This window comes from Garra rufa, chromosome 21 (assembly GCF_049309525.1).
Source record: "Garra rufa chromosome 21, GarRuf1.0, whole genome shotgun sequence".
Taxonomy (NCBI): domain Eukaryota; kingdom Metazoa; phylum Chordata; class Actinopteri; order Cypriniformes; family Cyprinidae; genus Garra; species Garra rufa.
The window spans coordinates 13,719,855-13,858,825 of NC_133381.1; the positions used below are offsets into that span (position 1 = coordinate 13,719,855).

Sequence of the window (138,971 nt, forward strand, 5' to 3'; positions counted from 1 at the left end):
TTTATTTTTTCGTTTGATTAAAAATAAATAAATGTTTATGCTTTCATTTGATTATGAGAAAAATTAAAACACAAGAATTTCTTAAAAAAAAAAAAAAATAGCAAAAGATTGTAAAGCCCTATTGTTCAAAATGTTAAAATAGAGAGTTTTGGGTTTATTTTTTCACTGAAATAAATGTTTTCGTTTTTACACAAAGTAGGGTAAAGTACCGAGAAAAAAAGAATGGAAACCTAGGGGAAACACTGTATCCTATTGCTCCACTTAATGGCAATATTGCACTGGTCTGTTGGACTTGGTTGAACAAAAATAAACAATATTTTGTTGCTTAAGTTTATGTATTCAGTCATTATTCAATGGTATACTAAAAATCCATATGAAAAAACTTACTTCTCACTGTTCTCAGGTCAAATATTTATATGCGATTAAAATGCGATTAATTTCGATTAATTAATTACAAAGCCTCTAATTAATTAGATTAATTTTTTTAATCGAGTCCCGGCCCTAGTTCTAACCCAAGATTTGGTGGTACATGGCCCTGTCCATTGTCCCTTAGATGCGGTGCAGTTGTCCTGTTCCCTAAGCAGAAACCTCCATGTTTGACGGTGGGAGTGGTGTTCATGGGGTCATAGGCAGCATTCCTCCTCCTCCAAACACGGCGAGCTGAGTTGATGCCAAAGTGCTTGACTTTGTACTCATCTGACCACAACACTTTTACCCAGTTCTCCTCTGAATCATTCAGATGTTCATTGACAAACTTCAGATGGGTCCCAGCTGAGCCCAGCCTTGAGATCATTGACAAGATCCTCCCGTGTAGTTCTGGGCTGATTCCTCACGTTCTCATGATCATTGAAACTCCACAAGGTGAGATCTTGCATGGAGCCCCAGACCAAGGGAGTTTGACAGTTATTTTGTGTTTCTTCCATTTGCAAATGATCGCACCAACTGTTTTCACATTCTCACCAAGCTGCTTGACGATGGTCTTGTAGCCCATTCCAGCCTTGTGTAAGTCTACAATCTTGTCCCTGACATCCTTGGACAGCTCTTTGGTCTTGGGCATGGTGGAAAGTTTGGAATCTGATTGATTACTTCTGTTGAAAGGTGTCTTTTATACAGGTAACGAACTGAGATTTAAAGGGAGTGTTCCTAATCTCTCTTTGTTACCTGTAAAAAAAGACACCTGGGAGTCAGAAATCTAGCTGATTGATAGGGGATCAAATACTAATTTTACTCATTAAAATGCATTTTGAAATGCGTTTTTCTGGATTTTTTGTTGTTATTCTGTCTCTCACTGGTAAAATAAACCTACCATTAAAATTATAGACTGATCATTTCTTTGTCAGTGGGCAAACGTACAAAATCAGCAGGGGATCAAATAATTGTTTTCCCCACTGTAATTACTCACCCTCATGTCGTTCCAAACCCGTAAGACCTTAAGATATTTTTGATGAAATCTGAGAGCTTTTTGACCCTGCATAGACACCAACACAACCGTTCAAGGCCCTGAAAAGTAATAAGGACATTGCTAAAATAGTCCATGTGACATCAGTGGTTCAACCTTAATTTTATGAAGCCATGAGAATACTTTTTGTGCACAAATAAAACAAAAATAATGACTTTATTCAACAATTTCTTCTCTTCCGTGTCAGTCTTCCACATGCAATCTATACTAATAGCATTTTCCACACAGTAAGCAGGGATAGCAGAAAGTTTGGACAAAAAAGCTTCACACGGATAAGCTCTCATTGAATTGTTAAACTAAAACTTGGGAGTTAAACTAATGCTTCCAAGGCTTTAAAACCAGAATCTTCATTTACCCTATATCCAGCTTTATTTCACAAGGGTTTTTTTGTCTCCTCCATCTGTCATTGACTTTCAGGGTGATCCTCCATTGAGGTTGTGTTCCTCCATGTTCTGTCAGCATCATTAGAGAGAAAGTGCATTGGTGGTGTGTGGTCAAATCCAACACCCAGCCAAAAAAGAAGCAATTGCAGCAAGCTCGCTGTGGTTGTGTCAGCAGTAGAGCCTCTGAGGATGTGGGTACGAAACCGAACCGGCTTCTCTCTGTTGCCCCGATGGATCCTCTGCTCTAAAATAGACCTAATGAGTGTACTTAGAGTAGGAGTGTGTTGTGTACAAACAAGCCCGAATGGGAAACAGAGAAGGGCAAATGAGCCACATTATTAATGATGTGGTCTGCTCTAGAGGCGTACAGTAATGAAGCGCTTTTCTGCAATTATGGTCAGCCGCAGAATTACAGGCAGGCCATGTTCGGCAACAGCTTGGTAGAATGTCATAGCTTTAGGTCGCTTTTTCCTCTCCACTGCCCTTATGAAAATTATTTACTACAGTTTTACTGTAGTAACTTATTACAGCGCCTATGGTATTTTAGTTCTCAGTTAGCAAATATATGTCTATTCAGTGTGTGTGGTCTCGATTGCTTCTGTTGATCTCATTCGAAATGAATGATGTATGATGAATGAACATAATATCAAAACATATGTGATGTTTAAAAAGTAAGTAAATTAATTACTCACCCTCATGTCGTTCCAAACCCCTAAGACCTCCGTTCATCTTCGTTCATCTAATCCTGCATAGACAGCAACACAACTACTAAGTTCAAGGCACAGAAAGGTAGTAAGGACATCGACAAAATTGTCCATGTGACATCAGTGGTTCAAACTTAATTTTATGAAGCTACAAGAATACTTTTTGTGTGCAGAGAAAACAAAAATAATGACTTAATTCAACAGTTTCTTCTCTTTCGTGTCAGTCTTCGACACGTGTTCACAAGAGTACCATGATCCTTTAGCCAGCATTCATAATTTTGTTTTTAAAATTGCAAATTTTAGAAAATACACTATCAGTCAAAAGTTTTTGAACAGTAAGTTTTTTATGTTTTCAAAAAAGTCTCTTCTGCTCACTAAACCTGCATGTATTTGATCCAAAGTAAAGCAAAAACAGTAACATTTTGAATACTTTTACTATTTAAAATAACAGTTTTTTTATTTGAATATGTTTTGAAATTGTTAGATTACTGTTCACACTACTGTTCACTAGTTTGTGGTTGATGTATTAAATTGGTTAAAAATTACAGTCATTTATTACAAAAATTCTGTCATTAATTACTCACCCTCATGTTGTGTCAAACCCGCAAGATATTCGTTCATCTTCGGAACATGAATTAATAAAATGAAATAATCATTTTTGATGAAATCCGAGAGCTTTCTGAGCTTTCCCTGCATAGACAGCAACAGCAAAATTTTAAAATGTATTTTATTCCTGTGATTTCAATGTTGAATTTTTGCATCATAATTCCAGTCACATGATCCCTCAGAAATAATTTTAATATTCTGATTTGCTGCTCAAAAACATTACGTTGAAAACAGCTGAGTAGAATTTTTTCAGGTTTCTGTGATGAATAGAAAGTTTTGAAGAACAGCATTTATAAAATGAAACAGAATTTTTTTGTAATGTTATTTTATTTTACAGTTACTTTAAATAGTAAAAAATATTTCAAAATTGTACTGTTTTTGCTGTAATTTAGATCAAATAAATTCAGGCTTGGTGAGCAGAAAGGACTTCTTTAAAAAACATTAAAAAGCTTACTGTCCAAAAACTTTTGAATAATAGTGTATTTGAACACCCAATGAAGACCAAATAAATTAAAGCATTCAGGAATTTCTGAGAAAGTTATTCAAACATTTTGCAATAACCTGCATAAGTGGGTATATCATCAGTATTTTCTTTGCTGTGACAGCACAAGTGGGCGGCTTCATAAGAATGTAGACTCTCAATTAACAACAACACCTGGTAACCAACAACAATGCAGCCAAAATACATTAGCGAGGAAACGGTGCACATATTTCTCTTCCAATCTCCTCTCTCTCTCCATCACTACCGCCATGGAGAGCTCTGAAACTTTAATCTCTTTAGCATGGTGGTGGAAAGAGAGCATTGTTGGAAAGCGTCTAAGCTATTAGGCCTTGCCTTCCTGCTGAAGTGTTTGTATTGGCTCAGTTCTCACAGCTGTAAGCGGCTGACTTTGCCTCTGACATATTTATTACCAAAAAAAAGCAAGTCTGGCTTGCCAGGAGGGCCCACATTTTGTTCATTAGAGAGATTATATTTTACAGAGAAATACGCAATATTAATTTAGTTGAGCATCATTAGCTTTCTTATGCAAACAATGTAGAGATGCACTTACCATCTTGGTTGTTTTTGGATTGATTTCTTAGTCAATCTCAGTATGTTGGACGCTACACAGTTCATATGCAAGCAGACTGAAGTTAAATGTGTATCCTCTGTACCAGAGCTGAGTTTTATCATAGATTTCCCTTTGAGAAGCTTATGTAGAGTAAAGAATTCCTTTACTATTTTTCCCAACTCATTTGTGGTCTGATCTGCATTGCATAACATTCCCACATGCTGTGTGAGGAATTTATTAGCCTCACATTTATAGAAGATTTCTTACACTCATTCATTTTTTTCTTCTACAGAATATGAGGAGGAGGAATGGAGCGACTGGTCACCTTGCAGTGTCACCTGTGGACACGGAAATCAAAAGAGGATTCGTTCATGTGGCTACGCCTGCACTGCCACAGAATCACGGACATGTGATTTAGAGCGTTGTCCTGGTGAGACTATCAATACTGTCACTTATACTTAGTCCTTTGCAATCCCGCAATGCACTTCACTACTCACTATTGATCTTGATCTTAATTCCATCCGGCTCCTAATTATGCTGATAGTGATGGAAAACTTCACTAATGCCTCTCATTCATCTCTGTCAAGCGTGCAGAAGTCGAACAAACACCAGGGACACCAGACTCGTGTTAGAAAAGGAGCAGTCTGGTCTTCTGTGTGTGTACTGTATACACTATGAAACCGCTCTTTGAGAGCAGCAGGCGTTTACTTGGCTTCAGTATGACAGCTCAATGAGGGCTTTCAGTTTAAAAGCCCCTGATACAGGGCGGTCCACAACCTGCCATGCACAAACGGGCAGTACACACAAAATCAGTTGGCTTACAAACTCAAATACACTATGTAAGGCTCTACAGTGCAACTTAATTTGAACATTTTGAGCTGCTGCAAAAACAGCTCTTGGATGAAATATTTTCATATTTTTTTAGAAGCCCTCTAAAATATTTAAAAGAACGACTTCTCACATAAACATAAACATATATTTGCTATAATTATATATTTGCAATGTAAACTACACTTGGCAAAAAATATAATTATTTTAGTTAGTAGAGTAGAGGATAAAAAGTCAAACTTTAGCCCTATTGATGTCCTGGCTCTTTATAATGGCAGTGAATGGTTGTTGAGATTTTGAATCCATATTTAAAACTCTATAAACCACAATCTTTAGCTTTCGCTAACTGTCATATGCACGTTCACGAGAGAGTGCTGTTCCAGCGGATGATGCCTCTATTTAAGGAGTTCACTTCCAGAACAAAAATTTACAGATAATTTACTCATCCCCTTGTCATCCAAAATGTTCATGTCTTTCTTCATTCGTAAAGAAATTATGTTTTTTGAGGAAAACATTTCAGAATTTCTCTCCATATAGTGGACTTTTATGGTGCCCATGAGTGTGAACTTCCAAAATGCAGTTTAAATGCAGCTTCAAAGGGCTCTAAACAATCCCAGCCGGAGAAGAAGGGTCTTATCTAGTGAAACGATCTGTTATTTTCTAAAAAAAAAAAAAAAAAAGTTACAATTCATATACTTTTTAACCTCAATTGTCTTGTCAAGCTCTGCGTGTACTCTGTGTATTCCAATTCAAGACCGTTTGGGTATGTCGAAAAACTCCCATCTCATTTTTTTCCTTCAACTTCAAAATTCTTCTATAACCCCCGGGAGCTGTGTGAAGTACTTTTTATGATGGGTTAATGCACTTTTTTGGCCTTCAAAATCTCAAAACCCATTCACTGCCATTAGTATCCTTGGAAGAGCCAGGATAATCTTTATAAGTTATATAAGTCTGGGATGACTTGAGGGTGAGTAAATCATGGGGTAATTTTCATTTTTTTCACTTTAACTAGTGTAGCTATGGTGGATAAACCAATATGAAAGTGCTAGGTGAACTGATCTTGGTTTTGGTTTGTTTTTGGCATGTATTTTTATTTCCAGAACTGTGTTTTTATTTTAAATATATTGATTTTAAATATCTTCTTTCTATTACATCTACAGATGACATAATTCCTGTGACAGAACCAACTCATGAAGTGGCAAACAGCACAGAGCTTTTTGGCACAGGTTGGTTGGTTTTGTTTGTGTATTGCTGTGGTGAGGTCATTAAGCAATGCAGTGTTCTGGTGGTACCATGGTACTTTTTATATGTGGTTTGGGTGTCTCTTTTTCCAGACATGTTTTGGTCAGAATTCTAAATAGCCAAAAAACCCTTGCTTATTGATGTGCTCTCTAAAGCTCTCTAAGAAACTACTTTTCAGTCATTAATTTCAGCACGTATGAAAACAAGAGGGGGGAAAAGCCAAAAACTGGAGATTTTGGGTATTTCAGAAAACAAAGAGGAGCAATTTGCATAACACATGTCCAAAAACCAATTACAGTGCCAGTTTACATTGTTCAAAAGGGATATAATGGTATTATCAATATTGTTGTATCACGATAGCAAAACTGTCTCGATATCATCGTAGTCACATGGCGACCAAAAAGTCTTTAAAGTTGTGTTTTGGGCCATTATGCTTTGGCACAGTATCTGTCAAACACACAATATGGCTTAAACCCTTCATCAAGTCTGTTTTCACTGAAATTAGGAAATAAGTATTGTAATTAGTATTGTAATTAATTTAATTGTAATAATATAAAATTGTTATTATTATTTTATTCTAATTTGTTTGGCTTCCTAAAAACCAGTGTGAATGTAATTTAGACTGAGACAGTATACCACAAATAAGAGAGTTGAGTACCCTTAAAGTTCAGGTACAGGTCACTGAGTTTTCTTAGTTAGGAACATGGGTTGAAGCTCTTAATTTTGAACTCTCAAAATGCATTAGATGGAAAACAATGAAAATTTTGTACATTTTATAGTTGAAGTTATAGTTAAAATATCGTAATAATATCATATTGTGGACTTCATATCCTGATATTATTGTTATTTTGATATTTTTACATCCCTTCTGTTCAATGATTTATTTTTTTTGTTAGTGTAGCTATTGCCATTTATATAACAGGTATCTTAGATATCTGCAACATTATACTGCACTACCAAATCTCTTAATGCAGGCTTCAGTTAATTGCCTTTCAAGCTTCTAGTGTGTTCTTTTATTAGCTGAAACGTTTATTGATTTGTCCTAGCTTTCATTTAACTTAATGTCTAGTTCAAAAACCCATTTAATCAGCGTGGTTGTAAAAAGTTCTCCTCTGAGACTGCAGCAGGAGGAACTCTGCGGGAGTCCTGTTAGACTGTAAAAGATCTGACGTTCAGATTTTTCACAAATGCTCCACAGAGAGTGTTACTGAGACCACAAAGTAAAGAGTCCTCTTCCAGAACCCCCACTATTTGCTTTGGAGTTTTTTGTTGGTCTCCTACTTTTGGCATTGAACATCGAATGTAATAGCTCTTTCATTTAACCGCAATAATAATGAAAGTAGTTTAAAAACATAACAGAATCAAGTGTTTTTTTTTATCTCTTGACAATGGAACATAAATGTTAATAACAGCTATGTTTCAGCATGACCGCTGCCTGCAGCACATATTTTTTTGTATCTTTATGTCTTGGCAGCAGAGTGAGACACCCCCTGTTGCGTGTTAGGCCATGGTTCTCAATATGGCCATAATTTCTTTTGCCATTCTTTTTTAATATTAACAAAAAAAAAAAAAAAAAAAAAAAAATATATATATATATATATATATATATATATATATATATATATATATACATACATACATATATATACAAATATATTTTTAACCCTGTATTTTTACCTTGTAGATGTTGACAGCTGTGAGAAGTGGCTGAATTGCAAGAATGACTTCCTCCAGAAATACCTACACCAAGTCCTAACCCAATTACCCAACTGCCCTTGCTTCTACCCATCCGAGGTGGTCTACAGCGCCATCAACATTTTCGATAGGAAGTTGCAAAAGACCTATCGCTGGCGAGATGCCAGTGGCCCCAAGGAGAGGCTGGACATCTACAAACCTTCTGCAACGTTCTGCATTCGTTCAATGCTCTCCTTCGACAGCACCACGTTGGCTGCACAGCATTGCTGCTACGATGATCACATGAAGCTTATAACTCGAGGCAAAGGGGCTGGAGCTCCCAACCTCATCAGTACGGAATTCTCTCCAGAGCTTCACTACAAAGTGGATGTTCTCCCATGGATCCTATGTAAAGGAGACTGGAGCCGCTTTCATTCGGTTCGGCCTCCCAATAATGGTCTACAGTGCGTTGAGAACCCACAAGACGTCGTCTACATGAATGAACTAGAGGAGGCCAGGGAGTACTGATCTAGATCATGGATTTCAAGAGTCTTAAAGGCAATAAAAGCCATTCTCCTGCTTTTTGATTGGACGACTTTTTTATAAATCTGGATTCTCTTTGGTCAAACTAGTAAATGGCGCAAAATAGTAAATGGAACTCAAGAGAGATTCATCTGGAGGTGAAAGCTTAGATACTGTCACAAACTGTTACGTTCAGCTCAACTCCAACAACACTGGTTGGTCCAAAGCCCAGACTAGAAGATCATGATGCAATTTTCTGTTTTTGTTCTTCTGTGATGTTACGTACGTGCTCCAAACAAAGTTCAGCAACAGTTCTTCAATGGCATTCTCTGGAATGGGTTCATTGTATTTTCATTGGATACGCGTTTGTTTTCCTTAAGCGTCCTCAAAGACTTTGGTCCACCATTAAAGGAATTCCAGTAAAGCTGCTAGAATTGTGAGATATTCAAAAATGCAACAGAATGCCTGTTTCGTTGTCTTTAGACCTGAAGCTCAATCCTGGCCTTGCTCCATCCATGTGAGATCAGTCCAAACAAATCAAACACAAGCCACCAAACCGATTCAACAAATTTCTCCGAATAGAATACTTCTTGTATATTTTTACTCCAAATATACACAGACCATATGTCATTGGATAGATATTTATGCAGGATTATTTGACCTTTGACCTACCTTTTAGGGAATCTGAGAAACCTTTTTTTGAACTTGCCTTTGAGAAGACGTCCCTCAGCAAATATCTGAAGTATAATTGGATCCCATTCTGTTTTCTTTCTTTGCCTTTCAACACAACTCAGCTTTGTGCCGAATGCAATATGAGACAGCCGCCTGGCACCAGCGTAGGGGGCTGCCGGAGCTTGGTTGATGGATTGAAGTCTTCCTCTAAAGGTGAGGTGAAGGTGACACTTGTTGTAAACGAACATCTCTTAAAATACAATGGCTCTTTCAATGTCTCAGTTCATCCTTGAGTCCCAATCAAAGCCTAGAGGCTTACACGGGATGTAGTTTGAAGCACCTAAGCCGCCCTTTTCAGCACAAGTGTTATCATGATCTCTTTGTGAGATGTTGACACAGAATGCTGGTGATTTGATTTCTAAATTCCCGCTGTCAGACGACTGTTCCATGTAGCAATAAACATCCACCTTTGATGATATCTTACAGTGTAGTCCAATGAAAACTCCTTTCAGACTTTATATAAGATAAAATTAGAAGAGTACATGATGTCGCATGGATTGAGTGTTTTGAACCTGAACTAAAAGGTTCTTAGTTTGAATCCCAGGTTAAGACTTCTGAGAGTTTACAATCCAGATTTGATTCTGAACAAGGTACCTTAACACAAACTCATTATGTACAGAATCCACAGAAGCAAGCTTCATGGTTCATCTGAATCAGATCTACATTCCTCTAGAGTTTGGTTCTAAACGTAAATAAGCTTCTAAACCTAAAAGAGATAATGGAGGTATTTGCGTTCGCTTGAAAAATACAGATGGGTTGCAAGTAACACTAAAGGAGAACATCTGCAAGAGAAGATCTCCAAATGTAAGAACGAGCCAAGTGCACATTAGCGTCGCTTATGATCCCTGTCAGACCAGAGCAAAACTGTGAAGATGTTTTCATTGCGATAGCAATAAATGCCAGCCATGAAAATGTCATTCAGTCCAGCTGTGAGAACGCTGGAAGCATTCAAATATCCTGCTCTTAGTGATAGTATATTTACCTTATATTACAGATATGAATTTTATGATCTTTAAAGATCTGTCCAACCTAGGCTCATTGGAAATGCATGCCTCTTCATACATTATTGCAAAACCCTACTTGTGCATATAACTGACTACAATTTCCAGCAGAGATGACTACCTGATCTCATCACGAAAATGTACCTGTGGGAACTTTTTCACAAGAACACTATATTTTGCAGAAATGTCAGCACTGGGATGAACTTTATGCCCAGTGAGCCTGGGTTGCTTCTGTCACAAGTACCTACTCAAGTTTTGACATTGGCTTTGTGTGTCAATATTTTTGGTGTATAAACTGCTGAATGTGGTTATTTGGTTAACTAAAATGGAAAGCTTAGTACTGGATGTTGAATTTTAGGTACAATACACTCTTTTCTAAGTACATTTGATGGTAAGGTTTCACCTTTCAGAGCTTCAAAAAAGAAGGCACTTTATTTAAATATTAATAATGGAATATATATGTGTATATATATAATCGTATATTGAATTATACTTGTACAATTTACTGACTTTATAAAAAAAATGTTATTGTAAAGGGATGAATAACAAATGCTGTGTTGTTTAAGGATATTTTATGTAATGTAAAATTTTGGCATGTCATTTTTAACTTCAGATTTATCATTGTACAGTATTTATTGCTTTTGATTGTGTAACTCATTGCTATGAAGTGGATAATCAAATAATTCTATGCACTATATGAATCTGTAGGGGATTTCTGGTGTTTGAAAAGGAAAGTGCCATACCACACACCGTTCTACTTCAATAATGCTTCTAAGGTCATGTTTCTTTGTATTAAACACTCTGTGACCAGATATAATAAATTTAACTTTGATAAAGTCATGTGTGTCCATTTACCATAGAAATATTTTTTAACGTTTATGACTGTTAAAGCACAAGCTGTGGTTGAATCCTATTAAAACTTTGGATGCTTGTTTAGAATCACCTGTCGCATGTGCTCAGAAGGTTTTGTGAAGTTTTGAGTTTTTCTTTAGGCTTTACAGGATTTTGGCTACATTTGGGCAAACCCCTTTTCTAAACGACCCCTTATAGCATCACAAAGGGTAAATTTCAACATTTTTGGATAATTATTGACCTAGAGAGTCCAGAGAATTGTATTTTTTTCCAGATTGAACGAAAAACCTAGAACTAGTTCTCAAAAGTATTTTTTTTTTTACATCATCTCAGTCTTTAAACAAACGGTTTGATTGACCGCTTTGGTTCTAGAGGCAAAGTTGTCCAGAATATGGAGTTCTTATGTATGATAGGAATATTGTGCGTATGTGTGAAAAACCACATGATGTACAATCATTAACGCCCTTGAAAAATGCAATATTGCTACGCGCTTGAATCCCTAACAATCTCTTAAACAGTAAATAGTATGTTTTAAAAATACTTTATTATACTGTTTTGAACATAATGTTAATTTGAAATCCAGAGCTATCATCTCGATTTTGGTCAACCCACACCCTTCTTAAAAGCAGTCTTATTTTTATTAATACCCTCAAAAATGAAGTGTGAAATGGTTGGACATCTCATAAAGGTTTTAAATAGCACAAAAACATGACGCATGGACAGCTGTCACAGCAAACGGACACCAGCACCAGTCGTTTTCAATTTGGGCATGATGACGGACTTAACAGTAGATTTGTGTTCTCATTTTCCGCTCGATATTAGGTTGCCTTTAACACATGTGCTGCCTTATTTTCTCAATTACCAATTAAGAGGAAGAACATTTTGTTTTTGGATGAAAAGAAGCATTTGCTTTAAGTCTGGCTAATGCTAAATGAATTGGACAACTGGCTTAGTATCATGTCTTTATTAGAGCTACGCGTTATGTTACGTATTAGGTAACAAAGCTGAGAAAAGATTGAAGCCCTGAAGGGTTTGTTGCAGTGCTTATCATTGAATAGCAATCTTGCTATGTAACTGCCATCTGCTGCACTAATAATCTAATTGCCTTCACATTAAGTATCGCTTGAATGCCTCAGCCAGGACACAACCTGAACCAAGTCCAAGTCAGGTGCTGCAATGGAGGTCAGTAATCTTTCCCCCCACTCTTCTGTCCTTTGGGAGCCCACTTAGTGGATTTCCTCAGTGGTTTTGTCTGGTCTGCCTCAGATGGAGTTTTCTCTGGCATCATTGACTGATTTCCTTTCCTATCCTTCAAAAATGGCTGTCGATATCAATATTCAGGTTCTGTCAAAATATTGAAATTTTGACAGAATTGAATATTTCAAAATATTCAATATTAGATGTAAACAACAGCACGGATTGCACTTTTAATGTGCTACTGAATATGTTCTGCTAATTTATGCTGTCTAAACCACTGAAAAAAACGTGTGGAAGCTGCTAAATCATATAGAGAAGTACTTCGAAAGCAAAAAATGGCGTAAAATTGGGACACTAAAGTTAATAGGTAGTAAAGATACGTACAAGCAGTATTAATTAAGATATTAGCCTAATATTTCACTTACCTGACCGGATATGATAAGAACAAACATGTTGTAAAGATTCTTGCCCTGGAAATCCTGGTTCGGCTTGGCCAACCGCAAACGCCTTTTTTTCCTCAGACAGTATTTTGCACTCTTCTCCTTGACTTGTCATAACTTTTGCCAGTCTATAGTATTCCAAGTGTTTTTCCTGGTCCGACCAATTAGTACAGCCCAAAACATAGCAATAATTGATAATTTTCAGCAGCAATAATCAGCAAAATATGCGAGTTTCGTTAGTTCCGTGGCATTGTTTACGTTCAGTCCCGCCAAATGGCAAATTGATGCCGCGTCGTGAACTTGTACCACGTGTGATTGCGTATCTCTAAGTTTTGAGTCTTGAAAAGCGAACGTGCATTCAGTTCCAATTTCAAAGCCCCGCATATTAATAACGCCTATATAATTAGCCTACCTAAGGATATAATTCAATGCAGAGAAAGCATTGAACTATATTTTTTCCTCTCACATCGAGGAGCGTCTCGCTGCAGCCTGCGGTGGACATCCAACCCCGCCCACATCCAAGTGTGACGCCAGACGCCACGCCCATGTTCAAACACGTCACACATCCAACATATTAAATAGCATTAACACATATTAAAATAGTGATAATATGATTAGCAATGTTCACATTTGTGGACATATCTTTAAAGAATTAGATGAAAATGAAAATATGCTAAGTGTTACTTTTACAATAACAAAACTTAATTGTCCGTCTAAATCTGATCTTGTCTATGTCAAAATCGATTATAATTAACGTGAATTTGTGTCATTACACAAACAAATAGGGTAAGGTTTAAATGTTTTATTACCAATTACCATTTTCCTAACTTTAATCAACCAAAGCAAGCGTTTTACGGGCTGTTCGAATGTAATTAGTTCCATATGAAAGATGACCTAGGTTTAATTTGTATTATTTAATACAAACTGTTTTGTTTACATCCCCGATACAATATACTTCCGCCATTCTTGCACATGCGTACAACATCGGGATTCTTTTTTTTTATTTTATTAAAGAATAATTGGACATTACAAAAATATTGAAATAGAAATCCAGATACACAAAATACAAGCTTAATCTGTATACAGTAATATAATATGTAATAAGAGGGGGAAAAATAATAATAAAAAAATTAAAAAACTAATACCATAGAGAGAAAAAAAAATAAATAAACGTATAAATAAAAAGTAAATAAATAAACAAAAACTAAATTAAAACCTATAAACAACTAAACAATAGTTCAAATTTTCTTCCTTTTCCCTTACATATACAAAAATTATATTGTGGGAGCATAACCAGAAAAAAAGTTCTCCGTGAAATGTAACAACAAATGTATTCATTTGTTTTAAAGACTTTTTAAAAACTTCTATTTCTGATCAAAATAAATTACATTTTGGTATGTATTTAGCAAATTTCTGTTTATGAATATAATATTTGCCTTGCAAAATGTAAAAGTTAACAACGTACTCAATCATTTTACTTTTATGAGAATAAGTACAGATAACATATTTTAAAGAAAGCATATAATTAACATTTCTTTGCAGAAATAGAAAGGTGCTAACATCAGACCAAAAACTAAGAGACAATTCACAATTATAAAACAAATGTCTTCCTCATGTGTGTTACAGAAACTGCAAGTATTATCAATGTCCATGAATTTAGAAAGAGCTACTTTACATGGATACATTTCGTGAAGTATTTTGAAATGCACCGCTTTAAGGCTACCGCTGGGGAGGGGAGTCACACGATGACGCATTGACGTGGGCGTGGTGTCTGACGTCACACATGGATGTGGGCGGGGTTGGATGTCCACCGCAGGCTGCAGCGAGCCCTACTTGCTCACATCTCATATGGGTTCCGCTCTACATGTCATTCCTTTCTGAACATGGTATTAGGATCCGGCACATCCCTAAAAAGGAGTGTTTATGCTGACTTTCGATATGGTTTTTGATCTATGTACTGGTGGTTTAACAAAAAAGAACCGACTCATTAGAGTCATTTGTTCAGAATTTGGATTTGTAACGTACATGTGTTGGATTCACGTAAATGAACGAACACATTGAGCAATTAATTTAGTACTATTTATATTTTAAAATGTAAAAACAATTCCATAGCTAAATGGTGGATTCATAAAAAACAACCGACTTTAGAGTCATGACAAATCAAATCAGACTTCACTTGTTATGTGTTTGCTAAAAAGAACAATCATTGATTGAACAATCATTATTTAGCACTTTTATGGAACAAATATTTAAAAAAAAACGTATATCTGTAAAAAAGAGATACAATTCTGTAGGTAAATAATAAGATAATGTCAATAATAATTTTGTAAAAGAAGTGTTTACACAGATTCACAAAAAGAAAAGGCTTCGGATTTGTTAACTTTTAATTCACTATGTTTTTGATTCACTGAAATGAACCGACTTCTTGAAGTCATTTGTTCGGGAGTCAGACCACACTGGTTGAGCTGAATGTTATTGAGTCATTAAAAAGGTCACTAAAAAAGACTCAATTGACTCACGACACGATGTGACTCATTTGGAGAACTCTGTCGGCACCAGATTCAGTTGCAGTATTCACTGCACCTTTAAATATCAGGAAACTCAATGTGGACTCCACATATGCGGGAAAAAAAGTGCATGCGAGACCATTAATTGAACCGAATATCATCTGGTTTTGGTAATATTTGTAATCTGAGATTCAGTTCTGAATGAGTCTTACCCAGAACACCTTCACGTATTTTTGAGAAAATGATATAATCTAATTTATTCTTTAGTTACTTGTGGAAAAAAAAAATACTGGGAAAAAAACAAGTCAGAATTGCTTTAAAACATTTACAAAAAGCAATAAACCATCAGTTTGAGTTAGTGGAAACAGTGTTTTATTGTAGGTGTAATATTTTCAATTAAATACTAAAAAGGCGTTTGAAGTCCTTTGAAGTGAACATGGCACCCTCTGGATCTCCCACAGCTCTCGTCGTAATGTTTCTTTTCTATCAGTGGAAATAACAAGCAGAAATTACACTCACTGCAGAGTTAAAACAGAATATTTATTGGAGGTCAGCCCTCCATGGCTCCCACGCTGAACTCAAAGCTTGGCGGCTTGGAACTGGGTGCAGGGAGTCAGGCAAAGATAACTGTACCTGTATTTGGGGCTGTTTGCACAGAAAACACCCCCCTCCCAGAGAAGCCCAGGAGGCCAGAAGGACGCCTGCTCTTTGTCCCTCACAACGAGAGGAAACAAAAATAAATAGAGGTCTGAATGGTCACAGGACATTGCTCAAACATAAAGACCAGGCTCTAAAGACAGACAACCAAATTGGGTTATTTCGTGTACGACTGTGGCCTTTGCTCTTGCCCGTACATTATGAATAATTAGGAAGTCTCTTTCCAAGCATATGTCTTCTCAATGTACTGCAAACCATTAATGCATTAGGAAGCATAATGACCGGTGAACACATAATGGGGAAATGTTTTAGGGGCTCATGAAACAGATCCGTTGAAGCTTTACATTCTTTTAAATGATTTATTAAAAATACTTACCAGTGGAATAAAAATAAAATACAGTAAAACAGTATATGAAATACTACAATTTTAAATATTTTGGTGGAAAACGTGATACATAGCATTCAAAATAAGAACCTCATATCTACACACTCCAGTTTTTGTTTTTGCATATGTTTGTAATAGGTATAGCAAAATAAGGGTGACTTTGTACCTTCATGTCCCTGAAAACTGTAGTAAATGCTGCTCAATGTCAGAGCAAAAGCATCACTGCAAGCATTGGTGAATGAGAGCAACATTTGAGAGGGGCTTGTTTTACAACTGCTCTTGGGGCTATAAATAAGGGAGAGAGAGATCCAAAACAGACCTGAGAAAAGTGAGTCCATATGGGTGCTGGTGGAATGGACCGTGATGAGCCAAGATCAAAGCCTCCTGCTCTGACTGAGTGCAGCTCGCAGCACAAACCCTGTACTGCACCAGAATCGCGAATAGAGAAGTCTGTGTTCTGCTATTTCTTGCTTCTGTCCCACGTACGTACTTTATTATAAAGGAATCAGCTATATTCACGATTCTAGCTTAGTTTAACAGTCCTCTTAACATTTACTATTTAAACAGACTTTAAATCCTTTCACCTGGAGGACGATATCACAGACAAAGTTGCGGACAAATTTTGTTCATGGTTTTAGCCAACTGTGCGATTTAAGAAGTCACTTTCAAACCAAGCGGCTTTATGTTGTTCAACATGGCGAATTGACGTGACTAACTTGAACACGTATACGAAATCTACGTGGGAAAAAATAAATTCCTGATCGCATATCCATCTTATTTTTCCCGTTAGAGTGGGCGCGGCCATTTGTAAATTTAATGGGTGTGGCTTCCCGTGTCATTCGTTAAAGGAACACTCCACTTTTTTTGGAAATAGGCTCATTCTCCAACTCCCCCCGAGTTAATAAATTGAGTTTTAAAGTTTTGAAATCCATTCAGCCGTTCTCCTGTTCTGGCGATATCACTTTTAGCATAGCTTAGCATAGATCATTGAATCCTATTAGACCAATAGCATCAAAAATGACCAACGAGTTTCGATATTTGTCCTATTTAAAACTTGACTCTTCTGTAGTTATATCTTGTAGGCTACTGAGACCGGCGGAAAATGTAAAGCTGTGATTTTCTAGGCCGATAAGATTAGGAACTACAGTCCCATTCCGGCTTAATAGCAAACACTATAGACGTTTTTCCTGAACACGGAAGTAAGACTCTTAACTGAAAGAATGCTTTGTATTTCCGGTCTGCATTGTTTCTAGTCAAATTAGGGTATATTCCGAGCTAATAAACTAATGTTAAACCTATTAAAATGTTTTTAAAAAGCACATGGCTCCATAGCGCCATCACTTGGCAATGTCGCAATGACCGTCATTTGTCAGTGCCTCACTTTAATGAGTGTGTAGATGACACGAAGCAGCGGACGTTAGCTACATTAAAAACAGATGGACGCTATTTGAATGGGTTCCTATGGAAACCGGAACAGAAAAGCATTCAATCTGATGTTAGAATTCGTAATGGCGCGCTCATCGTTTACTCAGGAAAAAGGTCTATAGAATACCCAAGACATGTCACTTGTGTAGTTTTGAATGGGGGAAAATGCAACATTCATTATGGCCGCGAAGCCCCGCCTTCTTAGTGAAAGAGCCAATAGTTGATTAGTAAAGTCAGCGCGTCACTGCAGCTGCCGTTAGAAGTCCCGGTTGCTATAGAAACAATCGGCGCTCTAAGACATGCGCTCAGTACTGCGCATGCACACTGGCTCATCTAGCCGGAAAAATAAGTGTTTTTTTAACGCTATTGGAACACAAGGAACCATATTTATGAGGCAGTTCTTGTTGGATTTCTTTGGAGATTACAAATATGAAATTTAATCGTAAGCTTGGTGAACAGTTTTGGAGAATTTGATGTTTCCCCATTCAAACAGATAGGAGCTGCACTTGCCTGCCCAAGAGGCGTTTCAAAGATGGCCACCAAGTGACATGACTTGCCTTAAAGGGACTTTGTTAATAGTCAAGGAAGTTTGCTGCCGTAATATGGCTGAAGCAGGGAGTAATATCACGCAGTTCCTGAAATTAGTTCCCAGCTAGTTTAGCATTTGCACATGTGCTGCATGATGTTACTGCGCCTACTTCGGCCATGTTACAGCAGCAAACTTCCTCGACTATTACCCCGGAATGGGAGTGTAGTTCCTAATCTTATCGAGCTAGAAAATCGCAGCTTTATATTTTCCGCCGGTTTTAGTACACGATATAACTACAGAAGAGTCAAGTTTCAAATAGGACAAATATCGAAACTCGTTAGTCATTTTTGAACGTGATGCTATTGGTCTAATAGGATTCAATGATCTATGCTAAGCTATGCTAAAAGTGATATCACCAGAACAGGAGAACGGCTGAATGGATTTCAAAACAGTAAAACTCAACTTATTAACTCGGGGGGAGTTGGAGAATAAGCCTATTTCCAAAAAAAGTGGAATGTCCTTTAACAGCTATTTTTAACTGTACCAAACAACTTGTTTTGCTGCTTGATATTGCAAAGTGGTATGTCTTACCATGTTATTTTAATGTATTATCTTATTTATGAACACACTGGTTTGTAGTGCACTTTGTTATTCTTCTTGTTATTTCCTCACAGCGGCCAATAAACCAGAAGTCTCCATTCACAGAAAATGGCTTACTTCCACATTTAAAAATAAGGTTGACTGAAATGACAGGATTTCGCCTGTGAAAGTACGGTAAATGCACCTTTACATCAAAACAGCTAGAGTCTTTTCACAACGCATTATCAATTAGCCATATTGTCGGCACTGAATGTAAACAATGCTGCTGAACCTAACGAAACTTGCATATTTTGCTGATTATTGCCCCTGAAAATGGTCCGTTATTGTCATGTTTTGGGCTGTACTAATCATTCAGACATGGAAAAATATTTGGAGTACTATAGACTGCCAAAAGTTATACCAAATTAAGGAGAAGAGTGCAAAAAACTGTCTGAGGAACAAAATGTGTTTGTGGTTGGCCAAAATGAACCAGGATTTCCAGGGCAAGAATCTTGACAACATTTGTGTTTGTTCTTATTTCCGGTTAGGTAGGTGAAATATTAGACTAATATCTTATTAAAGGGATAGTTCACCCAAAAATGAAAATGTATTGTTTATCTGCTTACCCCCAGGGCATCCAAGATGTAGGTGACTTTGTTTCTTCAGAAGAACACAAACGAAGATTTTTAACGAAAACCGGTGCAGTCTGTCAGCCAAATAATGGAAGTGGATGGGCACCAGACCTTTAAAAGTAAACACAAACATGTGTAATTACTTGCGCTTATCCTGATTGTTCAAACCGATTTAAAGCTAAAAGATTACGTTTGTTTGCGCAAACTCATTTGGTACTTTTCACCGATTTCCCCTTACGGCGTTTGTGTATACTACGCCAGAGCGCGTTCACATGTAACGTGCCTGATGCTAAACTCGTGCTCATGACAGATGGACGTGGCTGTGTAACAAAGGTAAAAAATGATACTGTATAAATACTGTTCAGTTTCTCGCAAAAACCGATCGTTTCGTGTCTTAGGACATTAATGTATCGTCACGAGCCGCAGGGTGTAATTTGGATTTGTCTGTGCATGTTTTTGTTTACTTTTAAAGGTCTGGTGCCCATCCACTCACATTATTTGGCTGACAGACTGCACCGGTTTTCGTTAAAAATCTTTGTTTGTGTTCTGCTGAGGAAACAAAGTCACCTACATCTTGGATGCCCTGGGGGTAAGCAGATAAACATCAAATTTTAATTTTTAGGTGAATTATCCCTTTAATACTGCTCTTGCGCACCTTTACCACCTATTAACTTTAGTTTGTCCAAATATTGTGCCCTCTTTTGCTTACTAAGTCTTTCTCTATATGATTTAGCAGCTTCCACACATTTTTTCTGTGGTTTAGACAGCATAAATTAGCTGAACAACGTATTCAGCAGTACATTAAATGGGCAGTCTATGCTGTTGTTTACATTCGAGTATCGCCAACATGGCTGTGAACCCGGGTAACTGATGTAAGTGCAAACCCTCTAAGGACCAGAAAACCTTAATTAATAAAAGAAAATCATCATGAATCCACGTTTTGAACAAATCATGTGAATGTATAATTGATTCACTCGTACAGCAATACTCAAATGTAAGCAAGAGCATGGATTGCACAATTAATATACTACTGAATATGTTATTCTGTTAATTTATGCTGTCTAAACCACAGAAAAAAAATGTGTGGAAGCTGCTAAATTCTATAGAGATGTACTTAGTAAGCAGGAAAGGGTGCAATATTTTGACAAACTAAAATTAATAGGTGGTAAAGATACGTACCAGCAGTATTAATTAAGATATTAGCCTAATATTTCTCCAACCTGACCGGAAATGATAAGAACAAACACAAATGTTGTCAAGATTCTTGCCCTGGAAATTCTGGCTCAGTTTGGCCAACCACAAATGCTTTTTGTTCTTCAGATGCACTCTTTTCCTTGATTTGTTATAACTTTTGTCAGTCCATAGTACTCCAATTTTTTTTCGGTCAGACCAATTAATTAATGACAAAAATCTATAATTTTCAGCAGCAATAATCAGCAAAATATGCAAGTTTTGTTCGGTTCAGTTTACGTTCAGTGCCGCCAATGGCCGATTAATGATGCATCGTAAAACAAACACTCTACAAAGACAGAGATTTGTTGCTACTTATTGTTGTATTGGTGTAACCAGCACAAAATGCAACTAAAAATCCCCCCAGACTGTCAGTTTAAATGCAATTATCTATCTATCTATCTATCTATCTATCTATCTATCTATCTATCTATCTATCTATCTATCTATCTATCTATCTATCTATCTATCTATCTATCTATCTATCTATCTATCTATCTATCTATCTATCTGTTTTGTTAATATATACTAATCTGACACAATTCACACAAAACAAAATACACATCTGTTGAGCAGAAAATACCCAGCCACTACTAATCAACTTTCATAGCCTTATACTGGTTTGCTGGGTGTGAAATGTTCCAGCCATTAGCACATTGCTGTTTGTTTGCATTACAGCCACTTCCCAGAACTGATATAATTTATTCCCTTGCATGCTGGATCGGTTCCAGGAGCGCTTTGACTCTGAAACTTCAGATAAAATGAATGACATGTGCCTGAAAGCTTTGCTCTGTTACATCCACCGAATGTCGCTGCCTGAAAAGTCTGTGCTTTTGTAGTGAAACATCAGACCACCAAATTTGTGACACGGCACATTAGGAAAACAGGAACACAAGCCACATTTAACATCTGATGTGAAGAGAGCCTGAGCAATGGTGCGTCATTGCTAATTCATCACCAATTAGCTTTGAAAAGGCTCGATCCAAATATGATTTGAGGGAACTGCCTGCTGGTGGACATCTGCATGGTGGCATAAAGCACATTACTGATTCAACACATTACTAATTCAGAGGGAACCAAGGCTAAATGGACAAGGAAATGCAGCCAAACATATGCAGACCACATTGAAGTCCTTGGAAAAGATGAGGAATCATCAGCAGATGTGTAGACCGTTGAGGGAAAGTGAGTAAAGGGAAAACACTGGGGTTAATTGCATCAAGATTCGTAGTATATCATGATGAACATCTGATTCAAGCTAAAAACATATTGTTTATCATTCTAGTTTAGATAATACTTTGATGTTTCAAAATGAAGTCTTCCTTAATTGGTCCTCCCACCTGCCTGGGAGATATTTCTCTTTTTTTTTCAGAGCCGTTAGCTTTAAGTCAGTTAGTGGTGCATTAGCCAGCTCATGAAAGAGGAGCTACTGTATGTGTACGGACGGCACAGGTTCGCTGCCAGTGCCTGGTGGTTAACGCCATGTTTACTGTTCCAGACCAACAGGAATCCCAGATTTCCTTAGTGCTTCCTGAAGGGGAGCCACAAATGCCCGTGAGCAGTCTATACTGTCCACCAGGTCTCTGTCTCTTACAAAAAGAGCAGTGTACATGCATATTTGTGCTTGTGCTTTATGTCCAAAAATCCTCACAAAAACAGGCTTATATGGCTTATACACGCATATGAAAAGTCTTCATGCTGCCAGATTTCTGGATTGAAACCAACAATGTCTTTAAAGGCTGTAGAAAGCTGTATACATTCCTATTTAAAATTCCGGCTTTCTCATAGATGAAGTATCTATTTTATTCTGTTTATTTTATCAATTTTGCAGCACAACATGCACTTTATTAGTGACTGAAAATGTAGCAGAAGATAAAAATATAAAATATATACATATACGGTTGAGGTCAATAGTTTACATACACCTTGCAGAATAATAGGAATCATACAAAATGCATGTTATTTTTTATTTACTACTGACCTGAATAAGATATTTTACATAAAAGATGTTTACATATAGTCCACAAGAGAAAATAATAGTTGAATTTATAAAAAATTACCCTGTTCGAAAGTTTACATACACTTGATTTTTAATGTTGTACCTGATGATCCACAACTGTGTGTGTGTTTTTTGTTTAGTGACAGTTGTTTATGAGTCCCTTGTTTGTCCTCAATGGTTAAACTGCCTGCTGTTCTTCAGAAGAAAAACAAAATCAGGTCCCACACATTGTTTGGTTTTCCCGCATTTTTGTGGATTTGAACGCTTGACTGTATAATTTTGAGATTCATTTTTACACACTGAGGACAACTGAGGGACTCATATGCAACTATTACAGAAGGTTCAAATGCTCACTGATGCCCCAGAAAGAAAAATTATGCATTAAGAGCCGGGGGGTGTAAACTTTTGAACAGAATGAAGATGTGTACATTTTTCTTATTTTGCCTAAATATATATTTTTTTCATTTAGTACTGCCCGTCATAAGCTAAAGAAGATAATTACATGTTTCCCAGAAGACAAAATAAGTTAAATTTACCCTGATCGTCAAATTCAAAAAGTTTTCACCCCCCGGGTCTTAAGGCATTATGTTTTCTTCTGGAGCATCAGTGAGCGTTTGAACCTTCTGTAATAGTTGCATATCCCTTAGTTGTCCTCAGTGTGAAAAGATGGATCTTAAACACAGTCACTGTTGGAAAGGGTTCAAATACACAAAAATGCTGAAAAACCAAATAATTTGTGGGACCTAAAGGATTTTTCTGAAGAGCAGTGGGCAGTTTAACTATTCAGGACAAACAAGGGACTCATGAACAACTATCACTAAACAAAAAAACAAAAAACAGCTGTGGATTGTAAATTCAGGTAACAACACAGTATCAAGAATCAAGCTTATGTAAACTTTTGGTGTAGTTACAAAAGCTGCCAGAAGGGGAAAACCGTGTTGAGCAAATTTCTAAAGAATTCTAGCTTAGCAACACAATATGCAGAAAAACCTGAAAATTATTGTAATTTCTTCTCTCTGCGGATGTGTTTGATATAGCATGTGTATTTTATGTATGACCCTGCTGGCCTGTTCACAGCTGAGGCTGATTTGGGCTTTATCGGTTTGGGATTTCAACTCAGGTTCATTCTTCCACAGGCACAAATAAAACGAATAACAGACGGACCAGTGATGTCAGCCTTGATTATCTGCAATTGTTCCTTTACACTAGTTTCTGCCCCGCTGTTGTCATTTCCTACTCCTTATTTAATGTCATTCTGTCAAATAAAAAACACAGGATGTGACCCCAAGAGCTCAAGTATGAATTTAGATGTACTTATGATAGATTGGTACATTGGCCAGACCAGTTAATCAAAAACATTCTTTGGTCTTGTATCAGTTCCAAAATCTACTGACAGCCTTGTCAACATGTTGTAATGTTTTTAAATATTATGGAAAAGAAGCGTTTTGCTTTAATTCAGCAAATTTATTATATTAGAGCTAAATACATTTTTGGAACTTCAAAAAAATTGCCAGAAATTATAGAAAATGTATTTATTTATTTATAATATTAATAATATATATATATTTTCTTTTTATTTCTTATTCTCAATTGATAGTTCTAAAAGATTGACCTCTCTTCAACCCGCACATTTCACCACTCACCAGCTAACCAAAATGACCAATATTTCTAATTTGTGAAATAACCTTAAATTGCAGGCCTTTCTTTTCTAAACCCACAGTAACTGCTGGCCACCCAGACTTTCATAAGATCCTCTTGTTTTCAGACCAGATCCTGTGGTTTTCAGACAAAATCCCAGAGTGACCCATCGGAGCGGCTGGAACTCAACCTTTCGGGGTCAGTCTATTGTCTGCTGCACATTTGGTTCTTCATAAAACCTTCACCAGGAGATGTTATCACTCACTTGGGGAGGGTATGTCAGCTATCCCCATTCACAGAGCACAATAGCAGAAGATAACTCACCTGACCGTGCAGACAATGCAGTGGTACGATTGCTACGGATGGCCGTAAAGCCAGATCTTTCATTGTTAAATAGGAGAGTTAACCAAATGTTTGCTGCTGGCTCTACGCACGGCGCCACATCTGCTGAGCTTCAGTGTTGCACATGCACAGAGTCTCGCACAAACCACCATTTGTTTACAGGAGCAAAGGAAACAAAGTTTCCTTGCTTTAGCAAGTCTCCTCTTGGCTTATATTGAAATCCTTTGACATTTTTCTTTACAAATCCTCGTTTTGTACATCTAGTTCATGACCGTTGCTTTGTTTTGATCTCTCCACAGTGCGTTCACGTTCGTCACTTCTATTTTTTCTACAAGAATGCATCGTCCTTTATTCACCCCTCCCCCCACATTGGGATGGATGCACTTTATCGGACTTGTTTTGGACTGATGAAGAGAAACACCCACCTATGCAATTCTGAAGCTTGAAAATGCTAGGATAATAACTCCTATTGGATTCGTCTGAAAAAAGGAAGTCATATAGCTACACCTAGGATGCCTGGAGGGTGAGTAAATAATGGGCTAATTTTTATTTTTGGGTGAACTAACCCTTTAAATATATACCTTCATTTTCTGTAAGAGTGGGTGGGGTCATTTGTAAATTTTTAGTTTCTTCCTTCTGGTTTCATTGTGCCTAGCTATTTTTAGTCGTACAAAACAGCTTGTTTAGCTGCATGCTTGATTTTGCAGTTTGGTGTCTTACCATATTATTTGAATGTATTATCTTAATTATGAAAACACTGGTTTGTTATTCTTCTCCTTATGTCCCTATAGCATCTGATGAACCGGAAGTCTTGCCCATAGGCTTATGCCGCGTTCCAGGCAACCCGTTACTCTGTTTTTCCAAACTTCTACCCGTGAAAGTGCACCCGAACGGCAGTCAAACCCGTGACTTCCCACTCGTGAACTCATACTAGATCGATGTACTCCCAGTTCCGAGTTCTGACATTATGTAGCCTGCGAAACAACAATGTCAGCCCAGCCCCTATGGGTGCGGTGTTTGTGCAAGAGGTACAAGGTGGACAAAAAGACTTTAGGACAATATAATGTTGCAATCAAATTAATAATATAGTAATAATAATAATAAATGCGCTCAGGCAGTTTGGCGTGACTTGCCTAGAACGCTACAAAGTCGTGAGTCGTGGTTTGAAGTCGTGATTCAGGGGCTCAAAAACCTGCCTGGAACGCAGCACTACTTTCGCGTTAAAGAAGGTAGATGTTATAGAGCTCCGCCTCTTTTCAGCGCTTCCCTCTTTGTCTTTCGTCTTCCATTTGTATTTCCACAGCGTGAAGGTAAGGTTGTACAAATTTATGAATGAACCACTGGTTTAAAATTGTTCCTAGTTTACTGACGTTTGTTATAACATCTGCTTCAAACATTACTACATTGCACATGATAACTTTCGTTAACTCTTAAACAGTGATGCTACAGAGCTAGGGATATATTTTTTAATAACTTAAATTATAGAGGCATAATACTGCATTCTAATAGGCTTCAACACGCAGTGAATGCTTTTGGACGTGTTTTTTTTTTTTTTTTGCAAAGGGAGTGACTCGATAATGTCAGCACGTGTTTCTTTATATTGTCATTATCATTGTACAACAATTACGATATTACCGTAGACGATAAATATCGCACACCCCTATTGCAAAGGCTGGGTGGTAGCTATGTGGTTAAGCAATAATAATGCTTTCTTTGAGGTAAAAGTTTGATTATAAAACGTTTAAGCCCAATAGGAATTATTGTTGATGCATTTACCAAGATGTATTACTTTTGTTGTCATCCTGTATCTTTGCCAGCTATGCAGTGTTAACCTGCTGTTAATTTGGGGAAGGGTTGGGTCCGAACCCTAGATTGAGTGTTTGGGCAGTAGTCGCGTTGTTCTCAGGGTCTCTGGAGGGGGCAGGTCCTCAGGAAGGCCCCAAGCTGTGAGTAAACAGCTGTATGTAGCATCGCCTGGCGGTCTGGAGCCAGCCACAGACCCTTACTCCCACTCACTGACCCGTTTGTGTCAGTCACCCCCGTCCTATTAATAGACAAGACCTGCAGCCATACTCACACTTCTGAATGGAAAAACACTGTGGCAACAGTGGACCGAAATCAAATTTGTGATACATGGTCTGGTTGACCACACTACTATTCGAAAGATCTGGTAGTGAATTGTATACACAGTATGGTCTTTCACAGCATCTTTTTGGTACATCTTTTGTCGACATGGACTGATGAAGGGATGAATGTACAAAGTGATGTGTCACTGTGATGAGCAGTGACACATGTGAGTGAGTAACGCTCCAGCGCCTCTCTAGAACTGCAGGATCTGGGCCTGTGGGGCGGAGATGATCAACCGTTTGATAAGAGAACAGAGAAACGTGACAGGAAATGGGATTTGTTCAGGTTCAGCGCTCCACTTAAAGCTTGCTAGAGGAGAGCACTCACTAGTGTCCCATTAATTGACCATAATTACCAGGAAGACAGAGTGGCTAATGTGACATATGAAATGGGTTCATGTTGGGGTGACATGATTGTTCTGATTTGAAACGGCTCGAAACAACCTACATCCTACAGCCACATGGTCCATCCTTTATAAGGGGGGCACGTAGTCAAACCTTTCAACATTTACTGATTTTACATCATATGTAATAATCATCGTGTCATCGTCTGGAAAATGTATTCCGTACAGAAGGGGGCTCAGTTTTCAGTCATGAAGTTTTCAGCTTCAGATCTTGTTTGATCCAGTGTGATTCATAAGGAAAATAAATACAGTTTTTAAACTTGATGACAGGGTTTTTAAAAATGTGCGCTGTTAATCTTCTCGACAAAGGGAAGGATGAGCAAAAGCACATTATGGGAGGCAGACTATTATTAATATTTAATTCCCATGACCATTAATGGCAGATTCCAGTAATATATAGGACATGTGCTCAATCAGTTTTTTAGTAAGAGACTGATCATTCATCTGTTAAAAAAAAGGCAGTCTAATTCATATAGTAACTAAGCAGGAGTTATATTAAATTCAAATTAAAAAATAAAGTAAAATATTAAATAATGCATTATTAGTTATTTTAACTAAATTATTTTAATTAACAGGAAAATGTAATGTTAAAAAGCTCTTAGTATTAAAATTGTTAATTGGTGAACTGTTCTTACTTTTTTTTTTAAATATGTATTATTCAAGGTTTATACATACATTATATACATTTGTTCGTTTGCAAACATTAAACAATATACAGTTAAGTTTGTATGATCCAAAAATCAAGTAAAGAGAACAGGAAATTAACTGCATTGTAAATGAATAAATAAAAGTGATTATTAAATAATGAAAAATAATTATTGTAGTGCAACACTGCCATCTATTGGCATTACTTGGTTACGCTCACAACATACATTTATTTTCTTAAATCAATTCACTTATAACGCCGGTAGGTGTCACTACAACATCACATTTAATTGATTTAAAATAAACAGGAGGTCTAGCACTCTTTGGCTCATTGTTTTTAATAAAAACGGCCTTCTCTTTGTCTCTATTTATTATTACACATATACATCTTTGTTATAATTACCATAATTATATAGTCTACCTTTGACACTTGCATGTCCAGAGAAATCTAAAAATATTCATCTCTCCATTGCTTTGTTTAACAGGGAGATTTGCTCTGTAAATGATGTGTTTCTGGAGGCAGAGAGCTAAATTACTTTATAGAGGGATGCCAACTTTGTAAAGGAAATTGGCAGAGATTGGCTGGCACTACCTACGTGATTGAATGCTCAGCATATCAATGACCTTGTTCAAAGCAGAGCTGGAATTCAGCACACAAAGCCACCATTATTGCAATGAGAACAATGGCATCTACCCACATTTTGGATAACACAACTTATTTAGCTCCTGTTTGGATGTGGATTTTACGAGGAATACATTAATTACAAGCAAACGCTGTTTTTAAAGACCAAACTCTGATTAAATATAAACAACAGGTATACTACGTATTTTACGTTACATATGATTAATAAATGTATAAAAATGTAAAATTCTCTTCTACACGTTGATACCATGCAGTCTTTGTTAACACGCTGCTTTGATCAGTTGTGTTTTTCTGTTAATAGTCGTGTGTCATTTCGCTCTAACATCCTCAAGTGATTGTAAAGGTATGAGAAAAAGATGAGGCCCCAGCGAGGATCGAACTCGCGACCCCTGGTTTACAAGACCAGTGCTCTAACCACTGAGCTATGGAGCCAAGTTGCTGCTTGCTAACTAGGTAATGGCTAATAAAGGTAAACATACGCATTGTTACTTCGAAAAACAGAAAGAAATACTATATTATACCAGTACGATAATATGCAAGATATTTTCCTTGTATTTCGATATATATCTATATATTCTAATGTCGTATTTAGCTACAAATGTTTAGCAAAGCAAACGAACCTCACGTTACTTAACGACTCTACAAAATTAATGTGCTAACGTTGCAACAAAATATCTAACAACTACTTGACAGAAAAAGGTTATTATTTAGAGAAAATATTTAAAAATGTCTGCTGTATGTACAAATGAAGTACAACAAAACAACTAGAATGACCAGTTGTTGTGTGCCATATCCGAAACGTAGCAGCTAGCTAGCTGAATTTTAAAGTTTTGAGTACGGTATTACAGTATACAAGACTGTATACTGTAATACCATGGTACTTTGACAGATTATTTACATAATATATGAATACCATATTCATATAGTATATATAGTGTACACCAAAGTACTTCAAAATATAGTCAAGTTATTATAGTTACTGTAGTAAGTTACTATATAGCTATAGTTCATTTATGCAAGTGATGATAGATAGCAAAATAAAGTGAACTGTGATTATACCCAAAGATTCTTCATACAGTGGACTACCTGTAAAACTAATCAAATTTGGGACCAAAAATTATTCAGTCACTTTGACCTGACCATGTGTCTTTTTTTTAATTGCTAATGCGACATTTTTACACCACAGCACAGACTTAACAAAATTAAGCATTGCTTGGTAATTGGTCAACAAAGTAATGATAGTTGTGTAAATATTTTCATATTAACAGTTCTCTAGTAACTCTGAGTAAATTTTGGTTAACTGATATTTATTACATATCTTTCTATCAAAGTTATCTGACATTATCAAGATGAATTTGTTCTGACACAGTTCTTGTCATAAATGTGGTTTGACTGTACAGACTCAGAGCAAACCATCCAATACATATTTAAGGCATAGTTCAACCAAACATGAAAACTTTTGTCATCATTTACTCAACCTCGAGTTGTTCCAATTCTGAGTTTCTTTCTTCTGTTGAACACTAATAGAAGATATTTTGAAGCATGTGTGTAACCAAACAGTTGATGGCAGCCATTGACATTGATTTTTGGGTGAACCATTCCTTTTGTTGTAAGTTCTACGTGCAGTTTTTCTCATGATGGTTTGCGTTAGTCACAAAAATAATCACAAAAATCTTAATCATTCCAAATTTATTTGTAAAAATGACAGTAAATGAACTCTTTCAAAAGTTACACAATGATGTAATTTACTGGATAACAAAAGTTCAAAGATTGAGACAAAATAAAACATCCACATAGGTCTATGAATTTGAGCATCAAAACACTAACATGAATGCTTTGTTATTCAAAAATTAAACTCAAGATCACATTTTATCATAGTCTTATATAGTCTCATATGTCTTCTGTATTGCAGTTGGTAAGGATGAGGTAGACCTATGTGCTACAAACTAATAACAAAAAGGTTGTTTCAGAACCTTTCAGATTAATCCAGGCCTGAAACTGAATTTCCACATATCACTCCTGCATCTTCATAGTGAGCACAGTTGTGTATGCCAATGCCAGCGTGCTGACAGTCCAAGAGAGTTTCCTCAGTCCCCTCACACTGCACATCATCTAGAATAATCTTCAGGCTCGCCCCCTCTCCAAACTCAGCATGCTTGGCAGCCTTAAGCGCATGTTGGAACCCCAGTTGCCGGCAAACCACTATGGCATTCTTGGTGTTCCAAAGATCGTCACAAACGGTTCCCCATTCCCCATTAGCGTATACTTCCACTCTTCCCCGATCCCTCCGACCTTCTTCAACCCCGACCAATCTCACTGCTCCGTTCTTGTGCTTGCCCTTCCTGCGTCTACCCTTTCTCTGCCTGGATGTCCTGAGAGGCTTGGGTGTGGTTGGGGTGAATGGTGTGGGGGTGACCTGCCCATCCTGCTCTCTAAAGCTGTCCAGCAGCTCTTGGAGCCAGTCTTTTACGACAGCGTCAGGAAGTTCCTCTGGATGTGAGAGTCTGGGATGCTTAGTTGGAACATGGACTCCAATCAGTGCTGTGAAAAGAGGGATTTACTCAAATTCAATTACTCAGTCATGTTCAAAAGCGTTGCCACTTTTGAACTTCAGGTTCAAGGTGATGCTTACCGCCAGCTTGGCCTACAAGAATACATACTCCCTGTGGCATTCTATTGCATATTTGGCAAAAAATTAAATATTTTGGGCTAGGGGTGTGCGATATGACGATTTTTGATCGTGGACGATTAAAATGTCTCCACGATCTGCTTTTGAATAAATATCGTAGTATCGTGCTACAGTGTGCCTCCGTCTTAATATACTGTACATTCACTCACGGGACACTGCACTTATTCATATTCGCGATCACAAAAGTACATTATTTGAATGTGCTTCAAAGTCTTGCCGGTAAAATAACGCCATTTGGTCCGCGCGCTGTTCTGGCATGCGCTTCATGAGCGCGTAAACCTGAAGCACGTGCGCTAAAAGCCTGTCAAACAGCACCTGATTACTAAACTGAGCTATCTTTGGCGTTTAATTTGCTTATACTGTCAAAAACACGCAAGGATTACATATAAACACAGTCGGTTGTCTAAAGTGAAAGTAAACAGTTAAGAGAAAAACGGATGCGCGTCTGTATAGATGCGTGCAGCTCTGCGACAGAGCTAAACATGCTGTCGATCGTCATTAAAGGGACAGTACACCCAAAAATGTTGTCACTCACATGTCCTAAATCTCTATTAATTTTTTTTTCTTGTGCTTAACACAAAAGAAGATATTTTGAAGAATGTGGGTAACAGTAGCTGGTCCCCACTGACTTAAAATAAATAAATAAAATATATGGAAGTAACTGGGGACCCAGCAACTGTTTGGTTACCCACATTATTCAAAATAAGTTTTATGTTCAGCATGTTTTATGCTTAAAAAAATGCGAGAGTGAGTAAATGATGACAGAATTGTCATTTTTGGGTGATGATACACTAATAAAACAAAACACAAAGGAAAATCACTCACTGCTCTTGACTGAAGAACTTCAATACAGTTGCTTTAAATGTTGCTTCTATGTATAATTTTTGTATAATGTATATAGTGTTTTATTTTTATATTTGTTAATTAAATTTCTTGAATGCTACTGATAAATACATGGACTGTACCTGAAAATTAAAGCACTGTTTGTTTTATTTGTATAGTATGTGTATTTGTAACATGTAGCTTATCTTTGTTCTTATTTTTTAAAAACAAAGAAAATAATGACAAAGATTTTTTGTTTTCGCCCACTTTGGCTTAAATATCTGCCATTCTTTTTATTTTATATTTTGTTACCTTGTAAGGTTTTGGTTTTAAAATAGAAAAATTAATTTGGCTGTACTACTCAGACAACTTGTAAAAAAGTAAAACCAACATGACAAAGAATCGTGATAAAATCGTGAATCGTGATATTTCTTGAAAAAATCGTGATATGATATTTTTACCATATCGCCCACCCCTATTTTGGGCACATATGCACATAGCTTAATGGCAAAAAAAAATGTATGTACAGATTTACTAGATTTCTTAAAAAAAGCAGCTGACTTACTTTCCTTTGGCTCGAATGGTATAAGATTGCTCCTAACACGAACTGAAAGCGGCTCATAATGACATTTTCCTGGTGGTGCACGTCTGTAATAAAGCAGGGAATTTTAAATAAATATTCTGGGTTCATTCGACAGCATTTGTGACCTTAATAACACAATCCAAGTTGCGTTGAGACTCGTTTTGGAGGGTTTATAAACAACTGTGAAGCTTAGAATTTCATAAAAGCACTTATTCTGTTCAAACTTTGGATTATTTGAGCTGTAAATCAGTTCTTGACATTTTTACAGTTGTTTTAGGGTTTTAGGTATTATGTTGTCATGATGTCGTTGTAAAAGTGGAGATAGCTTTACACAGAAAAGGTTAGCAAGTAAAATTACAGACTTAAAACGTTACTCTGCATATTGTTTATGCCTTGCGGTTATACTTTTAAAACATTTATGGATTGGATTCTTTCACATCTGTAAGTGTTTCAAGTTACCCAGATTTTTTTTCTAAAGAAAGGGAGGGACAAGTTAAAATACATGCAGTACTTGGCCAGATTTGATTTAATCTGCGTCAGAGAGAGGGAGAGACTGATTACAGCAGCACATATTGCTGCCAACACAGCTTTTTCATCTTTTGAGAGTAAAGTCTGTTAAGAGGCAACACAGGCTGATCTTTGCACACCATGATACTACCTCATGAATGATAAAAAATGAATACCTTGAGGGATCAACAATCTTGTACACAACACCTGTGGGAGATGTTGCACTTGGTATTTCGGTGGACATGAAATAGAGTTCACCTGGTCATAGAAAAACAAATTAAATCACATTAACTATTAATCAAATTACTAAAAAACTCTAAATAGGTGCTAGTTACTACTTTTTGCAGCATATAAAGCATTAAAAAGCAACATATAGCCGTTCTGCGAACATACCTGCTTCATCCTCTGCAAATGAAATGATGTACGGATAGTAATTGTTGATGAGCCCTGGAAATGAACAAGTCAGACCGACACCCATGCAGATCTCGTTGTATTCCCAATTACGTGTGTTTCGGTTTTCCTTTAAACTCATCAGGCGTCTGTGGAAATTCATACAGTTCACATTTTGAACAAATGAAATTAGTTATGACCTCAAGTAGTATCACTACAACATATACACTAATGTTCTACAATTCTGAATTAATTAGTTGATCATAAAATCAGTAAAAACAGTAATAATTCAAAATATTATTTTCTATTCTATTTTAATATTTTTAAAAATTTAGTTTATTCCTGTGATAGCAATGCTGAATTTTCAGCATTATTGATCATTATTGCGTTATTATTATAGATCATAATGATCTCAAAGTTTTGAACAGGAGTGTACACACAGTCGCTTGCGAAAGTATTCATACCCCTTCTTTTTTCACATTTTGTTATGTTGCTGCCTTACATTAAACGGCTTTAAATGACTTTTTCTTCCACATCAGTCTACACTCCATACACCATAATGCCAAAGTAAAAAACATCTTAACATCTTTGCAAATTTATTGAAAATACAACACTTATATAATTTCATTGCATAAGTATTCATACCCATATTTGGGACACTTGAAATTTAGCTCAGGGGCATTCATATTGCTTGTAGATGTTACTACACTTTAAGTGAAGTTATCCTGTGGTGAATTAATTTGAATGGTCATGATTTTGAAAGGCACACATGCCTTAATAAAAGGTCTAACTGCTGAAAATGCATATCAAAAAAACCAAGCCCTAAGGTCAAAAAATCTGCAGAAGAAATTCTGCTGCATTGAAGGTTTACAAAAGCATGTAGTCTTCATTACCCTTAATGGAAGTTGTTTGAAACAACCAGGACTCATCCCAAAGCTGGTCTCTTGGCCAAACTGAGCAATTCATGGAGAAGGGCCTTGGTTAGAGTGGTGACCAAGAACCTGATAGTTAGACATAGTTAGACCAGACACTGCTCATCACCTGAAAAGTACTATCCCAACAGTAAAGTGTGGTGGTAGCAGCTTCATTCTGTGGGGCTGTTGTTTAGAGGGTGGGACTGAGGGACTCATCAGATTAGAAGAAAAGCTCAGTGCACCAAAATATTCAGATTATATTAATGAATGTATTAATGAAAACTCAGTCCAGAGCATTCAGAACCTCACACTGGACAGAAGGTTCACCTTTCAACAGGATAATAAGCCAAAACACACAGCAAGATTGGTTTATAGACAACTCTGTGAATGTCCTTGAGTGGTCCAGCCAGAGCCTGGGCCTGAACCCAATCAAATATTTCTGGAGAAACTGTAAAGATGTGCGCTTACCCCCATCCAAACTGACAGAGCTTGAGAGGTGAATATGTGAGGAGAAGAATGGTAGATAATTGCTAAATGCTGATGAGCAAAGCTTGTCGCATCATACCCAAAAAGACTTGAGGCTGTAAAGGTGCTTCAGCTAAGTACTGAGTTAAGGGTATGAATACTTATGAAATATATTTATTTCAGTTTTTTATTTTTAATAAATTTACAAAATTGTGACGAATCTGTTTTTGTGCTGTCATTACGGTGTATGGAGTGTAGACTGATTAGGAAAAAAAGTTATTTAAAGCAGTTTTACATAAGGCAGCTACATAAAATGTGAAAAAATTAAAGGGATTTGAATACTTTCGCAAGGAACTGTACATACATTTATTTCATTACTTACCCACTCATGAAGTCTCCAAATATGTACATGCCATTTAAATTTGGATTTTCACAGCCTCTGTAAACATATCCACCTGTGACAGATTTACCCATTTTGTGTGGATATGCATAAATTGGAAGAACATCATCTAGAAGTAAAAAAGTTCAAATGTAAAATAATTTATGGGATGAAAAAGACAAAATTAATTCAATTGTTTTCCAAACATCAAGAAATTGGAGGACTGACTGAACTGTATTCCCACCTAAGGAACTGTTGGCGCAGAGTTTCTTGTCATAACAAGAGAAGCCCTCTTTTGCTCTCCAGCCATAATTCCGGCCCTTCTCCACAATGTCTACTTCCTCATACTTATTCTGGCCCACGTCCCCACAGAAGATTCGTCCTTTTCCTTCCTTGGTATTCGGATCTCCTCTGTCAACCGAGCACCTCCACATGTTCCTCACCCCATAGGCAAACACCTCCGGACGAGCATTGGGTTCATGCACAAACGGATTGTCTGGAGGGATTCTATAAAGCGGCCCCCTTTCGTTGTCATCTACATCAATGCGCAGAACCTTTCCTAAAAGGGCAGATCTAGCAGTAACATCCAGATTAGAAAGGGAAAATATAACCATACCTGTCCTTCTTGTACCAAACTGAATTTCGACTAATCATCTTAACTTACTTGTTCTGTGCATTTCCGAATTTCCCAAACGGATCTCCTGCCATTCCACCATCCCCAGTGAAGATGTATAAGTAGCCATCATCAGCAAAAAGAAGCTGCCCACCATTGTGATTAGAAGCAGGTTCATCAATCTCCAAAATGATTCTGAGGGGAAAATGAAGACAGAGGAAGTATTGGATGCTCTAAACTCAATATGAAAGAAGAAAAACTGCTCACCTCTCCGAACCATGGTCAACCACGTTCATATCCACAGAAGAGATGCGGAACTCACTGATACGGATTCTCTCATCAATGCCCACCTCAACCGAGTAGTATACATACAGCTTCCCATTGTATTTAAAGTCGGGGTGTAACGTCAGTCCCAAAAACCCTCTTTCATCACCTTCCCATGGAGACGTCAACACAGCCTCTGTGATGTTTAGAAATGGCTTTTCAAGCTTTGATCGATCTGGAAGGTATACCCAGACCAAGCCAACTTGTTCGGCAACGAAAAACCTGTGTGTGCCATCATTGGCATGAACCATAGCAAGAGGATTCTGGAGTCCATTGGCAACCTCCTCCAAACACAGCTGCAAGCAGCCGTCAGAGTCCTCTGCGGTGCGGCCAAGATTTTTGGTCAACCGTTCATTGCTCAGCAAATGAGGATAGCAGTAATCTGGGTCATCCAACTCAAGGTACTGACAAAGTCTGCTCTGGTCATGCTCGAGTTCTGCAAGACGTGGATCGTCAGACAACAAGGTAAGGAAAGATCTGCACTTGGAATGAAACTGAGAGCAGTAGTCTGGACAGAGTCCAGGTATGGTCCGTAAGGTTGTGCTAGGGTCTTCAGCATCAAAAAGGTGAGCAGCGTATGGAGAGCATTCCTAAAGAAGAGAAGCAGGAAAGGTGGAGAATTAGTAACTGAATAACTGAATCGCAATAGCCTCAAGCAATGGATTTGACTAGTCAAGTCTGCTTTCCCACAACAGTCTCAACAGTCTGAGAAACCACAACCACTTAACCACCTCAGAAGTCCTTATGTGACCTCTGGTTGCCAGACAGTTTTGACTGGTTACTAGGGTGTTATAACCAGTTTGTAGCCTACATGGAAAAGTGGGCTATGGTGTTACATTTAAAACTTTTTTTAAAAGAAATGAACACTTGTATTGATCACTGATGCATTAAATTACATTTTTGTTCATACTTGCTAGTGAGTCATTTGGCCTTTCACCAAACAACCGTGTTTCAACTCAATGGCAATGCTGGCAGACAGACCGTTGGACATCATCGCTAACAATTTATGGCTGCAGACTGCGGTACGTGTTGAGGGGAGAACATATAATGGTTCGAGTACATTTACAAGCAACAAGAACAAAAAAAAGAGTTGAAATGTTTGCATTGACCAAACTTACCTGACAGATAAGATCTTGAACATAAGCTGCACAGTTGGAATATCCATAATAATCGAAGTTATCCATTACCCGATAGTATTTTGCCATCAGCTCTTGGTCTCTGGCATAGTCACAGCAGCCGAAGTTTTTATACATCTGACAGAACTGAAGTTCTTGTTGAGGCTGAAAGGGAGGTTTAAAATCCAAACACTGCGGATGCAGGAACGCAGGTGCGATCCAAAACGCCAGCAAATAAAACAAAATAAACGGAGACTGCCATATACGGCCGAAAACATCGCAAAAGTACCACATAGCGCTCAAAGCCTGGCGCCCAACTTCAGATACATGGAAGTAAAAGTTATGCAATGGCGAGGATACTCTGCGCGTGTCCTCACTGACTTATGTAGTCGTGCACTTTGCCCTGATTTTAATCATCAACCATTTCCAAACAATTTCGCGTCTTGTTTACTGTGTAGCGACTAAATACGAATCGCAGATTGGCTGGACCACTATCATACTAAACCATCTCCTCCATGTTTGAGTTTCGAGACGTGTCTGACATCCTGAGCAGATGTGAGACACACACAGGTCCAAACCGCAATTCTTCGACTGTAACTCATGTCTACCAGCAAACGTGTGTTATGCAGGAGTTTACCATAGAAACTATAAAAACGGCTAATTTCCACAGGTTTAATGTTTCGTTTAACCCTTTATAAGCGGACGTTTAACCCATACCTAACAATTAAGTATAATTTTAACTCATTGCTTTTACTGATTTTATACATGTTTCATGTTTCAAATGTGTTCTTGCTGAAGTGAAATACAAATCAATTTACTGAAAAGTGTCTGTATTAAATTAGAATCATTTGTGTACTGAGTTTTCCTGTCAGGTCATTTGTAAGGAAAATAACGGATTAATTAAATAATTGTTGTTTATACAGAAACCAAACAGAAAGTCAGTCTCAATAGAAAATGAGGATTAAAGTGTGAGGTCTAGATTTGAATGTGCGGAAACTAAACAATAATCTTTGTTCCATCTGTTCTCGCTGTTATGCAACCATAGTTTACCAGTAATATTTCAAACACTTGGATACCCTCACTTTGTACTCATGTTTTGTTGAAATAAGCTGTACTTATAGTAATTTAATTTCAAAATAAATCTCCCTGCAATTGTTTATTGTTAAAAAAAAAATAAACTTTTGTCTGACATAATAAAAACCCAGTTATAGTGAAATAGACCTTTTCGGAAAGTAGATTATTTTTCATGATAGTAACATTTTTTACTGTTTTGAGTCATTGTGACCACAAATATGCAGAAAATATATAAAGCAAATCTATATTGACAACTGGTGTGCGTAGAAACACAAATCAGATGTGAAAGTTAATTGTATTTAATATTTTTCTTATATACAGTATCTGAATGAACATGCAAATATGAAGCTTGAGTATTGCTTGTAATCAGTTCTTGTAATGATTAAAGGTTTTAGGTCTCTGAATGATATTGGAAACATTCCAGAAACAAAAAATAGCAGTTGAGTAGCTACATACTGGTTAATAACTGTTAATGTGCAGTGTGTCTAATTTTAGTTTATTTTCCCTGATGAATACAATCAGGTTATGTAAGATAATATTCTAATTTCTAAAAAATAGAGATAGATGGTGATATTTGTTTGCTGCATAGAATTCTAATTTGTAGGTTTCTGAAAGGTTTTCATCTGGAAAGCTCTTTGCAATCTCTGTATCAGTTCCAGACACTATATTTGTTTTGAGTCTTTCAGCAGTTCTTAAACGATTCCAGCTGATTAATGAATGTCTAAGTCATGTTGACATTCAACAATTACAGATGTGAGCAACGTTGAGACTAGTTTTAGTCACTAGATGGCGATGTGCTCACACCACAACCATAGAAGAATCCAAGTTCATTACCCACGTATAGATTACACTTAAAAAGGTGTTTTTGCAGTGATGCTATAGAAGAACAAATTTTGGTTACCGAAAGAACATTTGAGTGAACTGTTCTTAAAATAACCTATTAGAAGGACATTTAAAAAAAAATCTAAAGAAACTTTTTCGACTATAAAGAACCTTTTCTGCATTTGCAGGGTTCCATGGATGTTCAAGGTCCTTCATGGAACCATCGATGCCAATAAAGAACCTTTATTTTTAAGTGTGTAAGGCTTAAGTGATATTTGATATTTAAATGTCCTTATGCATTCATTCACATGATGTATTAACATATGAATAGGTAATTTTCTGATGTTGCTCCAGTCTTTAATATCCGTTGGAATGTTCCTGTAAAGCTTCATTGTTTAAAAATAGGTCATAAAATTGAACAGAAAGTTATTATTAACGAAATTAGGACCCATCTGAATGCTCACAGAAAGCTTGGTGCCTATATTTGGTACATTCACATGAAAATTATGAACTACTTTTTGGAGCAGAATTTTAATGATTCCCTATTGGCTGAAACATGCCTACCATTCTTTAGCTTGTTTTCAACCCTATCATTTGACATTCACACAACTCAAGCGGTGCAATCAAGCACTTAGTAGTGCTATAAATACCACTACATTATTGGTTTTTATACTACTTAATGTGTCACTGACGTTGGCAATGAATAGCTGTACAATTCTTTTAAGCTTATTAAACTATTTGCTATCTTATCTGGATGAGGTAATGTGTTTCAATAAAGGATTATCATCTTCAGAAACACCCAAACAATACGTTTCTCAATGTCAGAATATTATTTTAGTGTAGTCTTCGTCTAATTTTGCGTATATTGAATACATACAGCAGGACAAAAACGTGATATTTGAATGCAGCTCAAAGGTGAATTCGGTCGAGTCCTTACGCGCCCCCTTCAGGAACAGCTAGTAAAGTTAGCAGGTAATACAGCGAACGCGTCGCGTTCAGCACTGACGTCACAAAACGCTGAGCTGTAGCGCAACTACGGACGCATTTTCTCACCATTCATCTGCTTCAGCGGTTGGATGCGCGACCGGACAGTCACATCACTGGGCACAGTGTCAGAAAGAGGAGATTCCAGCTAAAACAAATATGAAATAACGACAGAAGAGGAATTTATATCAAACGCGTCGTAGTGTTTCCTTATCTGAGTCAGTTAAAGTGAGTTTCTTCGTTGCGGAGTTTTGCTTTCATCCCTCGAATTACTGGATTAATTTTATTATGAGTTTAACATTGCTTGCTACGTTTTCGCGAAGGAATGATTAGAAAAGCGTGACCAGATCTCTCAGGTCAGACCACTTTTAACGACAGGAATATGGCAAAAAATATTATAGACGTTCCAAGGGATGATTTAAGTAAGATATCGGATGAAGAGCTGCTTAAATGTAGCAAAGAAGAGCTGCTTAGGAGACTCCGAAAAGTGGATAGTGAAAAGATTAACTTAATGGTGGAACATGGGAACATGATGAAGGACGTCAACCGGAGATTACAAGTGCATCTCCACGAAATACGGAGCTTGAAGGAAGTCAACCAGAAACTGCAAGAAGACAACCAGGAGCTTAGAGAACTGTGTTGTTTCTTGGATGATGACCGGCAGAAAGGGAAGAAGCTGTCCAGGGAATGGCAGAGATTTGGCAGGTACACTGCTAGTGTTATGTGGAAGGAGGTTGGTATATTCCAGCAAAAGCTGAAAGACCTAGAGACCAACCAAGAGAGTGTGATGAGAGAGAATGTTGAGCTCAAGGAGATCATCCTCATGTTAGATGATGAGAGGAATGGAGCCGGATCTAGGAGCTCCATAGACAGCCAATCCAGTCTGACCAATCTCAACGGAGGTTCTGCAACTGTAAGGGATGTTGGAGATGGGAGCAGTACCTCCAGTACAGGCAGTGCTGGAAGCCCTGATCACCACCACAACCATATGCACAAACCTTCAGAGGGAAAAATGGTGTCTATTAGGAGGTCTATGGATGATCTATCAACCAATCATCTTCTCAGAAGCATACCGAATGGGCTCAATGGTGAGTTTAGGCACTTGGATTACTGGTTTAGTGGAAAGCATTCCATATTTCTCATATATGTTGGTGTTTTAGCAGCTCCGGTGCATGGAGAAAGTGCAGAGTAATGTTCAGTTGAGAATATGATGCAGGAATAAACATGTAGAAGTGTTGTTTTCCCCTGAAAGTAATGAAAAAAAGAAATAAAAACAAACAAAAAGTACTCTGTAAATCAAGAATTTAAAATTAAGTATTTAAACATCAAAAGTTCTTGAAGAAACTACTTTTCTTAATGCATCTTCATTCAGTGATCACTTTTGAGATATGGCCAACAAAACATGTCTAAAATACCTTTCTGGTGCCCTTTTAACATTGAAAGTTTTATGCAATTGTGTACATTGGCATCCAAGGATGTTCATCATTTTATGCTAGCCATATGCAGTGATTAAGACTTTCATGGGTTTCCAGGGAAACTCTAATACAGCCAATTGTGGCTTCAGGTTTAAGTTGTGACTGTATTAACACATGGTCAGCCACTTATATTGAACAGGCTGGAGCTACAGATGCTACTGCACTAATTGCTTCAGCCCAAGAAGTCTGGTCTAATGAGGATTTAATACTCTATTGGCCTTGTGACGTTGGTGCACGCTGTCAGCTCTGTCAATAAGACGTCAGATGCTTCATTCAGACAACAGGCATTGAACTTCATTCAACAAATGGTTGAGAAACTTATTAGTGGTTGAGATGTACACTTATTTTCAAAAGTAGGAGTCTGTAAGATCTCAAGTCTCAGAAATCTTCGGAAATCTTTCAGATATGCTGATTTGGTGTTTAAGAAATATTGTTATCAATGTTGGAAAACAGCACTGCTTAGTGTTTTTGTGGAAACCGTGATACATTTTTCAGGATTCTTAGATAAATAGAACATTCAAAAGAACAGCATATATTTTGAATGGAAATTTTGCAGGATTTCTTTTGTCTCACTTTTGAACAGTTTTGATGCATCTTTGCTGCATCTACCCCAAATTGTAATGTGTAAATCAAATAATATGTCATTTTTTTGTGGATAAACTTCATGCATTGCTGTCATTCTTTTAGTCAGAGGTGATACAGAGATTATTTTTCTATTTTTTCTTTATGTTTTTATTGCCACTAACCTGTGACCCTATAGAGGGTGTGTATCTGTCATAAGTGCCTGAAGGTGCTATTATGTTGTGTACTTTGGAGTGTTTACTTTTGATTTGCATGGATACCAGATGATCTTACGTCACAGTGTCACGTTTGGCTATACGGTTATATAAATGCCTGTACTGGTGGTTAAGTTGTTTTTAGTTTCATTCTTAGATTCAAATGTCACTGTGCAGCTTGTCTTAATCCTTTTATTTCACATCTGCTTGTATATTGCTTTACCATTGTTTTTTGCATTGCAGTTTTCAATTTTACCAGATACTTACATCTTAAATAATTTACTAACGTGGAATGCTACTGTGCAATTTAATACAAAGTTTCAAAACCTTTCTGATAGGTGCAAGCTATGTGGTAAGTGCATAACATGCCTGTATATTTTTGGCATAAAAGAAGAGTAAAATCTGTGCACCTTAGTGAAATGCATCTGCTAAGGACATGAATTTATTGTAATAAAAGTGCACATTAGACACGTTCACTCAGCAGGCCAGGCCTATTCCATCAGCAAGATTCACTCAAGACTAACAGTAGGGTTCTTAACTCATTCTCCACACATGACAGGAGATTGATGACAAGCTTACCTCTAGTGCGGCATGTAGCTGTTGCAGAAAACTCATAGTGTCAGTTGGAAGCACCTTATTTTTTTGCTTACTGGTGTTTTTTATGTGCGTAGATATTCAAAATGTTTTTTAAAACTATATAAATGCAATATTTTTGTTATTCAGTGTTACAGAACATTGGCTTCCTTGCAGCTGCTATTTATTTCAGACTTTCAAATACTGTTAGACGGAGACCTTTGCTGGCACTTGTCTTCAGACCAACGCCTGCCAGGCTGCTTTCATCTGATTGTTCAGTGATCCTTAGTTTGTCTGGTGAGACATAACTCCACCCCCAACCTTTTCCCATTATGACATGCCATGGCATCCATGCTGTCAGTCACGTGTATGGCGCACAAGTCATTAAAAGAAAATCCAAAAGGCTAATCTGTCTGGCTTTAGTACAATGTTTACTTAAGAATTTATGGAAGTCTGTTTCCACCTCAGAAATGCAGCAATTGCATGTGAAAGTCTGTCTTCTGTAAAAATGTATTCATTTTTTTTTTATTCTGTTATGTCTCATACTTTTGCTTTACCATGTAATTAGAATTTTTTCATTATTTTAATTGATTTAATTTATTGCGCATATATCCCTATAATTGCGCATATATCCCAGAGCCGAGTTTGAAAAAGAAAATGTTGGAATTCTGTGTTCTTTTGTAATATCGTCAATGGGAATCTGCAGTGCATTCTCAGAACTATAGTAGCGATGCATTTAAGCTTGTGTTCAGTCAGGGAGGGAGATTAGGCTGGCCGGCGTTCTCTTTCCCAGGCCTCACCCCCTGATGAGTTAATCTGAGCCACAGGTCGCATCTCTCCTTGTTTACAAAACTCAAAACAAATTTGGACTGCTAACCAACCAGGAGAACATTCCTGCTCCCTATACCACATAGACAGAACGTGAAGAGTTCCTATTCCTTCTTACGTGACTTGCATCAAATTGAGAAAATAGTATCAAATCAAAAGATGCTTGTTGTTTTTTCAATTCAAAAGGGGGAGTTTTGTTCTTTTTCTAGTCCAATATCTGAGATAATTCACCAATAATAATTTACTCAACCCTCATGTCATTCCAAACTTGTATGATTAGAAGAATAAGTAAGAATGTTGGTATCTAAACAGTTTTGGTTACCAGTGAATTCCACTGTTCAGACAAAAACACTAAGAAAATTTTCAAAATATCTTCTTTTATGTTCCGTAGAAGAATGAAAGTCACACTGGAGCAACTTGAGAGCGAGTAAATGACACTATTTTTGGGTAAACCATTACTTTTTAGTGTAATCTGGAATACTACTTTACTTTTATTTAGTTCAGAGTCATTTTATGGTTGCACCATCCTGAGACCTGGCTTTGAGGTCATGTATCTGTTTCTCTGAGGGGTAAAAGTGGTTCTCTCCTGCTTTGAAAAGCCCCTGGCCCCCCAGCAAGCCACCAATGGACTGAAGGTTTAGTGGCTGGGGTCGAGATTCTGTTTCAGAGTTCAGATAACACTCCTCCCTGACTCTTCCCACGGCTGAAGTGAAAAGGCCTTCAGTTGCCCCCTTTCGAAAACCCTCCATCAGGCCTTTAGAGCCTTTCTGCACCACTCAAAGGTACAGATGTCTGGCTTGTCATAAAACAGATTGCAATTTACGACTGAAGCTTTTAGTGTGGAGGTCACCCGTTTGAAAAAAGCCCCTGTTTTTTTGTGTTTGATTGAACTTGAGTTGAATTTAGTATTCATTGACAAAAAAAAAAAAAAAAAACAGATAAATTCAGTTAGATGGATAACTCACCAATGATGGGAACTCATGAATTCCTGCAAGTAATCTGTGAGATAATTAAATTGTTCTCCAGGGAACGCCAAATACTGGATTACACGGCTGCGCCTTTTAATTTGCCGTGTCAGTTCTTGTTTAGTCATGCTTTCAGGTGGTAACCAAACAGTATAGATCAAAGCCATACTAGTTAAAATATGTTGTTTGTGTTAGGCCCAGTGGCACGTCGAGTGACTGTGCAAGTGTGCATCCTGCTTGAGGACGTCTTGAGCTGTTGGTCCAAGGCATTGTTCTTTTAAAAACAAACAGCGTTGGAGAGCACCTCCCCAACTGCTCAGACTTGTTGGAGGGGGTCTTTGGATCTGCTGAATCTGAAGTTTACCGTGTTATTGCTTGTTCCCTGCTGCTTGTCTTTGCCTCATAAAGAAAATAATAATCTTATGAAGCATGCGAGTCCCTCTGAGGCGGTTTTGCCAGAGCAAGATTTAAATGGGCTTGTAATTGGGCTGTCCCACTTCAGTCCGCTGACATTTACAAAATGGTCTCCTGGGACCAGCAACACTGAAGTGCTAGGGATGATTATGGCTGAGGGGAAGATGGTGTTTAGTGCTGTGTTTTATAAAATAGTCTTTAGTAAATAAGGTTTTTAGTAAGCGTTTTGTGTACAGTGTTGATGTGATTTGTGCCCATCGTCTTGATGGGTTTATTATAGCGCTGACTGTTTGTGTTGTTATGATGATGATTAGAAAGCCTTGACCGTGTCTAAGTGTGAATTAAGGAAATGCTGGAAATGAGAAAAGAGCCTTGTTTTCTCTCACAGAACCTCATTAATGATTTTACGTGTGGAGAAGCCTCTCAATAAACTTCTTAATCAGATTCACACCTAACTTCCTGCGGCACTTCAGTCTTTAGCACATTGCCAGTGGTTAAAGCTGACATGGTCGTTCCTGGAACGAGTCGTCTGCTTGGAATGAAACCGAAAGGGTTAGAGATGTGGTGTCATTATGTCATAATAGTGGAAGTTAAACCCATAGGGTTTGATTATTTGTCCAATTGGTAACATAAATAGTGAAAAGAAGAGGACCCAAGACAGAACCTTGAGGGACACCATGCAAAACTGATGGATTTGGTGGATGATTTGTGTTTCTGGTGAAGTTTAAGTACTTAATATAAAAATCTATTAAATATATATAACAAATATAAAAAAAAATAATAATAATTACATAATTACAATAGTTGTATCTCAACCAAATAATGCCCTTTCTTAACAAACCGTACATCAATGGAAAGCTTTTTTATTCAGCTTTCAGATGATTTCAGATTTCAGATTTAATGCAAAGCTATCATATGATTTCGTAAAAATTTAAATATAGCTTATGAGTCATGTGGACTTCTTTAATGGCATTTTTTGTATATAATATTTGTAGCTTATTATGTATTATGTATTTACTTTCATTGTATGGAAAAAATATCCGAGACTCCCTGTAAAATATCCCATTTTGTATTCTATAGAAAAAACACTGGTTTAAAACATTGTAGTTCAATTCTTTTGGTTCATTTAGGCTGGACCAAAAAGGAAAATGATACATTTGGTCCTGGTCCGCTTAGCATTCACACTTGCAATTTTGATAGCGAACCTAAAGATACTGCACCTAAAGGCATAGTAATACGTTCACAACCTGATTGATCGAGTTGAATGAGAGGGTCCGCTTGTTTGGTGCGCACAAGGGTTCAGACTCAGAGGCAGCGTTCACATTTAAATGAACCGCAATAACAGAGTAATCGCTCCAGATCGTTTCCAATCGTTTTAATCTAACCAAACATGACAAGTGTGAACACAAATCTTTAATGTTGATTTTTGTAGTTGTTTTCCCCCTAATGTTTTAAATGTTTAGCTATTACGCCCATCCTTTAAATACTTTGCAGTATAAAAATGAAACATCCCAAATGAGTTTTCTTTTCTGAGAGATTGCCACTTGTGTATTTAAAAAGTTGGCTGTCCAGAGTTTCTACATTCCATGACAACAATAGTGGAAGTTTCACATTGTTACTGAGTGAATACAGCCAAAGGGGTGGGGGATCACAGTTTAACTGTTGAATTCTGTTGTCCTCTGGATGCGTGGAAAGCTGAAATGCCATCAGCTGTGGTCGGTGAACTGGTTAACCCTGTCAGGAGAGCTGAACAGATGTAAGGTAATGAAGTCAACGCTGAATAAATAAATTTACACATGCCTACACGAGCCTGAAATTTCTGCCCACTGAAGCAGTCATATGAAAAAACTAGGTTTTGTTTTGTACAACACTCTACCTCAGTTCTTTTTCTTTTGCTTTCCCTCGCTTTCCTGTCCCCTCGTCTCTTTTACCCTGTGGAAAATATTAAGGCAGTAGATGGAAAGGGGGTCACGGGGCGGGTGGCAGCACTGGGTAGGTGGTGAGTTCCATAGCAACAGTAATTATCAGCTGGTTGATTGATCCTGTGGAGCTGGATGGGGGCAGCGCTGTTTGTATTCAGAGATAGTGGGTCAGGGAACTGGAGGGCACCTGGGGTGAGATGACTGAGAGGAAGAATGTTTGGGTTTCTGGACCACATGAAGGAAATGCAATCAGCATGTGATGTTTGTGGAGGATTTAAGGGTCTGTTTTCTGATATCTTTTGGATTTAGAGTAATAGTTGATGAAAATATGGCAATCATGTACTTGCCCTCAATCCAGGATGCTCTTTTCCATACAACAAAACTGGATTTTGGCAAGTTAGCTGTCAAGTGAAATTGTTCATTCGTTCTTGTCTCATTGGAAATATGTGCCTCTATATACATTCCTGCAAAACTGAAAAAAAAACTACCTATATGTACAAATCACACATTTTCCAGTTGAAATGAACACACGAGGCAGTAAAACTTAAACAAGCTTCATTCCTTTTCACAAAAAGTATGATTTACAGGTACAGAGTTTTGATTAATAAAGCCAAATTTTCACACAGTTACTCGCAGAATATTATGTTATGACTTATTTTGACATCCTACGCCATTTAAAAACTGATACTTTTGAATGTTGTCGTCATATATGTAGCTTCATATGCATGAAATTTCGTGATTCAATACACTGCAAACCCAAACATTAAAAGTAATTAAATAGATCAGGTAGTGTAAACTTCATTTTTCAAAAAATTCTACTTTTGAGTTCCAGTGACTTTTCTTAGTTTTTGAGTATAAAAACTTATAATTAATTAATATAAAGTTTTAATTAATTTGAACTACTTGTTGGTGATTCAAGCACCACTTTAATGTATAATTTCATTGTACTTGTTATTTTAACTGTTTAAACATTAGTGCAAGTGTCTGATGTGATTTTTGAGTTTATCAGGATTAATATTACATTTGCTCGGTAGCTCACACACACGATACAGCGTTGCACTTGAGTAATGAAGAGCTCCAGTACAAAACCCGAGAAACTACAGTTTGATAAAACAGCTCTAATTCGCAAAAGTAAGTTCAAATAGCACAGCTGCATGAACAAATGCGTTTTTATACCACTTTTGCATTTGTTAACACTATCGGGTAGGTTTAGGGTTGGGTTTGGTGTAGGGGATATTTCCAATACGGTAGAGCATTAACCTTTAGCGAAGGGTTGCCAGGTTTTCACAACAAAATCCGCCCAATTGCAACTCTTAACAAGCCCAATCAAGTTTTGAAGGGTGTCCCCCTGCAAAAATCACGTTCAGGGGGTTAAAATAAAGTTTTTTGGTGGTGTTCCCCTGGTAAAATTAGCATTTTAGTGACTAAATATTATGTTATTAGGGTCGCGTCAACCGGCGGACATGAAAAACACTGCCGCAAAATGTGCAGTAAGACACCTAATTACGGTGTTCCAGAAATGTATATAGAGGCACCTATTTTCATGAGCATGGGCTGGATTTAATTGTAGGGGTCGACCGATTATCGGTACCGATATTAAGCATTTTTATGGTTATCTGTATTGATAATTTTAAAATCAAATTTTTAAAATCAGTTTTTGTCAGAGCCTTTTTTGACATAATTTTTAGTTTTACAACAAACATACATTATCTGTTCAAAAAAATGGTTATTAGTCTACTTGATCTGTAATTATCGGTATCGGCATGTATTTGATAGTTGACTGAACTTTAGTTTTCAAATGTTTTGATGCAGTAAGCTCCGATATATGATGATCTACTTGCAATTTATACTGTGAAAAATAATAATTAAATGTAAATTATCATCTGAAAAATATTTACTTATATTGGATTTATTTCTGCACACTATTATGTTCATTCTTAGTTCATGTTATCTAAAATAGTTAACTAATGGAACCTTATTGTATTGTGTTACCTTATTTTTTATCACCATTTTCTCATCACTTGCAGAATTTGTATATCCCTGCTCGATAGTATAAGTACTTTTTCTAGTGCTCGTCTTTCTCTGTAATAGCTTAGAATGCAGATGTGAATTGATGTTCCTTTAATGGGACCACTTTTCCATGCCAGCTCTGAAATGGGTCAGTGTTTCCAGAGAACAGCCCTGGTTCTAAAGTACTCGTTGATGTCAAAGGGAAGGTCAGATTTCAGCTCCATTGCACAGATCTTGTTTACTCAGGTTCCTTGTCTTGGCATGCAACCTCTGGAGGAAACTAACCAAGCATGAATGATTCCGGTCGGTTAAGTCTTTTATAGCTGAATTATTTTTCTTCGGATAATAGTCTTCCAATCATTTGATTTGATTCCAATGACTTATGTGGAGTGTACTTTCCTTTATAAATGTGTCTCATTGTGGAATACATGGCGGCAGATTTATTAGCTGTGCTTCAATCATCTTTGACATTCAGTAACTTTGTTTGTGCAGAAAAGCAGATGTTTTAACTTTATAGCTGCTTTATACACTCATAATTTCCTTCCTGTTTGTTATAATATCAATGTCCAGTTGATATCCAGACAATTTTGCAGACATGGAGGTGTTTGGATGAATCTTTCTCACTATTGTCCTTCTATGTTGTTCCTCCATTCTAGACAGGGGGATTGGGGCTGGTGGACCCCTGCCACTGTCTAGAGGGGGTGTGAGCTTGTGCGCCCTTGGTTTGCTTGAGCCATCTGTCCGACGGTATTGTTTAGCGCACAAAGGCAAAAGAGTCCTTCAAAGACCACAAGTGAATAGAGCCATAACGTCATTCTGCTCAGGCATGAGAGCATCTTCTAGTTCTGGAGCATCTCTGTTTCCTGTTCTTTACTTCATACTTTATTTTTTTACTCTTTTGACATGTTTGCACTCAACTATCTAAACTGATTCTCAACTATCTCTGATAGAAGACTTTAAAGACACAATATTTCCTTCCGCTCTTCTGTAAAGACAATCTTGTGAGAACATGAAGTCTGGTGACATCAGTGTTTTCTCAGTGTATTTTCTCCAGATTATATTTCAACGGTTTGTTCATGAATTGTCAAATGGGTTTAATGTGCCATTGTTGTGCAACAAGTGAAGCGAATCAGTACTTAATACTTGATTTCCTGGATTTTGTGAGTCATGCACTTGTCATTAGCCCTGTATTTGTGGTACTACTAACACGTCATAGTGTAAACATTATTCCAGGAACTACATTTTAGCCTTTTTTTGAAGTGATTCTTGACTCTGCACAACTTGCCACAGTGATAGTGTGAAGAAGTCACACTATTCAAGATTTCTTTGAGTTTGGGTGTTAGAAAGCACTGTTAAATATGAACTGTAGCTTAAAAAATGTCTTCCAAATGTACGTTTTGAAAGACTTGTTTTTTTCAGTGCCCTCAAACTGTCAGGTCTGTCTTGTGAGATATCTTTGTAATGTGCCAGGTGAAGTGTATTTGGAAATCACTGTCATCAGCACACCTGTCCTCGAGGAAGTTTTAAAAAACGTTGATTTCCATGAACTGAACATGGTCCATCAGAGCTAAAATAGCGTGAGTTTTTAGAGATTCCTTTATTGGTGAAGAAACTAATTTCTCACATGCCAGCTTGAATTACAGATCATCACCTCGAGGGGGAAACTTCACACTTCATGGGAGAGGAAATAGCACATGTATTCAATGCCTATATGACATACTTGTCCTTGTTATACCAGTTTTTGTTGTATTGGAAGTAGTATACAGTCTGTGGTTAATATGGTTAAAAACCCATGGTCTTTATACCATAGTCAAGCTCTCATCTTGACGGCTTTGCACTTGAGTAATGAAGAGCTCCAGTACAAAACCCGAGAAACTACAGTTTGATAAAACAGCTCTAATTCGCAAGTAAGTTCAAATAGCACAGCTGCATGAACAAATGCGTTTTTATACCACTTTTGCATTTGTTAACACTATCGGGTAGGTTTAGGGTTGGGTTTGGTGTAGGGGATATTTCCAATACGGTAGAGCATTAACCTTTAGCGAAGGGTTGCCAGGTTTTCACAACAAAATCCGCCCAATTTGAAAATCATTGCTTGTACTTCTTAGATGAAATGTAAAGGCCCACATTTAGAAATGACTTAAATAAATAGTTCTTGCAAAAATGAAAATTTGCTCAATATTTTCTCACCCATATGCCATCCAATGTGTTTCTTCACCAGAACACATTTGGAGAAATTTAGCATTTGCTCACCAATGGATCCTCTGCAGTGAATGGGTGCCGTCAGAAGTAGAGTTCAAACAACTGATCAAAAGATCACAATAATCCACAAGAAATCCACACAACTCCAGTCCATTAATAAATGTCCTTTCAAGCAAAAAGTGGTGTGTTTGTAAGAAACAAATCCATTATTTTTTAAACTTCAAACTGTTGCATCTGGCCAAAATATTCCATAATCCATAATATTGCTTTTCCAATTGCTTTTCCATTGTCTGACATTGTCATTTTATCTGAAAGCTGAATAAATAAGCTTTCCATTGATGTATGGTTTGTTAGGATAGAATATTTGGCCGAGATTCAACTATTTCAAAAATCTGGAATCTGAGGGTGCAAAAAAATCTAAATATTGAGGAAATCGCTTTTAAAGTTGTCCAAATGAAGTTCTTAGCAATGCAAATTACTAATCAAAAATTGAGTTTTGATATATTTACAGTACGAAATTCTCAAAATATCTTCATGGAACATGATCTTTAGTTAATAACCTGATGATTTTTGGCATAAAAGAAAAATCAATCATTTTAAACCATCCAATGTATTTTTGGCTATTGCTACAAATATACCCAGACTACTTAAGACTGGTTTTGTGGTCCAGGGTCACATATTTGTTTAGAACTTTAAATGGTGCTTGATCTGTGCATATTTCTCTCCTGATTCGGATAAACCAAATTTTCACTTGAGATAGCAATATTATGGATAGAGGACTTGTATTTTAGATTGAACGGTTTGAAGTTAAATGTGGGTTGCTTGTGGGTTACTGTGATGTTTTTATAAACAGTTTGAACTCTCATTTTGACGGCACCCATTCACTGCAGAGTATCCATTGGTGAGCAAGTGACGTAATGATACATTTCTCCAAATCTGTGCTGATGAAGAAACAAATTCATATACATTTGGAAGCCTGAGGAACTATTCCTTTAAACATTAAACTCTCAAATGATTAATTTACCTATTTAGGGTTTTTAAAACCACACACCAATTCATGAAATCCTTAATGGCGTACAAGTAGAGGAATAAAATCCATATCATGTAATCTGTAATAGTGTTTTGAGATTTCTCCTCCTTTATGGGTGTGATCTGTTTGCCCACTAATCATGTGATTACTCAGGATAAGATGTGCAATCAAAGAGTGTGTCATGTGCACAAAACTGAGAGTTTTCCAGTAAAAGAATATTTGAATAAGAAAATGCCGAAATAATGGTGTTTCTTTTCCTGGTACGAGTTGCGCTGCAGTCTGTGCATGTTGAATTCATGTGTGTGCGCTGAGAAATGCAGAGAGAGAGTGAAAGGAGGAAAGAGAAAGCTCATTTGGCAGAGGCTGGAGGTGTAATACTAAAGCACTGGCAGGCCCTTTAGTCAAACACTGGGGCTTGTTGCTAGGATACATTCTTATCAATACCTTGGTATGCCGTCTATCTTCCCCACACGTTTCTCGGAGCTGTGCTCCGCCACCCGCTTATTCACTGCTCTATTTTTGAATCAAGCCAAGTCTGCAGCAAGCTGGGAGACCCCAAAACCCCTGTGTTGACTTTTAATGTTGATGATACGCCATGTGCATTCTGAAGAAATGTCCTTGGATCATTTTAAATATTTTCATTCTGGAATGTGTCGTTATTCCAACAATTTTTTCTGTTGTTTGTTGAAACCAGTCTAACAATGTGTTTACAAGATTGTTTTCTCTCTAATTCATGTTTTTTATTCTGCACTGTAGAGCAGAACCAAAACAGATTTTCAATAAATCACTGAACTTTGCTCATGTCTGCATGTTTTCGGAGGGTGTGTTCAGTCATTTCAGTCTGTAGCTATTAAGATTTTTCTTTTGTCAGATGGATGCAGTGGATAATAACAGGTTATTTGTCATTGAAAGCAGATTTGAAGGCATGCAGACAAAACAGTTGTATAGGTGCTTAACTGCAAAGATTCCATATTGCATAGTTATATATGCAAACAAATGGGTTCCTTTATCTGTACCTTTGTGTAGCCTACTTTTTCTTTGTGCGATGATGGACAAGACAAATGAGAACAATGCAATGTTACTGTAAGCAGAAAGTCAATGACGTACTACCTCACAAACTCCTTAAGGAATGCAGTATACTGTATGTGCAGAGTGTGCAAATTCTGTATGCATGGAATACCTGCATGACAAACTGCACATGCCAGAATGTGCGTCCTGTAATGTACAATCCCGCAATGCACTGTTAAATTTGACCTTGAGTTTTCAGAGAGATAGATGAACAAGAATTGTGTCTTTCATTGACTGAAGAGTCAAAAGTATTTTTGTAAATATTTAGGTTAAATGCAATTATTTTATGCATTTGTTAATGGTTAAGTAATGGTTATTTAATTGGATTTCCCTGGAAATAGATTTTTTTTTCTTTACTTTAATGTTTTGAAGAACGGTTAAGAAGAAATTGTGAAAAAATGTCTGTTATAGGATTAGTTCACATCTAGAATAAAAAAATACTCAATTTACTCACCCCCATGTCATCCAAGATGTTCATTTCTTTCTTTCTTCAGTAAAAAAGGAATGAAAGTTTTTAAGGAAGTTTTGGATTTTAATTTTAAAGTGGAGTTTAATTTAGATCAATAGGCGGAATGTCTAAGGGTGTGTTCACACTTGTTGTTCAGGTCGTTTGGCTCATTTGGTCCGGACCAAAAAGGAAACTGATACATTTAGTCCTGGTCCACTTAGCATTCACACTGGCATTTTTGACAGCGAAACTGAAGATACCGAACCTAAAGGCATAGTGATACATTCACAACCTTATTTGTCGGGTTGAATGACGTATATTTTGTGACGGAACTCAGCAAACAAAAGGAAAAGGTGCATTCGATTTAAAGTAGATTTAAAGATTCAAACCGCACCAGAGTTCATTTGGAAATGGACCAAGACCCGTCTTTTTAGCGGTCTCGGTCCGCTTGTTTGGTGCGCACCAGGGTTCGGACAGTAGCGTTCACACTTACTCAAATGAACTACGCTAACAGAGCAATTGCACCAGAGTTCGTTTTAATCAAACCAAACATGACAAGTGTGAACACACCCTAAATTGCAGTTTAATTGCAGCTTCAAAGGGCTCTACACAATCCCAGCCGAGGAATAATTGTCTTATCTAGCAAAACAATCTGTCATTTTCTATATTGTATATACTTTTTAACCACAAATGCATTGCGTAATCATGTTGAAAAAGTCACAAGCGGTTAGTTCTTTGTCTGTGTACTTTGGTTCAAAAAGGTAGGGTAGGACGAAAAACTATCTGATTTTCTCCTCCAACTTCAAAATCGTCTGACATGGTTGTTTTACCTTTTTTGTAAAGGGCGTTTGACTTTCTTTGCACATTTGCTTTGTATACACTGGGTTGGTACTTCCACCTACGTCACGTGTGTGTGATTATGTAATGCGAGATGAGCATTTGTGGTTAAAAACTATATAATTAATAATTTTTTTTAGAAAATGACAGATCATTTAGCTAGATGAGACCCTTATTTCTCGGCTGGGATCGTGTAGAGCATTTTGAAGCTGCATTAAAATGACAATGTGGACCTTCAACTCGTTAGATCCCATTTAGGTCCACAATATGGAGAAAAATTCTGAAATGTTTTCTTTTTGAATGAAGATAAAAAGACATAAATGTCGTGAGTAAATTATTAGGAAATTTGTATTCTGGAAGTGAACTAAACCTTTAAACCAATTATTCATCTTCTTGTCTCTTGTAACAATGCAGCATACTGCTGTTTAAAATACCGTTCCATATTTCTGTTTCACATTCTATTTTTGAAACCCCTTGGCAGTAAGCAATGCATTAGGTTTGCATTCTGAGCATGTCAGTTGTGATCTTCTCCATTCACAGTCATGGTAAGTGAGGTGTCAGCAGATCCTCTGATAGCTCCTCCCTAGAGTGCTGTCTGGAGACATGCTCTGCTTCTCCTTCACCGCCATTAAGTGCTTTACTCCCCGGTGTCGTTTAAAACCCCGTAGATAAGCGATAAAATAACCATATGACCAGATAAGCCTGTAATATGGCATTGCTGTGGGCACATTCATTACTGTGTATTTTCCAAAGTCACTCGCAAAACTCATGGTGACAATTACATTGCAGTAAACGCACACTGTGCAATCATTCTTCACTGAGAGAACACACAGCGTGAGTTCAGTAAAGCAAACAGATGACCCCTGGGCGATTTACACCTCTTTAAAAAGACAAACATCGAGTTCTAAATGGAGAGAGGGCAATAGAGCAGACAAGGGGAAATGTAGTGGGAGAGCGAGCATATGCCCCTGTGCTAATCTACAGATTTCTGCTATAAGATGATTACAGCTTGCAGAGACTGCTTGAAAAAACACAGTTGGCAAAATGGCTATAGTCCATCCAGAATGACTTAGTAACTGCATTTAAAGCAAATTCTGCATCCCGGCAGAGTGAAACTCATTAATTAGACACTCAGCAGTGGGTTGTTCCGCAGTAAAGGGCCAAACAGCAAAGGAATCTTTAAAAAGCTGTTTTTTTTATTGTTTCTTCTTGCCTTAATTGTGTTGCTTGTTGTTATTCATCTGCTTTCTTAATGAACTGTGCAGATTGATTTGCATTTTCTAAGAGTGGTATGTATAAAATAATACATGCAAATATAAAAATTTTGTCATTATTTACTCACCCATATGCTGTTGTTTTTTTTTTCTGGGGAACTCAAAATAAGTATTTTATGCAGTAATTTCCCAAATAACAGCATTTTGTGGTGACTAAAAAAAGCTATAAAGATATTTGGAGAGAATAGTGACAAATGTGAAGTCTATTTCACACAAACTATCATACGGCTTCTGTAGACAGACTAATTTTATTTTTCTATAGACTTTTATGATGTTTTGTTCTTTTTGGAGCTTGATCAGCTTGAGTACTATGGAAAATAGCCTCACAAGATTCATCAAAATGTCATTTTTCATGTTCAACAGAAAAATGAAACGCATACAGGTGTGAAATAACATGAGAATAAATAAATCTTGACAGGGTTAACTCTTCCTAGTGATAGTTTACCTAAAAATGAAAATTCTGTCCTTAATTACTCATCCTCATGTCGTTCCAAACATGTAAACCTTTGTTCATGTTCAGAACACAAATTAAGGTATTTTTGATGAAATCCGAGAGCTTTCTGACCCTGTATAGACAGCAACGCAACTGACAAGTTCAAGGCCCAGAAAGGTAGTAAGGACATCATTAAAATAGTCCATGTTACATCAGTCGTTCAACCTTATTTTATAAAGCTACGAGAATGCTTTTTGTGCACAAGAATTAAAAAATAATGACTTTGTTCAACAATTTCTTTTCTTTCCTGCCAGTCTTCGATGCACGTTTACAAGGAATTGTTGAATGATGTAATTATTTTTGTTTTCTTTGTGCACAAAAAGTATTCTTGTAGCTTCCTGAAATTCCGGTTGCACCACTGATGTCACATGGACTATTTTCACAATGTACTTACTACCTTTCTGGGCCTTGAACCTGGTGGTTGTGTTGCTAGCCCAATCGTGTTTCGGGGGTCCCCTTGGTAAAAATTGCATTCAGAGAGCTAAATATTATGTTATTGGGGGGCGACATGAAAAACAACCCGTGGCGACAGTGTTAAAGTAGCCCAATTCCACTGAAAAACCACAGACTTGGCAACACTTATGCTGGGTAAGAAAAATTGTTGAATGAAGTCTCTTTGTGCACAAAAAGTATTCTTGTAGCTTCCTAAAATTACAGTTGAACCACTGATGTCACATGGACTATTTTAACAATGTACTTTGTACCTTTTTGGGCCTTAAACATGGTGGTTGCATTGCTGTCTGTACAGAGCCAGGTTGCCAGGTTTTCATAGCAAAACCTGTCCAATTGCAACTTAAAACTAGCCCAAAACAAGCCTAATGTTGTTTCGGGGGGTCCCCTTGTTAAAAATCGCTTTCCGGGGGTAAAATACACATTTTTAGTTGGGTTCCTCGGGTAAAATTCACATTCCAGGGGCTAAATATGACATTATTGGGTTCGCTTTGACCCGCAGACATGAAAAACAACCCACGGCAGCAGTGTTAAAGTAGCCCAATTCTGTGGGAAAATAATAGACTTGGCAACACTGATGCAAGGTCAGAAAAATTGTTGAATGAAGTTATTATTTTTGTTTTCTTTGTGCACAAAAAATATTCTTGGAGCTTTCTAAAATTACGGTTGAGCCACTGATGTTGCATGGACTATTTGAACGATGTCCTTACTACCTTTCTGGGCCTTGAACATGGTGGTTGTGTTGTTGTCTATGCAGGGCAGGGTTGCCAGGTTTTCTTAGCAAAACACACCCAATTGCTTCTTAAATCTAGCCCAAAGGCCTTTCAAGGGGTCCCCATGGTAAAAATCACGTTTTAAGGGTTAAAATACATGTTTTTGGTGGGATTCCCCTGGTAAAATTTACACTCCAGGGAGTAAATATCACATTATTGGGGTCGCTTCAACACGGACATGATAAACAACCTGCGGCAACACTGTTTCCCAATTCTGTGGGAAAACCGCGGACTTGGCAACACTGATGCAAAAATATATCTGAAAATCTCTTTAAGGTACTAAAATGCACGTTATATGGATAAATATGGCTATTGTTCCTTTTTCTCTGAGAGTGAATGTAGGCTACTTGTACTTGTTCATTAAGAATGCGTGGGCTGTTGTGTGGCACTGCTGCATTGTGGGTCTCAACTGAGCATCGAGGGTTGTGTCTTGCTCATGAGGGTCGTGGTGTGGTTGCCAAGGCAGTGTGCATGATGTTTGTGTAAGTGGCGGGGGGCACGACTGACTCACAGCCTTGTCGCCTTATTACACCCCTGCTCTCAGTGCCGCAGACAGAGATTGATAGTGACAGTGGTGTTTCTGCACGAGGCTGCGTGCACAAGGGCACATGCACGCTCTTCCTCTCTTTCCCTCCCTGCTTTCCTCAGTCTGTCTACTTCTCTCGCTCTTTTTTCTTTTCCTCCCCATCTTTTCTCCGCCTCTGGCTGTTTAGGCTGCGGACCCCGTTGAGGATACAGGAAAAGCATTTGTTGACATTCAAATACGCCCGTGGGCTGCGTCATATAAGCACACGCTCCGTCACTGACACATGCTGCGCTCTGCAGCACATGAAGCCTTCTGGTGTTTCCTTCAGCATGATATGTCATTGTCAGAAGGGTGTTTTTATATTTGTGGCTTGAGCTATTGTTTTGAAGACGGTTTATGTGAATGAAGACAGTATGAATGAATGACAATGGTTTTAAGACAGGTTTGTAGTTTACCTTTCCTGTTTGTTATTTCCTTCTTCCTGGAATTGTCTTGATAGTGATACGCAACCTGAAATCTTAAGTGACATCTCGGATTTACTATTCAAAATCTACTCTGTAGTAATTTTACAAGGAAGAACACTGGTGCTGTTCAAAAACCTAGTAAGCTGCTTAGATATAGGCCATAAAGAGAAAGGCAGCTCATTAACCAAAATGAAGCATTACAAGATAAATAGTGATCCTCACATGAAGCAGACAGTTGATCCAGTAGAACTAATGTTAGGATGCTGCTAAGCTAATAATGTTACATTTATATATTTTTTATTGATGTTTTTAAATGAAAAATATTTTATTATTTTAAACATACACATAAACATGTAATGTAAATATACTACCGTTCAAAAATGTGTTGTTAAAAAAAGGTTGTTTCAAGTAAGCCTCTTATGTTCATCAAGGTGGCATTTATTTGATAAAAAATATTGTAAAAATACAAAATTGTAAAAAAAATAGTCAAATTAATTAGATTATTACCATTTAAAATAACTGGTTTCTATTTTTAAATAATTTAAAATGTAAATATTTCTGTACTGCAAAGCTGCTGGTACATATATATATAATACAAAAAAGAGATTGTTATAATAAAAAATATATATGTATATAAATATACATGTATATAAATATTTTATATATATTATATATATAAATATTATATATATATATATATATATATATATATAATGAAAAATATATATTACAAATATATACATATATAAAATAATATTACAAAAATATATATAAAAATTATATATATATATATATATAAGTGCTGTCAATCGATTAAAAAAATTAATCGCAATTAAAAGACTGAAACTTTTTGGATATGTAAATGTAAAATGTAAATAATTAATGTAAACTCAAGACAAAGAAACTATTTAAATTCAAAATATGATTGTTTATTGGAATTTTTTTTTTTTTTTTTTTTTTTTTTTTTTTTTACTTGTAACACAGATTTTCTCATGTAAACAACATACCTGCAATAAACCATCAATATCCTCCAAATTAACTGTTTTCATTTTACTAAGAACGCACTCGTAGAGGCCCCGTAGAGATGGTTTCGGTGGGGTGTTTTGCTTTTAAGTGATATGTCAAAGACGAATTATATATATATATATATATATATATATATATATATATATATATATATATATATATATATATATAATGAAAACTATTTTATTGTTTTATAGATAAAATATAAACTAGTATATAATGTAAATATACAACTGTTCAAGAATTAAGGGTTGGTTTGATTTTTTTATCAAATGTTTTTAAAGGAAACCTCTTATGTTCATTAGATCAGCATTTATTTGATAAAAAAAGATTTTTTTTTTTTTTACATTTTGTTTTTCAAGATTTTTTAATGAATTTCAAGTTCATTTTACTAAGAACGCACTCGTAGAGGCCCCGTAGAGATGGTTTCGGTGGGGTGTTTTGCTTTTAAGTGATATGTCAAAGACGAATTATATATATATATATATATATATATATATATATATATATATATAATGAAAACTATTTTATTGTTTTATAGATAAAATATAAACTAGTATATAATGTAAATATACAACTGTTCAAGAATTAAGGGTTGGTTTGATTTTTTTATCAAATGTTTTTAAAGGAAACCTCTTATGTTCATTAGATCAGCATTTATTTGATAAAAAAAGATTTTTTTTTTTTTACATTTTGTTTTTCAAGATTTTTTAATGAATTTCAAGTTTAAAAGAGTAGCATTTATTTGGAATGGAAATCTTTTGTAACATAAATGTCTTGACTGTCACTTTCGATCAATTTAATGCGTCCTTACTTAATAAAAGTATAATTTCTTTAAAAAAAATTTAAATTAAATATTACTGACCACAAACCTTTGACTATATTATTATCCTAATATATGACCAGTATCCTAATATATGATCATATAATCCCAGTTGTCTGACATTTAGATCCTGAAATGACCCAAATGAAAAGAATCAAAAAAGAAAAATAAAAGAATCACAACCACGATGCCTCTGTAGCCATCTTTGAAACAGAGCGCCTATTATTTTAAAAACCAGGAAGATGACAGTCTGTATGAGAACTTACATAATATTTGTCTGTGATGGAGTGATACAATGTGCTTTGACATTAGTATTAGTCTGGACATGCCTCCACTGTGCTTTTAATGCCCTGTAGTTTCATCTCTGTCATTGCAGCTCACATCAGAAGGGTCTCTGTATTTGCCCTGACAGCAGTACTGCAGACGTGCCCACGGGGCCAGAACAGGAGGCTGTTTTATAACACAGTTAATGAGTGAAATCAGCACATCTCGTGATTGTTAATGTGCGAGCCGCATTCCCTGCTGAGCTTGCGCAATCTGAACTGGATACCTGCGCCAGAGCTTCCTGCCTCCTGTCTCGGTGCCAAGGTTGTTTTACAGGAAGCAGACTGTTTAATTCTATACTTGTCAATGGCGATTGCTCTGAAGAGGGAGTCGGTCTTGACTTTGCTGTAATTTGGTCAGCCTCATTGATGAGAGGAAGGCTATGTTTTCTATTATAAGCTCTTTGAAAAGTGTTTTTGTGGACTCTTGTGTCATTTATGGTTAGATCATTTCTGATGGGGTGGACATGAGTCATCAGGACCTGCAGGGAGACTGTATCTCTGTATAATGCTGAACTCTTATCTAGGCACTGTAGGGAACATGAGATAGCAAGATTGTGTTATGTAACTGATTCTGAGATGTCTGTAAACTGTCAGATTGTCATTTAGGGAACACACACGGCAGCTACCAAAAGTATTTGTAAACTTACCTGTAAATTACACTTTAAAATATCTGAATGTCATTGCATATGAAGGTACATTCAGACATTTAATGTATAACATATCATATATATATAAAATAAAATATATTATATACTTTATATTATATATATTTTATATATTATGTAATATATAATAATTAAGAAACATATTTTTGTTAATTTTTATATATTTTTACTTTAGTTTTATATTAGTTATTTTCTCAGCATGGTCTACTGTTATTGTTATTTAGTGGCATTTTCATGTGTAAAACAGGTGGGTTGTACATTTTTTTATGCCTTGTATCATAAACTAAAACTAAAATATTTTAATATTTTAAAATAATACCTATTTTAATTTGATCATTTTTGAGGTATGAAAATGAATTATATATATTTATATACATATATATTTAATTAATAATTATAAATTTGCTCTTTTAATTGTATTAATTATTTATTATTATTTTTTAAGTTTTATATTTATAAATTGTTACTTTGTAAACTAAAACAATTTTTTCCCTGTTTTAATTATATAAATATATAAATTATTATTTTTAAATATAAATATAAATGTATTTTATATTTATTATTTATGATTTTATTCTTTTAATTAATTTTTTTTTACATTTTATATTTATAAATTGTTACTCCAAATAATGTCAAACACACCCACCCACACACACACACACACACACACACACACATATATATATTTTTATATATATATATATATATATATATATATATATATATATATTTAATTTATAATTATGAATTTGTTCTTTTAATTGTATTATTTATTTTGATTATTTTTTAAGCTTTTTATTTATAAATTGTTACTTAAACTAAAACTAAAATATTTTTTCCGTTTAATTTTTTTCATTTTTGAGGTATAAAAATCTATTTTAATAATAATATAATAAAAATTATAAAAATTATAAAAATAATATATATATATATATATATATATATATATATATATATATTTATATATATATATATAAAATTCTTTTTTTTTCATTTTATATTTAGAAATTGTTACTCAAAATACTATATATATATATATATATATAATTTATGTATTAATATATATTTATATTTAAATATAAATGCTTTTTTAAATGTATAATTTTTATTATTTATGAATATTTTCTTTAAATTTTATAATTTTTTTTATTTCATATTTAGAAAAATGTTACTCTGTTCAAAATATAATATATATATATATATATATATATATATATATATATATATATATATATATATATATATTTAATTTATAATTATGAATTTGTTCTTTTAATTGTATTATTTATTTTGATTATTTTTAAAGCTTTTTATTTATAAATTGTTACTTAAACTAAAACTAAAATATTTTTTCCGTTTAATTTTTTTCATTTTTGAGGTATAAAAATCTATTTTAATAATAATATAATAAAAATAATAAAAATGATAAAAATAATATATATATATATATATATATATATATATATATATATTATTCTTTTTTTCATTTTATATTTAGAAATTGTTACTCAAAATACTATATATATATATATATATATATATATATATATATATATATATAATTTATGTATTAATATATATTTATATTTAAATATAAATGCTTTTTTAAATTTATAATTGTTATTATTTATGAATATTTTCTTTAAATTTTTTTATTTCATATTTAGAAAATGTTACTCTGTTCAAAATAAGGACAAAAAGTGTCTAGACATTGTTGGTTTTATATTTGATATTAAAATGTGCGACTTTAGTGTCTAAATGTTTAGCTTTTCTCTTACACCTTTTGTGCTACAACTAAAATTGTTATAATAGAAAATGTCAATAATTATGTCAAATCATCTCTCATATGGATCATTTCATATTTTCCACGCTTAACATTGTTATGAGAAGCCTACCCATGAATTGTAGCAATTGTTACCTGAGAAATGTATTTAGTTCCTGGTAACTCTTGCTAGAGGGGATCGATGTTCTAGTTGCAGGGTAGACTGTATCCAGGCCCCTTTGAATATCAACCGGCTTCAGGTTTCACGGGGAAATGCTTAACACCAGCGAGACAGACCACAGCAGTGTGGAACAATGCCTCACTGTTTGGTTAGCCCCACTTCCACATCTTGCAGTAATTGAAATCATTCCTGGGCCTCCGTCCTACCAAAGCTTCTTTCCCCATGCTGCACGGGGACTTGTACACCCATGCAAGGTGGGAGGGGTGTAGAGTTGTTTTTGTAGAGTGTTACTTTATGTATGAATCGAATGTGGGGTCAACTGGAAAAGCTAATGAGCTTTTTATTGATTCCAGCAGTCAACCTGCCTGGGTGGCTGTGTGCAAATCAAGAACTGCAAAAGTTGGCACTGAAAACGTCTCGTCCACACCCGTACTGTAATATCTTCAGTGTTTCCAGACATCACAAGACGAAGATTACGCAAGTTATGTAACCAATGTGTGCAGGAGATCAAAGTCCTCAGAGTTATTCGCCTCTGAGGTCCATTCGGTCATTGCATGCCAATGTTTGTCCAACCTGTGAAGAACATAAGCTGCTTTTGCTTTGTTTTTTTTATTCCTGTTTCTTGTGCTTTTGTAGCTATATGGTAATGTTCATTCTGTGAAAACTCTATATGTTGGTACCAAATGTATAGGGTGAGAGTTTGGGCCAACTTGTAAAATTGCAGAACTGTCTTGATTTATTTTGTTGAACTTTTTGGCTTATTTTGATGGGGAGGTGGAGTGTAGAGAGGAGTGTGACCCAGGTTGCACTTGAACCTGGCTTTATTGTGCTGAGCCACAGCTGATTATTTTTGTCACTTTTATTGATTTATAGTTGAGAGAGAACAGGAAATTATGGGTAAAGGTTAGGGCTACAGATATGTTTCAAGCAAAATTCAAACTCAAATTTCTCATATGAGCATATTAACTGCTAACCACTATTCCTTGACCTTTTTGTGACTTTTAATGTGATTCTAGTTGAAATTCATGACATGGCCAGGGTTATTATTTTTTTAATATTAAATCCCAATTTTATTATTTTATTTTATTTATTTATTATTATTTTTTATTATTATTATTTTATTATTATTTTATTATTAGTTCCCTTCTTTCATTGTTTCATTGTCTAGCTGAATCTCATGACATGGCCAGGGTTATTATTTTAATATAAATTCCCAATTTTATTATTTAATTTTATTTTATTTAATTTTATTAGTTTTTATTTATTATTTTTTTTATTATTATTATTTTTTGTATTATTTTATTATTAGTTCCCTTCTTTCATTGTTTCATTGTCTAGCTGAATCTCATGACATGGCCAGGGTTATTATTTTAATATAAATTCCCAATTTTATTATTTAATTTAATTTTATTTAATTTTATTAGTTTTTATTCTTTCATTGCTAGTTTTAGGTTAGTTTTTCAGACTTTTCTAGTTTCAGTTTATATTTTTGCTATTTTAATTTTAGTGTTTTAGGCTAACTAGTATCGTTTCAAAATGTTTAATGGTTTAACCCCTCACATTGTGGTCAAAATGCCCCCCCAATTTTTTTTTTCAGTTTTACTTAAATTATCGTATTATATTTTAGTTTTATATAAATGTAATGTTTTGTATTTATAGGGGTCTTGCACAGACTTAGGTTTGGTCTCTTTTTAAAGAAGACAGATTAGAAGATTAGAAAAAAAAAAGGTATAGAAGCATATGGTTTATGGTTATGAAAAAGCACATTTTCACATTTTATGTAAAATATATATTTTCCAAAATATGTTTTACTCTAAAATGTGAGAAAATTAAAGCCATAAATTTAGACAAGTTGTGTTCGGAAATTTGAGGTTGAAATCTCAAAAAATTAGCTTTCAGTAACATTTTGTTTGAGCGCAGTACCAAACAGTTCCACTAGATAAAATTTGTTTCTCATTCATTTCCAATCAATTTTATTGCCAAGTGTGACTATTTTTTAGGGCCTTTAACCTTTTTGAATCATGACTATGTATTATTTGCTTCCACAATGTAAGTGACAAAACCTCTTTACCCAGTTTGTACCATTCCTTTGATATTAAAACTTCTAAAAAAGACAAAACATCAAATTTTGCAGTCCAAGATGGCCTAAGAGCATCCAAAGGTTACGTTTTTCAGATGGGTTGTATTATTTTTCCTTTATTTATTTTATTATTTAATTTTTTTTTGAAAGGATTAGTTCACTTATATACATCAGAACATTTTTATTCTGATAATTTATTCACCCCCATGTCATCCAAGATGTTCATGTCTTTCTTTCTTCAGTCAAAAAGAAACATTCCAGGATTTTTCTCCATATAGTGGACTTCAATTGGGATCAATGGGTTGAAGGTCCAAATTGCAGTTTTACTGCAGCTTTAAAGGGCTCTACACAATCCCAGCCAAGGAATAAGGGTCTTATCTAGCAAAACGATCTGTCCCCCCAAAAAAATTTAAATGAATATAGTTTTTAACCACAAATGCTTGTCTTGCACCAGCTCTGCAGTGCGGGTCTACATCTTCATGCATTACATAATCATGTTGGAAAAGTCACGCATGGTTCCATCTTTGTCTGTGTACTTCAGTTCAAAAAAGTAGGGTACACTCCTAAAAATAAAGGGGCTTTAAAAGGTTCTTCACAGCGATGCCATAGAAGAACCATTTTTGGTTCCACAAAAAACCATTCAGTCAAAGGTTCTTTAAAGAACCATCTCTTTTTTACCTTTTTATAATCTGAAGAACCTTTCGTCACAAGGAACCCTTTGTGAAATAGAAAGGTTCTTCAGATGTTAAAGGTTCTTTATGGAACCATTTAGACAAAAAAAGGTTCTTTTATGGCGTTGTGAATCACCTTTATTTTTAAGAGTGTAGGGTTAAAAACTCCGTCTCATATTCTCCTCCAACTTCAAAATCATCCAACATAGTTGTTTTACCGTTTTTTGACATTCTTTAACCGTTCGCTGTATAAACAAAGGGTCGGTACTTGCGTGACCTTTCCAACGTGACTGTAGTGTGTGAAGTCGAGTTTTTTTTATTATTACGATTATTTTTGGTTAACTGAAAATACTTTACATTTTCGTCTCAACCGGACAGAAAGAGTAAAAACATGGCACCACAAATGGGTCACTACTATGACAGGATCAGATAAGACAGAGGGAGACTTTCTCTGAGGCTATTCCACATCACAGTGTCTCTCCAATTAAGTCAAGCGCACCCTGAGATGTTGCCAGCACGATAGCGGATAGATCTGGCATCACTGCGAACACGTGTTTCTCTCCGTTTCTGTAAAGACACAGTAGGACAGCTTGTTAGAGTTGAATGTTAAGTTGCGTGCTCTGTTGGAGAGCCTACAGCGCTTGTGCGCTTAGAGGCGGACACTGTGCGACAGAAAATGTCTAATTGAGTAAAGGTGGGCGATACTCTCTCACGACCGTCTCTTATTTCACCAGGGTTATTTTGTGTCGCTTGCAAATGCTGTGTGATAACCCGAGGGCGTTTATTTTTGCCCATTTTGAATGTGGCTACGTGTGTGTTTAAGGTTCTTTTTATAATTCCCTTCGTTTCTTCCACTGTCAACAGTTGAAAGCTTAGTACAATTGTCCATTATGGTTGTATTCAAATCTGGGCGTATGCCTCATTTCTGTGGGTTTCCTAACAAAACATGACGGAGGGGTGTAGAAAACTGTTTTCTCGCATGTTCAAAGAGTTCCTACTGCATTGCAGCCCTGCGGAGATAAAAGACTCTCCGGCTGTGAATGAAGCGGGAGGGAGTGTGGAGTGTAGCGTTCCGCTCCGTCGTTCTCCGGTCAGCGGTGGGGAACGCAACTGGGGTTATGTATGTGGCAGAACCGGTCAGGCTTTGTCGACAGCCCACGCTAATCAGCTTGGCTGTGCGTCAGGTGATCAGATGTACTGTAGTTAGATTATAGGGTCACAAGGATTGGCAAAGAGGATTAACGAAGCACTTACCACTACGGTTCTGGTGGGACTGTTTATAAACATGTGTCCAGTGTCCACCCCAGAGTCATTTAAGTTAAATTACCAGTCAAATAGAAAATTTCATACATGTATTGTTGTCAGAAAGAAAAGGTGAATAAAAAACAACCAGTGAATCATTTTGGTTCTCCTCATTAATGAATTATCAGATACCGTAAGCAAGTAAGAGGCAGCAGTGACACCTGGTGGTGATAACAGTCTTGATTATTGATTTCACTGCGATGAAACGTACAAAATGGCGAGGGAAATAAGATGATTGATTGGAGAATCAGGATTGGCCATGGTTTATTAGTTCTGGGTTTAAAGGGCACAGGAGACAAACCTTTGAATCTCATTTCAAAGGGTTGGGCGGCCCATCCTTGACTGATGTTGTTAACAGAAACGTGTGACAAATCTCAATTTTTTTTGTAAAAATATAGTGTTTAAAATAGTTTAAAATAGCTTCCGTACTAGTATACTGATTTGGTGGTCAACAAACTTTCCTAAAATACAAAACTTGGTGTGCTATTGTTGAAGGCCTCTGTTGCCTTTATCTGTTCAATCACACAGTAGGCTACTTGGTCCGTTTCTGTACGTGAGGGTGTGCATAACTGCTAATCTTGTCAGTCTTCACTCCTGAATGGTGCCTAAACCTTTATGATGATGCCTGTCTTGTGAAATTTGCAAAACTTCGATAATTGTGGTTAAAAAAAAAAACAGAAACTGCATTGTTGGCTTTGTATGATGTAATTCAAATAGAGAGAAAGCAGGAATTCAGCAAGCAAATATATTTGCATAATGACAGCTAATTTGTATTATTGTTTTGTTATTCCCAAAGCTATCTGGATTATGCTGTTTTTCTTACATATTTTATTTTATTGTTTATCGTTTTATGTTGTTATTTTATTTCATTTCATTTTATTACATTGTTTTATTTTTATATTTTTATTTTTTGTCATTTTATTTTGTTATTTTTATTTCATCTTGATACATTTTATTTAATTTAAATTTATATTTGTTATTTTATTTTGTTACTTTATTTAATTGTGTTACATTTTAATTTAATTTAATTTAATTAATTTGTGTTTTTTATTTTGTCATTTTATATTATATTATTATTTTTTTCATTTAATTTTATTACATTTAATTTTATTTCATTGTTATTTTATTTTATTTTGTTACTTTTTTCATTTTATGATGTTATTGTATTTTATTTAGTTTTTTAATTTCATTTTTATAAATTTTATTTTGTTATTTTATTGTGTTTTATTGCATTATTTTTGTTTATTTTGTTTCATTTTTATTGTATTTCATTTAATTCGATTTTATTACATTTTATTTTATTTTGTCATTTTATTTTATTTTATTACATTTTATTTCATTTTATTTTGTTACATTTTTATTTTTGTTTATTTTGTCATTTTATGATGTTATTACATTTTTCTGTTTCATTTAATTTCATTATTATTTAATTTAATTTTGTTTTTTATTACATTTTTATTTAATTTTCTTCCTTTTTGTTTTATTTTAGCACATTTTTATTTTATTACATTACATTTTATTTCATTTATATTTTATTTGACTTCATTTGATTTTATTATGTAATTTAATTTAATTTAATTTGATTAGATTTTTAATTATATTTCATTTTTTGTAATTTTTCATTTTATTTGATTTTGTTGCATTTCATTTAATTTAAATTTAATATGAAATTTCATTTTATTTGATTTCATTCTATTTTGTTATTGTATTTTATTTTAATTTAAACCTTTCTGTTTTGTGTCTGGATCACCCTGTTTGGGTTTATGTCATGACTGTATTTGTACATCACTGGATTTAGATATTTTATTATGTTTAGTTAACTAAGCACCTCTTGATCTCGTTCAGGAGGGTTTTGAGTACGCAAAGGGATATTTAAGGGTTTCCAACATAAAATTATGAGACAGACATTCTCCTTTTTGCATCTCCTCAGCCCGGCAGCCCCTCCATCACCAAAAGGTCATGAAAGGCATGCTGGGAATGCAGCATACACACAAGACCAAACACTTCAAGTTCCTCCTCTACTACTTCTCCAAAACTCTTTTTCTTTTATCCTGATTCATTGGCTTTCACTACACAGACATGAAATCAGTTTGTTTACCCTCGCTTCTATTTTCTTTGACGTCTGATTCTGTTCGAGACGAACGTCAGATGGCCTCAATGAAAGCAGCTTGTGTGTGTCAAAGGCTGTGTAGATTTCCTGATTTGAGATTTCTTTGTTGTCTAAATGAGCTCTTGAAAGTATAAGCCTTTATGTGATCATGTAGGATGTGAACTGTGCAAAGCGTTCGTCTTTCAGCGTCTTTCTTTTGCTTTGACAGATGTCTTCTATTTAACTCATGTAGCCGCAGTGCATTCTGGGATATGGTATTGGTTGTCAGCGCCTAATAGAAAGCAGCACTATTTCATAATGACTCAGATTCCGGGATGACTAAATCACTTTTAGGGAGTTTTCACAGTAAAACGGTTTTCATAACATAAGAAATTATGTTTGGAGAAACTCGAGGAGGGCCAAAACAATCACACAGGCTGAAAAATCACGGGCCACACAGAACTGCTGATCATCTTGACTCTATTAACTGTCCTGAGCTCAAAGAGTTGAATTGAAAATAGGAGGAATGGATGAATCAGATTCAGGGCTCTTCATTAACTTTTCTTTTTAGGAGCACTTATGCTCCTAATTAAAAAAAATCGGGAACACTTTCTGACCAACAATCAAAAACTCTGATTAAAATTAGCCTTCCCATTACGAGGTGATATTTGACTTCTAAAGTAATTTAAAGGGGCAGTTTTTACCTTTTCTAATTTTATTTTTAATGTTATATATATATTTTTTTATTTATAAGCTTTTAAAAGTTTCTTATTAAAATAACAGAAAAAGAACAAGTGAAATAAGAAGAATATGTATGTATTTTCAGATATTTAATGAGGCTCAGAGGTAGCACGAGTGGAATTCGAGTCCGAAGTGTCCCACCCCCTACACTATAAATAGACACTGACGCTTTACATTTGTAAAAATGACCCTGTTCAAAGGTTTACATCCCCTTGTTTGTCCTGAACAGTTAAACTGCTTACTGTTCTTCAGAAAAATCCTTCAGGTCCCATAAATTCTTTGGTTTTTCAGCATTTTTGTGTATTTGAACCCTTTCCAACAATGACTGTATGATTTTGAGATCCATCTTTTCAGACTGAGGACAACTTAGCGACTCATATGCAACTATTACAGAAGGTTCAATCGCTGACTGATGCTCCAGAAGGTAAAACCATACATTAAGAGCCAGGGGGTGAAAACTTTTGAAACAGAATGGAGATTTGTACATTTTTCTTATTTTGTCTAAATCTTTTTTTTTTTTTTTCATTTAGTACTGCCCTTCAGAGGCTACAGAAGATAGTTACATGTTCCCCAGAAGACCAAATAAGTAAAATTTACCCTGATCTGCAAATTCAAAAGGTTTTCACACCTTGGCTCTTAATGCATGTTTTTTCCTTCTGGAGCATCAGTGAGCGTTTGAACCTTCTCTAATGGTTTATAGTTTGACACAGTAAATTTGTTTAAAAATGCACAATAAATCATAAATGAAACACAGCTGTGTTTGCTTGGAGTTGCACAGCAGCTCAGCTGTGACTTTGTTTGAAACTATTTTTGTTGACGAAAAAAAGAAAAATCATGGAATAATGTTACAGTCAGACATCGTAAGTCACCTTCAGGTTCTTGTTTATTGAACTGTTGTATTAAATCAATATCACATTTGCAAACTCCCTTAAAGGAGTATCCACTTTCAGAACAAAAATGTACAGATAATGTACTCACCCACTTGTCATCCAAGATGTTCATGTCTTTCTTTCTTCAGTCGTAAAGAAATGGTGTTTTTTGAGGAAAACATTTCAGGATTTATCTCCATGTAATGGACTTCTATGGTGCCCCCGAGTTTGAACCTCCAAAATGCAGCTTCAAAGGGCTCTGTTTTCCTCAAAAAACATAAATTCCTCATGACTGAAGAAAGAAAGACATGAACATCTTAGATGACAAGGGGGTGAGTACATTATCTGTAAATTTTTGTTCTGAAAGTGAACTACTCCTTTAATTATCATTAAAAGCTGTCACCAACGAAGCTCCTTAAACTGCACCGTGAATCTCTTATTTACACTTTGCTTGTTATAATGAGAGGATTCCTGAGTTCATGTGATGTGTGTTCAATGTATAAAATAGCCAGTTTCTGAATTTTCTAATCTATTTCTCTTTTTTCCCCTCTGTTCTTTGTACAGATTCATCTTCAAACTACATCCGCCAACTTGAGACTAAAGTCCGGATTTTAGAGGATGACAACAAGCAATTGTTATCCCAGGTAAGAGTCTAGAACGTTAACTCAGAAACATACATATTAAACTAATCAACCAGTAGAATTCTATGGTCAGAAAGAGTGAAAAATGGTTATGCAGATATAAATTCAACAGTTGGGCCGTAAAATAGCCGACTCATCTGAATCAGGAGAGAAATATGCACAGATTAAGCTCTGCTTACAAGCAAAAAAAGGGTCAAAAACAGTTCTAAACAAATATGTTGGTGGATTTTGATGTGAGAGGACAACAGGAGACAGATTATGAATTATAGGATGATATTTTGACCAGAAGTAATGGTTAAAAAAGTTAAAATGCCTTAATGATGGATTTGTGTTTTTACAATCATGTAGCTTTTCACTTCATAAGACATTAATTTATTGACTTGTGTGGATTACTTGTGGATTATTATGATTTTTTTTATAAGATGACGGCACTCATTCGTTGGTGAGCAAGTGATGTGATGCTAAATTTCTCCAAATCTGTTTTGATGAAGAAAAAACTAATTTGTATCTTCAATGGCCTGAGTAAATTTTCATTTGTGGGTGAACAGTTTCTTCAATGCATGTCATTGCACTAAGACTTACATGTATAACTCTGACTGAATCTCAATGCTTTGATGCTGAAATGGGACTCTGATTTCATATTATGACACTGTCAGAGCTTTGAACAAAAGGCCCTGGAGCTCTGACAGTTATATGAGACAAAGATACAGATCTGTCACTAACAATTTTCTTGTTCAGACGGTCTTCATCTCCCATTTTCCAAGCCCAGATTTATAGTCTAAGATAGCATATCCATCTCAATATATTTAGATGGCACAGGCGACTACTTGCTGTCAGTTTAATTGCATACGCTCATCTCTGATATTCTAATGCTACTTCTTCATATTTTTCATTCACTGATGATGGATGAAGCCTCATTTTCTTTTATTGCCTCTGTTGATAACTCAATTCTTTGAGAACAGATATCTCAAAATATGCAAGGATTGTGTACTTTGTTCTAGATATTATATTGTGCCTGATACCTTTCAAGAATAGGGGATCAAAGACATTCTTGCTGGTACTTTATGAAATATGAGCATTTTATTGCATGGTTTTTAGCTGATGGAACTCGCAAGTCACTGGATTCCTCAAGCAGGTAGTAAACCACATAGAGAGTTGCGTTTAGCTGTGTAATGTAGGGCTTAAAAGGAGAAGAATGCTGTTACCTGCAGGGTCATCAGTCCATGGCAAAGATCTCATTCATGGGGTCAAACCTGTGTTCAATTTTGCATGCTAAGTAAAACATTGTGAGCAGAAGGGGATTCATTTCACTACAGTCTTTTTTGTCTTTGCTGAGTCATTGTTGAGAATATGGAGAAGATGCTTTTTGTTTTTACTTCAAAAGTGTACATAGACCTTGCGGAATCTTCAAAATGTTAGTTATTTTTACCAAAATAAGAGGGATCATACAAAATGCATGTTATTTTTTACTTAGTACTGACCTGAATAAGATATTTAACATAAAAGACGTTTACATAAAGCTGAATTTATAAAAAATGACCCCGTTCAAAAGTTTACAAACGCTTGATTCGTAATACTGTGTTGTTACCTGAATGATCCACAGCTGTGTGTTTCTTTTTTTAGTGATAGTTGTTCATGAGTCCCTTGTTTACAAGGGACAGTTAAACAGCCCGCTCTTCTTCGAAAAAGTAACTTCAGGTCCCACAAATTCTTTGGTTTTCCAGCATCTTTTGTGTATTTGAACCTTTTCCAACAATATCTGTATGATTTTGAGATCCATCTTTTTACACTGAGGACAACTGAGGGACTCATATGCAACTATTACAGAAGATTCAAACGCTCATTGGTGCGCTAGAAGTAAAAGACAATGCATTAAGAGCCAGGTGGTGAAAACTTTTGAACAGAATGAAGATATGTACATGTTTCTTATTTAGTAGTTTACATTTACTACTGCCCTTCAGAAGTCACAGAAGATACTTACATGTTTCCCAGAAGACACAATCAGTTACTTTACCCTGATCTTCAAAATCAAAAAGTTTTCACCCCTCGGCTCTTAATGCATAGTTTTTCCTTTTGAAGCATCAGTGAGTTTTTGAACCTTCTGTAATAGTTACATGTGAGTCCCTCAATGTGAAAAGATGGATCTCAAAACTATACAGTCATTGTTGGAAGGGTTCAAATACACAACAATGCTGAAAAACCCCCAAAATTGTGGGACCTTAAGGATTATCTGAAGAACAGCGGGCAGTTTACAGCTACAACTTAAAAAAAATAACTGTGGATCATTCAGGTAACAACACAGTATTAAGAATCAAGGTTATTTTTTATAAATTCAGCTATTATTTTCTCTTATGGATATGGACTATATGCACCATTTTGGACATTTTGTATGATCCCTCTTATTTTGGTAAAATAATTGACATTTTGCAGATTCTTTTGACCTCATCTGTATATGTATGAACTGGGTATAAAATTCTGACTCCTCAAAGTTGCATCAGGTTTACATTTTTACACAATATTTATTAAAAAAAATTTGATTTCTCCTCAAATTGGACTCTTTCAGTACAAACAGGTATAGCATTATGTTCACTTCGTTTATTAGTACATGTGGGACAATTACGCAACTTGTACACGCAGACTTAGCAGCAAACTTTTGTAACAACCGATTTTCCCAGAAGAAGTTCATAACCTTGATTAAGCTCCAGTAATCCCTTTGTGAGCTGTTTGCACACAACAGCCATCAACATACGGGACAAGAAAGCCAAAATGGGGATAATCACACACAGATGCTTTACTATGGAGGAAATTCATTCATTCTTGACTGTGTAGAGAGATTTTCATTTTTTGTCTGTTTTAGAATGAAAAGGCTATGACCTTTTACAAGGTTTCTCTTGTTTAGAAAGTATTTCATGGCTGTGACACTCAAATATGCAGCAGTAAGAGTTTTCAGACAGGTGCCTTTTGGCTAAATTTCTTAGGTCATTATTTATGAAGCGTGACTGACGTGGCCTCTCAGTTCCAGAGCTTTCTGGTTTGCTTTCTTTTACCTTTTACCCTCTTCTCAGATCACCACTCAGGAAATCATCTCACGTGCCATCCGCTATCCATTTTTCATTCGCAAACATTTTTGCAGGGGTTTTGTTATCATTCTGAAGTCTGATATGTTGAAGACAGCACATTCTGCTCCATTATGAATCACAAACATTGTTTTTCCAGTTTTATGCCCGTAATGATAGAAGACGTGGAGGTGGTTTATTTGTGCTTGGATTGCTAGATCTTTATCGTTAAGTCATACTAAGTACGTTTTGCAAAAGCACAAGTATTTAGATGCTTGTTTATTGTTGTGGTTTATGCTCTTCCGATTAGAAATAATGCGATTTGCAGCAGTGTCACTTTTAAGTGTTTAAATGTTGTCTTGATCAACACTAAAGGCGGACATGAGGTCAGGCAGCAGCTGTATTTATAAACACTGTGGCTGTGTTAATGCTCTCTGGGTCCCTCAGCGACCGTCCGGCTCATGCCAAAAATCTGGAGTAAAGCAAGTGGAAATAAATCTGTCTGGACACTTTCTGCGTTGGCAGTATATGACCACTCATTATTACAAATTAAGTCATATTAACAACTATAAGAGGCTTATATTAATTAGCTGATAAGTTATCAGCATCAGCAACTGAGTACTGAATAAGTATGAGGCCATATACTGGGCCATATTGGTTAACCACTAGACATTAATACGCAACTAAGTAATGGTCAGAGAGACTAGAGGGTTAAAGGGTTTGATACTTTACTTTATCTTGTAATCACACACCCAGTCTTGGATCTTTCTAGTGGCACAGATGGATTTCTACACTTTTTCCACATTTAAAGAGGATAAGTAAACTGATTTCTTGACTAAACCCATTGAAAGGCTCAATGGGTTTTATATTTTAGTGGGTAAATACAGTCAAACCAAAAATTATTCAGACACCAGATATAATTTTTGATATTTTTTTTTACTAGTGGGTGCAGGACATTTATGCAAGTGAAGATAGCAACATAAAGTAAACTGTGACATATCATACCCAAAAATTCTTCATACAGTAAAATGAATTAAAATTTGGGACCAAAAATGATTTAGACACTTTGACCTGACCATGTTTTTCTGAAGTGTTTTTTCTTTAATTGCTTAGTTTAACTCTGAGTTCTTGTCATATTTTATTACCATTTTTAAACTATAGTAAATAAACTGTGATAATGTCAGAAATGCTGAAGTTGTCTGAGTAAACTTTGGCTTGACTGTAACCAGTCCTTGTATTATTCACGATTTACACATGATATACATTTTTGTTTGCTGTGCATTTTCAGGTTTGTGACATTTTAGAAAAACACTTAATCTGGTATTTAATGACATTTCCTGTGGCAATCATTCATATTAATGCTCTTTTAAAATACTTTGAAAATAATAGCTGAATTAATAAAAATTACCCTGTTCAAAAGTTTATGCTCAGTATGGTGTTTCTACCTGAATAATCCACAGCTGTGTTGATTTTGAGATCCATCTTTTCACACTGAGGACAACTGTGGGACTCATATGGAGCTATTACAGAAGGTTCAGATGCTCACTGATGCTCCAGAAGGAAAAACGATGCATTAAGAAGCTGGGGTGAAAACTTTTGAATTTGGGTAAATTTAACTCATTTTGTCTTCTGGGAACCATATAAGTATCTTCTGTAGTTTCTGAAGGGAAGTACTAAATGAAAAAAAAAGTGATGTTTAGGCAAAATAAGAAAAACATGCACATCTTCATTCTGTTCAAAAGTTTACACCCTCTGCTCTTAATGTACTGTATCATTTTTCTTTCTGGAGCATCAGTGAGTGTTTGAAACTTCTGTAATAGTTGCATAGAAGGCCCTCAGTTGTCCTCAGTGTGAAATGATGGATCTCAAAATCATACCGTAATTGTTGGAAAGGGTTCAAATACACAAAAATGCCGAAAAACCAAAGAGTTTGTGGGACCTGAAGGATTTTTCTGAAGAACAGCGGGCAGTTTAACTGTTCAGGGCAAACAAGGGACTCATGAACAAACAAAAACAAAACCTTTTTCTTTCCACTTTGATTTATCCAGGGAACCAGAACATTTTTGTGTCTGTTTTTGTTTCTGTTAATCCTTCTAATTATCTAAAATAATCTGTGTTTGACACATTTCTGCTTCTCTCCACAGCAGGGGAACATAGGAGATCTGAAGACACTTCGGAAAGGGCTGTCCCTGTATCACTCAGAGTCCCAGCTCTCCTCGCTATCCCAGTTTCAGGACACCTTACAGAATGTACGTATCCCGCTGATTAAATCTGACGTGACCCCATTATTTTGCATCAGAGCCAAAACCTAAATCATAGTTGAGCTTAAAAGATTTGTCACGTTGAGCCGATTTGGAGATTTGACAACAATTAGCTGTTGCAATTCCAGCTGGTTTAAAGATTCCGCATTGCTCTTTGTTGAAGCAGATGAGAATTGACCCGTGCCAAGGAGCTTAAAACATCAGCCTGAATGACAGAGTAAAGTCCCGCTGATGACAGTGTGTCGTTTTTTTTTTTTTTTTTTTGGGAAAGAATAGAAGCTTGTTCAGTTGTTCCAAACCTGTAAGACCTTTGCTCATCTTTGGAACACAAATTAAGATATTTTTGATGAATTCCAAGAGCTTTCTGAACCTGCAGCAATGTGACTACCACATTCAAGGGCCAGAAGGTAGTAAGGACATTGTTAATATAGTCCATGTGACATTAGTGGTTTAACTGTAATTTTATGAAGCTACGAAAGTTAAAAGATGCTGTGGTCATAGATCACTTCCTGTGGATTGTAGGAGGTTTGTTGTGCTCTGATCTCTGCTGGAGACTGTCTCGTTTCTCGTTTCCTTGTTTTAGATATCCTTTCTAACCTAAAAATGACCTTATATGAACAATTTAACCAACCTATGTTTAATATGACAAAGCCCACAATGCTGTAAGTCATAAAAACTGAATGCTACAGAATATGTTCTGTCCTTAAAATTTCTTTTACTATTCCTCTCTTCTCCCGAGATATCATCATCAGCATCGTCTTCATCATCATTCCCCTCCACTCATGTCCTCAAAAAAGGTCATCTGTGAACCTGGTACTTTAGCTAATCAGTGCACTCATCAGCTATGACAGGCCAAAACCGCACAGCTGCTCCATTTTAATATGAGGGACAGCTTCCACAGGAAGGAGAAATCAATTAGAGAGTGGCGTGGGTCTCATCCTCAGAGGCTGTTGGGCTTATTTTATCCCAGCCTGTCTCAACCCTGTCTGTGAGCTCATGGCTTCATTAGCATGGCTTTGAACTTTCGCTTTAATCACGGGGGGAGATGGCACTAAATAATGCAGAGGTGAGCTGCTGAAACAATAATCAGGTTCGTTGCTGTTGTTAGAGGTTACCTGAGGAGAGGTAATCAGAGCAGATTGGTGCTTCAGCTGTTTTAGAGTTGATTAACACTACTAAAATGTACTATAATGACGTGTGTGTGTGTGTGTGTGTGTGTGTGTGTGTGTGTGTGTGTGTGTGTGTGTGTGTGTGTGTGTGTGTGAATGTGTATGTATATATATATATATATATATATATACATATATATATGGGCTTGTTAAAAAAATATAGATTTCTGGATTTTAATCGATTCTTATTTTTTTACGATATTGATACTTAAATCCCAAGAATCAATTAGTCTAGCCTGTATAACAGCTTGTAAACAATATGTCATGTAAGGTTACATTTACCTCAGAAAAAGCATATTTGGTGACCGCAAACTTGTTAGTCAGCTAGAAAAATGAACCCCAGAGGGAAGCATTTTGCTAAATATAAGCACCATAAAACATTAATTGTAATTTTAAAGGTGCCATAGAATGGAAAACTGTGTTTACCTTGGCATAGTTGAATAATAACAGTTCAGTACATGGACATGACTTACCATGAGTCTCGAACACCACCATTTCCTCCTTCTTATATAAATCTGGTGTTTGCAAAAGACCACCGAAAATAGGTCAATTCCAACATAACACCTACTATTACGCAATTGTCAGGAATCCACCCGGGCCGTCAATAGTCCCGATCGTTAATAGTTACGCCCCCAACATTTGCATCGCCCAATCATCAGTAACGTCAGTACATCAGTAAAATACGGCGAGCCACTGAAGGGACATTGGCTGTGTCTAAATTCAGGGTCTACATCCTTCGGAGGACTCATTTGAAGGATGTTACGTCACAGCGCCGCGACGAAGGCTGTCCAAATTCGTAGGATCCTTCAAATGCGGCCCACAAATACGTCCTCCTTTTCCCCGAATTGGAAAGATGGGTCTGGTGGATCCTTTCCCGTCCTACCTGTCCCATAATTCCTTTCGGCAGAGCGCTTCCAGAATTTTAAAATAATGGCGGACGAAGCGAGCGGCAGTAATGCCTAAGTTTTAAAAAATCTGGCGTTTCAAAAAATATTTTTTTACAGCGGTTGTCTAGTTAGGCCTTTGGTTTTAGCGTTAAGCTTTTTTTTTTTTTTACATTTGTATGTTTATATGTTTAAAAACATCACTTTGGTAAACTAGCTTCTTTCTTACTGCCTGTGTGAATATCCCCTTACACACAGTTAATTTCTTGTTAGTGATTGAAGCTGTTTTTAACGCTTTTAGGGACGAAAGAGCAGTTATTTTGTTTTGTGCAGTACAGATAACCTTACTTCTTGCTTAGCGCTGTCACGGTTGCTAGGCGACCGGATATGAGCAACGGGTAAGGGAGGGAACTGAAAGAAGGGTAGGCTGTCCAAATTCACAGACACCTACTTCCAGGTTTTGCGGTCTTCGGAGGACCTGGTACCTGGTAGGAAGGATCCTAAGGAGGATGCAGACCCTGAATTTGGACACAGCCTATGTTAGCTTAATACTAGCGGTAGCCTGTCACAGTGCAGTACAGATGTACATACTGTTACATTGCAGTAAGATTTTACTTACCACAAAAACGGAGAGCTGATGATGGCGAATGATTTACAGATCACAGATTCACTGCTGACAGCATCTAAACTTGTGTGGTAAGTAAGTTCTGTCGCTGCAGTATAACGTTACACAGAGCACATGCGATCACAATAGTGAGAGTAAAATGTCGCGGATTCAAAACGGCAGATTCAACAAACCGCATATTAAAAGTGGCTAGAGCTCCGTAATTAAATACATATTTCCTCCATGTGCAAGCTATTGAGATGAGCAGCTCTGTGAAACAGCCAATCAGAGCAGAGCTCTTTCGTTAATATTCATGAACCTTCCAAATAGGGCAATAGCAGACCATTTAATTCTAGGGAAAAATCCTAGGGTTGTAAATGGACCTGTAAAACCATTTCTGGAGATTTTTTGCCCTTTCCTATGCCATATACCTTATATGTAGATATTAGAGTACAATTTAAAATATTGTTTCAATGCATTCTATGGCATTCTGAGGCAGTTTTTATGACATGCACCATTTGAATGTTTATATTTAAGAAAAATGAATTAGAGTAGAAATATAATTATACAATTATACATTCAGTATTATGACTTTATAATTGTAGTTATAATAATTATAAAACTTAGTTTAATGTAATTTGAGTGTTTGTTTACAAATCAGCTTTTTTCACTTTCGATATTATAGTAATGTAGTACCGAGTTTTATTTCCCAGTGTCACATGATTCTTTAGAAATCATTTTATTTTGCAGACTCAATTTTTTATTTTATTATTATCAATGTTAAAAAAAGTTGTGCTGCTTTATATTTTTGTGGAAACCATGATACATTTTTGTTAGGATGCTTTGAGGAATAGAAAGTTCAAAAGAACAGCAGATATTTGAAATAGCAATCTTTTTTGATCAATTTAATGCATTTTTACTGAATAAAATATTATTTTTTACTTAATCTTGCTAACCCCAAACTTGTGCACTTATAAGTATCTTTTTGATGTCACAAACTTTCTCAAATATTGTTATTTGTAAGTGCTTGTTTTAGCTGCCAACAATCATATAAATACATTCTATCTGATGGATAGAAAAAAACTCAATGTTTTAGAGGCTGATACTTTTAAGAAAATAAGAATTACCTTATTTTAAAAAAATCGGTGGCATGTTTGCATCCTGCCAGGATAGCATCTAGCGTTTCTTGTCTCTGCCAATTGTAAGCTCTTTCAGTATCTGTGGTCTACTAAAAGCCTCAAAGGCATCAGGGCATCAAGTGGAGAGAACAAAGACGCAGGTCTTTAGGAAGTTTTATTCGTCCACAGGCATCTTCCCATTCTTACTCCTTTTCTTATCGCCAGGAATATGAAGACTCTTGTTGCTATTCGACTGAAAATTTCAACTAAAACTACACACCGTGGCATCGTATCATTTTTTTTTCCAAGTTATGTCGTGGTAAAAATAGCAACAGGTAGCGGCAGTAGCTCAACGAGTGCAACTATTTCACATCATTGAAATAACTGCGCCCCCTATAGTCCACAATAATATGTATAAAAAGATAATCTTTCATGGATTTTCTACCACATATTGCAGTAAGAGACATCATTTATGTTACACAAAGCCATACAAGTCTTAATACTCGGGGTTCCCCTTTAACGAAATGTGCTGCACATATCAGAGTAGGGTTGTATGCACAGCTGTATTCATGTGCGCTAATTGTTGGATTTGTTTAATCCAGGCTATGGCCTGTTATCTGATTGTGATTTTTAAGTGGTTGTTTATAATCAATGCATTTTGCAGATTAAACAGATGATAGATTAGCAGTGGGAGTTTATAGAGGCATTAGGAAGGCTCTTCAGAATATCTAACATTGTTGGTCTTGGATTTAATAGGCCTATAGAAATATCTTAATGACTGAATTTGGCTGCATCTGTAGTCAGACCTGCTCTGCTGTGTTTGTGACAGCACTAGAAACGCTAGCCAATCACACAGATGTTCCTCATGGCAAAGCTTCAAAACTGGGCTCCAAACCAATGCGATGATCACTTATTTTATGCTAATGCCTGGAGATGCCACTCGCTTCTTAACAGATTATTTTGAATAATCAATAATCTGATGAAACTGTGTTTTTAGGTCAAGTATTATTATTTGCACATAAGTCTACAGTCTACAGACGCAAAATAACAAGTAAAAAATTATATATATATATATATATATATATATATATATATATATATATATATATATATATATAAACATTTTTATTAGTGCATCCAAAATAAACAGCATAGTTTTTTTTGTGTACATAATATGTGTGTACTGTTAAATTTATTATGTATATATTTACGACAAATATGTTATGTTTATATATTTAATATATTTATATCATAAAAATTATATGACTATAAATACATGTAAATATTTTCTAAATATATACTGTATGTGTGTGTCTTTATATAAAATTTTATACATAATACACACACAAATATTATATAAACAGAAACGTTTATTTTGGATGCGATTAATCGTGATTAATCGTTGCCCAGCACTAATTTTTATATTTATATAAATATATTTGGTAAAAAAAATATATCTTGAATTAGCCTTTTTCCCTTTAATTTTTTATACATTTGCACTTTAATTTAAGTAATTTAGCTATTTTTCAAAATCCAATCCAATTTTATTTCAGTTTGCGAAATATTTGTATTTCGTCGTATTTCAGTACTTTAACTTAAAATTATTTAGTTGTCAAGGGCAAACTTTTCAGTTTTATTAGGTTTACATTTTTTATCTAATATTTATACATTTTATGTTTTTTTTCAGTTTTATCACAATTAACGAAAATGAAAGTTTTAGTTTTTAGTGAGAGTTGCATTAAATATTTTTTAATAAAGAAAAAAATATTTAGACCATTTAATTTTTTCCACATTTTATGTCAGCGCCTTATGCTGAAATGCTTTTAAATTATTATTTTTTTTATATCAATCTACATTCTGCACAAACAAAATAACTGAATAATTTGTAATAACTGTGAATGGATTTAATATTTAATAGAATGATATGTTTGTATTATTTAATAATATGTACTATTAACATTTTTATATTTAATTATATATTGGTGAATTGTCAATATTTTTCTTTACTAAAAATGATTATTTTTATAACGATTATTTATTTATTTATATACATTTTTATATTAATTATCAGTAATAGAATCACTTATATTCATAATAAAACCTAATTAAAGTGGTATGAAGTATTTATGAATATATTTCTTCCTTTTATTGTTTAATCTTATTAATTTGCATTGTATTTAAAAAAAAAATCTTTCATGAGAATTGGAAATTAAATCAAATTTAATCTAATATAATCCAATTGCAATATAGTTTAAACAGCTTCATCATATGAGATTGTAAGCCCCTGAATAGATATTGGAATTTGCTATTTAAAAATCTATATAATTCGAACACAGCTTGGCTTTTTTACTGACAAATGAATCCATGCAGAATGAATTGTGGAACTCCTGGGCTTCTCTAATCAGGCTGCAGGGCGATGCATGACAGCGAGCATTGGTTCAGGATGTTCTCGGGTCAGTCCAGGGTAAAGTCCCCACGGCTCTAGCCCTTAATAAACCTGCTGGCAACTGCAAGTGAACATCACAGTCCTGTTCTCCCAGGCCAAAAGCGAGTCGCAGTTTCCATCCAGGGGTCCTCTCCCGACCCCAGTGCTGAAATGCCAGCTCAATTGTTGTGGATTTAACGCTAGAATGGGACTCAAAGGACTGTGTCTAAACAGGGGCTCACTAGCCCCCGTGCACTGAAAGAGCTCTTTGTTGATGTGTACCCATGAAGGGGGTCCAAGCAGAGATGAGTTATAATGAGATGCTTTAACCCCTTTCGAGCCCGAGTTGACTCAGAGAAGGCTCGAATCTCCTCTGGTAATCTGAGAGAGCAATATGAGTGACTTTTGATGGTGATGAATGTGTGTCCATCTGTCTGTAGGGGTCTACGCGGATGCCAGGAGGTGATCTGCCACCCCCTGTCACAGGATACCTGCCGGCAGCACAGAAACCAGAAGCTGTTGTACATGCCATGAAAGTAAGATTCTGATGCATGTATTGCAAAATCAAGCTATACTTACATGCAAAAAAATATTATCCTGAGTTACGTTGTGCTGTATTATTAGGCTTGCGTCATTTCCCAATTCTGTTACCTCATCTCTTTTTTTAACAGTTTGTTGTCCTCTCTTATCCCTTAATGTCTATCAATAAAAAGTGATCATTAAAAAGTTTAAACTCAAGCCTAATTGTACAGAAACTAGATGTTTTTCATGGTAAAAACTTGTTTCTCACTTCACTCCCAAAGCACATTATTGTTTTTTATGAGCCTGTTACTTACTGCCACCTAGAGGATTTTCTGTGATTTGTTAGATCTCTGTTCTTAGGAAGACGACAAAAAATTTGGTCAAAGGAATCAGAGAGAACTAATAACATTTTCTCACAGACACAGTGTTTTATATACAGTATATAATATAAAATAGCATTTATTATAATATTAATATTTTGAATGAGTTTTTTTGTTTACATTTTCATTTTGAGTAATTTAGCTATTTTACATATATTTTACATACATATATATCTATTTATTTATAATTACATATATACAATATACATAATACATTTTATACATTTTCATTTGAGTAATGTAGCTATTATTTATATATATATATATATATATATATATATATATATATATATATATATATATATATATATATTTCTAGTTTCAATACAATACAATACAATTTTAGTAGTTCAGTTTGTTTTAGTACTTATTAGTGTGTGTGTGTGTGTGTGTGTGTGTGTGTGTGTGTGTGTGTGTGTGTGTGTGTGTGTGTGTGTGTGTGTGTGTGTGTGTGTGTGTGTGTGTGTGTGTGTGTGTGACCCTGGACCACAAAACCAGTCATAAGTGTCACTATTCTTGAATAAATAAGCTTTCCAATGATGTATGGTTTGTTAGGATAGGACAATACTTGGCTGAGATACAGCTATTTGAAAATCTGGAGTCTTGAATGGGGGAATCAAAATAGAAAATTGCCTTTAAAGTTGTCCAAATAAAGTTCTTAGCAATGCATATTACTAATCAAAAATTAAGTTTTGATATATTTATGGTAAAAAACATGATCTTTACTTAATATGCCAATGATTTTCGCATAAAAAAATCAATAATTTTGACCCATACAGTGTATTGTTGGCTATTGCTACAAATATATATATACTGTATATGTGTGTGTGTGTGTGTGTGTGTGTGTGTGTAAATGGTATGAGCCATAGTAATAGTGAAACTTGATTTAGCAAGCACCATTAATCAACCCTCTGTTCATTTGCTTTGTAGGTATTAGAAGTCCACGAGAACCTAGACAGGAAGATCCCGGAGGACTATGAGGAGGATCTCAGTGAGAAAGAGAAAGCCATTGTCAGAGAGATGTGTAATGTGAGTACCTAGAAACATCTCCCATCTGCTTTCCCCCTACCCTGAACCCCAGCTTAGTTGTCTCTTAGTTGTCCATTAATAAAACCCTGTTAACAGAAAGGGGCTGTAAGTTTGTGCTCCCTTTCCCATGTGTTTGTTGTCCTGTCGCTTTGTATAATTACATCGGCTTTGATTGAGGACACTGTTGCAATGTTGCACAACAGAGACCCACTTTCAGACCACTTTAATGAGAGGACTTGGCAAAAGTCCTCAGAGTGTTTACTGCACAGTTGTCCGTGCAATTAAAATAACTTGATCACTGAAACAATGCAGGTTTATCAGCTCCCTGAAGGGCCCCTGGTATGTGGGACCTGTGCTTTATTCCTGCACGGAGAACCTCAGCCTGTCAAAAGGAAAATCTCGGATAGCACAAGGGCTTCTTTCATTTCTGATCGTAATTAGTTTCTAGTCCCACCCAACCAACCAAACAACCCCCCTTTTATAACCTCATTCAGTATGAGTCATTGCTTAACTTTATAATATATTAACTGATTATTAAAGAATATATTAATATATATTTGTGCGTCTTGTAACTTCTCCCTTCGTATGTAAAATTCTCAAAAAAAAAAAAAATCTTTTTTGTGCTTGTCTCAACTTCCCAAATACATAAAAAAGATAAAATCAGGAATATTATATTTTTTTATAGTAAATTATAGTCTTTTTATTATTTAATAAATTATTTAAATATTGTACATAAATGATATAACAACAATTATTTGTTTTATTATTTAAAAAAAATAAAAAATAATATATATATATATATATATATATATATATATATATATATATATATATAAAATCTCAAAAATGTCCTTTTTTTGTGCATGTCTCAATTTTAATAAATACATAAAAAGTGAGAATTATACTTTTTTCAAAATCAAATCAAATAAAAAAAATGTATTTATAAAGCACAATAAAATTAACAGTAGTTGACCACTGTGCTGTACTTATACTTTTTGTAATTAAAAAAAAACGGAAAAAAAAAATGTTTTAATAAAAAAAGGAAAAAAATACAAAATATATATGCTGTATAAAATAAAATTAATAAAAAAAATTTATTTGAAATTTTTTTATTTAATTTTCAAAATGATTTTAGCTGGTTTAATAGAAAAAAAAAAATCTAAAAAATATTTTTAATACTTTTTTTTACCATTTTAATTTAATTTATCCACTGATTTAATTTGAGTTGGTTCATTAGGTGTCATTACTATACCAGTATTCAAGAATTATACATTTATTATAAATTATACATTATATTCAAATTAAATTAAATAAAAAAACATCTTTTTGGGTTTGTCTCAATTACATAAAAATACATAAAAATGTGTGAAATTGAAAAAGTATACTTTGCACTTTTCCTAAAACGTTTTTTTTTGTCATTTAAACATAACATTTTTTTTAATATATTTTGAAAAATGTTATTTAATTTAAACATATATTTCAATTAAGGTTTTTATTTATTAGTATTATTACTAAACAAGTTAGTATTCAAGAATTTTAAAATTTAGTCAGAAATATATAGAATAAAAATAAATAAACAATAAATGCTAAATAAAAATAAAAATATATACAAAATGATTTAGATATTTCTTAGCTAATTTACTGCTAGATAACATGTTCTGTAAGGAACCTGAACAATTACATAATCATTACCATCACACACAATGTAAAACATCCACACCATCACATTATAATATGACCAGATCTTCATTCCAGAACATACTGTATGCTAGCACTAAAGAAAGAGATTTACCAACTGTGTGTTTGTTTTGTGTGTTCAGGTGGTGTGGCGTAAGCTCGGTGATGCAGCAGGATCCAAACCCTCCATCCGCCAACATCTCTCTGGGAACCAGTTCAAAGGCCCTTTGTAGCTTCCATGTCAATGACCAGCAGGGCCTCGAACAAACAAACAAATCTGTGAATATGACAGGAGGAACAGACAGTCTCAGAACTGGGCAACTTCTGGAAACGACACAAAGATCTTCGCTTCTACTGCCAGTTTCTTTCAGCCCATGGCATTCAGCTGAGACATTTCAAACCTATTGCCTACGACGCCAGGTGGTAGTTTAATATATAATGGACTCACAATTAGCACAAGCTAAATCATAGCTCTATTAATGTGCACACCATCCAAGTATTCACAAAAGGCAGCTTAATAGATTCATTTCTCGTTCCAGATAAGGAATGAAAGCACACAGCTCTTACGCAGATAAATACACCATAGAGATACTCCTACAAGATCCTTCCCACTCCTAAAAGCTTTTCGATTTTGGCTTGAGAACACTCCATATTATTCAGTTTAATTTTCACCTTTACACTACCGTTCAAAGTTTGGGTTGTAGGACTTTTTTTTTGTTTTTGAAAGAAGTTCCTTATGCTCAGCAAGGCTGCATTCATTCGCTAAAGATATAGTAAAAACTGTAATATTGTGAAATATTCTTACAATTTAAAACTATTTATTTCCTGTGATGGCAAAGCTGAATTTTCAGTGTCATTACTCCAGTCTTCAGTGTCACATGATTCTTCAGAAATCATTCTAATAAGCTGATTTGATGCTCAAGAAAGATTTATTATTATCATCAATGTTAAAACCATGATCATAATATATATTTTTTCAGGATTCTTTGATGAATAGAAGTTCCAAAAGAACAATACTTATTCAAAATATGAATCTTTAAATTCTTTTTTTGCTAAATTTATTACCTTGCTGAATAAAAGTATTTTTTAAATCTTACTGACCCCAAATCTTCAAAAGTGTGTGTGTGTGTGTGTGTATATATATATATATATATATATATATATATATATATATTTGCCACTACAAAATACACATTGGCACTCAAAAGTTTGGGATCAGTAAGATGTTTTTTAAAGAAGTCTCTTATGCTCATCAAGGCTGCATTTGGTTATAAATACAGAAAAAAATAGTAATATTTCAAAATGTTTTTACAATATAAAATTATGATTTTTATTTTAATATACTTTAAAATATAATTTATTATTGTGATACAAAGCTGAATTTTCCTCAGCTGTTACTCCACTCTTTAGTGTCACACGATCCTTCAGAATTCATTCTAATATGCTGATTAATTATTAGAATATTAGAATTATCAATGTTGGAAACAGTTATGCTGCCATTTTTTTTTTTGGAACCTGATTCTTTTTTTTTCCAGAATTCTTTAATGAATAACAAAGAAAAAAGTGCAGCATTTATTCAAAATATAAATCTTTTCCAACAATGGAAATCTATGCCATCACTTTTTATTAATTTAACACATCCTTGGTGAATAAAAGTATCAGTTTCTTCCAAAAAAAAAAAGAATAAATATTTACTGACCCTTTTGAACAGTAGTGTATATTGTTAGAAAACCTTTCTGTTTTAAATAAATGCTATCTTTTTAACCTTTTTTTTGATCAAATAATCCTAAAAAAGTATCACAGGTTCCAAAAAATATTAAGCAGCACAACTGTTTTCAACACTGATAAAAAATCAGCATATTAGAAGGATTTCTGAAGGATCATGTGACACTGAAGACTGGAGTAATGATGCTGAAAAATTCAGCTTTTATCACAGAAATAAATTCGATTTTTAATGTATATTAAAATAGATGAGCGTTATTTTACATCGTAATAATATTTCACAATGTTACATTTTTTTCTGTATTTTTGATCAAATAAACGCAGCCTTGATGAGCATTAGAAACGTATTTAAAATACATTAAAAATCGTACTGACCCCAAACTTTTGACTGGAGTCACTCCCAGACAGACTGTTATCATTACAATTAAACGTTAAATTTAAACTTTACAATTAAACTAGAATCATGTTACTTATGAAGTTACCAGCCATTGACTATTAATTAAAAAAATATATTCATTCATCATTGTTAATTTTGGACTGTTAATGTAGCTAAAATAAGCAAAATATAACAGTAAACTTTTTAATCCAAAAAAGTTTTTCAGGTAGTTCATGAATAACACATTTGTTATTTCTCAGGTTCCCAGAAATTCATACTGTATACATTATGTGAATAAATTCTATAACCTGGAAATATTCAGAAGATATATGCTGACCAGCTCATAAGTTTAAGCATTTAATAAAAGTGTTTAAAGTGTTTTTTTTTTTCAAACAGTACTTTTAAGTTCCAAATTGACAATCGTGAATAATAAAGCTGCTTTCTACGCCTTTGTAATTAAAACAAATGAAAGCAGATGGGGTCAATATTCAATGTCAATTATTGATTGAATACAAGACCTTATGGCTTTGTGGGGTCATAATATAATTGAAAGTACTGTTTTAAAGAAATAGTTGACTCAAAAATGAAAATTTGTTGAGAATGTACTCACCCTCAACTCAAGTCATCCAAGATGTAGCTGAGTTTGTTTCTTAATCGAAACAGATTTGAAAAAATTAGCATTACACCGTTGCTCACCAATGCATCTTTTGCAGTGAATGGGTGCCGTCAGTCATTGCAGTGGTATAGAGTTTAACAATAGATTAGTTTCTTACAAACATGGAGCTTTTCACTTCACAGGATGTTAATTGATCAAGTTGTGTGGATGACTGAGATGTTTGTTATCAGTTGTTTGGACTCTCATTCTGACGGCACCCATTCACCTCCATTGGTGAGCAAGTGATGTATTTCTAAATTAATTTGCTCTAATAAAGAAACAAACTAATTTACTAACACCTTGGATGGCCTGAGAGTGAATTAGTTTTCAGGAAATATTCCGTTTTTGTTGAACTATTTCTTTCCATCTGTTTTAGATCTACAAATTGAGTCCAGTATGAAAGAAACTAGAACTCAGAACCCAAGATTTCCGGTTCTAGATACTGAATAGGTGCAATAGAGAAACTTTGTGATGGATGAATGCGAACACAGAAGTAATGTGTGTTTTCTCTTCAGCCTAAAATGCGGTGTGAGGTTTCGTCAGCATTTACAGTGCCTTCCGAAATTATTCATACCCCTTCATTTTTTTCCACATTTTGTTATGTTGCTGCCTTATGTTAAACTACTTTAAATTACTTTTTTTTCCCCACATCAATCTACACTCCCTACTCCATAATGGCAAAGCAAAAAATTGGTTTTTAACATTTGTGCACATTTATTAAAAATAAAAAAACTGAAAAGATCCCGTTGCATAAGTATTCATACTGGGACTATTCTGGGACACTCGAAATTTAGCTCAGGAGCATTCATATTGCTTCTAGATGTTACTACACTTCAAGTGGAGTTAAACTGTGGCAAATTCATTTAAATGGGTATGATTTAGAAAGGCACACACCTCTCAGAAAAGGTCTAACAGCTGAAAATGCATATCAGAGCAAAAACCAAGTCCTGAGGTCAAGATAACTGCCTGTAGAGCTCAGAGACAGACTTGCGTTAAGGCAATGATGTAGGGAAGAGTTCAGAAAAAAATCTGCTGCATTGAAGGTTGACAGAAGCATTATCCATAATGGAAGACGATTGGAACAACTAGGACTCTAGAAAATGTCTGCCAGCCCCCATCCAAGCTGACAGAGCTTGAGAGGTGAAAAGGTGAGGCAAAGAATGGCAGATAATTGCCAAATGCAGATGTGCAAAGCTTGTCACATCATACCCAAAAAGACTTGAGGCTGTAAAGGTGCTTCAACTGTGTACTGAGTTAAGGGTATGAATACTTATGCAATGTACTTATTTCAGTGTTTTATTTTGAATATATTTGTAAAATTTGCAAATCTGGTTTTTGCTTTGTCATTATTATGGTGTATGGAGTGTAAACTGATGTGGGGGAAAACTAATTTAAAGCAGTTTAACATAATGCTGCAACAAAACAAAATGTGGAAAAAAAATGAAGGGGTATGAATACTTTTGCAAGGCACTGTAGTATGTGATGAAACTTCAATCGGAGCATGTAAAGTACCTCAGCCAGTCACACTTTCCATTATTCCTTTCCTTTTACCAAGCTTTTAACATTTCTGAGTGTACTAAATCAAACCATACAGTATGTGCGGATATAAACTGGATAAATTGTGCATTTTGCGTTATTAATAATAAGCTTCTTTTGCTGAATTTTGTGTAAAGCTTCTAATTCTGCTCCATAGGCGCATGCTACATCTTTTATGTGCGATATATAGCGAAGTCTTACCAATGGAAGCAAATGAGAACGTGGTAAATGAGGAGTTTTATGTGTTATAATTCAGATTATCTGTGTACACAAGAACTGTCTCAAAAGATGCTTGCTGCATTCACACAAAGCTCTTTTTTTAAAACCAGTGACCCGATAAGCCATAATTTTGTATTGTTTGTTTAAATCGAAGCTATTTTGAGCATTGCCGAAATCCCTCTGTCAATCTAGTTATTTTTGTATTGAAGTTGTGTGGATATTCATTGAATTTGTATATTTATGAAAGCGCTAGACTGAAATGATTTTTTTTTTTTTTTCACACTGGATGCAGCAGGTGGCTTTTGGCAGTGTGTTAATTTTTGTTCGTCTGTGTTTATGAGAACAAAATGAGCAGGAAACATTTGAATAAGTAAAGAAAATAGTCGCATATTTTTTACGAAAAGGATACAATATGAATTTGGGTCAGTAAATATTGTCTGTGTTATGCTGTGAAGTGTTTCACGTGAATATAATACCTAAATGAATGGTGTTGAAGAGCAAGCATACATTGAAACTATTTTTGAAATGAAATTAAAAGTGTCCTTTATAAACAGATCTAGAATACACAACTACTGACTCTTTTGTATTTAAGTTTCAAGCACAAACGAATCTGAAATGCTGATATTTTCTTGTTTTCTTTTCAAATGCACTGCTTCTTCTGTGAATCTTTCATGAAATTTAATGTTCCGTCACGTGTAGCTCATCTGTATGTGAAACACACATGAAGTTTTTCAGCGCAATGTAAATAACTACTATTACTGTAGAATACCTGTAACTAGCATGCGTTTATATATTTTTAATAAGCTGTATGTAGCTGAGAATGGACCTGTATTTTAGCTAATAAAAAAATCTAAATAAATTGCAAATAACCCTCTTGTAGATTTGAAATAAAACCGAATCCTTCTCTTCGTATGTCTCATCTCCTTTTTGAATTCGTTTGAAATCAACAGCAGAAAAGAAGACAGAGTCTGCCATCTACTGGAGATTTTTTGGAATTGCAGTATGAATTATTGTGGGGATTTTTGTCGTTTTCAAGAAATGTTTAGAGAAATTAGGTGTTTAACATGTGGAATATGTTATTTCACAACAACAGAAGGTTAAACTCTTTATTACATGAGCTGTTTTATTTTTTATTAGCTCTTTATGAGGTTGCTTACGTGACCAGTCAAAAGTTTTTGAACAGTAAGATTTTTAATGTTTTTTTAAAGAAGTCTCTTTTGCTCACCAAGCCTGCATTTATTTGATTTAAAGTACAGCAAAAACAGTAATATTTTAAAAATATTTTTAATATTTAAAATAACTGTTTTCTATTTGAACATATTTTAAAATTGAATTTATTCCTGTGATTCAATTTCATCATTACAGATTTGATGCTCAAAAAAACATTTAATATTATTATTATGTTGAAAACAGCTGAGTAGAATTTTTTCAGGTTTCTTTAATAAATAAAAAGTTCAGAAGAACAGCATTTATCTGAAACAGAAATATTTTGTAACAATATAAATGTTTTATCATTACTTTTGATCATTTTAAAACATCCTTGCTTATTAAAGTATTAATTTCTAGAATTTCTTTCCAAAAAATGATACGGACTCATTTTATTTCAGATAAAGATTTTTTTTTAATTATATAATAAATAAAAAGAAAATAGAATAAAAAAGCAGTAAGTAAATGAATAGAGTATAAAAGTCTAAAATATATCAAATCTAAAAAGGCAATTTTTTTTTCTTAAAGAATAGAATTAGAATAGAGGGTGCTAGAATTAGAGGGTCAAATAAAGCTAGTTTGGAATAAAATATTTTTTCACTAATTTTTAAAAAAATATTATATCAACTACAGAAGCTGAAGTAATCAAAGAAAAAGCTAAAGCAGCCCCTGTAAAAAAAAAAAAAAAAAAAAAAGTTTAATTTGTGTTGAGAATCAAATTAATATTTTCACAAGAAAATTATAAAGTTAATCAATTCCTTAATTTTTGTTTTGACATTATTGTCACTTTAGAGGGCTGAAGCCGTCAAGGAGAAAGCTAAATCAGCTCCTGTAAAGAAAGGTATGGATATCAATAAAAATTAATATTTTAGCCACTTTTTAAGGTAATACTGATCCTTTTCTTAATACTGAAAATCTTGTGCTCATCTACTCAACTGTTTTAAATATTGATGATAATAATAATAAAATCAGCATATTAGAATGATTTTAGAAGGATCATGTGACACTGAAAACTGATGATACTTAATGATACTGAAAATTTAGCTTTGATCACAGGAATAAATTACATTTTAAAATATATTCAGATAGAAAGCAGTTACTTTAAACAGTAAAAAAATATTTCAGAATTGTACTGTTTTTGCTGTACTTTTGGGTAAAAAAACTTCTTTAAAAACATTAAAAATCGAAAAAAAAAATCAAAACTTTTGACTGCTCACAATTTGTTAATATTATATAGAAATACAAATGTATGAAGTGAAAAAGAGAATAAATTATACATTATAAATAATAAAGTGGTATAAACATATAATATCATTATGATTTTACTGGATTATCATAAATGGTTTATATAGCTATGTTATTAGCTATGTGTTACGTTTTATATGTACCTGTGATTGACGGTCTCCTCCGCGAATCACGTTGCGCTAACTTTATCCTTTTATGGTCACTTTATGAACTCAAAGTAAACTTCCAATCACAAGACACACAAGCCTTTTCTGTTTGTGTAGTCAAACCAACCTTGTAAATCCGCCTGCACAGATCGACTCCTCTCACAGCCAGTAAAGTCACTGCAAACGGGTACCACCTTAAGGCAAACCAATAGTTTAGCGATGTGAAAAATACTTACGTTTTAACCAATTACCTCAGGCGTATGCAGTTGCGTAGAGAACTTTAACCAATTAAAACACGCTTCAGTACAAGTTTAGGGCGGGACAGACGGGTCAATGAGCCAATCCGCTTTGTGAAAATGTTATTAGGGCTTTGCTTTGCAACTGAATGTTAGGTTTTACCAGCAAAGACCGAGCAGAAGAGGATTGAATTCCAGGTTGACAGGAGGATCTCTGCAGTCAATTGGAAGGTAGTTTTGCTGTTCAGTCGGATTAAATAATGTTTGCAAATGTGCACTGGTTGTTTATGATAGTTCAACAACATATAATAAGCCACATGCCTGCAAATGCGTCGCAAATGTACGCTGTAAAGGGTGTCTAATTCAGCAAATTGCGAAATACAAGCATGCTGGTTATTAGCACACTGAATGTGTTTCAAAATCTTCTGAGCTGCCTACCTAGGTAGCACATTTGGGCGTCGTAGGTGTGCTTAAAGCGTTCAGTACGCTCCTCAAACGTTTTAAATAGTGTTTAACGTTAAATGTTTCAAACGTGCCCTAAAATAATGTCAACTAACGTTAACCAGGTTGTGAGACTCTTGGGCCATGAAGTGACAGATAGCTTTGCGAATGAATGGATGAAATGTCTCTTGAGGTTTTAATTCATTCATATCGACCACCCAGTGTTTAAAGTGTAGACTGACATGCAGTGCAATAGTATGCAGTGTGAAGCAGGTGGGTTTGAAAGGATGCATCGGGCCAGGCTGAGTTATTTTAAGGCATCAATCTGCTTAGGTCATTATCTAATATACTGATCTTGTATTTTGAATTTTGATATGTAGAGTTTATGTTGTTTGTGGCATGTCTTTGCTGTCTAATGCTGTCTGCCAGTATAGTTGCAGCAGTGCTGCTGCTGGTTCTTTTGTGGTTTCAATCTTAAGTAGCTTACTTTTAAGTGTTTCAATCCAATTTGCAGTAGAGTAATGCAATTGGGCCTGTCAATATTTAGTAAACAGTTGGCTTGAGATATTTGATGGACATATACAGGGTTGAAACGTTTGGTTTAATGGTCCAAATCATGTTTTTGATTTATGCATGAGTGATGGCTATCATAACAACAAAAAAGTAAAGCGTTGAAGCTTTCAAGACTTCTGGTTTAGTATAGAAATGGCCTTTAAAGGAGCAGTCCACTTTCAGAACAACAATTTCACTGATAATGTACTCACCCCCTTGTCATCCAAGACGTTCATGTCTTTCTTTCTGCATTCGTAAAGAAATGGTGTTTTTGAGGAAAACATTTTAGGATTTCTCTCCATATAATGGCGTTCTATGGTGCCCCTGAGTTTGAACTTCAAAAATGCAGTTTAAATGCAGCTTCAAAGGGCTCTAAATGATCCCAGCTGAGGAAGAAGGGTCTTATCTAGCGAAACGATTGGTTATTTTCAAAAAACATTTACAACTTCTATACTTTTTAATCTCAAATGCTCGTCTTCCCGAGCTAGACAAAACAAGCATTTAAGGTTAAAAAGTATATAAATTGTAATTTTTTTTTTAGAAAATAACCCATCATTTTTTCCTTAGCTGTGATTGTTTAGAGTCCTTTGAAGCTGCATTTTGGAAGTTCAATCTCAGGGGCACCATAGAAGTTCATTATATGTAGAGAAATCCTGAAATGTTTTCCTCAAAAAACATAATTTCCTTACGACTGAAGAACGAAAGACATGAACATCTTGGATGACAAGGGGGTGAGTACATTATCTGTAAATGTTTGTTTTGAAAGTGAACTACTCCTTTAAGTGCATTGCCCAAATTTGTACAGGTAAAGCAGCCAGAATGTTTTAGCAATATGGGAACAGCTGCCATAGGAGTAATTTGTTAAATTTAACTGCATGGAAGTTTTATGTGAATGACACAAGTTTGTTGTATTTGATGAGTTTCATGTAAGCCACATGTTCAGTGTTTACAATAAAGTACCTGAAGTACCCATCTGTAAAATCCCTCACAGAGACCTTTAACCTTTCTTGGCAGTAATTCTAAATTCGGAGATTATTTGGATGTGAAACATTCACATGTTTCTACCATTTATTTATGAATATACTGTACCTAGTCCACTGGACCTAAATATTTATAAGAGAGTCAGTGCTTCTCAGACTATTGGCTCACTTATTATACAGCCTTCTAGGTTGCATGAAGGAGATACAAAGTCTGGTTATATTTTAGCTTGATTTTTACATTTAATGTGTATTTATTTTGTTACTTTCAACTTGCGATTATTACAGCCATTCTCTCTCCCAGACCAGCAAGATGGGTAAAAAGAGCCGAGTGAAGACCCAGAAATCGGGGACCGGGGCCACAGCTGCGGTTTCTCCGAAAGAAATGATGAATTTAATCTCTGAACTGCTGCAGAGTGAGTATAAAGCATTCTTTATAGCTGCATTCCTGTTCTGATATGCTGCTGCGATGAATTACTCTCATAAGGAGCAACACTGCATGTGTGCATCACTGGTACACAAAAGACTTTGTGATTATGCCATAATCGCAATATATGATTGTTATAATATTTGTGGTGGCAAAAAACATGCAGCTAGATGCTGAAAATCAAGCCTGTTTAGTTCAAATGGTTTCTTTATGTTTAAGTAAATCTCTTTAGTATTTAGTCATCTGAAGCTTTTATCCAAAAGGTGCCACCTGAGGTTAAGTGCTCAACTTTCATGAAAGCATTTGGTTATCAGTGCAGATTTTTAACTACAATGTCAAACAGCATTTCAGAATTCCTCATTTTGGGGCGGACATGAACTACTTTGTATTAAGGCTGTGCTTTTGTGCAAGGTCTTTTACCCAGCCATAGGGCTGCAACTAACGATTATTTTAATAATCGATTAATCTGTCGATTATTTTTTCGATTAATCGATGAATCGGATAAAAAAAAAACAAGGGATTTACAACCCTTTATTCAAAAACAGAACTAAAATCTTTAGAAAGTGCAGGAACATGTTGCTCCTTGAACTGTTATAATAATAATAATAAAATAAAAATGGACTAACACAAAAAACATACACATGTATGCTTTACATCTGCCAAATATATAGACTAAATAAACTAAAATTACTATCCGTCAAGACAGCGGCTTGGTGTACATGCTGCATTTCGCATCAAGAAGCCTCTCAAATTAAATTCCTCAGTGCGCATTAAAAAAGTCACGTGACTTTGCACGCTGGAACGGGATAACTTGACTAACTTTCTGCTACATTCATTCTGCCATGGCGGTGTTTAGTGTCCTGCCATCAGCAGCGACCAGCTGGAAGAGTTCCGCATTCAAATGCATGCAAAACTGGCCTCAAAGCCCCAGCAAAAGTAATTACCATGAATGTGTCAAGGCAAAAATTAAGAAAATATTCGAATTACTTATTAATAAACTAGTATTTTCTGATTCAGTGTTGCAAAGATGAAATTGACGATCCTGCCATCTGCTCATTAATGCCTAATGCATCTTTATGGATTAGCTAATGAAAGAGTTTTGTTTTCGATTTTAATTATTTCGTTTTATAGTAAAATAATAATTTAAAGCTTTCTATAGATATTGTGTTTGTGAGGCAATTACCTGGGTTTCGGTTAATTATGGTGAAGCGCTCCTGTTTAAACCAAAGATATCAAGCGTATTCTGTTTGTTTTCTTTAAGAGCACATTTTGTTGATACTGTGAGTACAAAATACTGTGAATACAAACTAAGGTAGACCCTTTACAGTTCCGGCCCGGGTGGTAAATTACTCTTACCTTTATGAGCAAAAAAGAAATTCCACATTGCACTGGCGTCTCCATGCCCTGCAAAGCGCGCTTCTCTCCGCATAAACTTTGGAATTATCTTGATTGAATGATTAAACTAATATTGTGATATGTTTTAAGTTTTTTATATCAATGGCTTTTAATTTAAATCGCGATGAATTAAGCAGGCTTTTGATCTGTCTGCCGCTGTTTGGTAGGTATAACTTTAAAAAACAAAAACTTGAATTTAACAAACAAAAAGTGTTCCAAATATATCTCTAAATTAACTTTATAAACTAAAGGAACGAAAATAAATGTAATCACTTTGCTATTAAAATCAGCAGCTGTGTAATGAGGAAGAGAAAGAGAAAAAAGACAGTCGGACTGGAAATTCAGTCGGCCAAAAATTGATGAGCTGTCGGACATTTTTACAAGGAATGTTTGTTTAATAGCCTATTTAATACTCTTAGGCTACTTTCTTAATTAAATATATTATTTCTTTGATTTATTTTAGCGTTTTTAGGCTGCTTGTTAGCTGACTGAAGTGTAGGCTATATAAAAAAAAAACAACGTGCCACCGTCACAGCCCTATTCAAAACTGAGACGATTTCACCTCAGCAGAGCTCCTCTTTCTCCTTACGGTTGTGGTATGTTTTCGACACATTATACAGACAGACAGTGTTACAAAAACTATAGAAGTAGTTTTCTCCATCTCCACTATCCAACGACCAGCTGTTTTGCGATCGAGCATTGGCTGCTGTGAAAGTACGCTAGCCAAAGTAGGCTTAAATATCAAACATGTTTGATATAAATCGGGGCAGCATATATATATAATGTAGAAACGGTGCTTTATGCTCAAATGTTCCAGTTTTGCGCATAAGTTAAATTCGCATTTTTGGATGGAAACACAGCTTATGAGGTGCCGAACTCTGCTGGCATCAGTGCGGGAGAGAGACCGAATGTGTCCACTCCGCTCTGCGCTCAATTTTTTTTAAATATATATAATAACAACCAAATGTCTCTGCGTCGCGCGACACAACGAATCGATTATGAAATTCGTTGCCAACGCTTTTAGTAATCGATTTTTATCGATTTTATCGATTCGTTGTTGCAGCCCTACCCAGCCAGTGAATGCCACAATTTTCACAAAAACAGCTAGTAGAAGACATAAATCAGCTAGCGTTTGGTTACCCAAGAAGCTGTACTTAAAGAAATGGTTCATCCAAAAATGAAAATTTGTTAAAAATATACTCAAGCCATCCAAAATTTAAAGCAGATTTGGAGAGATTTAGCATTACATCACTTGCTCACCAATAGATCCTCTGCAGTGAATGGGTGCCATCAGAATCTAAGTCCAAACAGCTGATAAAAACATTATGGTGATTCACAAGTAACCCACAGGACTCCAGTCCATTAATCAACGTAACAGCAAAAAACTGTGTGTTTGTTAGAAATAAATTCATCAAGATGTTTTTAACTTCAGTTCATTGCTTCTGACTAAAATATAAGTCCTCAATTTATAATATTGCTTTCTCCAGACTTCACAAGACATTGATTGATAGATTTGAGTCATGTGGATTACTTGTTTTTTTTTTTTTTTTAGCTGTTTTGATGTAGAAATAAACTCATCTACATTTCGGATGGCCTGAGGTTGAATAACTTTGTAGCAAATGTTCTTTTTTGGTGAACTATTTCTTTAATATAGAGCACTAAGCTATTTCCCCCACAGTCACCCACTAGGTTTTATTCATCTAAGCAAAAGTGATCTCCTAGATGCTTTAAGAGATCTACCTGGAAAAACTATGCACAGGTGCATCTAGGGCAAAATCTGCTTTTTTGGTTACACCAAAAGTTGATTTAATTTAGTTAATAGAACTTAATTGATAAAGAAAGTCTATTTATGACATTATTTTTTACAGCATTTTTACACAAGTACCTAAAACTTGTAAACAGTACTGTAGCTTTGCAGGTAGGTTTCTTGAAGCATCTTGGAGATGTTGCCACAGTTCTTCTGAATTTAGCCTGTCTCAGTTTGTTCTGTTTCTTCATGTCATTTCACACAGACTGGATGATGATGAGATCAGATCTCTGAAGCACTGGTTGTTGTCAGACTCCTTGTGCAAATAAAAATCTCACTGGATTATTACAATTAATGGCAAAATGAATGTTTGGAAATGTAAACTGATATTTCCTACTGACACACTACAGCAAAAGATAGAAATAACTGACTTAAAACCATTTTAGCTGGTGAAAATACTAGTGTCCTAATAATTTTGGCCACCACTGTATAAACTTACTGGAATGTTTTTATTTTCTCTCCTCCATTCAGAGTGTAGCAGCACTGCTCCCTCTCCTGGGAAAGAGTGGGAGGAATATGTTCAGATCCGAGCTCTGGTGGAGAAGATCCGTAAGAAACAGAAAGGTACACAGTTGCTTCAAATTAATGATTTAGCACTTTTGAAGCTTTTACGTAGCTTGTGATTTGCCGTAGGACATTTTTAAGGAGTAAAGTATTAAATGTCCTAGTTGCAAAAAAAAAAAGAGGTCGGAAAAAACACATGGTGTAGAACTTAAAGGAATAGTTCACCCAGATATGAATTCTGTCATTTACTTGTGTTTATGACTTTTACACAATTTTACAGAATGTCTTTGAAGGTCTTTTTGTCACACAATGCAAGTGAATAGAGGTGGATCCTGTAAGCTTTAAAACTGTCAAAAAAAGTTGTCCATATGGCTCAAGCACTATTTTTAGACTCTTTTCAAGCCAAATGTTAGCTTGGCCATTTGTTTTTTTTTGGCCTGTTCCTTACAGTTTGTTTTAAAAATTTTGGAACAACATGACGTGAATAAATAATGGCTCTTTTGGTTTCCTTCAAGACAAACGTTAGAGTATGAGAAGTCTTAATACCATAAGTGATGGCATGTTACACATTTCTGTATCTGATAGAATGACTTCAACAATATGCACACATACTTTAGCAAACACAGAAATATCTGCGGTTACAGTGATGTGAAGACTTGAAGGATCCTATCACATTACTTAATACAATACTCACTGGGAGTCTCAGAGATGTGCAGTAGAACACATAAATATCCATTAGAATAAATGTTAGACAGCACATTATGCAGAAGGAGACACAAGAGTAATAGGTAGCACTGTTTAGGTCCACTTATGTGGTGTTACAGCAACATAATACAGTGGAGTGCCGTAGAATAATGGAAATCATTACAGAGCAAACTTCTCATGCTGATGTTCAATATACATACAATAGCTAAATCAGCTTGTGATCGGATTGGATTATTTCCTTAGGGATTTCAGTATCATTCGAGGGAACCAGGGAGGACTTTTTCACCGAGCTGATGGCCTGGGCTGCAGAATGCGGGGCTTCTTGTGAAGGTTTTGAGATCTCCAACTTTGCAGATGAAGGATATGGCCTGAAGGCCACCAAAGATATCAAGGTTGGTCTCTTTCTCCCCTAGTCAATGAAATGTATGAGTCTATTTCGGTTTTTATGTTGTCTAACTTTTCTTATATAATCTTGGTTTATTGTTTTTACAAGTTCAGGTCTTGCAGTGCCTTTGTTTCTAAATGGGTTGTTCATAGCCAAAATAAGCTGCAATATGAACCAGACCTCATGCTGGTAGTCTTTCTGGCATCACACACTTATCAAGAATCAGTGCATTGCAAATTATGTGTGCGATGTGCCGGCTTTTTCTGCCACCTACAGTGCTTCATATCTTCAGTGCTGAAGGCTGAAATGTGACCCTGGACCACAAAACCAGTCTTAAGTAGCATGGGTGTATTTGTAGCAATAGCCAAAAATAGACTGTATGGGTCTTTTATGCCATAAATCATTAGGATATTAAGTAAAGATCATTAGATATTTAGTAAATTTCCTACTGTAAATATATCAAATCTTAATTTGATTAGTGAAATGGATTGCTAAAAACTTCATTTGGACGGCGTTAAAAGCGATTTTCTCAATATTTAGATTTTTTTTTGCACCCCCAGATTCCATATTTTCAAATAGTTGTATCTCACCCAAATATTGTCCTGTCCTAACAAACCACTGGACAGCTTATTCATCAATGGAAAGTTTATTTATTCAGTATCTTAATCTAAAAATATCTAAACTTCAAAAAACTACCCTTATGATTGGTTTTGTTGTCCAGGGTCACACATAAGTAATTTATCTTACATGTTGGTTATAGATAAAGTAGATGTTAATTATTTGTGTGGTCCTTTTTGATGCTCAGTGACCAAGTGGTAATTACAGGCTTGTATGTATTGATCACAGCTCTTTTGTTTCTGTTATTCTTGTCAATGCTTTAGATGGGAAGGAAAATGTAGTGGTTATTGATCACTGCAGGTTATATTTTACCTCCAGACGTGATTGAGTGTTCAGATGGTTTTAAATGGCTGCCACAGTTAGCCTTATTGATGCTTTCAGTTGCTTTTGCTAATTGCTAGTTATAAAATGCATTTGACAGTGACACAATATTTTTTAAAGTTTATATTTAAAAAAATGGAATTTGAATGTGCCAGGAAAGGACTTGCCTTGTAATTAAAATAGAAAAAATGTAATTAAAACAATTGGTGCTTTTGCATGTGTTTTTGACCATGACAATTTAAATTGTTCTGTGGGTCCATTTTAGGCAGAGGAGCTGTTCCTGTGGATCCCTAGAAAAATGCTGATGACTGTGGAATCTGCTAAGAACTCTGTCCTTGGTGAGGTTGCATAGTTGTAGCAATGTCAGAGTTTGACCTCAAACTCTGACAATGCCATGCCCATGTCACATAGAAATGTGCAAATGTTTCTCTTCCCACAGAGAAAACGGAGACCACATTTATATAAATGTTACCGTATTGTTCCAGGAATGTTTCAGGTTAAATGCACATTTTTAGCTTTGTTGTCAGCATCTGTGACATGCTGTTGATCAGCACACAAAATTAATTTTACTTGTTGAACAGCAAACTGTCATGGCAAAACAAGCAAGTTTTAGGTAACTCTAACAGCACTGGTTAGAATGCAAATTATGGTTTTGAAAATGTTACCAACCATACTGTGGTTTAGATGACCTGAAATGAACTCCTTTAACTCTCCGGAGTGGCTCCTTGTTGCAAGTGCTTTCAAACATACCAAGCTTTCAATTACATGGGTCCAAATTAAAACCTGGTGTGAACCATAGTTGTGTTTTAAAAGAATAGTTCATAAAAATGAAAATCTGTCATTGATTACTCACCTTCATGTTATCCAAACCTGTAAGACCTTTGTTCATCTTCAGATATTTTTGATACAATCCAAGAGATTTCTGACCCTACATAGACAGCAGCGCAACTGACACGTTCAAGGCCCAGAAAGGTAGTAAGGACATTGTTAAAATAGTTAATGTGACATCAGTGGTTAAAACTGTAATTTTATGAAGCTACTGACGTGGAAGAGAATACATTTTTGAATATAGTCGAGTATTCTCCTAGTGTTATAACATTTTGGTTGAACCACTGATGTCACATGGACTATTTTAACAATGTCCTTACTACCTTTCTTGGTCTTGAAAGTGGTAGTTGTTGCTGTGTATGCAGGGTCAGAAAGTTCTCGGATTTAATCAAAAATGTCTTAATTTGTGTTCTGAAGATCTTATGAATTTGGAATGACATGAGGGGAGGGAGAATAATTAATGACAGAGTTTGCATTTTTGGGTGAACTATCCCTTTAATGCCTAAAAAACATTTGCAGACAGACCCCTAAATTCACTTTTATATTCACAGGGCCGCTGTACAGTCAAGATCGTATCCTTCAGGCCATGGGCAATGTGACTCTGGCTCTACACTTGTTGTGTGAACGGGCCAATCCCAGCTCACCCTGGCTGCCCTACATCAAGACCCTGCCTGCTGACTACGACACACCCCTGTACTTTGAAGAGGAAGAAGTGCGCCACCTGCTGGCCACACAAGCCATACAGGACGTACTCAGTCAATACAAAAACACAGCACGGCAGTATGCCTACTTCTACAAAGTCATCCACGTAAGTCACACAGCTTTACATGTCTCTGTCCATGTATTTTTTCCCAACACTCATTCATTTAGCTGGGTTTTTAATTCGTAAAGCGACAAATGAAAACGAGTGACAATCTTAACTGAAATAATTGATTTTACTGCTCTATAAATGCATTTTATGCCTTTTGGTGATGGGAAAATGCAATGTGTTGTGATCATCTGACTAATGTTTTATAGCTTAAATCAATGCATAGTGTTTTATTTTTACGTATTTACCTACTTTGTCCAGACTATATAACTTTAGGGATTAATTTAGGCATAACTCAAGCACCTAGTCTTTCTTTTCAGCTACGGATATCCCTGAATGCACCACAAAAAGTGCACAAAAGTACAAACTTTCCTTAGTAAACTCACAGAGTGGTACACATACGAATGGCAGTTTTGATGAGTGCGGTGACTGATAGCCCTATCTGTGTCTCATACATGGACTGCCAGCCGTTTGAGTGCAGGGCTCTTTAAGCAATCAGCGCCACAAGTTATTCAGACTCTCTAGCCACATGAATAGCTGTCCTTTACACTGCTGTCTGCTGAGGTGAGGAAATCCAGTTTTAAAAGGATCCCTGCCGTTGAAGGCACATTGGAGATGGGTAAAAGGAGCTTTATAATGCCCTCTTGCACCCAATTTCAGGGCCCCTGATAAGCTGCCATTGACATGGCTCAGAGACGGTGCCGCAGTGGCAATCTTTGGCCAGCAGGGGGAGATGTTTATCCCTTTATGTGGTGTTCAAAGCAAAACATAAATGATCATGAGTTAGTTTGATTTTAAATAACAGCATGCATGTCTGAAAGTTTTAAATTTTAGTGTGACATGCCAAATGATATTATACTAGACTAGAAATTCTTCCTGTCACTTTAAGAGTAAAAAAAATGTGTTTGTTTCTATTATTCAAACTTAACAATAATCAGAAATTACTGAGTTTTGCTCAAGTCTGTACTTAAGATTCAGTGGTAGCCTAACCTCTTAAATTTAAAACGTATGTTCTTTCCATTTTGGTTACAAAAAGTGCATTACATTACCATAAAATGTAATTTCAGTGTTGTGATTTATCTTGAAAATGCAGATTTATGATTATTAAATGTGACCCTGGACCACAAAATTAGTCGTAAAGGGCAATTTTTGGAAATTGAGAATCTGAGGGTGCAAAAAAAATCATGCATATTACTAATCAAAATTTAAGTTTTGATATATTTACGGTAGGAAATATATCACAAAATGTCTTAATGGAACCTGATCTTTGCCTAATAACCTAATGATTTTTTTGCATAAAAGAAAAATCAATAATTTTGACCGATACAATGTATATTTGCCTGTTGCTACAAATATACCCATGCTACTTAAGATTGGTTTTGTGGTTTAGGGTCACAAATGAAACCTTGAGATTGCAGTTCATTTCAATGGGACCGTAATCTGTGTAGTAAATTTTATCCGTTTCTTGAACCTCCTCTTGGCTATTAAAGAAGCAATAATATGCTCTTCCAGTTCTCCCCAGTTTTCATTCAAAATCTCTGGTGGTACATTTTGTTTCTTTCATTAGATGACTGTCAATTAGGGAAAAGAAACTAATATTTCACATTACTGTCAAGATAAAGCATCAAATATTCATGCAAATATTTAATGTATTTGTCATTTTGTCTGCAAATCTGCTGACATTTTCTTTATTAAATGTTTTCTAGTTTATAAGCGGGGGTTGGAGTGTAATTAGGAGCGCTTTTATTGTTTCTCGTACTCTGTTAATAACTTTAATCAAGTGTATTTATACCATTTTCTATACAGCGACTGAGACGAATAACAGGAAACACAATAAACTGGAATATATGCATCTGCTACTTTAAGCCGTCGGCATCAGTCATCAAAAAGTTAATCAATTTGCATATGCAGAGAACGTTTCATTGTCCATTAGGTGGCAGAAGTGAGTTAAGCTTCTAAGCATACTGGTCTAAGTGAAACGTTACGTCCTCCGAAACGAACTTGGTTAAAGTTTGTATTGCTAAAATAAAGCTGGACGACCTCATGACCTATTAGAGTAATGAATTACTCTCTGGTCACAGCGTGTAAATCTTTTAATGAACAGAAAGATTCAGTCTGTGTGCATTCAAGCAGGAGCTCAGAGCGAAATGAGCAAAAAAAAAAAGTTACATGTTCATCTAAAGCTCTGTTTTTTTTTTTCTAGAGAGGTTCAGTCGAGGGGGAGGGTTGTCTTGCTGGCCCTTCGGTGAGTGTCCTGTCCGCTCCTCTCCTCTCGGCTCTTCAGGTTGGGAGCCAGTGTCACTGTAATGACTACTGTCAATGTCAGCCTCTCTTCTGAGGCGGCCGCAGATGACCGGGCTGGAAAATTAGCTTGTCGCATTGGCTTTGAATTGAATTGACCTGATTGTACCTTCCACACATGACTGACAACCTCAGCCACCCCCTCCCTTCTTCTACTTCCTCCCACCGCCTGCTTTATCTGGTCCCTGCCTCCCCCCTCCTCCCGGCTTCTCCTCGGGAAGAACTGAGAAAGCAAGGCCCTTCACCTGCTGGAATTGAGGAGCTTTTTATATATATTTGCCTGCGTGAAGAGGGATAGGCTGTTGTCAACGCCGGGTGCCCTCCGAGGAGTATCCAAGCGCCTCCCGTGTCCGCGGGGGACCAATGATAGCCGCGCCTTGCTCGCTGGTGCTGGATGCGTGCGTGTGTGGGGGAGGTGAACCTCATAAGGTGACCCCGGTATGCAGCGAATGCAAAGTAACCTTGGTGTGCTGCATCTGCCGCTGTTGATGAGAAATGAACAGGGTCCCAGTGGTACGCTCTCATCCACCCCCTCTCTTTGCACCTGGGAAGTTATCTGTCTGACCTTCCTGATGCGGTTTGGAAAATGAGGGAGAGTTTGCGTCGAACGGCGACGTTCGTTTTATCATTTTTTTGTGCATGTTGAAACCGTCGACGTAACGGAAGGAGTAAAATCAATCCCGTTTGAACCTCAGCGTGCGCACGGATGACAAGCTCTCTAATGCCGGCCAGTGCGGCGGATGGGGTGCTTGGGGATCTCGGCTCCAGAAAGACCTCCTGGAGGCCACCGGCCAATTAGCCGCGTTTCCCGCCGTCCTCGTTAAGGAGAGCAGGCGCTCGTGGTGGGAGCTTTTGTTTTCTAATTGATTTACAGGGCCGTTCCCCCCTCGTCTCTCTCTGAGCCGCGGTGCCATTGTGGCACATGATGAATTACCTCTCTCTGGTGATGCTAATGCATCACAAGCTGAACCTGCAGTGGTGCAGCTGCCCTTTATCTCCAAAAACTACACCTCATCAAACGTGCCGTCTAAAACTACCTCTGTTTCGTCTCCAAACTACCTATACAAAATTTTTTTTTTACAAACTAGAGGCCTATTCCTAACCCACAGCGCTCTGAGAAATCGGGCAGACCTCTTTGTGGCCTTTCTACAGCCAGGTTCGCTCTTCCCCCTGAGGTTTATCACTCTGTTCAACTAATTATTGCCTTAATTGAATCTATTAAGGTACTCGGGCACTCGAGTATTCACCTCTCAGAGGGCTGAAAATATCATTAACGGCACTTTAACCCTTTTCAGGTGGCCTATAATGGTTACCGATGCTCAACGATGTTTTTTTTCCCATCTTTGTTTAGCTGGCTTCAGCACATCTTCCTGCAAGAAGTCTGGAGAACCGCTTCTTTAGAGAATCTCTCTAGAGATTTGCCCTATTACTTCCGTCAAAACCCGTAATATGCTATTTTTTTTCTCTCATCCTTACATGAACCACTTCCCTTCATCTGCAGTGTGAGGAGGCTCAAACCCAGGATGCTGAATTCTTACTCGTGGCTTTACTCTGTGCTTATCTTTTAATGGTTGTCCATCACCCTACATGAGTGCTGCTACCAAGTCAGCCTGTTTCCAGAATTGGGGTTAGAATGAAAGGAAGTGGTCAGGTTTTACTCTGTTATTATATCATGCTTACTGAATTCACAGCTGACCTGTAGACCTTCATCCACCTGAGCGTGGTAGACCTTTGCCTGGCTGTTCACAGCGGGGGCAGCCGAAGTACAGTACGAGTTCTTGTGCTCTGCTGTAGGGCTACAACAATGTCAAAACTGGACTCCGCTCTGCCGACACACTGAGTCACAGGCAAAGATATGATGTGGCCACACGGTATCACCGGCTTTGCTAAGTGTGTGTGGGTTCTAGAGCAGAGAGGGGGAATACAGGGCTCAATTAGTGTCAGGGAAATTGATTAATGGGGAGAGACATGGAAGGTAAAAGTTAGCCACTACTTCTGAGCGCTTGCATTTCATGCTTCTATTCCTTGGTTTGCGAGCCTAATGGTGCAACTTGGTTGACAGAAGGAGTTTGCGCTCCCTTTCCAGTAAGCACACGTATGTCTCAGAGACATCTGTGAAGAAGAGCATTACCTGGAAACATTTGCATTGTGTTTGAAAGGATCCTTCAACCCCCCCCAAAAAAGTGACCTTGTTGTTATTCGAAACCCGTATGACTTTTCATCCATGGATCTCAAAAAGGGAGAGTTTGCAGAGTGTTAATGCTGCTCTTTTCCATACAACAAAAGCTTGTATAGCATTAAGCTGAATGTCATGCTATGACAAACATTGTCATTTATATCACTATTCTCTGATTTTTTTGTATTATTCAGTCTCAGTTGGTTAGAAATTAGTAAAGAATTGTAATTTCCATGCTGTATTGTAAAGCAAAAATAATATACCTATGCAATATATTTTTTCATTTATTTTACAGTGCAGTTGTTTTACAATATATGGCTATTACTGTCATAGGAACCACAATAATATAAAATTGTTGTTGTTGTTATAATTATATTCTAGTTTGTTTGGCTTCCTAAAACACTAGTGAATGTAATTTAGACTAAGACAGTATACCACAACTAAAATCTGACCCTGGACCAAAAAAACTCATATGTGTCAATTTTTCGAAATTAGATTTATATGTGACCCTGGACCACAAAACCAGTCATAAGGTTAAATTTTACAAAACTGAGATGTATACATCATATGAAAGCTCAATAAATAAGCTTTCTATTGATGTATGGTTTGTTAGAATAGGACAGTATTTGGCTGAGATGCAACTATTTGAAAATTTGGAATCTGAGGGTGCAAAAAACTCTAAATATTGAGAAAATCGCCTTTAAAGTTGTCCAAATGAAGTTCTTCACAATGTGTATTACTAATCAAAAATTAGGTTTTGATATATTTATGGTAAGAAATTTACAAAATATCTTCATGGAACATGATCTTTACTTAATATCCTGATGATTTTTGGCATAAAAGAAAAATCATTTTGACCCATACAGTGTATTTTTGGCTATTGCTACAAATATACCCGTGCTACTTACAACTGGTTTTGTGGTCCAGGGTCACAAATAAGGGTTGAGTGGGGGATTTAGCTGAACCTCTTTGACCTAAAATATTTTTTTCTGAGATTTTATGGTTAATATTTTATTAATTTAACAAAATATTCACATTCATTCATGGTTCTCTTTTTGGATAGTGGTCACGTAACATGCAAGTAAATAAATAAAATAATAAATAATAATTATTTCATTATGTTTAGAAAGTATTTTTTAAAAATACTTTTTTTTGTAATTATCCGCTTTTTATCCAGCTATGGTCAATAAAAGGGAATTACCTTTTCAAACATTTGCTGGATGTTGATTTTAACATTTAGTGTAACGATATAGCAATGTTGATGAGTAGAACTCTTTAAAATCTCATATTACAGTTGAAAACTCATGTCGAAGACGTTTTTATTATTTTGTATACAGGTCTGTAAGTGATTTGTCACCTTGAAGTCTGCTAAGTTCACTTTTTCTTATGTTGTTTTGGTTCCAGTGTCTGTTGGGCAATTTTATCACTCGTTCTGTGTGATGGACTGATCACCTGAGTCGTGATTATGATATTCGAGCACAAGCTTTTTTGATGTATTGTGTTATATACATATCAGCGCCATTACGGTTTGCACGGTACCTCATTGTGGAGTACAGTGCTTCATTTCACAGGACAAGCGCCACACACACAGCCGTGAGAGCACCTGTGGGGGAAAAGAAGAATATCCTTCACTCTCAGCTTCATACCTACGTCTATTTTTATGGCTCATTTTGCATGTTCAGGAGGGTGCTACGGGCTGGCTGAATTAGACCCTGGCATTCTTTGCTCCCTACTTTTTTTTTTTTTTTTTCTTTCTACGGGATTGTAGGTTTTTTCTCTCTTTCCATGACACCCGCTGCAAATGAGCCCTTGGAGGGAGCGAGTCTGTGGCTTTAAATGTAGATTTCTGTGGCACCAGTGGCTCTCTGTCACACAAATTGATGAAGCAGATTTATGACGGCTACTGGGCACAACAAATTAAGTTGACAGTGATGTATGGGGGGCTAATGCCACCATGATCCTTGCATAGCACCACTGGACGCTCTCTGCCTGGCTACACTCTTGTTAGGATCTGTTAGGCAGCCACATAATGAAATTCCACTGACTGATTTGTGTTTTTTTTTTTTCTTGCTCTCTCTTTTCTCCTTTCCCCCTCTACCTCCACATCTCCTTCTCTCTTGTCCTTTACTCTCTCTTTTCTCCTTTTTCCTTCCCTCCACTCTCTGTGTTCTTCATCTTCAATTCCCAGACTCATCCGAACACCAGCAAACTGCCCTTGAAGGATGCTTTTACCTTTGACGACTACAGGTTGGTTGAAATGTCCTACCATGTTAAAAAAAAGCAGAACTTCTCTTCCCTGCTGAGGTTCAAAAAAAAGAAAAGAGCAGGAAGACAAGCCGTAGGTTGGTTGTAGGGCTACGCGATGGCCTTTAAAAATGAGGCGTTTGTTCTCATTGTTCTTTCATTAGCACCAAATTATCTGTGAAGGAATAATTTATCATTGGTCCCCTTTCATCTTCAGATTGTAGAATATGATGCAAGTCTGTGCTCCCGTTGGGTAATGTGTGAAGAGAATGGAATAGCGTCTTGTCACAGCTAATGTTGTCTTCGGTGGACTTCATGAAGTTTCCTTTAATAAATTATGTCCAGATTGTTTAGACTAGATAAGACCATTTTTTTCTTCAGGACAAATTCAGCTCTAAGGTCATTATATTGACTAATATGCAGACTATTAAAGCAGCTGTATCCTGTAATTCTTTAAACATTTTTTCACTTATTTCAATGTAAGATGATTTCTTGCAGTTGTAAATTAGTTTTATGACCACTTTTCCACCCTAGCTTTGGATTTACTCACCCTCAAGGCATCCTAGGTGTACATGACTTTCTTCTTTCAGTCGAATCCAATTAGTGTCACATTAAAAATTGGAATGTGGAATGTGGAACACTTTTTATTATGGATGGATGCACTTTATTAGACTTCTTTTGGACTGTTGAACAGAAACACCCGCCCACTGCCATTATTAAGCTTAGAAAAGCTAGGACAATTTTTTTTAATGTGAAATCAACTGAACTTGACTGAAAGAAGAAAGTCACATACACCTAGGATGCTTTGAGGGTGAGTAAATCATGGGGTAATTTTCATATTTGGATGAACCTAAACCTTTAAGAATTAAACGGGCCATTTTTACTTGTGTACATTCTATAGGGTTCTATATGCAAATGATCCGAAATGAGTATAAAAACTAAATGTTTTTAGAATCATCTGCAGAACATTCTAGCTATAGATGTTAAGGAGGTGTGCTAAAATAAGTCTCCACCCTCTATTTTTCTAAATTCAATGTTACTGTTCACTCAGAAATGTCACAATACTGAAGATGGTCACTAGTATCTGTTCACACTGACTTTAAAGGATTAGTTCACTTCCAGAATAAAAATTTCCTGATAATTTACTCACCCATCCAAGTATGTCATACAAGATGTTCATGTCTTTCTTTCTTAAGCTGAAAAGAAATTAAGGTTTTTGAGTAAAGCATTCCAGGATTTTTCTCATAATAGAGCATTTCATTGAGGACCAGTGGGTAAGTTTCAATGCATTTGCAAACCATTCCTGCAAAAGAAAAGAGTTTAAAAGTATATAAATTAAAAAAAAAAACATTATTTTTTTTTTTTCCGAAAATGACCAATTGTTTCACTAGATAAGACCCTTACTCTTTGGCTGGGCTCATGTAGAGCCTTTTGAAGCTGCATTGAAAGTGCAATTTAGACCTTCAACCCATTGATCCCCATTGAAGTCGATTATTTGGAGAAAAATCCTGTAATTTCTTTCTCAAAAACCTTAATTTCTTTTCGACTGAACAAAGAATTTTGTGTTGGGTCAACATTAAAATGATTTCAAGAGGGAGAAAAAGCAATTTTAGAAGGTCAAATGCATGGCTCCACTATTTTTTGGACTGATTTTGTGTCTGTTACAAACATTGAACCAGTTTTTATTCTGTAATTCAATGCTGCTTTTTATATCAGGTGGGCAGTATCCTCTGTGATGACCCGTCAGAACCAGATTCCTACAGCAGATGGAAGTCGGGTCACACTGGCCCTCATCCCTCTCTGGGACATGTGCAACCACACCAACGGCCTGGTGAGTTCACAGAAAGAAGCTTTTGCAGCCAATTCAACCGAAGTCCTACATGACATGGATGTTTACAGTGCTTTCACTTGTATTGCAGTCTTGAAGTACAGGAAAAAAACATTTCTTCTAAGGAATGCAGAAGCATCTAATGCGATTTTTCGGTAGATTATGCCTTCCTCCCAAGGGATCTTTTATATTTATTTGGATAATTTGTCTTTGATTGCACTTCGTAGCTCTTGCCACAAAGCAATATATCGCCTCTGTTCATATGATTCTGTAATGCACTTATATTCTAAAATGAAGTTTTGTTTCAAATTACCATATGCATTGAAAATCACGGTCATTAAAATGTGTAATGAAATGGTTTTCTGGTAATCCCCTGGTTAAGGTTTAATAAAAACAAATTGTATGTGTTGTAACAGTGTTTTTCGGACAATTTACTCAACATTTATTTGATTTAGTTGATTTCTGACGATTTTAATAGTGAAGGATTGTATTTGTTAGGGTGTGTTATTTTAATAGGTTGACTATAACTATTAATAAGTGGTGATTATTTCTTGGATTTGCCCTGATGTTGTTGTGGTGTTTTTTTTTTTTGTTTTTTTTTTTTTTTCTATTTATCATAAAATAGCCTTGCAGTTGCGGTTCCTGGATGTTTATAATTTACATTGTATAGCTTTTAAACATGTTAAAGTAGCAAAAAACTTTATTGCTGACCATTTACAGCTTAATATGTGATCTGATAACAAATGGACAGTGCTAAGGTGCTTGTGACTCAAATATTAACAAGACTTTTTCTGTTCCGTTCTGCTCTAGATTACGACTGGCTACAATCTAGAGGATGACCGATGCGAATGTGTGGCTCTCAAAGACTACAAAGAGGGTGAACAGGTGAGTCTTACAACACTATCACAGCAGCTCAACCATCTTGAGATCACAATTAGGATGACCATTTGTCATTACAGCAGAATATCTCAGACAATATCACATCTACCCATGTGATTGACAAAATCAGCAGGTCGATTTCATGCCATGCTCTTTTTATCTAATGCACTTGTACATTTTCAATTTCCATTCGTGCACTTTCACCTCGCTACTATTGCTTTATGTTTGTGCTTCCGTGATGCATTTATCAGCCACCGGCCATTATGAAGGCCCGCGGGTAATATCAGAGCAGAGGCATTCAGATCCAGCCATGGGGAGAGCGGATACACGGGGCACACAGTGACAGGCCAGGTATACACCCCCCTCCCCCCGCTCCAGAATGTGAATTATTTGATAAGATTCGCAGAGACAGCCGGTGGAAGAAGAAAGAGTGCGGGGGCCGGCGTGTGGGACTCGGACAAGCGTTGGGGGGAGTAGGAGGGACCGTTTCGGGAGCGACGCTCCGTACAGAGCCGTTTGATCCCTGATTCCTGCTGCTGATTTCGCACTAGGCCGGAACTCAATGTGGAGAGACTGAGAACAGAATTGAACTGTGCTTTTCTCGCCCCCTCTCTTTCTCTCCAGCACTGTGTTTTATCTCTCTCGTTCACTCTCTCTGCACAGCACTATCTGTAAATGTTGCGGATGTACTGTTGAGCGGAAGACGTGAGTGGTGTTTGAAAGGACAGTTGTATGGGAAGGAAGTTTTCAGGGCTGAATTGCTACTGGTTAATATCACATGCGTTCCCATGGACTTGTTCATGTCTGTTTCTGTCATGAAATGAAAGCAGTGCTTATACACATTTGTGACCCTGGACCACAAAACCAGTCATAAGGATCTTTTTTTTTTTTTAATTGAGATTTTTACATTATATGAAGTCATATGTTTGTTAGGATAGAGTAATATTTGCGTATTATTAATCAAAAATACATTTTTGACATATTAATGGTAGGAAATGTACAAGATGTCTTCATGGAACATGATTTTTACTTAGTATGCTAATGATTTTTGGCATAAAAGAAAAATCATTAATGTTGACACGTACAATGTATTTTTGGCTGTTGCTACAAATATACCTGTGATACTTAAGACATCAAGACATTTATGCATTGTTGTTGTAATGTGTCATAGTTATGCCAAAATGACAAAGGTTTCTGGTTTCTTTCGCCTTAGATCTACATATTCTATGGTACAAGATCCAATGCAGAATTTGTGATCCACAATGGTTTCTTCTTTGAGGACAACGCACACGACCGTGTGAAGATTAAGCTGGGTGTGAGCAAGAGCGAACGTTTGTATGCCATGAAGGCCGAGGTTCTGGCACGTGCTGGGATTCCTGCGTAAGTACCCTAGTGAGAAATAAACTTATTTTAAATACATTTATTTCATGCTAAGTATACTATAAATACACTTACATATTTGTGTACTGCAATTGTAATTTTAGTATACAAAACTGGTTTAAATCTGCTAAACTGGAACAACTAATTTTGTGCTTAATGCTCTTTAATTGTGTGGAAGTAGTGCTGAGGTCCAACTAAAGATATACTTGAGTATATTTGATTGTGCTAAAGTGGAACTATTGCAAGTACACTTTAAATATCTTGCATTTAAAGACCAATATTATTCGAAGATCATAAAATCATCATCAATAGTGACATTAAAACACATTTTAGGCTTAATATTAAGTAGTAGTACTCCAAATAAATTGTATTTTTATATCAGTAAGTCTCAAGCAATTTATCAATAGGTATGTTAATAGATTTTAACTATATTTAGGATTTATTTTTTATATTCTGTATCCTTTACATAAATAACATCCTTTAGCTTCAATCCACCTGGAGAAATTTATCTAGCTTTTCTTTTTTTCAATTTATTACTGTAGTGTTCCATATAAACCCATCAGACCTCATACTCTTGTATTTTTTTTTTTATTATTTTTTTTTTTTATTTAATTTTTTTTTTCAATTCTGAAATTTCCTAATTTTCTTAGCGCTACTTAAGCTATAATTAAGGTTGAACCACTGATGTCACATGAACTATTTTAACGATGCCCTTACTACCTTTCTGGGCCTTAAACATGGTAGGTGCCTTGCTGTCTATGCAGGGTCAGAAAGCTTTTGGATTTCATCAAAAATATCTTCATTTGTATTCTGAAGTGGAATGAAGGTCTTAAGGGTTTGTAACAACATGAGGATGAGTAAAGACAGGGGTAGGGGGGGGTAAACCATCTCTTTAAAGACAAAAATTGGCTAATAATTTTACTTCTGTTATATAGTATTTTTTTCCTGAGGGTGGCTATAATTCTGGACTGCAGTGTACGTGATTTTATTTTTTGTACATTAGAAAAGCATTTTCTTGTGTTTTTTTTTTTTTTTTTTTGTAGCTGTAATCTTTAATGTGTAAGGTTTTCTGTTAACATCCCTTTCAATCCTCTCACAGTAGAGAGTCATACTGCTGCAAGAATCATCATCCAGGTGTAACAGAATTACAGTGCTGTAAAACCACTTCTATTGTGGCATAATGCTATCAGTGAATTTTCTGTCACGCAGATCAATATCCTTTAAGCCTCCAAAACGAAATCCACACAGGCCCATATGAAATTACCTTTTGATTCAGGTCAGAGTCGAGATGCTCCTTTTCATCCCACTGTAAGTCAGACAGGAAGAGGCCATAGATATGCTCCAGTAATTAAACGGTAAATTATAAATGATTGAGCGTGTTTTTAAAAATGCATCAAGTTCAGTGGCCTCTCATCGCTTCAGATCAATCAGTTGTCATGCGACGGGGAGCAGCGCCGTGGTCTCGTGCAGGCGGGAGGCTTCCATTAGCACCTGCCCGTTCCGCTGGAGTTAATTGGGGTTTAATTTGAGAAAGGTGGGGGGCGAGTCAGTTGGAGTAACACCCTGCTTTGAACCCTCCCGATTCTTCTCCTCCTCAGGTCCAGTATCTTTGCCCTGCACTGCAGCGAGCCGCCCATATCCGCTCAGCTCCTGGCCTTCCTGCGTGTCTTCTGCATGACTGAAGGTAAGAATATTTAGTGCCTGATGTGAAGGTATCATGACAAACAAAGTTCACCATTGGGCCATAAAACAGGAAGTGAGATGCCTTATTCCATATCGCATCCTTACACTAAACTAGACAGGACAACAAAGCCTAAACAAGTGTCCCTCAGGTGTTTAATTGATTAAGACAGTGCGGCAGATGCGTGGAAGGACTGATCCAGTGTCAGTAAAATATTTATAAGCATCGATGTAGGAGAACTTTTTGTCATAAATCCCATAAAGCAAGGCCATGTCCTCTGGCAAGACCTCTTAAGTCTGAGCTGATACATTATTCAGAATTTTATGTTAATTTTTAAACGAAGCGAAGCCCCTGTGCTGGGGGCTTCTATTTTACTGGTGTGACAGGATTCAGCGGTGTGCACGAGCAAAGCACTCGTTCGGCAAGCCCTTTCATCTCGTTAGCAGCCGTGTAATCATACCTTACATAATCGCCGCAGATCAGACCTGCCGGCTCACTAGCACGGCAGATTACTCCCTTAACCAGAGAGGTGTGCGTTTCTGATTGCAGAGGAACTCAGGGACTACCTGGTGGGCGATCACGCCATCAACAAGATCTTCACCCTGGGCAACACCGAATTCCCTGTCAGCTGGGAGAACGAAATCAAGCTGTGGACGTTCCTGGAAACACGGGCTGCGCTGCTTCTCAAAACCTACAAGACAACCTCAGAGGTGCTGGAAAGATGGCAAACAATCTCTGAACTTTTCAAGCTGACGTTATAAAACATCTTTAAATTGTTTAAAAAGTTGAATTGCATAGGGCACAAAAGTAGCAACTTTCTCCTATTCAAATTTGCTGCTCAAGAAACATTTGCTGTCACGATTCCTTGCAAAACGCATTTTTAGACCATTTTCCAAGCCTGCATGATATATTAAACCCATTTAAAAATCGTAAAGCATATTAAGAAAGCATATGTCTTCCTTAATATGCTAACTGTTCATTGCGATTTTAAAATAAAAGCTCAAACTCTCACTTAGAGTTTTGATGTCCACATATCAAGAAATTGCAGTGGCTGTAGGATTTCTGTCATAAAGAAATGGCCCAATATTAAATATTAAGTGGATATTTGAATTAAATATTGTTTAGCCAATATTAAATGAGGATTAGATCACGCAGTAGAGTGTAAAAATAATCGTCAGGCCATTGACGCGCTCCGCAGTCATTTGTTTTAAAGCGAAATGTACATTAGTTCTATTGTTTATAGTGCATTATGTATTTTAACTGTTTTGTTCAGTAAAAACATGATTAGTTGCTTTTGATACTTTATTTAAAGAATTGTTATTGCCCTTATATGCATTTAAGTAACTTAAGTCTATTACCACAAAGAAGTATTATAATTATCCAATTACTCGATTAATCGTTAGAATAATCGACCGATTACTCAATTAGCAAAATAATCGTTAGTGACAAGTTAATGCTTAATATTTTTTTGAAAACCGAGATGCATTGGGTTTTTCAGGATTCGTTGATCAATAGAAAGTTCAAAAGAAAAGCATTTATTTGAAAAGGTGATCTTTTTTTAAATTAATGTATTTACTTTTGGTCAATTTAATGAGTACTTACTGAGTAACATATCTGGTAAGTTATTTATATGTAGTTTATTTTTTTATATAGATTTCATATATATATAGCCCTAACAATGTGTGAATGCAGCATATGCTATATGGTTAATGCACGCGCACACACACACACACACACACACACACACACACATTTACATATACATATGCAAAGTCCTCTTTTTTTTATCAAATGTAAATTTATGTCCCAGTCACATTTTCTTGGTTAAATAAACATTATCTACACTAGCATAAAAAGAAAAAAAAATATTCTATTTTATATATTTACATTAACAATGCAGTCAACATTGTGTTTAAAAGTATGAATCTCATCAACTTAGTGTTTTCAAGCATTATTGAAAGCATGCTGATTTTAAATTTCAAGTGGATTGCTTAAACTCAGATCATGTTTTCATGACATTTTAAGTCTTTTGACGTAACAAAGTGGTTATATGTAAGTGTGTGAGTTGTTTACTTGCCGTCATGACTGTTCGTTTAGACTGATTCGCATACTCAGAACATGCACAAACAAAAGAGGCGGGATGTATCATATGAACCAATCACTTTCAGCTGAACTTAACCAGTCATATCCAATCATATCGCAGTGACTTCCCCCCCATTCAATCTTAATTACCCCCCACCAACCTCACTGTACGCTTTAGGGGTTCTGTTAAAACTCAGTGGGCTCAGGGGAGGCGAGAGAGACACGTATTTATTATGAAATTTATAATAAAATTTTGCTGTTTCTTAAACCAGTATAGAAAACTGTAAACAGTTTTGTCATTAACTGATTTTTTCTTCAAGCAACAATCGTCATTAGTTAAAGATCTCTGTTGTTGTCTTGTTCAGGAGGACCGATCCATGCTGGAGAAGCCCGACCTGTCCCTGCACTCTCGCATTGCTATAAAGCTACGGCTGGCAGAGAAAGAGATTCTTGAGCGCGCCGTGTCCTGCGGTCGGGCCAAGCGCCTGCATTTCCAGAAGCAGCTGGACGAAGGTGCCCCACTGCCTCTGTATGAAGAAAGCGACATCGCCCTTTTGGAGAACGCAGATGCTAAACTTCCCATCATCCTGCGCAAACTGGAAGAAGAAGACGAGCGTGTTCAGGAGGAGATGAACCTGGCTCAAATCAAGCCGGACACTGCCTGTCTGGATTCCTCCAAGACGCCCGTTCTTAACGGGCAGTGTAAAGATCTCAATGGTACTCAAGAGGATCCTCCAGGAAGTGATGCGGCGGTGAAAGAGAGTGAGGTTGAGAAGCACGACCCGAGTATCAAACGAACTGAAGGTGAACCAAAAGATGGCGGCAAATAGTCATAACCAGAGCACGGAGGCAATCTTAGTTCCTGCTATTTATTTATTTTCGTTTAAGAGACTCACAATTAGGAGCAAAGGCTTTCTAAACTAAAGCAGTGGATTTCGGTTTAAACCTTTTTTGTTTTTTATTAAACGCAGCTTAAGTATGAGCTAGCTCAAGCTATAAGAAGCCTGTTGTTTTACTTTGTTTTGTTGGGAGTTTTTATCAGTGCCACATTTGGTTTCTTTTGTAGTAGCTTCGCTCGTGCCGCCAGTAAGGTTTCTGGTAATAAGGTGAAGAAGTAACCAATCACATGGACTCTAGATGAAGGCTCGCTCGGACTTCACGAAATGAAAGAAAAAAATATATAGAAGACTTTAACATGGTAACGTTGCCAAGGAAGTTTCTGTTTAGTCATCTAAAATGCGGACTTGGAGAATTTGACTTCTCTCTAACCAACCGTTTCTGTAGATCATGTCAGAAACATGCTTTGACGTTTAGTGCTGCTTGACAATCATTACTCTTATGTTCTGACATCGATCTGTAATGAGATCATCACTGCCTTGCTGCACGCTAGTTACTTTACTCGCATTAAAAGTAAGGTCACTGAAAGTCCCAAAAATGTTTCTATTTTCATGCACTGTAGAGAACAGTAAGTGCGTTCTCAAAGTGAGCATTAGTTTCGGTTTTGAACGGTGTAACCTGAACCAGGAGATATGAGGTTACTATTTGCTGTGAATGTAATTCAACATTTGTGTTAAAGCCATTCCCTCTTCATTATGTTATATATTAGTTTTAACCCTTCTGTGCTTATGAAACACTTTGCAGTTAATGGACATCAAATACTATGACTAAGGACTAACTTCTCTCATACATGATCTTTGGGAAATTATCTTTTCCTTTTTATGTAAGTATTCACTGCAAGACCAAAATTCTCTCTCGCATTTGTCATGCAACTCTTGTGGTCATTTTTAAGCCTTAACGAATGTCGTTTAGATGGATTTCAGATGCAGAAACACTGATCCAGGATGAAGTCCTCCCACAAGGCACAACTCTGTTCCTGTCAACTTTTAAATAACAAAACACTGGGGGCTATTTATTAAAGAAATATTTTACTCAAAAATGAAGATTCTTCTATTATTCAGATTTGTGTATTTATTTTGCCGTGTGATACGTTTTGCAATTGTTTACTGAATTGAAAGCTATCATATGGCTTTTCTTTGGAAGAATGATTAAATCTTAAGGCTGTGTACCTCTACCCAGTTGCATGGATCCATCGGTAGTGACTTGTATTCAAGATATTGAAATACACCCCCAATGTTTTGTTATCATTTTAAAGTTGTGCACATCTATAGAACTGGAAAACACATTTCAGTTTGAGTGTTCTGCCCAACTAAACAGCACTGTTCAATATACTGTTCAGAATGGTTTGTTATGTTGACAGATGTTTGAGTGTATGGAAGCCTGTCACTTGTTCTTGCTGCTTCTGTATATAGATTTATAGCTTTGGAAAGCTAACAGCTTTAATACACTTATTCTCAAATGTTTAATGTGATCTAGCCATAAAGAAAATACACAGTGGATTGCACTGACTCCCAGTACGTCAGTACAACTGTATAGGTAAGAGCCATTAGAGTCTGTCTACAATGACAAGTCCAAGATTAAAGTTCTGTGCATTTTTCACCTGAATCAAATAAGGTGGAGTGCTTTTCTTCAAATCTGCGACCTGTCTATCTGTCTTTAAGAGGGCCTTTTTAAAAAAATTCCCATTAGGAGACGTAAGGGCACTCGTCCATTGTCCTTTCATTCTTCGTTTCATTTGTATGGGGAAAAAAAAGGTTTTCTTTAATGTATTTTTTTCATTCTTTGCCCCCCAAGCCCCATTACAAATTTATAAAAGAAACATTATCTTGAATCATTTAATTCGGGGCAATTAAATTTTGAAATTCCACATTCATTATTCATGGGCTTCAAGATAAAACCCCTTTAATCCTTGAATAGATTATTATAATGGGCGATAGTGTGGGCAGTGGTAAACTCGGGCAGCCCTGCACATGTCCGGTATTGTTAGTATTCTTCATGTCAGGGCTGAGAGCAGGAGTGCATGGAGCTCCCTTTGGCCTGGGACCATGCCACCAAAGTAATTCTGCCTATGAATAATACACAGCATTTCTATTAATATAGAATGCCGTCAGACCCCGGGCGGAGGACCCATTGTCATGCAAGTATTTACCAATACATGTGCCGTACTTGAGAGAGGGAGGGGTTTCTTCGAAGGTTGCGGAGTCACATTTACATGCAAGTTAAGTGGTCGAGGCCTAATTCATACTTGCATGGAGAGACTGTGCTCTAGTAATAAAGGGTTTCCATAAAGGGTTTTCAGCTTGCTGCCATAAAAGTTCCTCATCTACAATGGGGTCTAAAATCTGAGACTGCTAGTGGTTTTTTGCATTTTTAACACATTTGTCATTACATTGCATAGTAATTTGAGTTCAAAATTTAAATAAACTTATGAATGTATTTGGTTTGTCTCTTTGCTTTAATGACAACAACAATCGGCGATAAACGGATGTAAACAACATGGATTGCATGATTAATATACTACTGAATTTGTTGTTCTGATCATTTATGCTGTCTAAACCATGGAAAAAAGTGTGGAAGCTGCTAATCATATTAAAGGACTTCGTAAGCAAGAAAGGATGCAAGATTTTGATAAATATATTATTTTTAAATACGTACAAGCAGTATTAAGATATTTGCCTAATATTTCACCTACCTGACTGGAAATAAGAACAAACATGAATGTTGTCAAGATTATTGCCCTGGAAATCCTACTTTAGTTTAACCAACCACAAATGCCTTTGTTCCTCAGAGAGTTGCCGCCTTCTCCTTAATTTGTTATAACTTTTGGCAATCTGTAGTACTCCAAAAGTAGTTTTTCCCAATCTAAGCGATTAGTACAGCCTAAAACATGACAATAATTGACCATTTTCAGCAGCAATAATCGGCAAAATATGCGAGTTTCCTTAAATTCAGTGGCACTGTTTACGTCCAGTGTCGCCAATATGGCAGATTGATGACAGGTCTCAAAACACTTTATATCAACCCCACAACCCAAATGCAGCATAAATTGTCTGAGAAGGTTGTTTGCTAACCTAAAGATGATTCTAACGGTGTGTGCGCACCAAAAGCCAAGTGAATATTTACTATATATAATATATACTTGCTCTAGATACTCACGGCATGTTTTTCGCGTCATTCGAGTAAATAAAAACATCAACTCTCCTCTATTTTCTGATTTTCTGATACAAACGGACCTGTCAAATAGAACATGTTAATAACATCATTGCTGACTGGCTTGCACACAATGCCTCATGCAAATTTCCTGCTTGATTTGAAACTCGATTTGAGGCACGATTAACGCGAATATCTCGCGTTCGCGGTATTGCGTCTCCTGGCGCGAATTCGCGGCTACTCCCGTCTACTCATTTAAATAATTCAATTCGCTTTTGGTGTGCACACACCGAGTGTTGCAGACCTTCTGTTCTGTGTTATATTTTCACGGTTTGGATATTGACTCTAGGAACAAGACCGACTCAACCTACTAAGGTATTGATCTAGACTTGGACTCAAATGAGCTGGTTTCTAACCTTTATTTATATAGCGCTTTTAACAATACAGATTGTGTCAAAGCAACTGCACAGTATTTAAACAGCACAATAGTGTGTAAGTAACGCATTATTGTAAACTATCAATTGTGTCTGTTTCTAACAACAAATTAACCTTTTGTTTCGAGTGTGGGTAAAAGATGCCCCTCATAGTTCAAACTGTGTGCCTCCCAGCACTTAATGCAAAGTGGGTAAGTTGTCTTTTAAAACTTTTTGCATGCTGTGAGATCTGTCTTTTAAGCTATTCAGGTCTTCTAATGCTGAACCAGTGTATGGTCTTGTTACTTTGTGAACTAGTGTTTTTCTTAAGCGGAGCAGCTTTGCAGTTAGTTTACACACTGCCTACCTTACATCAAGGCTTATTGGTTCTCTATACGTCTTTACCCGTGGGAAGACCCTCTTGTTTGTATTTTATGCGTTAGGCTGCCTCTGCAAACTGTTTGGTACATGAGACATTAGGTGGTCGGAAACGGTCTCCAGTTGAGGCAAAGGCCACACAGGTGAGAGAAAGCAATTTTGTTCTTGTATGAGAATACTTCAGCATGCATGACTTCCGGTCTGTGGTTTCTCAGCTTGGGCTTAGTTAAAATGACACATGGCTGGAAAGTGTTAACGGTCATATTTATAAAATGCCCTTGAACAATCACAGAGAAACTGTCTTGTGTTCTCCAACCCTTTAAAGTGGTCACTGTTACGCTTTTTCGTTGTCTTCTGAAGGGAAGCGTAACTTCATGTAGTAGCTGCGGCATCCTTTGACCACGGTACCCTTTTGTATCTTAAACAAGTGTATATACATATATGATGGTTTTAGGAGGGTGGTGTTTACACCGTCTAAGTAATTTTTATAGATGCAGCTCAATTTAAATGGCTAATGTCTGTTGCCTACCAGAAAGACATCAACTTACTTTTAGGTATGACTCTAGACTAGAAGAGCTTTCTTTTTCAAGTATCTGGACTCTATTACAGGCCATTTCAGAGATAAAGGTTATAGCTTTAAATTCAACATGAAACTATGTTCGCAAAAGCATTTGCGAAAGGACAGGATTGTGAAAAGTAATTTATTTTGACAATGTTGAGTAGATGAGGACTAGATGATTTTAGAAGAAGAAAAGTCTTTTTGGAGCTTAAGCAAGTTTCTACATTCTGAGAAGAAAGATATTTTAAAGTTAGTATTTGCTTGGAAAGAGAGAAATTTATATTTAAAAACACTTGAGTTTAAGATGACTGCCAACGCGTTCTTTCCTTTGAGCAAGTGTGTCCTTAAAGCAGATGTGGCGCTCGTAATGGAAGTAGCTATTCATAATTGATGAGGAAGGACTGAAGGTCTGGGGATGAGCCATCAGGACTGGCCTGGCGTGACCGGCCCACACCACTTTCGACCTCTGCTCTTTATAGATCTGACATGTGGATGAAAGAGTGGTTGAGTCCGTGTAGATAAGTGCGAAGAACATTTGGTGGTGGTTATGCAGTTTTGTTTTGTTTTTTAAGGGCAGTAGTTTCCATACTTCCTCCTGCTGTAGCTCTGAATATGCTGTTTAAGATTTTAATGACTGAACTGATACCAATATTAGCGCCTTTTCTTCTGAGTTAACATATGCAATGGTACCCTGTGGTCACACTGAAACTCGGCTATGAGTTGAGTTATGAGCCAGCGCCTGGTTCACCATCTGTTAGGGCTGCTTTAAATCAAACTTTTAAAAGCACTTGTTTGTGAGATGCTTGGGTAAATATTTGCTAGACCAAAAACAGCTAATTAAAAGTCTTTCCTTTTTGCCATCACATGGACAACACACGCACACGGCTCGCCCAAAACAGGCCCTTTGCTCCGCGCTGGCCCCAGACGTCCTGCTTGAAAGTAGCAGAAGTTCAAGCTGATTTCATATTCCTTTTCAGCAAGCAATATTTAATTTTTAATCCTATTTAAGCCAACTGGAAATAGTATTTTGCAACAGTGAAACCACGGCATGTATAATTGATGTCTTGTCTTAGCTAATGCAGTGGGAATGTTTAGCAGCCGAAGGAGGGAGAGAGTGATGCATTGAGGAGCCCCTGGGCACCGGTGGAGGCCGCTCTGCTATCCAGACGGAGAAAATGGGCCCGTGCTGCAGATCTCCTCGCAAATGCAAATGGCATGCTGATAAGAAGCCATAAATCCATTGTGTGTGACGTTCCCGGTGCCTGTGCGTTCCTGGAGCGCTCGTCTGTGACACGCATACGCGAACTGACCTCTTACCGACGGAACAGAGCGGGGGCCCCACCAGACACGATGGTTATATATTTGGGTAGGCGGTTGACATGACATGCAATTTTACTGTCCTCAATGAAAAAGGCAAGACCATTTTTTTTAATTCTCTTAGACAGCAAAGAACGTTGATTTGGCCTATAATTATTAAATTATCTAGTCAAATGTGCAAATGTAAAAAAAAAATGTTGTGCGTTGTGAGTGAAGGAAATTCGGGAATGTATCGATATGAAAAATGTGGAGCTGAAAAATACCATTTCAAGTGGTATAATTAGAATTAAATTTTAAAATGAATTCAAAATACTTAATTGGGCTCAACATTGCAAATGACCAGTCATTAAAAATAATTATGCTTTAAAATGTGAGAGTCCTGCAATGTGATTTAATAAGCATTCAATACATTAAATCACTGTTAAAACCAAATAACAGGATCAAATGCAGGTGTTATATGATGCATTTAAAGGATTGTTTACCCAAAAATGAAAATTCTGTCATTTATTAATCACCGTCATGTTGTTCCAAACACACAAGACCGCCTCGGTTACGTATTGTAACCCTCGTTCCCTGAAGGAGGGAATGGAGACGTCTCGTCGAGACCGACGAATTGGGATATCGCCTGGATAGACCAATCTACTTCGTGTGAAAACTAAATGAGCCAATGAACATTGGCATGCATGATTGCGTCGAGACCGACGAATTGGGATCCCTAACAAAACGCCGCGGCTGCTGCCCCTTCCAGTGTCCTGAGCGAGCCTCCTGGGCCCCTTTTCTGGCTCCGGCCAGGGCTTGCATCAAGGAATACCAGTCACCGTATAACATAGCACCACCTACTTCAGTGAGGCTGGAGCACTGGGAATGTGCGGAGCTCACATCCTTTCTGTAGGAGGTTTGGAGCAATACACATAACTCAATTCAGGATATATGGAAAATTGGAGGTGGTTGAACCCTCGTGAGATGGTAGAAGGTCTACCGGGGAAACACACAGCCTCTAGGGCGCATTGTGGAATATATAAGAGATGCAGTTAAGTCTCTATGTGGAGCCTGGCCCTCTTCCGGTTCTGAAGGATTCATCGAGTGAGGGCCGGACGCTCCGCTACGTCAGGCTGTCAGGCTCGGCGGAGGAACTTGACAGAGTTACTCTAGGGATACTCTGGAGCAGTATAGCAAGCCGACCCAAGCCAGAGGCCTCTCTGTGTTTCTACCTGTTTGAGGTGAGAACACAGGAGGAGACTGGCTCTACACGAAGGCTATAGAACCTAGTGAACGTGTTAGGGGTCGCCCAGCGGCAGCTCTACAAATGTCATTTAGCGAGGCGCCACGAGCCAACGCCCAGGAGGATGCAACACTTCTAGTTGAGTGTGCTCTCAGCCTGAGGGGGCAGGGCACACCCTGAACCTGATAGGCCAGGGTAATGGCATCCACTATCCAGTGGGCCATCCTCTGCTTGGAGACGGCATTCCCTTTCTGCCTGCCTCCATGACACACAAAGAGCTGGTCTGAGGTCCTGAAGCTTTGTGTCCGGTCAACGTAGCAGCTAGGGCTGGGTCTGCCTCCTCCGAGGGCAGTGCTTGCAGGCTCACCACCTGGTCCCTGAAGGGAGTGGTAGGACTCTAGGCACGATTCGTCGACCGAAAATGCGTGCAGGTCTCCTACCCTCTTGATGGATGCCAGTGCGAGCAAGAGCAGAGTTTTCATTGAAAGAAACTTCAGCTCAACTGACTGCAAAGGCTCAAAGGGCTGTAGTGCTGTGAGGGTACAGAAGGGTGCCTAGGAGGATTTAACCTTCTGGCGAAAGTAATGGTGTCAACTACCCCTTGAGGTAGGTCACCTAGAACCTCACCGCATCCTGTCCAGGGACCAGAGGTAATTTCCAGAGGTCTGGACGCGGGTGCCATAGGGTGCCCCGTCTCTGAGTCAGTAGATCCTTCCTCAGAGGAATTTGCCAGGGAGGGGCTGTCACTAGGAGCATTAGTTCTGGAAACCAGGTCCGAGTGGGCCAGTAAGGGGAAACCAGAAGGACCTGCTCCTCGTCCTCACTGATCTTGCACAGTGTCTGTGTGAGAAGGCTCACTGGGGGAAACGCATATTTGCGAAGGCCCCGCGGCCAGCTGCATGCCAGTGCGTCCGAGCCGAGAGTTCCTCCGGTCAGGGATTAAAACAACTGGCAGAGTGTCTCCGGGGTGGCGAACAGGTCTACCTGAGCCTCCCGGAAGCATCTCCAAATCAGCTGGACCGACTGGGGGTGGAGTCTCCATTCTCCAGGAAGCGCAGCTCGTGAGAGCTCGTCGGCCGCACGGTTGAGCAACCCAGGAATGTGAATGGCACGAAGCGACCTCAGATGCTTCTGACTCCACAGGAGGAGATGACGGGCGAGTTGCGACATGCGACTGGAGCGTAGACCACCTTGTCAGTTGATGTATGCAACGGTCGCAATGTTGTCCGTATGGACCAGCACATGCTTGCCTCGTAGGTGCCCTTTAAGTCGGAGCAGGGCAAAACGTACTGCAAGCAACTCGAGGCAGTTGATGTGCCAAGTTAGCTGGGGGCCCCGTCCAAACCCCTGAAACTGCCTGTCCGTCGTACATGGCTCCCCAACGGGTGGTGGAGGCATCCGTGTGTACCACAGCATGCCTGGAAACCTGTTCCATGGGTACTCCTGCCCGTAGGAATGAGAGGTCTGACCACGGGATAAAGGTTTGACGGCAGGCCGGTGTTATTTGAACCCGGTAAGAGCCGCGTAGCCACGCTCTCCTCGAAACTCGGCCATGAAGCCAGTGTTGAAGCGGTCTCATATTGAGCAGCCCTATCGGTGTAACCGCTGCTGCTGCTGCCATATGCCCCAGGAGCCTCTGAAACTGTTTCAGTGGGACCGCCGTTCTGCTCTTGAATGTATTCAGGCAGTTCAACATTGACTGAGCACGTTCCTGTGTGAGGCATGCTGTCTGACTGACCGAGTCCAGTTCCATACCGAGAAAAGAGATCCTCAGCGTAGGAGTGAGTTTGCTCTTTTCCCAGTTGACCCGAAGGCCCAACCGGCTGAGGTGTGTGAGCACCAGATCTGTGTTCGCATAACTGGTCCCGAGACTATGCCAGAATAAGCCAGTCGTCGAGGTAGTTGAGAATGCGAATGCCCTGTTCTCTGAGGGGAACAAGGGCCGCCTTCGCGACTTTCGTAAAGACACGGGGAGAGAGGGACAGCCCGAAGGGCAGGACCGTGTACTGATATGCCCTGTCTTCGTACGTGAACCGCAGAAAGGGTCTGTGGAAGGATTGAAACATGAAAGTACGCGTCCTTCAGGTTGATCGCTGCGAACCAATCTTGGGGACGGACACATCTGAAAATGTGTTTCTGTGTGAGCATCTTGAACGGTAGCCTGTGAAGGGCCCGGTTCAAGACGCACAAATCCAAGATCGGTCATAACCCGCCGCTTTTCTTGGGCACTATGAAGTACGGGCTGTAGAAGCCCATCCTCATATCGGCTGGAGGGACCGGCTGTATCGCTTCCTTTGCCAGCAAGGTAGCATTCCCGAAGATTTTTTTGTTGTTGTTTTTTTGTTGTTGTTAAAGTTCTCATTTCTAGTGTATAGTTCATATCCAAAGTAAAATATTTTTGTTCATTAGAATTAACCATTTTTTTTTACATATAAGCTATTGAGTTGTTAAGTATGTTAAAAGCAGGTTTTTAATTAAGTGTTTTTTTGTAAATTATATTGTAGCATATAGCTTCATGTTTAATGTAACTCTGTACACATAATCTTTAGCATTTGTTATTTCTTATTTTCTCATTACTAAACGGTATCTGACAAATAATATTAATGTAAAAAAAGGGTTTTGTTGCTATTACTTAGACAACTTTGTTTTCCTAAAAAGGAATAAGAGTGTTAATGAACAGTTTCTGAGGACTTATTAAATGCAGTTTTACAGAATATTGCCAGAATTTACCTCAGAAGAACACAACACGAAAATGATAGTAACGCCACATTTTATAGGTAACAATAACGGCGTTGTAACTGGGAAACATTAATTTGTCTGATTACTTGTTACTGAAAAGAGTAATGCCGTTAGTAACACTATTTATTAATAACGCCGTTATTCCCATCACTGAGGGTGAGTAGTTATTGACAGGATTTTCATTGTTGGGTGAACTATCCCTTTAACTTGTAACAGCATATTAAAAACATGTTGTTTATGCCAGAACAAAATCATTTGATTGGCATCAATCTAGTATAATTAACTACTAAACATAGTTGACAGGTCCAATATTCTTTTTTTACAGTTATATTGACTGTATGATTAATGGAAGCATGTCATATGTCAAAATGTGCAACTACTGTACTTATACGACATATGGTACTCTGGTAATTCATACTGCCCCCCTGGCATTACATCAAGGATCACTAGGGGTCCACAGTCCTCTGGTTGAGAAATGCTGATCTACTGCATGTTTACAAGCAAAAGCAATTAAAAAGTAGATGGACACAACAACACGTCTTGTGTGAACAGCCCCTTAAGGTTCATTCACATCAAGAATGATAAATATATAATCGTTCACACAAATGGGCAATAACATTCTGTTTCTTATAAGAGCTCAATGCAGTTTGTAGCATGTGTCTGCCGCTTTGAATACTTGAGAATGTTAAAGTTGTGTGGTTTCTGATTGGCTGTCAGTGTACAAGGGTAACCCTGCCAAAATGTACTAAGAGGAATTTTTTAAACGGAGGACTCCCCTTCAAAATTGGCTTGTTTTGGCCTAGTTTTGTTGTGAAAACCTGTCAACCCTGCACATGGATCCTTTATATTGCATAAACCTTCTGATTATCAAAACATTCTTTACAGTAAGGTGATAAATTGTTCTTTTAAAGGGATAGTTCACCCAAAAATAAAAATTCTGTTATTAATTACTCACCCTCATGCCGTTCCAAACCCGTAAGACCTATGTTCATCTTCAAAACACAAATTAAGATATTTTTGATGAAATCTGAGAATTATCATGTTCAAGGCCCAAAAAAGTAGTAAGAAAATGGTTAAAGGAGTCCATGTGACATCAGTGGTTCAACCGTAATTTTATGAAGCTGCGAGAATAATTTTTGTGGGCAAACAAAGATAATGACGACAATTTCTTCTTTTCCATCTTTTCAGTCTTTGTTGAATAAAGTAGTTATTTTTGTTTTCTTTGCATACAAAAAGTGATCTCGTAACATAACGTTACAGTTGAACCGCTGATGTCAGATGGACTGTTTTAATAATGTCCTTACTACCTTTCTGAGCCTTGAATGTTGTAGTTGCGTTTCTGTCTATGCAGGGTCAGAAAGCTTGTGAATTTCATCAAAAATATCTTAATTTGTGTTCCGAAGATGAACAAAGTTCTTACAGGTTTGGAAGGACATGAGAGTGAGTAATTAATGACAGAATTAAAGTTTTTGGGTGAATTATGCCTTTAATGTCTGTTCACCTAAAAGTTCTTTGGGGAATGGTTCTTTTATGGCATTGCTGTAAAATGATTTAACTAAGTTAAGGTAAAAGTTTAAAATTACACATTTTCTTATATACAAACATAAAATCTATATAGTTGGGTCCATTTGTCTACACAGATATATCTGAACTAGATCTCCAACTTGCGGCCTACAGAAGGTCTCCACCTATCTTATCTGTCTCGTTTCTTCCTGCGGCTAGTGAATCTTCGCCTGCCTCCGGTAATAGGGTAGGACCGTGCCCCAGAAACACAAAGAGGGGGGAGAGGGGAGAGCCTGACCGACCGTACCACAGCTCGGCCATCCCCACAGAGTTGTTAATTCTCCTCGCCCTGCACCGGCACGAATGAGGGAAACATCATTCTCTATTCTCCCAGGTCAGAGTGGGAACAATTAAGTGTAGAGGGCGCGGGGAGTGCGCGGCGAGCCGGCCGACAGTTGATGAATGTGTGGGCAGGCTGCAAGTGACAATATGCAGACAAGCGAGATCATTTGCAAATGGATGCAGGGAGACACAGTGAGGGAGCGAGAGAGACGCAGTGGCACGGGGCAGAACAGGGGGGAGGGTTTAACCCTTTGCGGGTGTCTCTCTCAAGGAGAAAGGAGGCAAAACAGGACCAGGCCAGAAAATATCAATACGCTGGTCCGGCAATTTATTGAGGGTGAGAAATTCGATATGCACATGTAGACTTGTGATGTATCTCTTAAGGTGCAGAGAGCAAGTAAAATAAATGAGGTGGTCATGGACTGGTCAGGTTATTGGGCTTTTTTTTGCACCACAAGACGGGTCATGTTCATTTTATGGCCTCTAGCAGACATAGTTCACGTACAGTCAAAAAATGACTTGAAAATAACCATTTTCAATCAAAATACTGAAATAAAACTGTTGTAACTTAATATTAACTACCACTTTTATAAAAAAATACTCAGTTTGAAGAAAATCTTGTACTAATTTAACTTTACAATAGTAATAAACAAACAAGTGGTACTTGCTTCTATAAAAGTACTGACTGGTTTAGAATTTTGCCATGTGATTTCTTGGGCATTTAGTACTCACAAACTAGATTTTTACATTTGCACAGACAAGTACTACTCACATTTTAGGTTAAAAGTGGTACTTTGTGTCTAGTGAGACTTTCAAGATGTTCTGATTGGTTAGCATGCTGCTATCTGGTTGTTAATTTGTTTTAGGAGGTATGCTGCAGTAGGTGGTTGCTAAAATATTCAGTACTCACAAACTAGATTATTTACAAGTTCATCAGAAAAATGTTCAGTACTCACAAACTAGATTATTTACAAGTTTGCAAAAAAATGTGAGTCACCACTATGGTATTAGAGTGTTATGAGCGGTAGCTAACATATTCTAATAGCATGCTGCTTTGTGGTTGGTAATTTATTTTGGGAGGTATGCTATAGTAGGTGGTTGCTAAAATGTTCAGTACTCCCTGCTGAAAAAAACAGCTAAAACCAGCCTAGGGTGGTTGGCTGGTCATTAGCTGGTTTTAGCTGATTTTTTACTTGGTGGTCTCCCAGCCTGACCAGCTAAGACCAGCCTGGTCCAGCCTGGCCAGCAGGCTGGTTTTAGAGGGGTTTTGGCCACTTTTCCAGCCTGGTCAGGCTGGTCTTAGCTTGTCAGGCCGGGAAACCACCAGCTAAAACCAGCCTGACCAGCCTGGCCAGGCTCGGAGACCAGCTAAAACCAGCTTCTTCCAGCTTAAACCAGCTAAGACCAGCCAACCAGCCTAGGCTGGTTTTAGCTGTTTTTTCAGCATGGCTCACAAACTAGATTATTTACATGTGAGTCACCACTCTGATGCTAGAGTGTTATGAGCGGTAGCTAACATATTATAATAGCATGCTGCTTTGTGGTTGTTAATTTATTTTGGGAGATATGCTACAGTAGGTGGTTGCTAAAATGTTCAGTACTCACAACCTTGGTGAAAAAAAAAAAAAAAAAAACAGCTAAAACCAGCCTAGGCTGGTTGGCTGGTTGTAGCTGGTCAACCAGCCTGGTTTTAGCTGGTCATAGCTGGAAGGCAGGCTGGTTTTAGAGGGGTTTTGGCCACTTTTCCAGGCTGGTCAGGCTGGTCTTAGCTGGTCAGGTTGGGAAACCACCAACTAAAACCAGCCTGACCAGGCTGGGAGACCAGCTAAAACCAGCTAATTCCAGCTTAAACCAGCTAAGACCAGCCAACCAGCCTAGGCTGGTATTAGCTGTTTTTTTCAGCAGGGAAACTATATTATTTACATGTTTGCCAGAAAATACGAGTCACCGCTATGATACTTGAGTGTTATGAGCATGTACCTAAGATTTTCAGAGTAGTTAGCATGCTGCTATGTAGTTGTTAATTTGTTTTGGGAGGTATGCTACAGTAGGTGGTTGCTAAAATGTTGAGTACTCTCAAACTAGATCATTTAAATCAGGGGTCACCACACTCGGTCCTGGAGGGCCGGTGTCCCTACAGAGTTTAGCTCCAACCCTAATCAAACACACCTGAACCAGCTAATCAAGGTCTTAATAGGTATACTTGAAAATTCCAGGCAGCTGTGTTGAGGCAAGTTGGAGCTAAACTCTGCAGGACACCGGCCCTCCAGGATCAAGTTTGGTGACCCTTGATTTAAATGCTCAGCAGAAAATAAGAGTCATCACCACTATGATGTTAGAGTGTTATGAGCGGTAGCTAAGATGTTCTTAGTGGTAAGCATGTGGATATGTGGTTGCTAATTTGTTTTGGGAGGTATGCTATAGTAGCTGGTTGTTAAATGTTCAGTACTCACAAACTAGATTATTTACATGCCTGGCAGAAAATATGAGTCACTGTTATGATGCTAGAGTGTTATGAGCAGGTGCAAAATATTTCTGATTGGTTAGCCTGCTGCTGAGTGGTTGTTCATTTGTTTTTCTGAGGTATGCTACAATAGAGGGTTTCTAAAATGTTCAGTACTCACAAACTAGATTATTTACATGCTAGTGGTTCATGTGTAACATTGTTGTTAGTGTGTTCTGGGTGTTTGCTTGCTGTTTACTTGCAAATCTCTAGATATGAGTACCTCCTTAAATCTATTTTTATATTTTTTGAAGATAATACCTGTCCAAAAGTTGTTGACATGATTCTGCTCTTGTTGCTTAGCATGCATAGCATGTTGCTATGTTGTTGTTTTTTTTAAATGTGTTTGGGTGTTTACTAAGATATAATAGTTGGTTTCTACGATGTCCAGTACTCACAAACTGGATTTTTACATTTGCACAGACAAGTACTACTCACATTACCTTCAGTAAAAGTCATCAACATGATTCTGTAGTTATTGATGTGACGCACTGTTGTTTGCTCAGTCTCTAGATATGACTTGAGTCCCTGTTTAATGTAAATTTATAGTTTCTTTTCTTTGTTTTATCAGCTGTCATGTCAAAATCATAGTTAGATCGCTTGGAAAGGTAATGGCACACCTCTCTTCAACAAAACAATTGTAGCACAAACAGTAAGGCATATTTTTGAGTTTTTAAAGGGCAACAAATGCCAATCTTGACCTGAGACAAGCAAGAGAAGTTCACGCAAGTTTATTCTCAAACTTGCATATATTATTTGTACATGCGGTCAAAGCAGTCAAGCGATGTCCCGTCTCTTTCTTAAGTGCGGCTGCTTATGTTGACGGGCAAAGGATGATTTGAATCAAATCAAAGTCCATTACTCCAACAGTGATGGAAAAAGCAGCAGCGCTATCCAGTGTAATCTCACATTAATCATGCTCTCTCCTGATATGTTAATCCGACTGCATCTATATTTAATGCCGGGAAGACGTTCCCCTTGATACATCACTTAAGAGCTGTGGTAAATAGAGTGCTGTAGGGGTGTCAGAATATCCACACGGTTGACTCCTCGTGTGCTCCGAGCTCCGCTAATGAAAAAGAAAAGCCCCACGCGTTACAGGGAAATGAGGCAGTACTGAATGACTACAGACAGTCTTCAGCCCAGTCAAAGATGAAGCTCTACCTTCTTTTCATCTATCTTTTCATCCACCACCCCCTCCTTTTGTATACCTTCATAGAAAAGACACTCTGTCTATCATGACAGAACCCTTCCCCCATGCAGTGACATTGGGCAATCAAATGAGGCTAGGTTTGAGTATCTATATGCATGCGGTGTGCACGTTGCGATCTCCGTGTTAGGGTCTATGCACTGTAAGGCACCCGTTCTAGCGGTTTCCTCACCTCTCTGTGTCTTAATTGACCTCCAGGTGGAAAATGAGCTGTGGACAGCTGACTCCATGCCTTCACTTACCAATCTGACATGTAGATCAATCACGGTGTTGATCCTAATACCCTTAACAAGGTGTGTCTGGGACTCAAAGGACATGTCAGCCCACTATAGTGTCTCTCTCAGTCTCAGTTGTACTCTTTGTGTCCTTTAACTGCAGTGCAGGTCCATGTTCACCTCATTATCTGCTTTGGATGGCTCTAATGTAAGCCAGTATAAGCGGTCCACCATGGAAAACAAACAGACGGTCTTGTATGAAGACATTTTAAAAGGAAGTATGTCAGCTTACTGTGTGCGTGCAAACAGGCAAACAGAAGGAGAAGTACAAGCTAAAATAAATTGTCCATGCAAGTGTCCTCCGGTGGTTTATGCTGATCAGAAAGGTGATGATTCAGACTTCATTTCATCTATACTTACCTTGTGGGCACCTCTTTCTCCCGACTGCTGGTAACAAAGTTGAGAAATATTACAAATAAGCATTGAATTTATTATTATTATTACATGATGTTCCCAGAAAAACCAAGTGTCCTTTTAAACAAAGAAGTGCACTGTTTAAGCCACTGAACTGAACAAAACTCACATATTTTGTTGATTATTGCAGCTGAAAATGATCAATTATTGTCACGTTCTGGGCTGTACTAATTGGAAAAACATTTGAGTACTATAGACTGCCAAAAGATATAACAAATCAAGAAGAGTGCAAAAAACTGGCTGAGGAACAAAAGGCGTTTGTGGTTGGCCAAGCTAAACCAGGATTTCCAGGGCAAGAATATTGACAACATTCGTGTTTGGTCTTATTTCTGGTCAGGCAGGTGAAATATTAGGCTAATATCTTAATTAATACTGCTTGTACGTATCTTTTCCACCATTAACTTTAGTTTGTCAAAATGCAGCTTTATGATTCCACATGTTTTTTGTGGTTTAGACAGCAGAAATTAGCAGAACAACATATTTAGTCATTTACCATGCAGTCCATGTTGTTGCATCTGAGTATCTCCAATTTCTGTACTGTTTTATATATTAGACATATATTATGCTCAAGCAAGTAGCAAAACATGTAAAGACAGTCTTTGGTCTAATTTTCTTACGCTAAAAGGTAGTAGGCTATTACTATTTAAAATTAAAACTTATTTTATTTTATGCATAGTAATCAAAGGTCATAAAAAGAACTTTGTTTTTGTAACTCTAAGCATGTACCATGTTTATCTAAAAGTGTAGGGTTCTTTTCCTTGCTTTATTACCCCTATAGCTAAAACTACTTTAATTATATGCATTTATGGCTTAATTAATACATTTCGTAGTTCGTACCAATCCAAGTACATTTTCACCATGAGCAATGCCCTTTCACTTTAATTCAACAATGTTCAGCACAGAAAAAAAAGGCTGAAAAAAGAGTGCTCATCATACTCATTATGTATGGCAAGCCATTTTAGCCTAAAATATACTAAGCGTTACTCGCTGTAATTGCATTTTTACTAATAAAATTTCAATTAGAGAGCTCTATAATTAAATTCCTACAAGTAACAATGCCAATTAAAGAGCTCTACAAATGCATTTTTACTAGTTACAATTACAATTAGAGAGCTCTCTAATTAAATTCTTACTAGTAACAATTCCAATTACAGAGTTATCTAATTCAATTCGTAGTAGTAACAATTCCAATTAGAGAGCTCTACAAATGAATTTTTACTAGTCATATGTCTCCATTAACTTCCATTCATTTTTAATTACACAACAGAATTTTTACTAGTAAGAATTACAATTACAGAGCTCTACAATTGAATTCTTACTAGTGACAATTCCAATTAGAGAGCTCTCTAAATCAATTTTTACTAGTAATAATTCAGATTATTGAGCTTTCTAATTCAGTTTTTACTAGTAATAATTAAGATTAGAGAGCTCTGTAATTTAATTGTTACTAGTAAACATGCAATTACAGAGCTCTATAATTCAATTTTTACTAGTAAAAAAACTAATTAAAGATATGTTTAATTGCAGAGCTGTGTAATCCAATTAAAGAGCTCTCTAATTCAGTTCTTACTAGTGACAATTAAATTAGAGAGCTCTCTAATTGAAATTGTTATTAATAATAATTCAATTGTAGAGCTCTCTAATTGTAATTCTTACTAGTACAAATTCTGTTGTAGAGCTCTATAATTAAAAATGGAGGCATATGACTAGTAAAAATTCATTTGTAGAGCTCTGTAATTGGAATTGTTACTAGTAATAATTAAATTAGAGAATTCTGTAATTGTAACTAGTAAAAATTGATTGGCATTGTTACTAGCAGGGCTGCCAACTTTTGACTTCAGCTTGGAGTGAGAATTCCCACAGCCGTCCCTGTAGGGGGGTCCGGGGGCATGGTCCCCCGTAAGAAAATTTTGTACATTTTACAGTTAAATTCATCTATCTGGTGCACTTTGAGAGTTCACAATTAAGAGCTCCAATACAGTTTCAGTGTGCAAACTAAACAAAGAAAAAAGCTGGTCAATTGACTCGATCTTGAGGTTTAAAGGGGACCCAATCCTCTTTTTAGTGTGATATGGTGTCTCAGTCTAAATTACTCTCACACTGGTATATTTAGAAACCAAACAATTTAGAATTAAAAAAGAATTAGAAAGAACAACAATAATAATAATTTTATATTAACAACAGTAATATTGAAAACAATTCTGTAAAGTAAATAAAAACAAGTATTTCACCGGTATGTTATTTTACCTTTTTCTACAGTTTTCTACATGTTTTGGTGATTTGAGAAAATTTACCAGCCATAAATATTTTTCCTGGCCATGAAACTGTTTTTGCAGAGGATGCTACTACAACTAAACATTTTTAATAATAATAATAATAATAAAAAATACATTGAAAATTAGAACTAAACACTGCATTTTAATCTTGATACAAGCAAAGATGCTACACACGTTCGCATGAGCAGTGTGTGATACTGTTTTTATCATAAAATGATGTAAAGTAACTGTTGCAGTGCTGCAAAACTGTTCACTTTTTACCACAACAAGAAACGCAAATTTACAGTGAAAGAATTGCAAGATTTAGTCATTATACTTTTATAAATAATTACAGCCGCATTTAAATATATATATATATATATTGACACGAAAAATTCAAATATTTTGCTGTTGATATATTAGTCTGCTGTTCTGAGAAAATAAATTTTTCTCATTTTCGAAAAAGAATCCTTCATTCATGAGATTTATCACTCTCGAGGACGAAAAACAAAACTTTTATTCAAATTCTGAACGGATTATATGTAGCCTTGGAGTGCGCAATAGCCCTTCCTTGATAATCACTAAAACGTGTCGCTTCAGTTAATCGCAAAAGTCCTTTTATTATCAATGAACCGCTTATTTACAGTGAGAGGACTGGCAAATGCAATCTGGCGTTTAGAGGTGAGTGAATTCAGAACGCAATGGCCAATCACAGGCGTTCTAGATCAACATATATGTCTGTGATTGGCTACATTGCTTAGCGCTACGAAAACACGTTGTCTTTTGGCGATTTCCAGAGCACAAACACAAATTCGCACTGGAGCTTTTGCCAAATCTGTTTAGCTAATATCTTATATTATTACAGTTTTAACTGAGGGTGCTTTTGACTGCGTGAGAAAATGGATGTGTGGCGTGAGAGCGTGTGAAAAGTGTCAATTGCGTGAGTCTCACGCTGAATGCGTGAGAGTTGGCAGCCCTGGTTACTAGTAGGAATTGAATTATAGAGCTCGCTAATTGAATTGCTACTAGTAAAAATGCAATTACGACAAATAACTATATTTTAGGCTAAAACGGCGTGCCATACATCATGGGCACGCAAAAAAACACTGCAAACTGGGTATGTCTGATACAGGTGTGGAATAATAAATTTAGTTTGTAACTATACATGCTTATG

At 36.4% G+C, this 138,971-nt stretch overlaps 4 protein-coding genes and 1 non-coding gene across 7 annotated transcripts in view; 3 read left to right on the plus strand and 2 right to left on the minus strand.

Moving 5' to 3' along the window:
* Positions 1-11,030, plus strand: part of ism2a (isthmin 2a) — a 31,806-nt gene extending 20,776 nt beyond the window's left edge. Inside the window, exons 4-6 of the mRNA XM_073827139.1 lie at positions 4,497-4,634; positions 6,193-6,258; positions 7,959-11,030. Of these exons, the coding sequence (XP_073683240.1) occupies positions 4,497-4,634; positions 6,193-6,258; positions 7,959-8,476 (722 nt within the window). The 3' untranslated portion in view covers positions 8,477-11,030. The remainder of the gene's footprint in view (positions 1-4,496; positions 4,635-6,192; positions 6,259-7,958) is intronic.
* A 17,759-nt stretch (positions 11,031-28,789) lies between these two features.
* trnat-ugu (transfer RNA threonine (anticodon UGU)) lies at positions 28,790-28,862 on the minus strand. Its single transcript has one exon. It is a non-coding gene; the product is annotated as a tRNA-Thr (tRNA).
* A 1,240-nt stretch (positions 28,863-30,102) lies between these two features.
* On the minus strand, positions 30,103-37,758 carry hhipl1 (HHIP-like 1). The gene is made up of 9 exons (XM_073826804.1): positions 37,235-37,758; positions 36,060-36,706; positions 35,844-35,987; positions 35,424-35,752; positions 35,183-35,309; positions 33,425-33,570; positions 33,208-33,289; positions 32,507-32,589; positions 30,103-30,971 (listed from the first exon to the last, which is right to left on the minus strand). Exons 1-9 carry the CDS (start codon positions 37,523-37,525, stop codon positions 30,412-30,414), a joined length of 2,409 nt encoding a protein of 802 aa, XP_073682905.1. The 5' UTR covers positions 37,526-37,758; the 3' UTR covers positions 30,103-30,411.
* A 2,446-nt stretch (positions 37,759-40,204) lies between these two features.
* Positions 40,205-92,360, plus strand: ccdc85ca (coiled-coil domain containing 85C, a). Its single transcript, XM_073827200.1, has 6 exons — positions 40,205-41,199; positions 71,739-71,818; positions 77,016-77,120; positions 83,773-83,868; positions 85,165-85,263; positions 87,084-92,360. Exons 1-6 carry the CDS (start codon positions 40,494-40,496, stop codon positions 87,171-87,173), a joined length of 1,176 nt encoding a protein of 391 aa, XP_073683301.1. The 5' UTR covers positions 40,205-40,493; the 3' UTR covers positions 87,174-92,360.
* Positions 92,361-94,453: 2,093 nt separating this feature from the next.
* setd3 (SET domain containing 3, actin histidine methyltransferase) lies at positions 94,454-121,151 on the plus strand. Of its 3 annotated transcripts, none has more exons than XM_073826689.1 (14): positions 94,454-94,512; positions 96,540-96,667; positions 100,352-100,444; positions 101,333-101,481; positions 102,679-102,751; positions 103,793-104,049; positions 106,253-106,294; positions 110,715-110,773; positions 112,487-112,601; positions 113,409-113,483; positions 114,691-114,857; positions 116,456-116,541; positions 117,088-117,248; positions 118,986-121,151. In XM_073826689.1, the coding sequence occupies exons 2-14, from the start codon at positions 96,565-96,567 to the stop codon at positions 119,448-119,450; spliced, it is 1,845 nt and encodes a 614-aa protein (XP_073682790.1). In that variant the 5' UTR covers positions 94,454-94,512; positions 96,540-96,564; the 3' UTR covers positions 119,451-121,151. The 3 variants fall into 3 exon arrangements, with proteins under 3 accessions (XP_073682790.1, XP_073682792.1, XP_073682791.1); XM_073826690.1 differs by having other exon boundaries at positions 94,458-94,512; positions 96,556-96,667; XM_073826691.1 differs by lacking the exon at positions 106,253-106,294.
* Positions 121,152-138,971: the final 17,820 nt, after the last annotated feature.

Bases quoted from the DNA above. Each gene is read 5' to 3' on its own strand.
- setd3 (XM_073826689.1), top strand. From the start codon at position 96,565: ATGGGTAAAAAGAGCCGAGTGAAGACCCAGAAATCGGGGACCGGGGCC. The intron at 100,445-101,332 runs GTACACAGTTGC...TTATTTCCTTAG, and splicing joins GATCCGTAAGAAACAGAAAG to GGATTTCAGTATCATTCGAG. The intron at 102,752-103,792 runs GTGAGGTTGCAT...TTATATTCACAG, and splicing joins TGCTAAGAACTCTGTCCTTG to GGCCGCTGTACAGTCAAGAT.
- ccdc85ca (XM_073827200.1), top strand. From the start codon at position 40,494: ATGGCAAAAAATATTATAGACGTTCCAAGGGATGATTTAAGTAAGATA. The intron at 41,200-71,738 runs GTGAGTTTAGGC...TTCTTTGTACAG, and splicing joins CATACCGAATGGGCTCAATG to ATTCATCTTCAAACTACATC. The intron at 71,819-77,015 runs GTAAGAGTCTAG...TTCTCTCCACAG, and splicing joins ACAAGCAATTGTTATCCCAG to CAGGGGAACATAGGAGATCT.
- hhipl1 (XM_073826804.1), bottom strand. From the start codon at position 37,525: ATGTGGTACTTTTGCGATGTTTTCGGCCGTATATGGCAGTCTCCGTTT. The intron at 35,310-35,423 runs GTGGGAATACAG...TTTTACTTCTAG, and splicing joins CTGCGCCAACAGTTCCTTAG to ATGATGTTCTTCCAATTTAT. The intron at 33,290-33,424 runs GTATGTTCGCAG...TTCTATGACCAG, and splicing joins ATTTGCAGAGGATGAAGCAG to GTGAACTCTATTTCATGTCC.